Source organism: Parambassis ranga, chromosome 22, assembly GCF_900634625.1.
Source record: "Parambassis ranga chromosome 22, fParRan2.1, whole genome shotgun sequence".
Lineage (NCBI taxonomy): Eukaryota > Metazoa > Chordata > Actinopteri > Ambassidae > Parambassis > Parambassis ranga.
This window is the reverse complement of record NC_041042.1, coordinates 18524636-18665433: the sequence shown is the minus strand read 5'-3', so window position 1 is coordinate 18665433 and position 140798 is coordinate 18524636. Positions and strand designations below refer to the sequence as shown.

At 39.9% G+C, this 140798-nt stretch overlaps 2 protein-coding genes across 8 annotated transcripts; one reads left to right on the top strand and one right to left on the bottom strand.

Annotated features, from left to right (window-relative positions):
* Positions 1-10233: 10233 nt before the first annotated feature.
* Positions 10234-16257, top strand: dio2 (iodothyronine deiodinase 2). The gene is made up of 2 exons (XM_028396162.1): positions 10234-10787; positions 12803-16257. The coding sequence occupies exons 1-2, from the start codon at positions 10563-10565 to the stop codon at positions 13379-13381; spliced, it is 804 nt and encodes a 267-aa protein (XP_028251963.1). The 5' UTR covers positions 10234-10562; the 3' UTR covers positions 13382-16257.
* Positions 16258-22581: 6324 nt separating this feature from the next.
* Positions 22582-138949, bottom strand: nrxn3a (neurexin 3a). Of its 7 annotated transcripts, XM_028394861.1 has the most exons (23): positions 138265-138949; positions 130944-130964; positions 129448-129474; positions 128574-128585; positions 88511-88812; positions 85402-85563; positions 72067-72357; positions 71803-71950; positions 70074-70457; positions 63132-63335; positions 61567-61593; positions 60099-60218; positions 59725-59845; positions 58470-58730; positions 57471-57661; positions 57087-57260; positions 53934-54053; positions 38356-38537; positions 36921-37089; positions 34571-34660; positions 33432-33739; positions 32679-32769; positions 22582-23717 (listed from the first exon to the last, which is right to left on the bottom strand). In XM_028394861.1, the coding sequence occupies exons 1-23, from the start codon at positions 138947-138949 to the stop codon at positions 23413-23415; spliced, it is 4395 nt and encodes a 1464-aa protein (XP_028250662.1). In that variant the 3' UTR covers positions 22582-23412. The 7 variants fall into 7 exon arrangements, with proteins under 7 accessions (XP_028250662.1, XP_028250661.1, XP_028250663.1 ...); XM_028394860.1 differs by lacking the exons at positions 34571-34660; positions 61567-61593; positions 128574-128585; positions 129448-129474; positions 130944-130964 and adding exons at positions 86512-86535; positions 91894-91925 and having other exon boundaries at positions 22582-24323; positions 32688-32769; positions 138249-138949; XM_028394862.1 differs by lacking the exons at positions 61567-61593; positions 128574-128585; positions 129448-129474; positions 130944-130964 and adding an exon at positions 86491-86535.
* Between the last annotated feature and the right edge of the window lie 1849 nt (positions 138950-140798).

The following is a 140798-nucleotide window of genomic DNA, read 5'->3' as shown; positions in this document are numbered from 1 at the left end:
GCATGCCTCCTTCCAGATGCTGGATGTCTAGTAATTCTGTGGAGTAACAGTTTCAGTTTTACATCTACAGTATTGATGTTTTTCTCATTAGAGAAAAGTGTGTGAAGGAACTGTACTAACCCATTCTCATCAATATGTCCTCATGATGCTTGCTATATTGTAGCGGCTCAGGCTGAACCTGTTGTCCAGCTTCCCTCAGGGTCATTCCATGGTTGATCACATGATCCACTATTGTAGCTCCGATGACATCAGTAATTCTATTTCTTCTTACCCTTCCTCCTTCCTCTTCACCTCCTCGTCCTCTTCCTCTTCCTCCTGCTTCCTCATGTCCTCATCCTCCTCTAATTCTCACTCTTCTCAGTCTTCTTCTCCCTCCATTGTTCTCCACGCTGAAGCTTACCTGTGGCTTATTTACAGCTCATGCTGATTGCAAAGTGAACTAATGATGTAAAACTGTTCTCACATGTGACAGTGTAGCCAGACAGTTGGCAAAATAGTGTAAATACCAGCCATAAATGTGTGTAGTTTTACTAGGAGTGTGTTGATCATTTGGAAGTTGTGTGTAAAGCAGTGAGTTGTGTTTACAGTTCAGCAAAAAGAGTGCTGTGAAGTTTATTATATTTATACATTTGCAAATTGTGTGTTACAAAAGTGCAAATTGAGTGTAAAGCAGTTTTTTTGCTTTTAGTTTTGCAAACTCAGTGAGTGATTTTGCTAAAACTATTAATAGTTTTAGAAATTGTGCTATAAGAATCATTGTTAGTGTTTAAGCAATCAGAAAAAACTGTAACTGTGTGGTACAAAAATACCATTTTTACAAAGGTTTGAAGAGTTAAGCAAGATGTATTAGCTTTTGCAAGAGATCTACAATGTTTTGCTGATTTGGTGTAAGGTTTTTTAATTTGTGTGTAGAGTTTTGCACAAATAGCCAATAGTTACAGAAATGTGCTTAAGCAATCAGAAAAAACTGTAAGCACATCACACATCATCACATCTGGCTTTTGCTTTCTCTGTGCACAAGGTCTGTCCATGTGAGGTCAAACTTTTGTCATAAATAGTTCTATAAACACACAGGGATTCAAATTTCAAGTATGAATGTTTATTCACACACATCAAAACAATCACAAGAAAACATACAATTTCACTGAAAGAGTAAAAAAAAAAAAAAACAAAATCAGTCTCGTCGTCTCTCTGGGTCCGGCCACAGAATTTCATCAACATCGCATGCAATGTCTTCTAGTCCAAGGCACCGAGGAAAATATCTCCTGGAGTGCCGTATCCAGGCCTGACATGATGCCTGGTCAATATCATCGCATGCCTCCTCCATTGCCTGTAAAAGAGCCACGCGTTGATGGGGATGACGGTCATAGACCTTCCAGCGCCAGGCAGAGAAGAACTCTTCAATTGGATTCAGGAATGGGGAGTAAGGCGGGAGGTTGAGTACAGTGAAGAGTGGGTGATCTGTAAACCAGTTGCGGACCAAAGCAGCCCTATGAAAACTAACATTGTCCCATATGATGACATACCTGGTCTGCTCTGGTGTCTGAACATTAGTGAGTATATGATGTAGTCTGTCCAAGAATGTAATAATGTGCGCAGTGTTATATGGGCCCAGGGTTGCATGGTGGTGAACAACACCATTTTGACTTATAGCATAACATAGTTATGTTACCACCACATTGTCCTGGGACATTGATTATGGCACGGTGTCCAATAATGTTCCTGCCACGTCTCCTCGTCTTACTGAGGTTAAAACCGGCCTCATCCACAAAAATCAGCTCATGACCCATAGCATCTGCCTCTAGCTCCATCACTCTCTGGAAAAGACAAAACAAATGCAGCACAGCAGGCCCATGCACAGCACTACAGTATACAATTCCAGATTCAATATCAACGATACTATAGCTTACCTGCACAAAATCATATCGCAGTTGTTTTATGCGTTCACTGTTTCTCTCAAAAGGGACTCTGTAAATTTGTTTCATTCTGATTCTGTTGCGTGCCAGTACACGAGATAATACAGAGATGCTCACGTTGTTTATGTCTTGGAAGGTGGTGTCATCCTCTATTATGCGCTGCTGTATTTCTCGTAGCCTAATTGAATTATTTGTGATCACCATATTTACTATATGGGTCTCTTGTTCTTCAGTGAATGTTCTTCCTCTGCCCCCAGATGCTGGATGTCTAGTAATTCTGTGGAGTAACAGTTTCCGTTTTACATGTACAGTATTGTTGTTTTTCTCATTAGAGTATGGTACACCTACAAAACTTAGTGTGAGGGAACTGTACTAACCTATTCTCATTTCGAAATGTCCTTATGATGCTTGCTACGGTGTAGCGGCTCAGGTTAGGGTGAACCCGTTGGCCAGCTTCCCTCAGAGTCATTCCGTGGTTGATCACATGGTCCACTATTGTAGCTCTGATGACATCTGTAATTCTGTTTCTTCTTACCCTTCCTCCTCTTCCTCTAAATTCACCTCCTAGTCTTCGTCCTCCTCCTCTTCCTCCTGCTTCCTCATGTCCTCGTCCTCTTCCTCTTCCTTGTCCTCATCCTCGCCCTCCTCGAATTCTCACTCTTCTCAGTCTTCCTTCTCCCTCCATTGTTCTCCACACTGAAGCTTACCTATGGCTTATTTACAGAGCTCATGCTGATTGCAAAGTGAACTAATGATGTAAAACAGTTCTCACATGTGACAGTGTGGCCAAACAGTTGGCAAAATAGTGTAAATACCAGCCATAAATGTGTGTAGTTTTACTAGGAGTGTGTTGATCATTTGGAAGTTGTGTGTAAAGCAGTGAGTTGTGTTTACAGTTCAGCAAAAAGAGTGCTGTGAAGTGGATTATATTTATACAATTGCAAATTGTGTGTTACAAAAGTGCAAACTGAGTGTAAAGCAGTTTTTTTGCTTTTAGTTTTGCAAACTCAGTGAGTGATTTTGCTATAACTATTAACAGTTTTAGAAATTGTGCTATAAGAATCATTGTTAGTGTTTAAGCAATCAGAAAGAAACTGAATTGGTTCAGGGGGTTGGTAAATGAGTTACATGTTGTGGTCATTGTGCCTCAAGTACCAGAATTTGTGTGTAAACAATTGAGAAAAACTGTAATAGAGCAGAACATGAACAACCCGTGCTTTCTCTTTAACACTGTAGCCAGGCTGACAAAGAGCCACAGCTCTGTTGAGCCTTGTATTCCTGCAGCTCTTCGTAGTGAGGACTTCATGAGCTTCTTCACCAATAAAATCACTAATATTAGAGAACAAACCAACCATGATCTCTCTGTGACCGCCGAAGATACACCACTACTTCTAGAAACAGATCCTGATCTAACTCTGGACTGCTTCGTGCCCATCAGCCTCCCTGAGCTGACCACCGACATCAGTAAATCTAAACCTACTACATGCCTTTTAGATCCGAATACATCTCGGCTACTCAGTAGATGTTAGACTCCATATTAGGACAGGTTGATCTGGCCTAATATCTAGTCTAACATCTACTGAGTTAAATGACCACCTGCATAGAAACCGTCTGTTTAATGTGTTCCAGTCTGGATTCAGAGCCCATCACAGCACAGAAACAGCACTGCTTAAAGTCACTAATCACCTTCTCATGGGATCGGACCGTGGACTCTTCTCTGTACTCGTTCTACTGGATCTCAGTGCTGCCTTTGACAGAGTAGATCACAGCATCTTACTACACAGATTAGAACACGAGATTAGGATTACAGGGACAGCACTAGGCTGGTTTAAATCATATTTATCTGACAAATTCCACTTCGTCCATGTTAATTATATCTCCACAAGGGTTAATCACGGTGATCCACAGGGTTCAGTGTTCGGACCTATCCTGTTCACCCCCTACATGCGCCCTCTAGGGAACATCATTCAGAAGCACAGCATAGTTTCATTGTTATGCTGATGATACCCAGCTGTATTTATCCATGAAGCCTAAAGAAACAGCCATTATTCAGACTACAGGCGTGTCTAAAGGACATGAAGGACTGGATGACCTCCAATTATTTACTGTTAAAATCGGACAAAACCGAGGTCATTGTATTTGGACCCAAACTTCTCAGAACTAGATTATCAGATAACATTTTCTCTCTGGATGGAATTACTTTGGCCTCCAGTACGACTGTGAGGAACCTCGGAGTTATCTTTGATCAAGACACGTTGTTTGTCTCTCATACTAAACTATACTAAACAAGACCGCCTTCTTTCACCTCAGGAGCGTCCTCTCTCAGAGTTATGCTGAAAAACTCGTCCATGCTTTTGTTACTGGACTACTGCAACTCACTATTATCAGGATCAGTGGAGGTTCTACATCAAATTACTCCCCGGGCGAGACCCTAACTTGTTAGCTAACCGACGAGCCAGAGCACTGCATCATGGATGGACGTTATAAAAACACAGCGCACAGCATCAAACTCAGTCCAGCATCAGGCTACAGTCCTCTGTCTCTCTGTCTGCAGCTCTGCTGTCTGTCTGGTTTGTTGTCATGGCCCCAAAACTTCCGTGTTGTTTAACGATCTTAATGGTAAGACCTCTCACTCCTTCGATCATTCACGCTGCTATACACAAACATGCAGTGACGCACACTATCAGGACAGAGTGAGACCTCCCTCCTTCTCTCCCTGTCCGTTCCGTTTGGAGACCCAGAGGGGAGCTGTCCCCCGCGCCCCCTCCCCTCCTCTCACAGCTTTAATGTACAGAACCTTCTCAGCATCAGGGGCACCTGCAGCTGCAGGGGGCGCTAATTTGCCAATTCTCCACATAGTGATCCATAATATAGAAAACTGCCAGCAGATGATTTTTTTCCAACTGCTCGTGCCGCCCCCTGTGTGATGCTGCCCCGGGCGACCGCCCGGTTTGCCCATGCTCACGTTATGTCCACGCTACTCCAAATAACAGCCTGCAGCTGATCCAGATCGCAACAGCTAGAGTTCTGACAGGAATCAGCCAAAGGGATCATATCTCTCCTGTCCTAGCGTCTCTTCACTGGCTCCCAGTGGGCTCAAGAATACACTTCAAATTCCTTCTCCTTACTTACAAGGCTCTTCGTGGACTTGCTCCATTGTATCTGCAGGACCTGATTGTACCATAATAGAACACTCAGATCTCTGAGTGCAGGTTTACTTGTAGTTCCTAGAATTCATAAAAGTAGAATGGGAGGACGAGCCTTTAGCTATCAGGCACGGCTACTATGGAACCAGTTACTAATCTGGGTCCAAGAGGTGGACACCACCTCCACCTTTAAGACCAGACTTAAAACTTTTCTGTTTAGTAAAGTGTAGTGTAGTGTGTAGGGCTGATAGGTATAAATACAGTCACTTGTTGACAGGGCAATCAGCCACAGGTATAACAGGTGTCATAGGGCCAATAATTCTTAACAACTTCTCTGCCTCCAGTCCTGCATGCTGACCTGCAGTCCGGCCCCTGACCATACCAATGCTTATTGCCTGCACCAGTCTCTGCTGTTCTTCCTTGTTTTAATTATTACTATTTATTAACTGCCAATATATCCACTATAGTATAATCACAATTGTGACCCTGCACTGCAGGACAAAGCGGGTTAATAGATGATGGATGGATGAATGGATGGATGGATGTTTCTTCTTGCTTGACAACATCAACAACCTGTCATGTTTGTTCTCTGTAATGTATGATGTTTGCTGCATGTGTGTTCCTCTCTCTCCTTCATCCTCTCTGTCCTGTTTCCCTCTTCTTCTCCTCTCTCTCCTTCATCCTCTCTGTCCTGTCTCCCTCTTCTTCTCCTCTCTCTCCTTCATCCTCTCTGTCCTGTCTCCCTCTTCTTCTCCTCTCTCTCCTTCATCCTCTCTGTCCTGTCTCCCTCTTCTTCTCCTCTCTCTCCTTCATCCTCTCTGTCCTGTCTCCCTCTTCTTCTCCTCCTCTACCTGGCCGACTGTCAGCAGGAAGGTTTTTCCTTATGAGTCGGGTCCTGTTCAAGGTTTCTTCCTGTTAAAAGGAAGCTTTTCCTTGCCACTGTTGCTCTCAAGGGGTTTCAGGCTCTGGGTCTCTGTGGAGCACTTTGAGACAATTCTGATTGTAAATAAAACAGAATTAAATTGAATTGAACTTTTAACTGTAAGAAGAATGCTTACAGGGTCACTGAGTTAAAGCATAGACTACATACAGTAGTAAAGAGGACAGTTCTAATAATATTGACCCTTGTAGTTTTTTTGTGTTAAAACAACACTTGACAGTAAATGACATTTATATGGGGGCTAACAATTTTGTGGTACAGTTGCTTGTTGCTGATGTGGCTAAAAAATGATATAAAATATGTATCTTGTATGACAAACACTGATTTAAGTAAAGGCTTCTATGCAGCTTTGGGTTTTTGCTTTTTGATACTCTTTTTGGTGATAGTGTCTGATACAGCAGCACTCTGTTTTTGGCGTAATACTGGCCTATGATCTGTTTACTGAGTACACATCTGGCTTTTGTATGGAGGCATGTGTGGTGGAATATTCCAGGTTTCTCTGTTCACAGAATAAATGGCATACTGAGAAAAAACAACCATACCAGGAAAAGGAGAAAGCTGGCACAGAAGTTATTTTTAGATTATCCAGCAAGCAGGATTTTATGTCAGTAATCTGGGACTTTCACATGTGAGGGCAGAGGAAACAATGTGCATTAAACACTTCTTATCTGGAATCTGAACTCCCTCGGAAAACTGAGAAAAAAAACATAGAAATAAATAACAAAGTTAAAGTATTTGGACATGGACAAAAGCTGGGTCACCATGAGCTTCCAGCAGAGTGGCAGCTTCTCTGTAATCCTTCTAAAAATCTGGTCCAAAATCTATATCGATCAGCCGATACGTCGCCTAATACTGTCCCTCTTTTGCTGCTGAAAGAGCTGACTTCACTAGGCCTCTGAAGGTGTGCTCTAATATCTGACATTAGCAGAAGATCCTTCAAATCCTCGCCCCACTTAGATCAGTGTAATTTGGAGACCAAGTCAACATCGATTTGTGGCAGGGAGCGTTATCTTGCTGAAAGAGGCCATCAGGGAAAACTGTTTCCATGGAAGGGTGGACCTGTTTTGCAACAATGCCCAAGTAGGTAGGACGCATCCACATGTACGTCATGTGGTTGGCACATTTTTCCTCAGAACATTGCCCAAAACATCACGCTGCTTCTACTGGCTTGTCTTCTTTTTATGGTGCAAGACACACCTGGCCATCCACGTGATGACACATAAATATGTTGTTCACCAAACCAGGCCACCTTCTTCCATTGCTCCATGGTTCAGTTCTGATGTCCACTTTACATTCTTCTATATTCTCTACATTCTGGGTCAGCATGGGTCTCCAGCAACACAGCCCCGTAAACAACATTCAACACAACAACAAACTATGATGCACTGTGCGTGTTCTGACCTTTCTATCAGAACCAGCAGGAACTTTTTGCAGCACCTAAAGCTACCGTAACCCATCTGTTGGATCAACGTGCACGGGTCAGCCTTCACTCCCCCACGTGCATCAATGATCTTTGATCTGGTCCCTGTAAAATCACTCAGATCCTGCTGTCCATTTCCCTGCCTCTAATATCCCACCTTCTTACAGGTGCCATTGTAACCAAATATTCAGTGTTATTCACATCACCTGTGAGTGCTTACAATGTTATTTCAAGGTGAAGGTCAACCAGGTGGTGACTGCTGAGGCTGTACCCTAAGGGTGAGAGGTGTCTTGAATTGTGGCACTAACACTCGGGATGGATTTGAAGTAGAGGGAATAGTGATTTGATTCTATGGCGCACACCACAAAATCCAGTGAGGACTGGCTTAAAAACAAGAAACAGGGGGTCATGGAAAAGCCTGGTCAAAACCTTTGACTGCCTTTGAAGATTCAAAAGAAAACCCTCAAACATCTCACGCTAAGGGAATTTAACAAGAGGGTGTTCCAGGAAAAGTAAGACAATTCTGCTAAAAGGGGCAAGCAGCTTCTGTTTTATTTGAGCCATTGTTTGTTTTCCACGAATAAATGATTAAAAGAACTGTTCAGGTACATAATCTTTTTCCAAGATGGGATTTTAAAAAGCATCTTTGATTAAACCTTTAATTTCTTTGCATTTCAGGCTCTATACACGCAATTGAAATCCGATGTTTTTTTTTTTTATAAAAGTGTCATAAATAATAAAGGAAAAAACAGCAAGTACCCTTTATGAAGTCCACTCAAAGGTCAGTGATACAGAATTTGGACAAAGGACATTAAACTGTCATTTTGGCCTTTTGGTGCAGAATTTAAAGCCAAATTTATTTTTAAGTCCAGGATTCCATAGCTAAAGCTTTATAGCAGATTTACCAGTCGATTACACGATTATGTCAGATCCATCTGTTAAAGGATGGGCTAAAAGACAGAAATAGTAAAAGAGAGAGTAGTAGAAGAGTTAAAACCCACACATCTGCACAGTTGTAGGTATTTTTTTTATTCTAACTCCTTGCGTGTGCTCACACTGTACCGTGCCATCGTAAAAGCATGAGCTGAGCGCTCACACCATATGTGTTTAAATCTTACTCTAGCCCCCCCCCCCCCCCCCCCCCAAACACTCACAACTGTTAATAAGGTTTAGCAGCTTTTGCTAATGCTAACAGAGCAGATGAAGAAAAGCAGCTGTTTCTGCCAATGTGTCTGTCGTTCCCATCAGCAGTGACAGGAAGAGGAGGAAACACCAGAGCAGTGGCAGAACAGGGATGGCCAGAGGGTAGACAAGGTTTTATCAGGAGGTCCACATACTAATTAAATGTCTTGTTTCTCTAACCTGGTACCTAAGAAACGTGCCTTGACAATTGTCATAACCCAGATGCATCTCTCTCTCTCTCAAACACATACTTTTGTGATCATTGTAGTTGTAATATGGTACCTGCTCTTACCACAATATGGCCTCCATATACAGTATGTACCAGAACACTTTTGGACACTCTATAAATGTGGCAAAGGCATAAGAAATGCCAGAGTTTTTGGCATTTTATCTGAGCTGATGAGGGCTGACAAGACTAAGAGTCAGCCCAACTCTAAGCAGCAATGTAGACCCATTTTCACTCACAAACACCAGTTAAATTATAGCAAATCAGGTCCAGACTTTAGTGTCTAGTGTGAGCTCACAGCAGGAACTGCAAGGTTCACTGTGGCTGCTCCAGGTGAGAGGGTACACCTCAGCAGAAGAGCATCAATATCAAAAGTGCATCAATTAAAAAGTAACTAAAATGTTAACAAAATAGTAAAGCGAACAAAAAAAAAAGAACAAAGCAGTAAAGGTGGAACATGAACTCTCAAATCCACTCTGTGGGAAAGGGCTGCACTTCATGAATAGGACATTACCTGAGAGCCAGCAGATTTTACTGTCTTTAGACATTTGAGCTGACACATGCAATGTGGTTACAAAAATTTAATTAAATTTAATTAAAAACTTACTCTTAAAGACAGTATTCACAATTATTATAAGAATACACTCAGGCTGAAATGTTTTATGTTGGAGAGGTGTGGTGGGCCCAGTTGCTAGGTGTCACACATTCATTATCACATAATAAAAAAAACAAATAGTGAAAAATAACTGTATTTTATAATAGTTATTACATTTACTTATAATGTACTTAGCTCTGTCAGTTGTGTCAAACCTGAACCCCCTTTATTACCACCTATGTAATAAAATCTGATGTAACTGATGTAACTCATAGCTTTGCTTTATTGTGTAACAAGTCCTCCTTCTTCCTCGCTCATATCACTTTTCACCTTATAGCACTTGATATGCCTGAGATGCTTTGTGAATTTTACCTTAGGAAGGAGACGCAGCTAACTGTATAAAGAAAACAGCCCCAATCTAAGAATGCTCAATTTGGTCATTAAGGGTAAGAGTGTGGCCCCAGGTGCAGGTTGGCAGAACTGCATGTAGTGCATACAAACATTCAGCAATCTCAAAGAAGTGGTTTTTGTCCAGTTGAATTCACAGCAGCTTCAATTCTCCATTCATATAAACTTTAAAAAAATGGTGAGCTCAGTGACTTAATAGCTGGCAGCAGGCATGGTGCACGCCACTCCCCCCTGCTCTGTTTCACTCATCAAGCAACTTTGTGCAAACTTTTTTATTAGATATAATTTGCCTTGTAACTTTTTTAAAAAATGTTTTATTGTTGTTAGTAAACATAAAAAGGAAGAAAAGGGGGGAGTGAAAAGCGAGTCGATCGGCCGTCAGCTCTCTCACTGCCCAGAGCTGAGGGAGGAGAGGAAAGAGAAAGGAGGAGACAGAGGGCATGCATTACATCTGACGTCAGGATCTTGCTGCAGAGATAAGCCGAGAGGCTTAATATTAACTACAATGTCCATCCTTTTAAAAAGAGTCATATCGCTCGGGGGGATTGCCGTCGGTGCGCACAAGACTCAACTTTCCGCACAAAGTCCGGAGAAGTCCGCGGAGCAGATGAAACAGTATGAGGGCAGCGAACACGACCTGTCACGCAGCGCGTTGTGCGTAATGAAGGGTCTTTAGTTCGCCTGCAGCTGTATTAAAACGCAGGAGGGGAAGAAAAAAAAACACAGAAAATGGGAAGTGCCGGTGAGGATTTGCTCGTCACACTCCAGATACTGCCTGGCTTCTTCTCCAACTGTCTCTTCCTCGCCCTATACGACTCCGTGGTGCTGCTGAAGCGCGGCGTGTCGCTGCTCAGCTGCTCGCGGTCCGCGGGCTGCGGAGAGTGGCGCCGCATGCTGACCTCCGCGGGGCTCCGCTCCATCTGGAACAGCTTCCTGCTGGACGCGTACAAGCAGGTAAAAGTTTCTCCCCGTGCTCCCATCATTTAACCGTGAGGTTTAGGTCACGGCCTGCATGTTTTGCGTATATAGTGACATTATTCAAACTTTAAGAACGTCCCCCGCTTGTTGCGCCCTGCGGGCCACACCTTGGTTAGAATGCGTCATTGTCTTTATACTGTGGATAAAAAACGAGTTTTTCGTGTTTGCGGTTTGTGTGTGTGTGTGTGAGAAAGAGAGAGAGAGAGAGAGAGAGAGAGGGGGGGGGGGGGGGGGCAGTGACGTAGCACAATATTCTGTGCCCAAAATGTGTAGTTCTCCCCAACTCTGCTTTGAAACTTGGAAAACATGTATTACAGTGTATGACATTCAACTGTCAAATTTTAAATTAAATGTATTTAATTTAAAATTAGTATCAACATATTAGCATATCAATCTGTTCAGACTCAGATGCACAGCAGTACTGTAAGATTTTGTCCACATTGGATGGAGTATGTTGTTAGTACTGCCAAAAACACAGTAACTTCCTGTGTAATGGCGAAGGGTCAACTTTGTAACACTTTTGAAAGAGTTTTGGTGTCCTGAGTGGACACAGTGAATTTCAGATCCATTGGATGAAGAAATGTTTTGTAGGAGGCCAAAAATGACCACAACAAATTCAAATTGTGGACTTCCTGTTGGGTTTGGAGAGGGGGTCCAAGAGACGTTTTTGTGCGTCTGGAGGTGATACACATGTGTACCGATTTTCATTCAAAACTGCCAAGAGGGGCAGACAGAAAAAGTTTGTGTAGCCAGTAGGTGGCGCTCTGTCAAAGACTGAATACTGTCTGACACACGCATTAAGGGTGGGGCTCTGATCATACATGTTCATTTTGGGGCAGATCGGACAGTAAACAGAAGTTACAGCAACTTCCTGGTTGGTGTGGAATTGTCACATTTTGAAGCCACGCCCCCTTCAAACTAAATATTAAAAGTCTGTCTGGAGATATCAATTCCCTCATTGATTGTCATTGGATCATTACTGACCTCAAACATAGGCCCATGATAAATAGTCTTTATTTACTTAGCACACTTCTGTCTACTTTAAGCCATGACACACACACTAAACTAAAAGGGATGAAACCTTCAACCACTCTACCAGCTGAGCACCAGCCACCCATAGTACTAGGCTCATTTGTCCTATTAGACCACCTTCTGAAACAGTGTGGCGGGTAGTGTAAAATAATCCACAACACAACACATGCTGACACATGGACATCTTATTTGGTCAATATTCACCTTCCCCAGATTCCCCACAATTTCACTTTTCTCTCTGTCGTTTCCCAGCTCCACCTGAAGGGGGCGCTGGTTGTTACAAAGCCCTGGAAACATTTGTCTTTTAGTGCAGACATCAAATCTTGACTACATTATTCATTATTAATCATTTAGGATCTGTTCCAATGTTAAACACAGCAGAAACAACACAAACAGATGACTCCTTTTTTGATCACTGCACCATTAGCCTGACAATATTTTTGTGTAGCACTTGTTTAGCATGTGGACACACACTTTGGGTTTGTGCCACTTTGTGTATTTACGAATAGTCAAGCCTTCTTGTGCATCGTATTTCTGGACACTGCTAAGCACCTGCTAAGAACACAAAGCCTGTTTCACCTTCAAGCTATATGTTCAGGTCCCATATCTAATATGTGCTTAGATCTGATGTTCTTACACATACATTACGCAGTTTCTACACAATGTAAACGATCCTGGATCAGATTTAGCTACAGGTGTTGTTTACTGCACCTCCCTGAGGACACAACAATGGGGATTAAGTGATTAGGTGAGTTTGATTAGACAACACACACTCTAAGCCGTGGTGAAACTCACACTAGAGTAACAGCAGAGGTGGCCTTAGAAACCATTTTTACTGCTTTAATAAAGCAAAGTTGCTAATAACAAGTGTTTTGAGCTGATTTACTGCTAGTGTCATTAAAGTAAAAATGCAGAAGTGGGTCGACGTGTCCATTGACTTCATATTTTTACCTCCTCAGGTGAAACTCGGCTGCGAGGCGCCCAACTCCAAAGTAGTGAAGGTGCCTGACGAACCTCGGTGGAGCGGCACCCTCAGTAACGTCCCGTGCAGCGCCATGATCCAAAACGGGGAGTGCCGCCTTCTGGATTTTGAGACTTCTGACCGCCCTCTGGTGGTGAACTTTGGTTCGGCCACCTGACCCCCCTTCATCAGCCACCTGCCGGCTTTCCGTCAGCTAGTGGAGGACTTCAGCGACGTGGCTGACTTCCTGTTAGTGTACATTGACGAGGCACACCCGTCCGATGGCTGGGTGGCCCCTCGAATGGGCCCTTGCTCTTTCAGTTTCCGTAAACACCAGAACCTAGAGGAAAGGATGGGTGCAGCGCGTCAACTCATCGAGCACTTTTCCCTGCCGCCGCAGTGCCAGCTGGTGGCAGACTGCATGGACAATAATGCTAACGTGGCCTACGGTGTGGCCAATGAACGGGTGTGTATAGTACAACAAAGAAAGATTGCCTACCTGAGCGGTAAGGGGCCATTTTTTTACAATCTGAAGGATGTGCGGCAGTGGCTGGAACAGAGCTATGGGAGGCGGTAGGAGTGATGACGGATGGAGAAGGGAAGAACGAGGTCTTTAAAAAGGAAACTGCCATATGTAATGATTTCTTCCAGAGCACCTTCTTTTACACTATTTTTGAAAATCAGACCACCTTATATAGAAATGAACAAACAACCTGTAGCGATGGTCAGCATCAACCAGGCAGCATCCTGTTGTCAGTTTGCAGCAGATGAAGTGTTTGTACCTGCTTTGGCTGCTAAAATCATGTTTTTACATGATTTCTAAATCAAATCATTTTTAATATTATATTTTTAATTATTTTATAAAGATTTTAATACCTAAATGTATCACACTGTGGCCATGAGTTTTATGCACTATATCAACATCTTGTGTTTGATGTGATCTACACTCTAAAAACTGCGAAAGATACAAATAACACAATTAGTTGTTTCAACCATCATCCAGGATGTTTATGTTCCAGCTAGCTTCAGCTCACCAGCATGAGTTTTGGTCAGATAAAGCTACCTAAAAAAATCAGCTAATTTAGCAGCAACGGCCATAGCTGGCTAAGCTAAACTTAGCTAGGCTAACTTTCAAATACAGACATCACAACAAAGATCTGTGTCAATTAAGAACATTTACATTTATAGCTATCATGAGCTAGCTCGTTAGCATGCAGCATTGGATGATGCATTCTTGTAGGCCAGTGCTAAAGTTACGTGCTTGTTGTTTACCTAAACAAAATGCCAATAGATTATTCTAGGGTCACATGACTACGACATCACCGCCAAGTTATCTTTTTATTTACAGTACAAATGCCTTGATGACGTTTGTAGTCCCATTTAGCCATCTGTTAGCAACCATATTTTTACAAAACATAAAATTTAAACATCAGTGAGTGCTTGTGTAGTTTGTTGTGGAGAATAAAACATGAACATTTTAACCAAAAAAACCTATTCAGGATGAGGGATCTCAAAGTGCTAAATGCTAATGACTCATTCTTGTTGTGTTCCATACAGGAAGAGTTTAATTTGATATTAATATAACACAGACATCTCTTTGGGATAAATGTTATTTCAAATGGTACATGTAGCTAAATGACCATCATACAGTTTCCACAGTCCTTCCTCATCATTTATGATTATAATATTGAATCAAAGTACATTTAATACAGCTTCATGACACTAAGGGTCACGTCTGCTGTCAGGTTTTTTTCAGAATTAAGCTGTTTTTAGATCTGATCTGAGCAACATGAAGTTTTTTTAATGTATCGTTGCTGTTTATATGCACTGTTGTGGAATGAATGTGGTAGTAGAATCAGGGGCTGTGCAGTTAGCCACTGGATTTAGAGATTGGTGTCACCTAACAGTGTATGAGGAGCCTGCCAAGTCATGTTGTGTGTTAAGCTGATGAAGGACTCCCTCCTGCCAAAACTGGGGGTCTGAATTAAAGTCAGTATGTACTGTTGGCCTGTCAGCTAAATGTCCAACATAAGGAAAAAAAGGGTTGTGAATGTCCAGTATACAATGGCAGTGGTGATAGGGGTTGTCGATGGTGTGTGTCTGAGGGGCTAATGGAAAACTGAGCATGGATGCTAAGGAAGGGCAAGCAGCAGCGTGCTAATCTATTCAAAGGGGAGCTGGATCTGCCTTTGATGTTTTTAATCATAAAAGATAATATGTGGTCATAAATGCATCATGTAGACATGAATTAGAGGAGACACACAAATAATACTTTGACAAAACCAGCATGTAAAAGCCACAATAAAGCTAAAGGACATTTTAAAACACCTCTCAGACAGTGAGGAGTAGCATGCCAGCTTGCCGTTATGCTACATGTAGCGACTGAAATAACACAACCCATGTAGTCTGTGCTCACGTTTGGTTTTCTGCACTATTTTCCGCCATCTTTTCTACAGCCTGTCTGATCGGCCGGCCAATATTGGCCAATCACATATCATTATCAGCACAGGGGTAATCAAGTTATCAAGTAACATTGTTGAATGGTTTACATATAGTGCAACGCTGAGCTTGATGGTTGCTAAACAGTTGCTAACTGACCTTTGACTTGTGTTTAATTTGTTTACTATGTAACAAGCTGTGTGCTATTCTGATATATCAATATTGGAACATTTTACTCCCAACTGAGGTTTGACGGTTGAAAATTTTCTTTTCAATTCTTGACCATGTGTCTCTGACCTTACAAAGTTGCCTAAACAAAAGCATAAACCTGTTGATCTTATTTCATGATGTCATAGTTTAGAACAATGTTATGAAGAACAGTGAAAATGTTGTAAATATACACTCAACACATTCATTCACAGCTTTTTTCTGTTATCCTGTCATTATAACAATAAACAGTAGTTTCAGATTACAGTCATATAAACTTGTGGTCAATGCTAGCTATTAGCCTCACAGCAAGCTACAGGAGGTTTAAATGCTGGGAAGCACTTAGACTGCCTTTGTTTAAAATCTAAGTGCCCTGTGGAATCCTCTTTCAGTCGGTCATACAGCGTGATCATGACTCCTTTGGGATTCAAAGGTTAGGTGAATCTAGTGTAATCTCAGTTTTATAAAGGTGGGTAAGATTGCTGAGGAGGCGAATGACAGATGGTTTGCTCTGGTTACAGCTGACAGAGGTGTGCAAATGAAAACCTTTGATGAAAGAGTCCCTGACTCAGTCTCTGGTTGGATAGTGAACTGCACCTGGTCAGTGTGGCTCAGATCCACAGCATCTGTTTTCATCGTCAATCTGATAGAATGACACAGTAATATAGTCTGCTCTGTTTTTTCTCTTTTTATCTGTTGCACTTTTTTATTATTACTGTTTAGTGTCTACTCTTTAATGTCTATTTTTATATGTCCAAGGAGAGAAATAACATGAGTGGAAAAAATAAAGGTGAATTTGCAGAATTATGCCAGTGTTTAATGTGTTATTTTCATGGCCTTGCCTTGTGTATTAAGGGACATTGCAATCCTATATGAGAAATAATTTCTTAAAATTAGGTCACAAATTACACAGAAATGCAAAACAAATAAATACATTAAAATTGTTTCACCTTTTTTATTCATTAGCTTTCCATCACACTTTATGACATCTTGGTCTTGGTTGACTCTGCTGCCCCCATGAGGTCAAACTATAAATTACAAGTTATTTTTCAGATTCTGATGTCTAAAGTTTGTTGCACAAATCAATCTGGGAAGAAATGATCGTAGAGAGAGAGAGCACACACTATTGCTAAATTACTTGGGAGGATGATGGTGGCATCTATGATGGGCTAATTCCAACCAATCAGATTGCTTCATTCTGATGTCACTGCACATGACTGGTCTGAACCACTGTTCACTAGCACCTAGCATGAAGGCATGATGGAAGATGTATGTGATCCCATGAAGCTTATCAGCTGCTTCAAAATGTGTGAACATGCTAACACACGTTATGTAAAGTAATGTAAAAACGTTGCTATTAGCTATGCTATGTCTGTTTTAGCTCTCTAGCTTTGATTGTTTTTCCTGACCATGAAGGCATCCTGTCAATGTGTTTGCTTAAAACCCACAGAGAGCTCTGATGGAGAGTCCCTTCCCATGACTGCCTGCCTGCCTGCAGCATAAATTGAAGGAGGTAATCCTGTTGAGGTGATGTCATGGCAGCCATGGTTTTTACGCCCACACACGCCAGGAGAACACTGGATTGTCCAACTGTGCAAATGCTTAGCAGACCTCATCCGGTGCTTTAGTGATGAGCGGTCTGATGACCTTCTGGCAAAGGGCTGCATTTCTTTCTACTCCAGTGTGCACCATTCTGCAGACAGCGGACTCAGGAACATGTTCTCCTGCACTGTGGGGACACACTGTTCTTACTGTTCTTTAGAAAATAGGTTCCCACTTGTAGTGGGAACACTACTCCCCTCAGGCATGCCTAATGCCTTAACTCACAAGGGTCCCTGATAACGCTGGTGTGACCGGATCATGTGACATTTTCAATAAAAAACGACACCATCTGGAGTGCTGCTGATCACATTATTGAAACTGCAGATTCGAAACCTTTCCCCAGTAAAAACGCCTGTAAATACACATTTCATGTGGTAAATATTTGTATGTATTTTTTTTACAAAATATCAATTTTACCTTTGATCTTTGTTCATATTTTCTACCTATGTTTACTTTTTAAAGTTCCAAAACAGTTCATTGATCATTTTTGTGATTTTTTTTTATTGTCATAAATAGTATTTTTGTTTGTTTTTGGGCCCAATATGTTAATAGAGTTAACTAGAGTTAAAGTTAAAAAATAATGATCAGACCATATAGGTGAGGTTGTGCTGAAAAAAAGATACTAAACATATGTATAGTAAACATTTACAATGTGGTGTATTAAGACAGAAACGGCCACAATAGGCTGAGTCTCTTAAGGGACAAAAAGGCCCTTTCAGATGTGAGCCGTAAGCAATTAAACCCAATTACAACCTAAAGGCTGGTGCACCAGAGAGTTTCTATTTTTTTGTCCTAAATTGTCAAGAATTGTACCTATGGAGTTACAACAATAATTAACAATTTTCACCATGTTCTTAATGTAAGGGGTTAATAAAACAATATGGTACCAATTTACAGTTTTCCAAATCTAGAAAAATACTTGTCTATAATCACTTTGATTTTACACATCCAGAATGAAAGCAGCAGCAAAGCACAGCAATACATATCTAAGAACTTTAGAAGCCATAGAGGAAGGACTTCCTATCATAATCTGTCATAATCTGAAGCGACCAATCAGCATCCAATCACAGGATAGGAGCTAGAAGGAGTTAATTCAGTTCTGATATATAATCAATGCTGTATTAGTATAATGATTAAACATTGTAAGCTTTTTGTCCAGAAGCAGGTATGGATAATTGTAGCCACTTAGTTTAATTAACTTCTAATAACACAATTAACTATTGAGACTTATGCAGCCTGTTTCAGTTGCTGCGTCCTGTTCTCCTACTTTTTGTTGTTTCTTCTATTTTTTTATATACAGCATACTATCTTCATTTAACAATGAGCAATTTCACCATGGGATTAACCTTTTGTATACACATATGGACATAGATGATTTACAGCGCCCTCTAGGTGAATAACTGACAGCTTTAGGCATAAACAGGAAGTGACTGGTTTCACTGCTATTGCAGGGCCAGCATAGGAGCTGTTTCCACACTGAAGAGGCTGACGATCTCAATGTGACAAGTCTCCCTGGTTGAATTAAAGGCAACTCAAATAAACAAGCTCTGACTTGATATGTCATGAATTGCATGTGCATCCATAATTTCACACTTTTAAAAGATGGGTGCTGACCCTATTCTTCCTGATACTAAAATGGCGACCACAGAGGGTGAGAAGTGTCCCATCATTTTGTACCATTATAACATTCTGCAATCTATTTCATAGAAGTCTGAGGCCTAATTCTTTAAGAAGTTTAAAAACTACATGTTATTTTGTTCATTTTCTTCTGGAGCTGTAAACATATATCTCACCTTACAGATCAAGCTGCACAGGCCTTAGGATTCACGTGACACAGAAGCTTCGGAAATTCTTCTCTGGCTGACCTTCCGTTCCACCGGGCTGCACTTTTGTTCTTTTTGATATACCATTTATGTACCATTCAGTCCAAAGTGAGTGAGAGCATGGCTGAGGGAGGACAAAGACTGGCAACGAATACATTTTTGCACCCCCCCACCTTTTTTGTATTTTTTTGTATTATCTTTACCTGTTGTTTGAAAAAAAAATAAATGAGACGGTGCACTTTCCCTGCAGATCATGGTGGACTGTGAAAAAAGCTTCTTTTTCACAGTCTGGGCAAATCACATGCAGTGTTTACAAAAAAAAGGCTGGTCCCACATACACTTGAAAAGCACGCACAGTCCAGCCAGAACACTTTGTAATGCTGGAAGTGTGACAGGAGACAACACTGGAAAGAAAGAGACAAATTAGCCACACAAGTTCAACCACCAAGGCACCAAAAAAAAGAAAAAAAAAGAAGTGTCAGTGTGAGTCTGTGCATTTTACAAAGAGAATAGGGATATGGAATCATAACAGGAATCCCCTTTTTTAATGTGGCCCAAAGGCATTGCCTAGATGGCAGTGAACGCACAAGGTCTAAAAATGGCTGCCAAAACAGCCACATTAAAAAAGGATATATATATATATATATATATATAAATATATAAATATATATATATATATATATACATATATATATATATATATATGTGTGTGTGTGTGTTTGATTCTCCTATGCATGTTATAGTGTGTTTGTGCAACAGTTCAACCCACACACTTAAAATCTAACAGCAAACAATCAGTGACCAGAGGTGGTGATGACACACACATACACATATAGGTTACTGAAGAAGGATCTATTAGCAAAGGGCTGTTAGTAAGTTCTTTCAACTAGACTGTATGAAGGGAGAATGGGCTGGACTAAGCTACTGAAAGATGCTCACACACTTAACCCTCTGACCCAGTCTGACAGTCATTGTCAGTGTCCAACTACTGCATCGCATCATTGCTCAGCAGCCTGTGAGAAGAGCCAACCAAAGTGAGCAATGAGGAACTACTTTGTACAGCATTTGTTGTCGTTGGCAGCCACTTGATGGTGGAAAGTTGAGAAGGAACTATAAGGACGGAGGCTAAAAGCCCACAGTAAATAATAATCATCATTAATGACATTTTTATGAATAGCTGGCAATCTTAGGTTGTGATTGCTAATGTGGAATATCATATCACATGACCGTAACCTGCACATTCCACCATACATCAGCTTTTGTGGAATTTTAGTGTTTTTGCCAGTAGAGGGAAAGAACAAGTATTTTATATAATATTTTTCCATTTGATGTGGGCATGGCTTAACCGTGCCCAGGGAGACAAGGGAAGAGTAAACTATATTCCAGTGATTAAGAAAGAAATGACAGCAGTTACACTTCTCAGTGCAATGTTGTTTTTTTCTGACAGTGTAATACTCCTGTTGGACTCCTACCTCATACCTCAGGGAAGCCTTATCTTCTTATTTTATTTGAGGAGTATTTTTAACATTGTAAGTCTTCAGTTGACCCCTGCATGTGAACAAAATTAAAATTTCTCACTGTTTTTCAGGCCTTGTTTTGAAGCAGTCTAAAATAAAATCAGCGGTAAAACTGCCAGTCACCACAACAGAAGCAGTACCAAGTTTGAAGGATGAAGGTGTGATAACTCGGCTAATGAGCTGCTTCTTGTTTTTCCCCATATTGCATTATTTCACACCGTGTCAGTGTCTTATTCAGTTACCACAGTAATAATACATAAGATGCAAACGTGTGTATGCTTGTTAGTCTTGCTCTCCGTAAAAGACTAAGAGATGAAATAGCCTGATATAGATGCATGCCCACGATTTAGGGGGTTTGCTTGTAGCTGCTGAACCTGCATCAGTATCAGGGAATTTCCTGATACATATCCATAAAGTATACTTTATTTATATTTTAGTGAACCTAAGTTTAAATTGTAGGTACAGTTGAAAACTGTGGAGCTTTCGTTTTCAGGTGGAAGAAAATGTCATCACAACCAGCCTAATTTTACCAAGCAACCAACCACAGTGGGTAAATTGTGAAGGGTGATATCCCTGCAGTGCCACTTGAGAGTTGAAAGATTTACTATGGTAGCCAAGAAAATGTTGAGAAGCTTGTTGCAGATGGAAGAAGTTCCTCAAATGACCGCTTGAGGGTTGCTGCAAGAGTAAGTCAACCCTCATAGAACTCCATGTTAATATACAAATACAAAGTCTCTACAGAATGTTAATGCTACTAATGACAGCTAACACACTGATTGGTCATTTAAGCAACACATATGCTGCTTAGACGACTGCATGCCAACCCAACACACACACACACATTTGGATTAACCAGGAATTAGGTGGATTCAGAAGCTGCCAAGATAATGATGGCCGGAGCATCCCAACTTAGCTTCAATACCAATTTTCAGAAAATGTATAGGGTGCCAAACTCTTATCTATTGTCAGACCTGATAAGTAGTTTTAATGTGCAAACTACGAGTGAAAGTGAAAATTAACACAGGACAAGACACAAAACACACACACAGAAAAAAGCAAGATCAGCCACAAGACCCAGATTGTTATCATTGTAGGCACATTGATATAATTTACTTTTATGCACTAATCAGAAGTAACCAACATTTGCACCCAATAAATGGCAGGTTTGCATTTTTAAGTGAGTTAAAACTGCATTTTCTGTCTCCACGATGCTGTGCTGTATTTCCCCAATGACTACAGTGTCATATCAGAAAAAAAGAACGTTTTATTCGTTATCAAACGGATGAAAAATGTTATGAAAAGTAACAATTATAACAGAAAAAAATGTGTAATAAAAAAGTCGGCACCTCCACATCATAAATGACAAATGGGAACATAAATGAAGAGTAAAATATCGGCAAAAAACAAGATGTCAACAAAGAGGTGACAAGATAATGATCTGACGCGACCAGTCCCACTTAAAAAAAAACAATTTTAGCTGTTAAAAGTGAGAACCCCCCAACCACTATTAGCTGCTTTGTTACGCTGTCTTGTTGACTTTCGGTTTCCACGTAAAGAAAGAGATAACAACATAACCCAGGAAAAGAAAGCCATGGTACAGAAGGAAAGGGCACCTTGTATTTGTTGGACAACTGCAAGTAGTTAAATATTCATGCAACTTTAGAAACATCTCTGTTTAGATTTCTAGGCTAACAATACATTTTTTATTCTTTATGAATATCAATATGATTCTCCACATTCTGGTTAAAGTCTTTCTCCATGTAAAGTAACAGTTAGATAGATTTTTGTCATGAAATCTGATAAACCATATGTTCAGTCTGTACAATAGAGGTACTAAAAATTACAACTGTCATGGTATATGTACAATTTACTACCTACAAAGTACAACAGATAGCATGTAATAAAATATGTAAACAAATTTCTTATATTTTTTTGACACAGTTGACTGTGACAGCAGATAGAATTCACACTTTCAACATTTGATTTATTTCTGTATACACATTTGTTAACAGTGTTGTAGTACTGCATTTTTGTCTTCTTCCTGACACCTCCATAGAAAAAAGAGAATGATAGGCAATGAACCAACATACAATTTTGCAAAAAGATAAAACCACCACTGGCTGTGCATCGGCAATAGACCTTTTTTTTGTCTTAGAGGGGAAGTCCTGATCTGACAATGATTTTTGCATTATAGAGAACATGGTCCAAGTTGAACACTGTATACTGGACGATTGTTTTTTTCTTTTTTTTTTACTATACTGTACTTTACAGTGGATTTAGGATGGCATGCATTTTACATTCTTCTTACCAAGAGAACCAGCAAACTCTTTCCACAACGCGAGTCACTGTGTCTGTCAGACAATGAGAGTAATTGTGGTGAATCGGATGCCAGAGCAAAACGGACGCTATGAGATCTGCTCTTGGCGATTGGCTCACTTGGTTTCGTTTTATACACAGAAATAAGTTTTTCTTTTCTTGCTGTTCTTTTTGTCTTTTTTTCTTCTTTTGCTCAAAGCAAAAATAAGTAAGACACCACACTTATATTATTTATAAACCATAAAAATTTGTAGTATTCTGATACAAGAGTCCTTTTGACTTTTACAGTGATTTGTGTGCCTGACCCCCTCTTGTTAAGCACTACATGTTGCTTACATGCTGAAAATGTGAAAGATTATGAGCCTTTTGTAGTTAACAATTTCACAAAAATTGTTTGATGCCAAGGATCACATAGCTCTAAAAGTCACTTAGGAGAATGATGCTGTGAAGTATTTCTATACTGATAATGTCTCTGACCAGATAGAAGAGTAAGGTCTCTAAAGTTGCTATTTAACCTTGTTATTAAGCGTGTGCTTAATAGTAAGTGTGCTTTATGTTACAGTACATATCAGTTCAACTACTCAGCACAGTATAGGATTCTTCAAGTTCCATGTTATACCATCATTTGTCATAGCTCCTCACAAGGAAACTGATAAATATTCTCTTTCTTTCTTCACTCTCTCGTGTTCACGAAAGTCTCACAGTCACACGTAATACTCCTTATCCTTGTTTTTCTGTCTCTTGTTGCTGCCTTTCAAGCTTTGTTGTTTGTCCTTCATGACAGCGCCATTGCTCTGCACAGCTGAGTTGGTTATGTAGTTCCTGCTCTCGTCCACCTGGTAGGAGCCTTCATCCCTGTTCCTGTACTTATACATGGCATACAGGAGGATGAGGATGCACAGGGCAGCGGCCGCCACTATTCCGATGACCATCCCGGTGGTGCTGCTAGATTCACGGACCACTTCCGAGGGCCCTGGGACTCGCCTGACGCCTGGCTCTGTGGTGAGTGCTGTGGGTATATTACGGAACATTGGGGAGGTTATTAATGGGCCCCTCAGCTTGGTGCTGTCTACCTCAAAGGATGTGGGCAATGGAAGCAACACTAGGTCGGGCTGGGGTTTTAGCTCGCGGGTATTCATTTTGTCAGCACTGTGGAGGGTTGCGGTGGAGGCAGAGGTGGTGGTGGTGCGGCTCTGGTCGGCGGTTAGCGGTATGGCGGTAGTGGTAGTCCTACTGCGTCCGGAGACGGAAGGTTTGTTAGGTCTAAAAGTCTTTGCTTTGTAGTCACCTTGAAAGCTTGACGTTGACAAGGTCTTATCTGTTACCAAGGAGAAGGTCGAGTAAAAATCTTCATCATCAGTAGGGGGCAGGTTAGACTTGAACGCTTTCCCAGAGCCATACCCCGATATCACCAAGCCATCATCATCACAATCATCGCTGCCTCGGTCCGACAAGCAAGGTACCCCCGCCTCAGTGGCCTTGGACAGGGACTCTTTGGTGGTCTCAATAATGGTGAGGAGTGGGTGGTGGGTTGAGGGAGTGGGAATGAAGGGTGCACGAGGAGCTACAGAGGGGTGCGCTAATGGATCCTCATGTACACTGATGACTAACTCAGCTCCTGGGGTTGACAGACAGATAGGTTGTCTTATTAGAGGGTAAAATAGAGCTTTGAGGAGGAAAGAACAGGCAACAACTGAATCCAAATCAGTGACCAATGACCTAGTATATTTCAAAGAAAACCTAGACATATCTATGTACATTCAGATAAAAAAATCATAAAAAGGTTTAAGATGTTTGGGAGGATGAGCCAGCCAGAATGAGTTTTACTATGCTCAATTGTTTCTCTGCATGTTTAGAAAACCTTTAATGAAACATTTTATGTGCCAAACATGAACCTATGTCTATGAAGTATTTAGCAGAGTAGCTGCAATCAGAATATGTGTAATAACTTGCGTTACTTTTTTCTATTGGAGAGGGTACAACAGACACCTGCGTTAATTCTATTACCCAAACAACCAAGTAATATAAAAAAGGCTGGGAGCAGATTACTTTGTGGCTCTCTCACCATCTTAAACCTGTTGGATGGTTACAGTTCAACAAAGAATTCTCAGATACAGAGCTGAATCATGGAGCTGGTAGGTAAACTACATTTTAATTGAAGGTCAATAGAGTAATTTAGCAACCAAACAATTCTTCATAGATTATAAAGTTAATGCTATGGGTGGCTACACCCATTCACACATTCAGTCTCTCATTAATATTGTATTCAATATACTTGCTGCTTACCTCATCCTGGTATACCAAAATTTGGTTTTGTTGATTTCGGGTTGGCCTAAATGTTTTTATCCAATAAGGGCTTTCAGCTCTGTGACCAAGAAAAGGCTGTTAAACTATAACCTTATTTTTTATTTTTGTACAGTGCCAATGTTAGAAAATAGTCCCCTGAATGCTCACCCGTTGTGAATTACTGGTTGAAAGATGTAATGACTTGTCTGTTAATTTCTTTTTTTTTGTGTGTGAAACTGCAGTTTCATCTCAAGCAGGTACTTCTGGAGTGAACATTCAAAGTTTCATTGACACACTTTAAAGTATCCACTGCCATCAAGCATGTGCATGTGGGAACTTCCATACACATTCCAAAGCAATTACACAAATCATCACCAACACCAACATACACATTGACAATAGGGATGCACAACAACAACTTTATTTTTTACAACTATTTTTTTGTGTCTTCCTGTCACACTTTTCATGTGGCGAAATATTCTTTGATATACAAGATAAGGAATGCCCAGGCAGAGCCATCACAAGTAACTGTCCTACAACTGTCTGACACTTTTAAGTACTCCATATGGCAAATATATATAATGATGTCATTTTTGATGCATCGACTCTTATTGGCTGGTGGTTTTTTAAGGTCAATGCCTGCCATTATTGATTCCTTGCCGATAATATTGTGCATCCCTAATTGACAAGCACACAACTCAAGCTTGACCAAAGGCCTTTTATTATATTAATTATTTAGACTAAAGAGTAATTCATATCACACATTCACACTGATTCAAACATAGATGCAGTTTGTAAGTTTTTCAAACTCTGGTTGCTCATCTTGTTATTGATGTTTTGCATACATGTAGCACTTACCTCTATTTAATTCATGTCAGAATCTTTCTTGGAACTGATCTTATAATTGTACCCTATGATAAATTCATAATGGTGCTTATTTGACTGATTACAAGACCATTGTGATTAATTTTACCCTACTAGCTATGAAAATTTTGTCCATGATTTAACTGGCGTGTGTACCATTTTGCTGATTCTGCTTGTAGGCTTTCTAGTGTGCTTCACACAGGTTTGCACCAGCTTACAGTGGCAATAAAGCATGTATGATTCAATTTTACTAATGAATTAAACAGAGCTTTCCTGGTAGGCAACCTACTGTGCCACTTTTCAAACCCGAAAGCCATGAGTCCTCATTAGAACTGAATTCAGTTCTCGAGGAATGAAAGCCGGCCTTTGTACAGCTTCTCAGGAAGGGGTAAAAATGTTGGGATACTTGTGTAATCGTTGATGACACAGCGAGGTGTTAGCTTAACCTACTTATTTGGTTAACTAGCCACACAAAACACATAAAAGGCTCACCTTGATGCGCTAGCCTGAATTACGCAGCTACAAGTAACTACAACCTGGTAATGACACTGGTAAACTGCAGCTTGCCTTGAAGCAGACACTGACAAACTGTCTGACTACTGACATGTCTCAGCTGGTAGTTACACAGCTCGATCCAGACTGAAACTGAAAATTTAATTTGCCAACAAAATCCTTCATAAAATGCCAAAGCATAAGTAAACAACATTGAGCAAATATGTAAAAAATTAAAATGCTGTCCAAATGTTAATGCTATGGGAATCTTGGTTGACTATTATGCCCCCCTTTGTGCCCGCACCTTGCTCCTGAGGTGGAATAATCCATATTTAAACCCTTAATAAATATTTCTGGCTTGGTTACACAACAGCTAAACATTTTAAGTGTAAATATTTCAAAGATATGAAATTAATAATTAAAAAAGGCTACATGTAACACCAACCCGAGTCATTAACTATGTATAGTATGACCTTTTTACAAACTGCATCTTTCAAAACTAGTTTAAAGAGACATACAAACATACATATTGGAAAATGTCAACTTACATCAACAAATTGCCCGCATGATTTAGGCATGAAGAAAAGAATTTACAAAGGAAAAGTTGTGTAAGAATGTTGGTACCGTTATAGATCATTTTTATCCATTGAAGATTGAGTTCTATCTTAAAACATGACGGTACAGGGAGGCAACAACACATACATCCACACCACATAACATAAAAAATAAACACCATAATTCTGTTTTTTATGTTTTCTTTTTTTTTTCCTGGTAAATAATTTGTCTTTACAAAAAAGAAAAAATGTATCTGCATTTTTTTTCAGTGCCAGAGACTTCGATGGTACCTAAAGTCTATTCATGTTACAGTTTTTGCTTCAGTTGTTCTTTAGTGTAGAATGGATGGATGACTTTATATTTTAAATATCTCTAAAGACAAGGGAGAAGGTGAAGAAGGGGTGGGACCTATGAACATACTACATAGGAAATGAGGATGATGAGGGTGACAGTGTAAGTCAGTTGCCATGTCCATGTAAAGGCAGTACGAAGCGGTCGGGCGGCATTAGAGCTTTTGGCTGTAAGGAAGGGATGGGGATATACAAACAATGAGCAATATACATGCCCATCTACAGAAAAGAACAGAAGAACTCTAACACTGACATGTCTTACAAACCCTAAACTGCAACTTCTTAGCCATGCAATTCATTTGGTGTTTTTCTTACAGTAAAATATTATCCAGCAAAGATTAATTTGTTTTGTCAAAATAGATTTTAAAAAGTCTGAAAAATGGAAGATATGTGGAGGAGGGATGAATCTGGAACTGCTCCAACAACTAATTTGTGGGACTGTTGAAAAAATGTTGGAAAAACATGTAGCTGCTAAGTTAGTTTAAATATTTTTTCGTTAGGTTTCAAGTTCTGTTTGCCAGTAAAGCTTACAAATGACAATAAAAACACACAAGCTAGTCACTGGAGGAGTTCCAAATCCAAAAAAAGTCAAATTATATCAAAAAATATTTCACACTGTGGTTTAGATATTATCTGATTTACAAAAAAAGAAAGAAACATACTTATAATAAGCCAAAAAACATAACCAAAAATGCCAGTGATCAATTGGATAACTACAAAATATGACCAGTTAAAACTATCAAATGAAAAATGTTAAGATGAAAGAACAAAGCCATTTAAAATTTTTGCACACATTACAACCAGATGCACACAATAGAAAACAGACACTGCTGAGAGAGGCACTCGACTAGAAGACGGGCTCCTCTCTCATGTGTTTCTCCATGACAAATCTATCTGTAATGTTAGTCTTTAAACATGAACCGGGCCGTGCAGTCTGGGTGTACATCAGAAAGAGACGGTACTGGCTGAGAATAGGTTATTATTATTATTGTTTGGTTTTGTTTTAGTCGTACTGCAGGATGTAGATGCATGCTTAAAGTAAGTTGCATTTAGGGAAAGTAGAAAAAAAACAACACAGCAAACTGGGCGCAGGTAGGACTGATTGATCGATGTTAGAAAAAACAGGAGACGGACACTGTGTCCCAATCCCATCAACAGACAAATTGTTATATACAACACAGGGTAATACTCATGAGGCAACATGTGAGCAGTGTGACGCACTATCAAAAGTGCAGTTTTGTGGAGCTACAGCCAATTCTCCTATATTTCTCCATTACAACAAGCTGCAATATTGTGTTGCTCGTCCGGTGTTTCATCATTAATACATATTACAGTGAGTAGTAGGAAATTGGGACACAGCTCAAGCTTAACTAATAGTAGAAAATAATGACACAGAACATATGTTTATAATGTATTAAACATGAAATGTAATTTAGTTCGAATTTCAGGTCGGAGTCAAAGACAAGCGTATAGCTGATATCCATTCAGTGGGGCATCGTTTTTGCCTGTGCAGTGGTGGAAAGCTAGCACAGTTATCTCTTATCCTCAGAATATAAAAAAAAGGTTGATGCCTATATAAAATGTCCAACTTTACATGTTTACAGCCTGATGCACAAACTCTATTGATGATTTCCTGTTTAATGACAACTAAACAGGGGTGAATATTTTTACATAGCTCATTTGTTTTAATAAAATCTTCCTTTAATCTTTGACATAAGGCTGTTGTCTCAGATCACAAGCTATCTGCACTACCTCTGCACGTAGACTACCTGAGAGCTGACTTGGGTGATGCCAAGACGGCAAAACCACAACCACCCTCACAGATTCTTCAGAAACCTATGAGCAGCATCCCAGAAAGTTCTAGAATTCAACTGATATACCTGTGTGCTGATGTAATTGGCCAATATTTACCTATTGTGGGTACTGTATATCATGTGCATTATCATGTGCCAGTATTTCTTACTACACCAATCACGATGATACTTATAGGGTATTTAAAGAGAGAAATATTAAGGATACCAGCTTTAAGCCTGTGGTGTCTTTTGACATGTGATTTAATATTTTGTCTACATGTTCTTTTGTTTACCATGTAGGTAAAAATGTAATTAGAAAACAATTTCATAAGATGGCAAACCTACTACTAGTCTATGCTCCATTGAAAATGCTTATGGATATAGAAGGAAAAGTCATTTATGATATAAAGTATGTGACCATATTATGCACTGGTCCAGGTATACAACTGGAATCTTTCATTGTATGACAAAAGGTTTTAGTTTGTGTCTACAAAGCAGCTGCAGCATGTTGGCATCGCCTAAATCTATCGTGCCCTTTGCTTCCCTGTCCTGTCTGTCACTGGCAGACACTGCTGCAGACTCCTCCTCTGGACCTTGTCAGTGGCAGACCCTCATGGCCACTCTACAAAAGTCTTGTAGGCTAACCCAATCAGGCTCTGTGAGTAACTCTGCCACCAGGCGTTGACGGAAGGATTTCACCCTGGATCTTGACCGCAGACCTTCTTACCTGTGGAAATCTGCCAGGAACATTTGGCATAACATCATGACCGTCTGCCACGACAAGGCCCAAATCCCAGTAGAACAAACAGCTCTGCAGTATGGAGAGAGTCTGTCTGTCCAGTCAACATGTACTTTGTGAATGTCAATGTTTTCAGGAGAGTTGCCAGGCCCGCCATGGAGGCTATTAGGTGCCCATACAAAGCAAAATTTGCATGTGTGGTCAGTGGAGTCAAATGTTATATGTTTTTGCAGATATTTATTTTTACACTGAGATATTCATTACTTTACATGAAAAAGGCCAGTTTAGCCTTGGTTTTGAACACCAGTAATACCAGTTCCAAGCGAAACCAGGGGAAGGAGTTTAGGTATCTCCAGGGTCTTTTTCACAGACCACAAAGTTAGAGAAGGTCAAAGATGGACAGAGGCTCTGAGGCTGAACCAGCACTCACTAGAAGGATTATTTTCCTGGGAGCCTGAGGATCCCCAAAAGGGAGATGATGGAGACGATGGGGCTTATGTGCCACTGCTCCTCAACTGTTGCTACCATGACCTTGATGGACTTGTAGAATCACTGAGCAAATTAATATTTGATATATATTTTAAGTAGTGAGGCCACATATGATTGCTGATTCATTATAATTATTTTAATAATTTAGTCTTGGCACTCGCAAAGTGAGCCTTCTTTTGTCTAATGCTCTTATTGGCACTGTATTCATTCATTTGTTAAACTTGGTAATAGTAAGAAGTACATTATAAAATATTAGGATAGATCTAATTATATTAAAATGCTCTAAAATCTATGTAAAAATATCTTCTGAAAGCGTTTTATTTGCCATCTTATGAAATTTGTTAAAAGGAAAGAACCAAAAAAAAAAAACAGAGAACAGAATCACTGATAAATAAGACAGCCACACTGACAAAATAAAGACAGTGTGGAGTAAAGTAGACCACATTCGATGATGCTGTGACCGCAAAAATGGCTTACAACTTAAACACAAATGCAGACATAACAACCAAGGTAGTCTAAATGCGAGTGCATGTTGTCAAAAAGCATGCAAAAACAAATGATCAAAGGTCACCCAGAAGAGAATGACTCAAAGAGTTAACTATGAAACCAATGACTGCTCAAGAGAAAATATAATGAAGATACTACAATTTACGGCAACAAATCTTTTTATGCCATCTAGACTAGAATATGTGTGTATGTTAAAGGGTGGAAGCTAGAAGAAGGGTGGTTGTCAAATACAATTCATGCCATCAGTAACGTATGGAACCTCACTTATGATGGCAAGAAAAGATTTTTTGCCTTCGTTGTTTGCTTTAATGTTTTATTTTAAAAGCTGCAGGGGACAAAGCCACACAGTACCCCAGAAAATATGATGAAATCACCCACTAAAACGTCATGCACCGTATGCACCAAAATACTAGTATGTATTTTTGGACAGTTGGCGAATAGACGGGAATGACATCTTAGTAACAGAAAAAGACAAAACAACAGGAGATAGCATTGACTTCCAAAAAAAAAAAAAAAAGAGCAAAGAAAAGTTCAAAATTAAAGCATGCAGCTGTCAAAGTGATGTTAGGGTTAGAATGGTGTGAATTTCTGTGTAAACACATGATTGGATGACTGGGGCCCTGTCTTTGTCTTTCTTCACAAAACCCCATGGATCTCAGGCTACACAGCACAGTTTGAAACCCATTTACTGTACACAACAATATTGCACATACTTTTTGAAAAAATTTGGGAATGACCTTCAGAAAGGGGCGATCAGCAATAACACTAAATTCCTTAGTCTTAATGTGATTACAGAGTTACATAGAAAATAAAAATTATAATATAATATCTGAAAGCTAAGGACTTCTTTTCTTATAGCACAACTAACTCAGGCTCATCTCATCCAGATTACTAAATGCAGAACAACTACAGACCACTAACACTAATAGCAAATGCAACTCATGATTTCCGTTATATTATATTGGCTGTCAGTGGGATATCAGAACTGATGAGCATTATTTTTAAAGGTTAAGTTTATTTTTCAAAATGAATTTAAGTGATTAAACATTCAGGAAAGTTTACTACTAGTATGACTGTTCCCATGCCTTTCCCCATAACCAATCAATGTTGCTCTAATAAGGAAATTCCCAAATTCTTTCAAACCAATTCTCTGAGGTTATCACAACATTTTAGATTTTGTAATATTTAGATACAAAAAAGACAGAATAACGAGTACACCTAAAAGCAAAAGTATGACCCAAAAAAAGAAAAAACCTGTACACAGAAATTCAATGATATCTGTTCTCTATGACAACGCAAGCTGCTAAATCTGGAAAAACACAAATGGGAACAGAAAGTAAAACACATGAACATAATCTAGACAACACTAAATTTAGCAGAAAAAAAGAAATGGTAAAAAAAACTCTTGAAATGTCAATGAAAACCAGTAGAGCAGTGTATGGCAGGAGCAATGGAGTCAAACAGGATGTGATAACATTGTGCAGCATCAGTGCAGAGAACATGGTTCACCAACATACAAATATAGCACATTTGTGATAAGACATTCTAATCCTTATTGCTCCTCTCTGCAGACAACATTTGTATGTTCACTGGTAACCATGTTGAGCACTTTAGAAGACCCCATGTGCAAGTGTAGCTCATGATATCAATGGCTTCCTACGGTACTGTTATCAACTAGCAGCAATAAACCGTCTCTGTTACTGATGTAGACCAGCCTCAATTTGACTTTAACCAATAAAACAACTCTATTTAATGTGTAGTGTATCTTGTGTCACTCACATTTGTTATGAAGTTACACTTTGTCTAACCATGGGGATGTGATGCTTTAGAGGATACCTCGATCCTCTGGTACAGATGAGTGAAAGCACAGAGAAAGCAAGCAAATGCAAACTAACCTAGCCCACCTGCATGGCTAGTGTCGCACTCCTCCAGGTCTTCATCGTCACTCGAGCACTCCGCAGATGACACTATCTCATCTGCTGTATGCTGTAGGCGGAACAATAGTCATCAGAGGTCACATCCACAGGAGAGATAAACCAAACACCAAAAAGCCAGCAGCAAAGGACACACACAAGGACAAAAGAAAATGCACACATTTAGACTGTGGACATGAATGTTCATTTTTGAGTTTAAAAGCACTAGTTTGACCAGAATCCATACTGTATGAGCAGTCCAGTAACAATAATGTGACAGTGAAAGGAAATCATCAATTAATAATAAACAATAATGATAATCATCACCCTTACACATGTCAGGCCAACAAGGACGACAAAGATCCAGATTTCTTTGCATTCATTTGAAATATGAGAACTGAGGTCACTAAAGCTGAGGACTTACAGCCTCAGATGTGAGATTGATTCTTCTAATAATAATTTATTAATCTGAAGTATTGCAGTCCCAGGCAAACTTGTATACAAAGCGTAATCATACTACGTTAATTGTTGCCTTGTGAGACTATCCAAACCTTTGTACACTACAAGGGTGGTCTGCCTACTCTTCCTTAGAGGGATTGTTTTATTTTGACAGTTTGATAATTGGCATTAATATTGATAAAATTAAGTAGTAGAAGGTAAGTAAGTTAAAAACAAAGTGAATGACAAAATACTTGCAATTTAGAGCATAGGTGTGCACTGGAAGTACATTCATACCTGTACAGTTGAGGAGGATCTGTGTTTCCGTGTGGTGGTGGTGGACATCATGGTGGTAGTCTCAATGAAAGTAGTGGACATCTCTGGAGGCATGGCTGTGGTCCTGGCTGAACCTGCCACACTGGGCACATCACCTACCAACCTCACACTGCCATTAACCTTGATGTTAGGGTTGCCTTCAGCAGCCATGTTCAACACCTTAAGGCCATTGTAATAAAGGCCCGATAGCTGACCCTGAAAGGGTCGGCTACGGTCGCTGCCGCCAATCGAGACTGATGCTTGAGTGTTGAAAATTGTTAGCTGCCGTCCTAGGGAAGACATCCAGAGTGAGAAAATCGCATCAGATTAATGACTGATGACAGCACTGCTGTACATTATTGTGATTGGCTCAGCTGCTTTACACGTACACAAGTTTCTGACATACAGGACACAAAATAGCTGTAAATACATTCTATTATACTATTACCTAATTCATTATTTTGTTATTATACATCAATTTATTTGATGTTTTATTGTTAAATTAATTAACAATAATTTAGTTCAACAGTTCTACATTTAGTCCTGTATTAGGTTGCATGTATACAGGAGAGTTTAAGGTGTAATTTGTAATAAATCTGGTTCAAAAAAACATCATGCTAACCAGCTAGCCAAGGTTTGTGCTCTTATGCAAAACCACTTTGAACTGCAAGGTGATCTAATTACTCAGTGTAGCATCTAGTCTGATCAACAAGAGAGCCGTGCTGTAACGTTTCCGCCATGGAATAAATTGCAATATATTCCATGACTATTTATTTATTGAGTGTATTTATTGAGATGAGACTCAGATTTCTAGATGAAACCATTCAGCTACTATGTGTGTTTAGCACAGAGCCTCACAATGGAAGTGCCCTCAGTATCTCAAAGCTATACCATACTTCACAGAAACAACAGCGACCACATTCAAGGGGAAGGACCGGCAACTTGACTACAAATTACACCTTTAACCCATTTTTAGCTTATAACAAAAATAACAATTGAAAAGAGGTTAGATTGTATTGTCTCTAAAATTACATATAATAAAGACAAATGCATGCGATTCATTCAGGGGTGCAGATGAGTCAACAGTGAGATCACATAAAAACATGGTTATTTGAAATTACCTTTCTCTTGTAGCCACTCTTCTACAGGTCTGGCATATTTGAAAGGAATTTTCTTATTCGCCATTTGATAGCGTTCAATGTCGCTGTTCCCTTTGAAGTTTAAAAACACATTTATAAAGACATTTATAAATCATCTCACCTGAAGGAAGTGACTATCATTTACAAAAGGTTAGAATGATTTTAGCTGAGGATTACAGTTGGGTTACAATATTTTTAGTTGCTGCAGGGCTCATTATCTTTGTTTTTTTAAGATAAACAAAATTCCAGGAACAGTCCTCCTCATTACTGGACTGGCATAAAAACAACGCTGCTGCTGTAAAAGATGGTGCACTATACAGTTCTAGATCTTCAATTTGCCTTTTGGGCTGCTTTAGTCTCAAAATTCTCTTTACTGTCAGCAGCAGCTTGTCCCAAATCTTCCTTAAATATATGATGTTTACACTGAGAGGTGAACAAAGAAGCCTCTCTTCCTTCAATAACTTCTGTGTATTTTATAGCACATGAGCTCAACTTTCTTTATCAGGAATGCACACAGTGTCAGATGTTGTTTTTTCTTTTATTTAGACTTATATAGTGACTCCACTTTGAGTGACATTACATTCACACTCCAAGAAAACCAAAAAGAATGAGCCCGGCGTTAAAACGCATTAGAAATCTCATTTGTGAGTTTCTGTAGTTTGTGCATACTGTTAACTCTGGCCTTTGTTTATTGTAATATGACGTGAGCTGGGAAATGTCACCACATGTTACACACAAATGTGTTCTAGCAGACATTACCTACAGCGCACTGGACAGCATGTGCATCGATGGATAACTGAAGGTCCAACAGAAGAACTTCCAGTTCATTGTAATGAAACTGATAACATGGTCCTTAATAAATGCATTAACATTTAACTGATAATACCTAGGAAAAGTCAATAACTAATCCCAGGCTGCTAAATTAGACGTACAGACTCTTAGGACCACATTATGATGAAATTGTACAAGTGAGAGATTACTAGCCTAGCGTTCATATAAAATGAACAATGCTTTTTGGGTCCAACCCTTGAAGCCACACCTCCTCCAAAGAAAGGACCAAATTTTCAATGAGGCCTCATCTGTTTTCATCCCCAAACTGTGGGAGATATTGGGTGACCTGAAATAAATCAAATCAAAGCTGTGCTAGAATACAACTTTTTTTTAAACCATCTTCATGTTGCCATATTTTTACTTTATACACATGAGACAAGTGTATGTGATTTATAAAAACACTCTGGAAATCTGAATTGAAACAAAAATCACCAGGAAATGACCTGCTGATGACCACCACAAGTTCATGGAGATGTGTCCCTTCCTAAACACTGTCCCAGTCTCTGAGAACCTCCCTGCCCTACTACAGCAACCTGGTGAAAAGAGTCCGGAAGTTTTGCCCTGTCCATCATATCCCTATCTAGGCCAAGCACCTGGAAACACTGCCAAATAGCTGAATACTTGAATGGTCCTCCATTGCAGAGGGCCACACTAAATTGCAGGACACGGCACTGAAAGAGCCAGAACAGCAGAACAATTTGTCCATTACACTTGCCTCTATCACACTGTTACCAAGACTCCAGGGTGCTGATCACCCATGGAAAAGCAGCACACTGATGCCAAGTCCTGAATCGTGTGACGGAGCAGGGTGCTGGGCAAGGGCACGAGTGTGGATTCTGTGAAACTTGAGGGTTTTTGTCTGCAGCAGGCTGCCAGGGAGTCTCCTGCAGGGACTGAATCTGACTGGATGTTTTTAGATAAAAGATGTTTTGTCACTAATTAATAACCATTCTATTCTTCATCTACAAGAATGTACATAATACTTTATTCTTCAGAGAGTAATGGTTATAAAGGAAAGACTAGTCTAATGGTCTGATGGTGTCATTTCCTTCCTTTTTAGTGTAAAAAGTAAAAGTAACAGGTTTGTAGTCCAGACCTTGATATGACTTAGTATGACAAAATTGTAAAGTTTTATAAGTGACTGACTTATTTAGACGACCAATCTAAGCTCTCTCCGAGTACCAAATTCAAATAGATTAACAGCACAGACAGTACATTGTAGTTTCTGCTAGTTACCAACAGAGGGTGACAGAGTTCACAGATTGTGTGATGAGTGGATACACTGTGTTTCTCATCACCAAAACTAAAGCATAAAACTGTAAACAATGGCTGTATAGAGAGACTCTATAGATGTCATAACCACAAGCAAACAAAGCCTTGTGAAGCAGATGCTGCCCAGTGCCTTGTATCATAACATAATCCCATTGCCTTAATACAGCAAAACCTATTAATAACAACTTTTAGCATTCCTGTAATAGTGATTAATACATTGGTGCTGTACCTGTTGGAAAGTGCTCATTGATTGACCAGTTGTCCACCTGCAGTGTAGCGTTGCCACCATTCCTGGTGAAACGGACAACATGATACTTCCCATCATTCACTGGGGTACTTTCCTGCACGCTAATGTCCACTGTGCCGATGTTAAATGTGACTCCAATTTTGCCTTGTTGCTGCAATGAAGAAACACAATCAATAATACACTGTACTAAGTAAACACTGTAAAGTAAAGTAAAGAAAAAATGGGAAGGAGGATTGCTGCGAGAATTTGACAGCACGTTCACTGAGCTACATAGTTGTGTGACAGTGGAGGTGAAACAACACTGTTCTAAAAAAGATCTACAAAGGATGTATCTTGCTGTCATTATATGAATCCTTTGCTTTATGCATTCAGGGACAACCGCATAAAATTCACTTCTATTACCGGTTACAATATTCAAAACATCTCATACATCACTGTTATTAAAGAGACTCATCAATAATGGATACAATCTGGCTTTCCATAAAATGTTATCAGTAGTTGAAGCCGACTTTGTTGCTGAGCCTGCAGCAGTTTCCCTGAGTGTATCACCTGCAGAATCAAATAGCATCAGGATCCACCGGCTCTGTGCAGAGATGGAATACTGTGTGCATTTACATACCAGGTGTAAAAGCAGACAAACAAATTCATTTGACACTTCTGGTGAATAAACAATCCCTGACATTGAGACGGGATAGGAATCTACAGGCAAATATAATTAATTTGTCTACCTTCAGACAGGTGAGCTGTTACACTTAATAGTGACACTTAATATACTGTAGTCTATTTACTACACATAGGCGGAGTAGAAGTCTGTTCTGTTCACACAAAAACTACTTCTGTGATGACTCAATAACAGGTGGCTGCAAGTTTCTCGTTTAATTTCTCGTTTGTCAATCTTCGGAATGTTTCTGCACACTTGAGGAACAGTGTTATCTTCTTTTCTTTGGTAAAGGATGGCCCAGTGTGTCCTATGCTAATCCAGTGTATCCTTAGTAAATAGAGAATTGGAGTGCTTATCATGGCTGCCAATGAGGCACTTCTGGGTCTATTCACTCAGCAACCATAGAATTTATATTCACGAAGTGTCTGTGACTGAAGAGCCATACACACTTCAAATTTCCTGTGGTTGCATTTCTTGATTTTACAGTGCTTTTTACTCTTTAGATGCCTAAGTGATAGCTCAAAGAAAGGAACACCAGGATAAACAACTTTGAGGTTCTCATCAATACAGAAAGTCATCACACATAGAACGCACTACATTATTTTCCCCATTTTAGCTTGCTGTCCTTCACAACAATCCAACCCAGGTGCATGAATGTGCTCAAGAACCAGTCAGAACACACAGGTCATGCAGAACAGTAGACATAAAGCAAAGGAGGAGAGAAACGGCACAAGCTAAATGTGTGTGAGAACTTACTATGTGCAGCATAAGATAATCTCCCAGACCAGGTGCACTGTCAATTCTGACCAGGATGCCATCTTTCAGAGAGGTGCTGAAGCCAACAGTCAGTCTGTCCGTCCTGGTGCTTGGCCTCTCGTTGGTTGGCCAGTTGAATGTAATGAGCCCTCCTCCTTTGCCAAAGATGTATGTCGTCCCAGCTGAACAGAAAAAAGAAGATTTTAATTAATCTCAAAGAACGTATTTTAATGGAGGGTTGTTTAATGAAGCGGTGAGCTAAATCTTTAGTAGTGGTGTGTGGGAAAAATAATAGGCTCAGCTGTTGCCATTGTTCCAAATATTGTGTGCTTGCACTGTCACCATGTTCATATTTAAGGCATTAATGCACATAAAGCCAACAAGCCTCCAGGAAAACCTAGCAAGACGGCCAACATCACAATACCATCGTATACGTAATGAGAAAATGAGAGCTAGTGAGATATTGATACATATGTTTGTGTGCATAGGGGAAGTGACAGAATGCTGTAAGACTGTATGCTAAAACACACATCGGCTGGCTAGTGCTAATAAGCTGCCCAGGTGGAGTCACAATGGTGCATTGTTGCTAGCACTCAAAAAGTTTCTACCCAAGCTGCTTTATCCTATGCAAAGAACTACTTTTATTGAAACACCATGACCTCTTGTGCCTGCTTAAAAACTGCTCATTCACCTCATCATACAATGCAATAGTGTGTGGGTGTACCAATTGTGGCTTCATGCCCGCAAATCACACTTTCCACTATGACTACCTGCAAAAATGAAGGAAAAATGGAAATCAGCTGATGCCTTTGCCCCTTAAAATGACACAGAGACTGATTGCAAAAGTATTGCAATCAGGATCAACAGAAAGATGACATGGTAGACTGTATAGTGTGATATAAAGAAGCACAAACAATGGTAATTGCAGAGAGCGGTGGAGGAAAGCATTATGAAAAATTATTATATGCTTCATAATAATATATAATTATTATGAAGCATCAGTTTTTTGCAGTGGATTCAGTTTAAAAACTATGCTAGAGATTTGAAGGGCTTTACATATATTAGTCACATAGTCCAATTTTAACTGTTTTGGGATTACTTGAGAACATGGTTCCACTGAAACATAAAACACCAAACTACAACAGGACAGGAAACTCCCTAGCAGTAATTGTTGTTTCCATTTACCTACATAATGTTCTTCAGATGTGGGTGGACTGCAGATAATGCACACAGAAGCATGAGGTTAAAATTTTAAAAAAGGAACAAATATATCTTAACAGAGAAGGTGGCCTTCAGCACAACCAATCACTACAGAACCCTCACTAAGGTGCTAACTACCCTACAGGAGGTTAAATGCCTGGAATTGAACCTGAGGGGTCCTTTCAGATAAGAGTTTGAATGTATTCAAGAAACCAAGAAAACCCTTGCATTTCACACGGTATAATATGACCTAGGTACATTTTTACTTCTGTACGTGAGTATTCTTCCAAAAGCCATACTAGCATGGTGAAAGGCAAGCAGCAACATAAAGGGTTGCTGCTTGTGTTAGACAATTGCAGTTCACACCACAGCCTCTAGGTGCATGGTCACGGGGAGCTGGAGCCCATCCCAGCTATCAATAGGTGAGAGGCTGGGTACACCAGTGGAGAGGTCACCAGTCTATCACAGGGAAACATACACATACAAAAAACCATTCACACTCACACCTACAGGCAATTAAGAGTCCCCAATTGACCTAACAAGCACGTCTTTTAGAATGTGGGAGGAAGCCAGAGTACCCTGAGAAAACCCACGCTGGCACAGGGAGAATGTGCAAACTCACACAGAAAGACCCCAGTCATAAGTGAACGGGAAACCTTCTTCCTGTGAGGCGACTAAGGCTGTCAGGTTTTATTCGATATTCGAACATGAGTTCGAACCAGGGGTGAAAAGTTCGTACTCGAACTGTAATTGCCCCTTTGAATGTATGATATTAGCACGTCAGACCATTTGAAGTAGTGTGCATTGTATTCCGGTAGAAGGCACTACTATCGTATTGACATCTCATAGTGGCCCTCGTTACCTGCAGCCTCTCAGCAGTAAAGATCAGCAACATTAAGCCAACTTTTGCTAAATGGATAATAATGAGGAAAGCCACTCTGGGCGGACAATCACAACGTCGACACATGAAAAGTGTGGAGGTATTTTGGTTTCTACACATTGGACGGTAAAGTCACGTGTTCTCGTCGGCAGGCAATATTGTGAACAAAAAAAGTGATTCGGTTAGTAAAAATAACTCGTTTTAATTATATTAAGACCTAAAGTTACGCATATTTATGGGCGTGATTGCTTTGAGTGAGAGACAGGTGCTGTATCACCGTGCAAGCTTTCTGCATGAGTGACTGGCTGCCTGCTTCAGCTTCACTCTCACTTTACATCTTTGACCATATTTGGAGTTTGGGTGGGCTGTGATTACACAATGTGTAACAAACTGTGCAGACTAAAAAGAAGTCTGCTAAAAGAATAGTAACCCTAACACCAACACTCCATTAAGCAGAAGTTAATGATAGAATGGCCCATCATGGTACATGAATGCCGAGCTGGACTTAAAGGACTGAAAGGCCACTTAATCTGATGCGTCTAATGACGTTTGCGGCATCATGTCAAGGGGTGCTTCTAAGCAGCAGGGCAGGTACAGGGATAGTGGTCACAAGAAGGGGGAACTGACATTGGGACACAGTCGAACTATTAACTTGAAGATCCTCAGAATATTTAAGATGATAATATGTCTTCTGGGCAAGTCTTTGATGATCCTTTAGTGACCCAGCAAAATCATAGAACAAGGGGTTTATATTTTACAATAAACTTTAACAGCAGATAGCCATTTGATTATTATGTTAGAACACGATAGCATTATGTACAAAAATTGATGTGTCACCTGCTTGTACTTTTTTATTTGTTAAATTAAAATGTAATTTAAACAAAATGCACAAAATGACAAGTTTTGTCACTCACCATGACCACCCCTCAGTGATGCTGGAGACCTGTATATGGAGACAAGTGGAGAGGAGCGGTGCCTCATCACATGCAGGTGTTGCAGCTCTGGGTAAGCATAAGCAGCCGTTGCCACCCGAGGTCTGGTGGTGCTCACAGAATTCTCCAACCTCCCCGAAATGGATGAGCTCTGCTTTATGGATGCAGCAATACATCCCAGAACCATCCACCCTATCCAGGCACTCTGATAGAGGACAATCAGTCCAGGTGCTTGGCATGCACCCATTTTTATGACACCCCGTAAAAGTAAAGCACCAATGGGGCGCATGGTAAAACAACCCAACAGATCCAAAGCAAAACAGTTCTAAAGAGGAATAGTCTCAGTAAAGATCAGCAACCTGTCTGTCCTTGATATTCCCAGACGTTTAATGCACATTATTCTCACAGAAACACTTAGCTGACCTCAGTTAACCATGGAAAAAGAGACCATTAGAGAAGGATCCTCACACATGACACACACACGCATGGCCTGTGAGAAGTTGATGGACACCTTTTGCTTCCTTCTCTGTACACATCTTGTGGCTTATCTTTTGCAGCCATCTGCCAGCTCACTCAAGTGAATCTTAAAGCCACAAAGAGAACGACACTGCCTGATCTTGTCAAGAAACAGAGTACTGTACATCCACTGGACCACTTACTGTCCACTTCTGCAAGCTCCTCCTGTTTGTCTTCCAGTTTAATTTCCTTTAAGTATCCATTTAAAAAAATCACAAAATGCCAGCAACAAAATACCCTTTCTTTTGTGCACTGTTGTGCATTTCGGTACCGACTGTCCTTTGATGTATGCTCAGTCTCGGAACGCATGCCTTTCAATGAAGACGGCAGAAATGATCTGGATCCCAGAGCAGCCACAGCATGAGAGAGAGGGAAGATGGGGAGGGGCTGAAGGCAGTTGAAAGGGGTGAGGGTGGAGGCGCTGAGAAAGAAAGGAAAGGTAAAAGAAAGGTGAAAGAGTGGTGGTGCAGATGAGGAAATGGGGAGGCAAATGAAAACAGGAATAGCTGTGCGTAAATATTGACAGAAGCAGCAAAATGGAAACAATAATCAAGAGCTAGGGTAATGAAGTCACAACTGTGAAAGGCAGAGTGTGCTGACTGTGAGAATGCAAATGAACACAGACATGTTGACAGATGATCTTGTGCAGTCAGTGACACAATGCCACCTGCGATGCAAAATATGGAATAACACTACAATACCAAAGAAGACTCTGTAACCAGCTTCACTGTTACCATTAAAGCAAATAAAACCACATAAAGACATCCAGCCACTAAAGAAACCCATTAATATGCACTGTTCTTCAAACACAAATACCAGAAGCTCAACAACACACTCTCACACTAATCAGTCATAGCAGGGTTCTAGCAACTCAGTATACTGTCAATGAGCCATATCACTGACAGATAAATTGAGTAACATTGAGCATCAATTAAACAGCAAGACAAGGATTACATTCTTGAAGACTGGCATCACTACCGTTAGCTTAGCTTAGTTTAGCATAGTCAATGAAGTTCAGTCTATCCAACTAGCATGTCATGAGCAACGGAGAGCAAAACACAACATCAGCTGGTGGGAGTGTGCTCACCTGTGTCTGCACATGTGTGTATGCGCATCGCAAATTGTGACGAATTGTGGAGACAGCAAATAAAATAAACAACATTAGGCTATTTAGGTATTTAATGGAAAAAGGCACATTTGCACAGCCTCTTATAAGCAAGAGGTACCACAGGTAGGTTAGAGCAATTTTGACAAGAGACTAACAAGAAAACGTGCTAAAACATATGCTCCTAGACAAAAAGAGAGCAACAGGAAATATAAAAGAAAGCACACCTTTGAATCTGCCTTTTCCATCTCATTATTAAAGTTACCATTTTCCTTTGGACAACAGCACATCTCAAAGCAACTAAAAATAAGAAATTACCAAATCTAAAAAGCTGAAAAGCTGCTTATAATATTTGTGCTTATAAAAGGGCAAAGGAGAAAATTAAATTAATCATTTTTCCTTTCTCTTTTTTTAGACCTGACCTACCATCAGTGAAACAGCAGGGAGCAGCCTGGCCGGGAAGCTTATTTTAGATGAAAGAATCAAGAACACAAAACAGCTTTGGAGATTTCTGGTATTAATTCTGATACTAACAATAAAATATTCTGTTCCACAATGTGGGTAGATACAAAGCAACGGAAAATAGCACATTTAAAAAGGCTTGAAAGCCTATAACTTAATAGGTTGAGTATCATTAGAACAGCAAAGCAGATGGCGTCAGTCATCAAAATGGTGTTCCATTAAATCCAGAATCAGCGGCTTCACTGCACACATAATATTCAGGTATATAAATTATTGTAGTCTTTACACCTTACAAGTTTGTTTGCTCTGGTTCAAATCACGTGATACAGTACAATATATTTTCACTATAGCTGTTGAGCTGAAAAAGAGATCACAGAAGTGGATTTGTGTAAAGCTGCCCTGAGCTACAAAAGACGTTTTCACATATCAACTCTGAGAGCAGGCACACTGTACATGATTTAAATGCTCTTATGCCCATAGCACCTACTTGACCACAGAGTATCCAGTATCTCTCTTCTTCCACACACAGATGCTGTTTAAACTATTCCAGCAAGTTCTCTGCTACCTTCAAGAGATTTGCTCAAAGCTACTTTGTGTCTCTGAGTCAATAAATTAAAGAAATTAAGAAACCTTTATTAGTCCCACAATGGGGAAATTGCTTAAGGCAGCCAAGCAAAGAGCGCCATACACCAGTGAGTACACTGGAGGCTATGCAGGTAAAGTGTCTTGCATTTCCGGTTATTGGACAATCCTGCTATACCAGTGAGCCACTGCTGTGTACATATTTTCACATATAAACATAGTCAACAACTGTAGCAACAATATAGGTTCAACTCATGAAATCAAGAGGTTGCACAACTGAAATTCTTCTAGTAATATAGTAGGAATACAGCAAGCTTTGATGGTGTGCTACTTCTTAATATATCACCTTCTAGTTGTAAATTATTTAATTTGCAGGCTTGTCAAACATTTTGAAATGACCTTCATCTGGAACATGTGATCTCTTCATCCTCTTTGACGTGGCTGCAAATCTTAATCCATTTTGATTCCTGAGGTGATGGGAAATTTGAAATTCAACTTTGCTGGCTGCAGCTAGACATGCCTTTGACTGTTCTTTAGCCTGAGGGGATAGTAGGGAAGCTGAATATCATATTGGCTACATGAAAGAACTGATCATCCTGCTTTCCATTGTAAAGTGGACTGAAACATGATCTTGAACTGTGTTGGTGTAGCATAACAAATAGGAGTGTTTGTTTGTCAGCACTGAGGTGAATTCAAATGTTTAAGACGCATGTAGAAATTGGCAATGTGAGGATGCATGGAATGTGAAAAAGCAGCAAGTTGTTCAACACCATTGCAAGTTGTTGCATCATTTCATTTTGCCTTGGTCAACAGAGTGGTTGAAGTCATTTCACAAAAGCAAGTTTAACATGGCAATACAACTGAGCATTGCTGTGCATATCAATGTGTTTATACACTGCTGCCCAAGTCAAGCTTGATTACTATGAAATGGCTTTTATTTTGATTACTGTTCCCCACTTGTAACCTAAAATAGTGACAAAACAAACTTGGCATAATCTGGCCATGACACTGACCTACATGTGTATAAAGGCTACCCGAAGTGTACAATTACAGGGGTAGATGTCATGCTGGTTACTGGTCAAAAGACTAAATAAATAGCCCCAAAATTGTGTGTTTGTCTTAGTTCTGTTCTGTTTCACTGTTTCATATTTCATATTTGTGACCCCTGGTATTGGCTGTGCTCATTAGCACAGCAGCAGCTCATCTTAAATTAAAACTGCTCTCACTTATCCAGTACTAGAGTCCGAGGAAACCCATTAAAAGAGATTACAGACACTCTAAGCAATTTCCCCCTGGGATTAATAAAGTACTTTGGATTCCGATTCTGAACTGAAACTTAATTGTTTGCCACATAAAAAAATAATTTTTGATTTAAATCATAGCTCTCAAAGTTGGAGGTTTTGTCCTGATCTGCTTGTGATTTTTACCTGTTTATTTAGTTTTATGTTTCACTTCTCCGTCTGTTTGTTAATGCAAAGGGATTTCTTATTATAACATGACTTGTGAAATTAAAACAAATACATCTGTTTTTAAATGACACCATGACACCCACATTTTTGGTGAAGTATGTGTGTCCTTGGTTTGTGAGAAATAATCATCAGAGGACATCCAAGTGAATTCAGGGTGGTTTAAAATCTCTGAGGTGGTTGTTGATACAAACACAACAAGTTCCATTAAAGAAAAATTAAGAGGCACAAAGACAGTGCCTCAGCAGAAATATACAGCACAGCCTGTCACATTAACATAAAGCATGGCCCTCAGAAATTATTAGCCTCCCTAATCTCAGGAACACTAAGACGCAGCATTGCACTGTTCAAATGACCTGTCCAGTGTGATGCATGGCTGTTTTTTCCACCTACTGAAGAACGCCAGCTGCACCTCCCCCTCAACATTTATTTCTTGTTCTCTTTCTTTTTTTCCTCACCTCTTGCACTAGATTTATGCAAGGTGGAACAGTGAGGGGCAAAGATTACACAAACAGCCGAAGCACACCAGCAAGGTGAAGGTCAACAAACACATTATCCTCCACTTATCAACAGTGTATTAACACAGCTCATTCCCTTCGTGCATTACACAGAGACGTACAGGGTCGCATCAGACTCTCCTTCTCCAACCTCACCTATCTGTACCAACCAGGGAGGGAGTAAAAACCTGAGGACAATAAAGTGACATTAAGCTTTTATCTTCTGCTCCTTCTCAAACTACTGCCATTCTGACAACCGAGACCCATCACAAACAGCAGGAGAGCTAGTCCAGGATTAAAGCTTGGTCCACTGTGCAGTTTTATGGCATGTGTTTCGTGCTGATGGTTTGGGTAGGGGTGTTGATGTTGGGGGAGGATCAATGGGAATGATCTAGCACACAGCAGGACAGATATAAAGAGCAGTGAAGGGGAAAATAGACTCTGTCACCCCGCTGAAGGCTCTGATTGCTTGCCATTCTGCTCACTTGTGACCAGCTGGCCCACCCCATCAATGCGCAGCAAATACCTGTAAGACCCCCCTTCTGTCCCACCTGTACAGATATCCCGAGTGGACTTTGACCAGTTATTTCTCTAGTTATAACAAACTTTTGGGCCTATGAGCAGCTGCTTATAAATATTAATTCACTTGATGATAGGAAAATTTAAGGCATTCTACTGTTGTCTGGTTTGTGGGCTAAGCCTTGTCTGTATTCAGCTCCAGATCAGAGGGAAGAACCTCTTTCTTTGAACCTCACTGCCTTTAATCCAACTCTGGCTTGCAGATCAATCATTTCCTTCTGTAGAGATCCAGTGTGAAACTGTCACATTTCTTACATGCATGGATTCAGGAGGTGGAGGTGCTCTCCCACGCTGAAGCCAACATTAATGTCTTTATAGACACATGAAAACAAATTGTTCTCCTTCCCTGAATGTGTTCTTTCAGACACTTGGTGTGTGTAGTATGCTTAGGGGTCATTTATGAACGTGTCTAGTGTTCTCACATTAAATCAAACACTGAAACGTTCTTTGCAGCTTCAAATTAAACTCACCAATATAACACTGTGCATTTTAGAACTGTGATTTTTGGTAGTTCCCTTAACTGTCTTACGTTGCCATGCAATCGGTCATTAGTATTTAGATCAACTTACTTAGATCAGCTCCTCCTCAACTCCTGATCCTTATTTCATCGACATTGCAATAAGAATACCCCAAAGCAGACAGAAGAGACCAACAAACAACAATAAACAGTAACCCCTCTGTCATCTTGTTATACTACCATCAAACATGGTAAATTATCATTTGCTATCTAATGAAGATTGCCTATCCACACCCAACAAGCAAGTTCTACATTTCCATGGTTCCTCTGAACTAGTGCTGAGCGGTATATACCGGTTTGTACCGAAATCTGATATCTGTTATGATATGAATTTTTCATATAGCCTACCACCAACACCGGTTTCACAGGGGACATTTTTCATTGCTGCACCGCTGCACACGCATGGAACAGAGCACAGGTATTAGTGGGGTTGTTGGTAAAAAAAGGACAGGGCAAGTTCTGAACCAGAAATTTGTGTCAAATACTGAAAACCGTTATAATAATATATAAAAATACTGTGATATAGAATTTTGGTCATACTGCTCAGCACTACTCTGAACAAAAACCATGGACAAGAATATTTTGGCTAAAGGCTGTTCCATACTCCACGAGAACAGAGAACAGAGAACTCGCTCCATGGGTGGTAAGAGTAAAAAAAAAAGTTTGTTTCAGCATGGAGGTATCATACTCCGTGAGACGTGTGTGCATACGGCCCTCCTACGCAGCACACGTCACACACAAAAGGTTGACCATGCAGTTGTATGGCAAATTGTGAGCACAGTCGTGGTTACCTGGCCTAACGAGCTGATAATGCTCAGGGAAGAGGGCGTACAGCATGAAAATAGATAGAAGATCAGTGTAGCTGACTGTAGCAGACCTCTGGTCTGTGTGAGTTTAACTCTGTGAACGTGTGGATGACTGTCTGCAATAATACATCCCGTCTCCTGGTGTTTAATGTGCGCGAGCCACTGTAACACCGTGATCAATACTGGGATTAGTTTTTATCGCCACCTTTTGGACAGAGAAAAATGACGTCATTTTGTGGGCGTAACGTCGGCAGGGGGGAGGGAATTCACTGTTCTAGTGGAGTATGGATCCAGCTTAACAGTCTGACAACAACAACAGTAGAGTTGTGAAGAAATAATTGCAATCCAAAAACTACAGGATCAGAGCTCCACAGTGGAATGAGAGAGGACAATCCGTTTGATCAACAGAAGAGTAAAAAAAAGCAAACAATGAAAGAATTTCACTATATTGCCAGGTATGTGTTTGATGCACATCAACACATGGCCCACAGGGATAAAGGTTTATCAAATGACTGTGGCTACAAATACCAAGAATCAAAGCAGAAAGGCTTATGAAAACAGTGTGGGGGATTTATAGTGTGTGAGCAATCAGCCTTCACTTTGAATCAACAGCAAAGGTGTTCGCTAGTCAGCACTGACAATCAACAGAACTAAGCCGAGGTATTACACTGATCTGCAGGGCTAAAATTTATCAAGTTTATTTTTATTTATCATTTTTTGCACATAACTAACTCTCTATCATGGTCCTGAACTGTCGTAGTTCATTGCAATGAGTATATGCGCTGTTTTGATTGGGCTCTGCAGACACACCTCCCTCTCTCTCTCTCTCTCTCTCTCTCTCTCGCTCTGCAGGCAATTGAAGACAGGACCACACAAGCAGGGTAGATTAATACCCCATTCACATGGGGGTAATCAATCCGGATAGAGTGGGATTCGGGCCGTATCTGGATATATCCTAAATGGTTTTTTTTTAAAGTGTGAACACCGCGAATCCAGCTATATCCAGCTTGATTTCAATGTGGCTCAGGTCTGAACACAAATGCAGCTAGCGAATCCGGCTAGCGATGTGATACTTCCGGTTAGCGACGTGATACTTCCGGTTCACAGGGACAGTGTTTGGGTCGTGTACAAAAGCAGTATGTAAACAACCATTGAACTATGATAGCTTTGCTCCGAGTTTGTTTTCCACAGGGCTACAAAGGAATAAACTGCTTTTTAAACCGAAACAAAAACAAAGGAATGAGCGACACGGGACAAAAAACATGCACAGCGCATGCGCACACGCAGCCTGAACGCACTCTGTATATTACGAGGCGCCACCTAGCGGTTTGGAGGGCCGCAAACAAGCCGGATTAGATTGTCCGGCTAGATTGAGTAATCTAGACAGAAATGTAGTCACATATACCAACAACATGGCGTTCAGTTCTCGTCAAACAGCCCAGATTTGAGGCATGAATAATCGAGTTTAGAGATTCAAACTCATGAAACCCATACGCTGAATCCTACCAAATAGATTTTCAGAGCCATATAAACTTAAGTAGGTAATCCCTCTTTTACCCTCTGCATATGCATGATGGATTCCCAACTTTCTTTCAGCTCAGAAAGCCCAACATAAATAATTCCTGTCCCGTGCCACATCATCATATTTCCTGTCATCTATTCATATCCATTTTTCAGCAAACGCAGGTCAATCATAGGATGCTTTTTATTGTCTTAATGTACCACTTCATCTTTTGTCAGTCTCCTCATCATAAGCCCTGCGACAGACTCATGATGAATATGGGCTCCAACCCCAAGAGATATACAGTTCTAATACCCAGCAGTGCACAGCATCAATGCCGTGGATGACAAAGCTTTAAGGTGGGTAAAGACAATTAGTCTGTATTACCATCACAGTCACTCTTTCTGCCAGTTATCGGCTGCAAGCCAAGTTGTGGTGAGTGTGGGTCAGTCTTTGGCATAGTGTTGCCTACTGGCTACATAAAATGTTTTGTTATTATAGGTTTTTCTATTTGCGCCTCTGTCCAGTTTTGTGTAGCATTATGAACATTTTTATTTTTTTTCAGTACCACCCACACATTACATCCAATGTGGACAAAATCTTACAGTACTACTGTGCATCTGAGTCTGAATAGATTCATATGCTAATACAATGATACAGTCGTAACGCTACCTATTGGCAGCAGGAAATGTCTCTTGTATATGAGTTTTTTGCTGTACGTCTCTGGGAGGTGAGCAAAGGAGAGGAGACTGAGGTGGCCCCCGCAGACCACAAGTTGTGTGATGGCCCTGTAACGCTTTAATTGCATCTTCTTCTACTTTCGGCTGTTCTCATCAAAGGTTGCCAAAGCAAATCAATGCAGCTGAGGGCTGCAACCATAGACCACAAGATGTCAACGGGCGCAAGCACAAACTCATACACCACACAAGTGTGCTTACTGTTTGAGTTTGAGTGCTGTGTGCACCATCCCTTCTCTCTATATGCAAATACACAGACACCATGTGGGATGCATACAAACACCCTACTCCACTTAACTAAAATATCTGTGGAATGAACACCTCAACATGGCAGAAGGATATTCTAACTTTACAGCAGCCAAACATTTACTGACAGTAAAATAAATATACTATCGGGCATGAGTTTGGATATTATACTGCATTTGTACTGCTGCATAACATATGATTTAGCTGCTGTCTGTGATTTTCTTATTAACCTAATGATATAATTACTTTAAAAAACACACTTTATGTCCAACAATCATGTCTCCTGCCAGCCTTCTCCTTCACACCAGAGACTCAGCTGCTCCCCCTGTGAATAGGGCATTAGATGGGATATTCAGCTAAATCGGGAATATTGAACAGCCAGCCTTGGAGCCCCTTCAGGCCCCCAAAATGTTTTGAGCCAGTCTGAAAACAATAGTTTTGTTTATTTCTGCTGTAAAGTTGGGCATGTTAACATGGTAGTCTATAAAAATGTACCCACTTTTGGAGCCAGCCTCTAGAGGCTGTGTGGTGAACTGCAGTTGTTAACACTTCTGCATGGACTTCAGGTTTCAGCCCTGGAGGTTGCTGCTTGGTATAATTTTTTATGTTTATGTAAATATATAAAAGCTTTTTTAACACATATCATCTCTGGTAGTTCTATGAATGAATTGCCCCCATGTAGAGAACCATCATACGTTAGATAAATATTGTTTGAAGGTAAGAGAACTTAGAATGCTACATGTTTTGTAAAACTACCACATATGGTACCATTTCTTATTTTGCCAAGTGGCGAGCAGGCGGCTGCCTTCTCCCCAGCCTGTCTACAAATGCTGCATTCATTTGATGTGAGATCATTGGCCAGGCAATGGGCCTGCTAATGAGATATTTATTGGGGTAGTTAATCAAACAACGCTAGATAAACATGTCCATTTACTGCACAGTTAAGGCACATTTCCAGGTGTAACTAAGTTGGTAGAACAGTGACAGAGCATTGCCATGTCTGTAAGGACTGTCACTTTTTTCACAAAGAAAGTATGTATGCAAACCTGAAGCACATTAAAACATAATTTTAAGCCTGTAGTCCTAGACAGAGGACTGCAATGATGCAACACCATGTCAGCAGCGAGACAGCTGCCTATTTCAAAGGAACATCTCAGAGGTCCTGTCTGCATTTATGTTCCAGTGTATGGGCATACAGGACCCCCGACAGGAACAGCGTTTGTGTGTGTCTGTGTCTGTGCTTACAGACCCTTTGAACTCAAGAATGTTTCAGCTTTGCATATGTTTGAGCTGTGAATACTGAAATGTACATTCAAACATTCATTTATTCAAATTATAAAGAAAAAAACAGGTATAAATAGACACTAAAAACAAAAAGCAGAATTGAAACTAAAAGTTTTTGTAGAATTTCACACCATCTACCTTCTGCTCTATGTTTAGGAGATAGAATGATGAAGTTGTGTACAGCCAGAAAAACAGAAGACAACAAAAAAGCAAGGACCTATCCTAAACACATCACAACAACCAAACAGTTCTTTCTATAATGATGTTCATTCTCAAATTCAACCCAAGTATATATAGTGTCCCCTCTCTGAGCATGTTGATAACTGAGAAAATATTATGTTTTCTAAAATACTGTATGTAACATAATTGAACAATCTGGCTATTATCATGTGCAAAGCCAAAGCAACACAACATTAGAGCAGTAACTCATTATCTTCTCCATTGACATGTGCATCTCAAAAGAATAGAATGAAAAAGCAAACATGTTCAATATTTTCTGTCAGTCCTATAAATAAAGGTCTAATTTTGTAGATTATTTATTTAAAAATATTTCAAGGAATCTTCTATGTTCACGGGTGAAAGGCAGGGTACACCACTGAACAAGTCAAAGGGCTGGCCGAGAGCTTAAAACCAGCTTTTTTAGCCTATTATAATATTTCATTTAAATTAAGGTTCAAACTATATAAATTCCATGTACAATTCAGTTAACTAAAATGCATAAAAGCTACGCCACAGAAGGTCACTGCTGAAAAGACTGGCTAATAACAGGGAACTATATCTGAGTGGATTGGTAGAGCCTCGCAAGAAGCAGACTAAGGCTGGTGTCAGCACATCAAGAGCCTGGTGCACAGACGTCTTCAGGAAAGAAGCTACCACGTCACATTCCTTTCAGGAATGTCTAAAGAAGAAAAACCTGGACCTCCTCAGTGACCCAACATCCTTTTACAGATGAAAGTATTTTGCATTTCACTTAAAAATCAAGCTCCAAGAGTCTGGAGGAAAAGTGGAGAGGCACAGAATTCATGTTGTTTGAAGTCCACTGTTAAGTTTCTAAGGTCTATCATGATCTGGACGATCTGTTCCCGTCTTTCGTTCATTTTAAACTTAGCTCAGTGTCTACCAGGAGATTTTAGGACACTTCATGCTACTGACAAGCTGCATGTTGATGCTGGTTTCATTTCTAGCAGGATCTGTCCACAGTGTCAAAATTACTATTATCTACTAAACTATCAAATGCTTTGCTGACATGATATTTATGTGTCTGAATAGCACTGAACAGAACACCACATAGAATTTCTATAGTATTGTAAAGAGAAAAATGAAAAATAGCTAGGAAAAAAAAAAAACACAGACGAGCTAAAAGCTAAAAGATGCTATCAAAGCAACATGGGTTTCACTGACAGCCAAGCATTCATTCCTGGAACCCAAGGAACCCCAACCACGTTTTCATAAACTATGAAGATTTATTCTTCAAATTTTAATCAATTGCAGGATTAACATCACTTTATATCTAATAGATATAGCATGTTAAAGGTGTAATTTCTTAAATAAATGATTAAAATTGTATTTACTTTTCTATTATGTAAATAAAACATATTCTAAGTGTATAACTAACGGTTGTAGTAATAACCACACACATTAAAACATAAATAAATAAAAAATAAAACACACCACACTACCGCTGATAATTAAATATGGCAGTTGTGATTGATGGCAAAGTCTCTCAGTTCAAAGTAGCTAACTAGCCTTTTCGCATCCACTTGGTCGACTTTAACCCGTTTAACATAGTTTAAAGCAACTTTGAGCAATATAAGTAAAAATGAACATGTTCAAACTTCTGCCTAAATATGCAATGCTCACCAAAGGATAATAAATTCACATTTAGCAGGCTAAAAAACAAGAGAGCGGAATTGAGACTCCCTACCTTTACAGTGGTCTTAAAGTCGCATTAATGTCCAGTTATTTATATTCTTTTAGTCCATAAGGGTCCACCGACCAAAAAAAAAAAAATAAAACTTGCAGGTAGGGTGTTCGAAGTTTGTAAAAGTTGTCAGGTGAAGTCCTTCTCGTTTTCTGAACATGCAGCCAGCGTAAAGGTGGTGTCCCCCACCGTTGTAAGAGGCCTGTATTACTGCACACCCGGGCAGCCCTTGTGTTTGAAATTGAAACAAGCACGTGTGTGTGTGCGTGTGTAGGGAATGTATGTAATTTTGCATATTGCATGGATTATTGTTTTTATTCAAATACGACATATTCATATGTACTCACGGTCATTGCACTGTGTGCCGGTGTAGGAGGTCATGGAGCAGTCACAGGTGTAGTTCTCCCACTGCTGGATGCAGATTCCCATGTTGGCACAGGAGTCTTCCTGACATGTGGTGCTGGGACCTGAGGATGTTCAACAAACCCCACAGCCATAACCACACACACACAAATACACACACACACACACATAGACAGACACAAAATTGGGCTTAAAGGGAGACTGCTTCACCTCTTCACTCCTATGAGCTGAAGGCTGTGGGATTAGCAGTGGCTTGCTAAAATATGCTTTTCATCTGCATAGATGAATGAAAAGCTGCAGCTTGTTTGTTCCATCCTCCTTTTTATTGCTGACTGTAATTGTGAACAAATGTATCTTGTACTTTTAGTTTGAAATCCATAGATGACCCTAATGTCTCAATATCATCTATAAGGTTAGTGATGGTAAAATCATAATGTAATCAAATATTTAAAAATATTTCAAGGAATCTTCTATGTTCATAGATGAAAGGCAGGCTACACCATTGAACAAGTCAAAGGGCTGGCCGAGAGCTTAAAACCAGCTTTTTTTACTCTACAATTTCAAAATGCAGATTTTATTATATTATAATATTTCATTTAAATTAAGGTTCAAACTATATAAATTCCATGTACAATTCAGTTAACTAAAATGCATAAAAGCTACACCACAGAAGGTCACTGCTGAAAAGACTGGCTAATAACAGGGAACTATATCTGAGTGGATTGGTAGAGCCTCACAGCAGACTAAGGCTGGTGTCAGCACATCAAGAGCCTGGTGCACAGACGTCTTCAGGAAAGGAGCTACAACGTCATATCATAATGTACATTATTATATATTCAATAACTATTCCAACAGAAAAGTAATACACATTGGACTTACTAATAAAAAATAATATAGGGGCATTTTAAGTTGTTAAACGACAATAAATGCTTAGTCCAGTCCACCATGTTGGCTGGTTATTGTGTTGATCTTTTGGTATATCACAGACTCATTTTCTAGTTTAGCTGTTGGTTTACAGGAAATTAGGTTTTCTTTTAGTCATTTTAAGTAAACATATTGAGACTTACCTGTTGAATCAAGAGTAACAGGAGCTGTTCAGGATGGAGACAGGAGTTGAAAGAGGGGATAAGTTACAAGGACATCCTGCCGCTTCACCTCCATCTATTTCTGCCAATTCATGTTGTCAGCTTGTGTTTGCGGTGCAGTAGCACCACCTAGTGAACCGTAACCTGAACTGCCAGCTTACCAATCATAAATGGGCTTTGAATAAAGGCTGGCTGGCTGGAGAAACACAAATCTGTTTCATGTGATGGAAGCTGGTAATGAAGTACATGGATAAAACAGTTCACGTGACTCATCAGCTGACCATGATGCATTGCAAAAAGAAGGAAAGAAAAAAATCATACAAGCACATATAAAAATGAGACATCATAATGCCATGGACAAGACCAACAAACTGTGATTGATGAGATTTTATTTGGAAAAAAAAATAAATTAATCCACCATTACTTCCCTGTGGTGCATACAGTACAATGAACAGCATCATTATAAAGCCCATTCAAATCATCACAGCAAGGAGCACAGTACAGTACACATTCGGTTTGCAGAAGAATGAAATCGTCGGTCTAACATGGGGCTCTAGAAGTTAAAAAAAAACACACACAGTACACTCAATGTCCAACTGAATGATATGGCAGGCAGAAGAAAAAAAAAACTGCTGTACAGAAAATGGTTTCCATGCAAACAACAACAGGTTGTGGAAGATGGCCCAGAACCTCGAGAGGATGACACAAAAACAAAAAAAAAATACACAACTTGCACAGAGAAGATGAAAACATTTTGTCCACAGTCACATCTGCTTGCTTGTGCAAAATGTTTCAACAGCCCATTTTGATGTAGCTACATAGGGAAATAGGCATGGACACAAACATATTAAAACCTTTGGCAAGTTTGTCTTTGTTAAAACAGACGGATCGGACAGTAGTCCAGATATGGCCTGGTGGAAAACTGCACATATAAATTCAGAGACTCCTGATTGGCCGTTTGCTAAACCCCTGCCCCAAGATTCAGATTGTCTCAAATGCATATTTTACATATTACAGGCGTATGGAATGTGTTTCCATACTTTAACCCTTTATTAAAAGATACAATTTACACCGTTCATCATAGAGAAATTGTTAAAATTGGCAGAATCTTTCGACTTTGAAAGTGAATGTTCAAACCAAATTTTAGCTTAAAGTAATGTTTCATTTCAACTATGTCTTATTGTCATTTTGAAAGGAAACATAAAAAATAAATAAATTCTGCACAACTAAAGCTGGCTCATATATTTATCTGAGGTTTCTAAGTCAAGGGGGGATCTTTCTAGACTGTATTATTATTATTATTAATATTATTATTATTATACTGAGGACCCTTTACTCAGTCAGTAACATTCCCCAAAATCTCCTTGCAAATGGGCAAAGGTGGGTAAATCAACAAAGGAACCAGCTCCTACACACGTAATCAGATCTTACTGATCCTACTGCCACATTATGCCCTCACCTGGAGGAAAGCACTTCTGAGAAACTTGAATTGCTGCTGGAACAAATTAGGATTAGCCAGTTAGCATTATTTCTGAAAATGAGATTTACTCAGCTCAAAGTTAATAGTTAGCTAGTGGAAACTTGTCAAGAATCTATTTGGCCTGTAGTACCTAAGGGGCGGGACTTAGTAAAGGGTCAAATGTGCGTATGAGAAATTTGAATTTCACCTGAACCAGGCTCCCATTGTATCTCTGAAGTATCTGATTACGTTTCAATTGTATTGTTAGAAACATTCACTCTTTTACAAAAGCATAAGAGATAAAAAATGTTGCTGCACTGGCAAAACCTGCTCTGATATAGCTGTGGTGACAGCAGAGTCAGTGGACGACCAATGTGGCCGATAACATGTGGTTGTGTGGCGAAGGAAGTGTTTGTTCTAACAGTGGGTGAGTGAGGCAACGAGTACAGTTAAAAGGATGGAGCGACTTCCGTAGGGGTGCAGGGCTGCTGAGCTACTGTTTGCATTGAGCAGGAAGAAAGGGCTGCTGGAGTTGGAGTTGAAGTTTGTATTGTAGAGGTCTAAATTAGGCTGAGATCTGAGGGACGGTGTACCTTCACATCCACGCTCGATCTGCCCGCTGCGAAACAGGGCGTCGCTCAGGAGGTCCGGCAGCCGACCATTGAGGTCCACTGATGCCAAACAGCCCTGGAAGCCTTCTCTGGAAGCCACTAGTTTGGGCAGGTTGCCAAACATGCCTGGACCCAGGCCTGCAATGAACAGATCGCCTGGAGCACAGAGGAAACAGAGGTAGGCTTATGTTTGTGTACAGGAGATGCTTTGTCGGCTCTCAGCCATGAGTTACCTTGTACATATGACATCACAGAGCTGAGATCATTGATGTTCATGCTTGTTTGCATACATTAAAAAGGTTTGTCCAAGGGAACATTCCCAAATATGGTAGAAGTTATGAGCAAATTAATGCACTATTAGCGTACCTTTCAGGTCCAGGTTCTTGGCCCCATTGATACTCTGACTAGTGGCTGTAGCATCCACTTTCAGTGTGTGGGTGTTGCTGTTGTCTCTGGTGATGGCCACGTTGTGCCACTGGTTATCACTGAGCGCCCTTTCACTTTTCCCCTTGATGAGGTTGGGTCCATTTCCAAGGTCAAAAACATAGTGGATGTACCTGTAAGAGAGACATTGGTGAGACATGTTCATCTCTTATTTATCTTATACAGTAGACAGTATAGAGCGGACTGTTTTAGCTTTGGCTCTCCAAGGATCCTTTTTTTAATTATCTCACTATGATCAATAGACAGCGTAGCCATGGAAACCACCAATAACAATATGTTTGTTCGTTTAAAATGTCAACTTCTCATAAACATGCACATATGTCAGACTGAATCCAACCAAAAGTACACAGAGGACAATGCTGATGAACAACTGAGCTGTTGTTATTATAGGCCATTTTCATTCACGTAACCCCGGTGTTAACTAAAAATAGTGCACAGACAACTTGATGTTACAGGCATACCGGACTTGATGTTTGAACATCCAGTTGCCCCTTGGTCACTGAATGTAACATAACTTACATGACTGTGATTGTTTCTAGACATACTGCAGATGTTAAAATACAAAAAAATGCCTTTTCTTTTTTTAATGTGCTGATTTTTGCATGTGATGCTTGATGCAATTCATAGATGTGTATGTTACCCAAGCCATGCGCACAAATTCTCAGCCTTCATGATTTTTGAGCTATTTGCTGATAAGAAGCTGAATCATCCTTCTCCTCCATGATTTTCATAAAGAATCTCAAAATTGAATTGGTCAGACCACAAGACCATCTACCATTTTCCATCTAATCTCAGTCCATTTTAAGTTAGTGCACTCAGGTCCAGAGCAAAGCACAGTAGAGCACAGAAAATATTTACCATTCTACTGGGCATGGATGAATGTATACTAAAGGTAGAACTACCTTTCAAAATAAAACATACCCTTTGACCAGTTCCACTGCGATAAAATCGTTGCCATCTCCCGAATTGAAGAGAATGAGGCCATCTGGGGAGGTGGTTTTGAACTGAATGAAAAGGTGCATGGATGTGTAGGCCTGCAGGGTGGCCAGGCTCAGATAGCTGCTCTTTGATTTGAAGGTGACGGGGTCAGCGATAATGGAGCGGATCCCAAAGCGGGCGTTAAGCTCACAGAAATCGATGTCTCCATTCTTGCACAGGTCGATGTAGAGCATGCCATTAAATCTGAGGGATGGAGAAGAGAGGGCCGTGAAAAATAAGATCACTCAAAATCACATGTTGGGCAGAGATCAGGTAAATTCAAAATTTCTGTAAAGTTACAGAATTCCAGTGATAATTCAAGGTTAGACCATTTCACATACACATCATGGCCGAGGTCACATATATATGACGCTGATAGGAGAACTTGATCACTGATATTTAATGTAGTCCATTTTTGGTTTAGTCTAATAGACTTCAATAGAAGCCATTAGACCATGACAGCTGTTCCTTTATAAGCAGCGGACCATGTTGTAGATGGGACAGGAACTGTTACAGTGGTAACTAAGACCCAACCATGAGCTTTTTCCAAAACTTAACCAAAGCAGAGAAAAAAACTAAAAATCCTCTGTAGAGTTGGACCACAATAAACAAAGAGAAGAATGTCTGTGATAACCTTAGTATAAAAGGTGTTTTCACAGTCAAACATCATCATTTTTACAGTAAAACATCAATGCCCTAAATGTGCCATCTAAGATAAAAAGGCATTGAGAGGTTTGTTGCCAATAACTGCTGATAAACTGTCAGTATTGCTTTGTCACCTGACGGAAACTGTCTGCTGCAAACAATGATATTACCAGCTGTCCCCACCTGGTACCAGGCAGCTCTGCACTGTTCTCCTTGCCATTAGTTTTGCGATTGTCTGTGCATTAGTGCATGTATCTTGGGTGTAACAGCATCTTACTCTTCTGTGCTGTTGTCTGCTTGTATAAGTAGCCCTGGATATCTGGCACTAAGATTTGTAAGAACTGGAACAGGGTGGATAAAAGTCACTGACAACCAATGCCATCTGATCATGGACTAAAACATTTGAGTTCTAAGTACGGACTGGTGACCTGTCCAGAGTGTACCCCGCCTCTCACCCATAGTTAGCTGGGATAGGCTCCAGCCCCCCATGACCCTGCACTGCAGGACAAAGCGGGTTAATAGATAATGGATGGATGGATGGAGTTCTAAGTACCTCAGGCTCTGCAGATGACCTATGAAGCTGGACGGGATGCTGGATACAAAGCGGCGCTCTGTCATCATGCCCGTTTCGATGTTGTGGAACTCCAGCCGGGTGTGGTCGCCCACCATTTGTCCTGGAGACGGGGAGGGTGGAGGGGATGGGTTGAAAAGAAAGACAAAAAAACCAAAAGAAAAGAGAACACTGTCTGACACTAACACAAAAGGGCTGATTTAAGGAGAAGATTACATTAACAGTATTAGATGAATGCAAATTCTCACTAACACTCACTATGCTTTCTTTTGTAGTACAATTATACACTGCTAGAATGGTGGAACTACACTGACAAAGCAACACTATGAACATTTCCAGTTGATGCAGGTAAGTACCTTCTGCTACATCATCGTCAACCGTTAGCTTGTAGGTTTTTCCCCGTCGCACCACACGCACTGTATGCCATTCATTATCATTGAGCTTTTGCCCGGCATACAGGGTCTCCGGTCCCTTGCCTGAGAACAACGGTCAGTAACAAAGTTAAGGACATCCTGACCACACAACCAAACCTTTGATTTCCCACCTGTCAGCCTGCATTAACTGACAAGCTGCTTACAAAGTGGAATATGGCTTTTAAATTATTTGGGAAACAAAGGTTTGGTTTAGTCAGTAAATCAGACAGTGAACATACACAAAATACTACATTTGGGCTCGTATTATACACTAATCTATTGTGCTGCAGGACATGGCTCACAAATATTTAAAAGAAGAATCATCATCTTGTGTAGTTAAATTGCTTTGACCTATAATAGGCTCATAGGAATCCTTTCATACAGTTACATTTTCTGACCATACACTGCATCTTCGCTAAAAAGCTTAGTCTCTAGACTCTGATATACAGTGTCTTTATAAGTATGTCATGAGAAGAGCAGGTTGTGCTTTTCGACCACATCTGTGTTTTCCATGTGAGGAGAGCTAAGAAGAAATACGTATAAAAGTAGGCTCTGATGCGTACACTGTACATTGCGAATTAAAGGATATCTAACTGAACTAAACTGACAGCCAAATGGAAGACATTCTAAAACACACCTTTCTATAACAGAAAATGACTAAAATGCCTGTTTTGCATCATCCTCATCAAAGACATTATTATTTTATATGACATATTATGACATATTGTTTGTTATTATAAAGGTGTATGTATCTACCTGCACAGACAGAACTGTATGATCTAGCTACATGGGATTAATTTATTCAGCCATTCTCTAAAGCAGTGTTACATTCAGGGTCCTGCTTATTCATGTTTCAGCCATATTGGCATGACTACAAAGCATATAAGACTCATATTTATATTGTATTTTGAGTGTAAGTGTGTTCTAAACAAATACCGATTCATATTTTATACATGCACTCCCCATTATGAAAATGGGTGAAGAGAATTCTGTTGCAGATTTAGGACAGGAAATGGCTGAAGATATTATATTTAATGAGGTTACTGGAGCCTGTGGTGGTCCAAAGATGATACTAAACTCATCCAAGTGCCTTGATTACGGAGACTAGGTTTTATAGATCCACAGGAATATTGTGAATTGTGGATTTTGCGTGGTGTAATAAAATCTAGACAGCAATTTGCTATGACTAAAATCAAACATAAATGGTGATTCCTTACTATAACCTAAAATTTATATAGTCAAGTAAGAGAAGAGGTTTAATTCTGGCAGCACGCTCCATTTGACTGAGTCTAATTCTGATGGAATCAAACTCATCTTCCACATCATACCCTTAGGGATGGGTGTTTTTTTTTAATCAACATCAACATACCATCAACATAGAAAGCAAAATGAAACTTGAGTGTTAACTTACTGGAGTTACAGTTTATCCTGATACAGTCTAGATGGGGAAGAATAAATGACAGATGAAATTGCATCCTTCAAGGTTACTGCTGCAGACATCCAAAAACAAAAAGTCCACCCTTCCGGGGACGTACACATGCAGGAAGGGAGCCATTTTATTGCAGTGGTATTAATACTAATCATAATCATTTTAAGCCAAATAATCCAATTATTGATTGGATGAGTTGTTAAATGAGTTGTTAAAAGACTTAGTGAAACAAGACATGGATTTGTGCTCTCTTACTTAAATTGATCAATTTAATTTCTAGTAAAATGGCCACTTGTAATACCAGCTACATGGGTTTTCCAACCCAACACTGACTATGTGACTTTCAATAATTAAAAAGTCAAAGTCTCTGGCTCCAAAGCTTTATCTATTTTAGATTTTAGAGCCACAAATCTTTGAAAATTTGGCACCAATAAAAGTTTTTTTTTCTTCTTCCCCAAGACAATTATTGTACAAATGAGGCCAGATTAACAACAGTATGCAGCGAGGGTTGGTCACTGTGTGGCTGGTTGTTTCATGTGTCGTCAACCGCAACAGAAAAGTGGGAGCAAACAGCCACGATCCAATCAGCACCAGCACCGTGCAGAGGCACAGGAACCCCAACCTTCAAATCTGGAGGAACTAGACTGCGTATGCGACTCAGCTACACCTACAAATAATTACATTTTAACAAATTACACAGATTATTGTAGGCTGTCATATTTAATAACCTATAATCTAGGTTAAATCTTACAGAAATTACTGTAATCTCTTTAAGATCTAAATGTTTCTTTGTAAAGCAGCTAAGAGGAAGTGCTAGCACTGCCATTATTCTAACATTTTATTTACTAGGCATATATCCAAGCTATAAATTGAGGTTTTTGACATTATGAAATGTTTACGTGTTAAGATCGTATTTGGGGTCGCAGCCAGCTGCAGGTTTTGCTGGGCTCTGTTCTCGGGCTGTTCGCCTGACGGGCCGCAGGCTTAAGGCCTTTGAAGGGGTGAATACCATCTTTTGACAAAGCATGATGGGAAATGGAGTTGACAGATTAACAAAAAAAGAGACTTAAGAAAGCACAGTTCTTTTTTTAAATAGTCAGCAAAGAAAAGGGAAAAAACAGAACAACAGGAAGGCGACAGAAATTACTTGATGTCACAAAAATGAGGTTAGTGAGAAAAGTTTTGTCTGATGTCCTCTTCAGAAATGGACCAGGGTGTAGAATCACATTCTTACTTTAATAATATAGGCTGGTCTAGATCCAGTATACCTGCAGTACAAAGTATATGACTACTACTTCATTTAAAGCATGTTAAACTGTATTTACTGATATGTTCCAGTAATTAGCTGCATTAGCACCCATGCAAAAATTATCATCTATCTACATTCTAGAAACCTCAAGTGATGAGTAACCGATGAAAAGACTGTGCAAGAAAAGATAGAGAGAGTAAGAGGAGATGAGAAGTTACTGCTCGGCAGTAAACACTCTCATAGTGAACGTGGAGGTGTAAAGGTAGATGGGTGGGTGGGTGGATGGGGCATACGATACCTAGGTTGACCGTGAGTTTGACCCGACCCCCATCCAACTCCAGCCGAAGTGTGTCGGCCGAGTCTTTGGAGGTGGTCGCCATGAGGAGGCCATAGGCCCGTTGGGAGCGGAAACGCAGGGAGACGTCCTCCGCTTCGGTGTGCATGATGGTCGGCATCACCACCTTCATGTACATGCTGCCGTCATAGGAGAGGATGGAGGCCTCTGTGTAATAAAAAAAAAATATGGAGAGATGTTAGGCAGGTGTCAGCTGGAACAACCATTAAAGCTGCAAGCAGCATTACAGGGCCCTCGCACAACTTCCGCAGTCTCCTCTCCTATGCTCTCCTCTTCTCTCACTTCCAGAGACGTACACTAAAAACATGTATACAAGAGACATTATCTGCTGCCAAGAGCTGGCGCTATGACCGTATCATCATATTAGCAAATGAATGTTCAGACTCAGATGCACAGCAGTGCTATAATAAACACATTGTATGAAGTATGTGGCTGGTACTGCAAAAAATACAGTAACTTCTTACTACTACTACTAATGGTGAAGGGTTAACTTCCCCAGCCCCAACTGTGCCCCGGCCACACCGTAATACTTTTGGAAAGAGTTTTGAAATGCTTCTATTCCCTATGGTGTCATGAGTGGACACAGTTAATCGGATAAAGTATGACGGACGCGAAAAGTTTTTTAGGAGGGTCTGAAATTGCCAAAAATAACCACAAAATTCAATATGGCGGACTTCCTGTTGGGTTTGGAGGGGGACTTTTTTGTGCGTCTTGGGGTGACACATATGTGAACCAATTTTCATTATGCTGTGTCAAAAAATCCAGAAGAACGTAGATTGATCAATATGTGCATTTTCTTCATATTTTAGTAGAACTGTTTGTGTGGATGTATCCAGGAAAGAACCTGCATGTTCTAGTTGAAAGGATTTAGCCTGTAAATGGATCCCACAGTAAACCATTTCCATGAGCTTCCCTGAAGGGAACAGTACAAATCTTTTTTTTAAATCACCACCTATTGCTATTTCACTTACGGCAGCTGTGCCAGAGACACAAACCAAAATGGCAGCTATGCCCAGAGACCTCACTGCACTTGTTGCACTTGTTAGCTAAAATTATGCTTCACTGCCAACAGACTTAATCACTGCCCAAAGTGTACACCTCATTTATTTTGCTCCAGGAGGGTTAGATTAGACATCCCATGTGTGACTTTACAGTCTATGTCCTCATCTGACTGGAAACTGGATTGGACATGGCTGTGATCAATAAGACCAAACTCCACTTTAGTCTCATCTGTCTGGTTCTTTGTTGTGCTTTTTAGACAGAAGGGTCTTTCTCCTGGTAACCCTTCAAACAAACTGTACTTGTTTAGTCTTCTTCTAATTGTGCTGTCACATTAACACTGAGCATGCTCAGTGAGGCCTGTAGACTCTGACATGTAGTTCTTAGGTTTTTGTGCACGGTCATTGGGGTGAGGTCTGCACACCTGCAGATGATCAATACATCAAGGACTGATGATCAGCAGCACCTGCTGCAGCTTACGCTATTAAATCCTTTGTCTGAGGTGTATTCCTAATACTAAGACCCGCCATCAGGGTGCAGGCTGGTTCAGAGCTCAGTTTAACCTTTCTTTCAGAGATCCTCCCTTAACCACAGGCTCCCATGATGAGATACTCTTACCGCACAGCTGATAGGAGCCATGTCAGTCAGTGCCATGTCTGATGAGCAGATGTGGCTGACTGGACATGATTACCATCTCTACAAGAACAGTCTGGCTTACAGAGGTGTATGACATTTAGTTCACATTCACTGGCTCTGTCAAATCTTAAGACCTGGGCTGATGTCCTACATTGTACAGACCTTGAGGCACATTAAAACTAATCCCATTTCCTATTCTGTTCCTCTCTCAGATGTTCCCTCTGTTCCACTTCATCTAGCATTCATCCACAGCCTGAAAAAACAAACCCAGTTGCCATTTCCTTACATTCTGTTACCATCAATCAGAGGTGATTATTTATCCTGTCACAATAATCTAATATGATAAATGATCTAATAACATGCTGAGGCATTATGTGTCCTCTAACCGTCCTTTGTTCAATTTAGCTGCATGGCAAGGGAACTGTAGTTCTAAGATGTAGCCACAAGGTGGAGGCAGAGTTTGCCGGAGAGAGAGAGAGAGCAGGAAGTGAAGATGAATGACATACGGAATTAAAAACAACATAAATGAGCTAATTGTGGAGTGTGGGAGATGTCTTGCAACAAAGCAGATTAAATCCACAGGTTTATAATGCTGAGCCTCTCAGATAGAAATCTTGTTGATCTCACCTTGTCTGATCAACAGCTTTGCCTGATGCCAGGACCTTTTTAAACACAGCTTAGCATGGTGGCTCTGTAATGATCAGACCAAGCTCTGACAGCATGTGTTTGGATTTGCGCGTGCAGCTTTATGGTAAACGATCTTGGCATGACTCGATGTGCGAATCTGTTGTCCACCATATTTTGTGTTCCTGAGTCTTTGTGGCGAAGAGGCCATGTTTGGTCAAAGGGACGCCTGGCACTGATGTCTAATTGACAAGGTGTCAGATTACAGGCGCGGTGTAATAAACACAATTTAAATTCTCATTACAGCTGAGCCGGGCTGTCAGATTAACTTTGACATGTCATATTTCCTAGATGTCTGCGCGTGCGTAATGACCTGCATGTGAGCGTGCCCAAAGGATTGATACACTCATAACTGACTGACCTTGGCATGTTCGAGCCACACAGAGGAAGACAGATTTTGTTTGATATCAACACACTGCTTCTTTTTTGGCACCACTGAGCAGACCATTAAGAAATCTGTTAAAATGATATTGTTGTAATCATAATACTGTTAAAAATGAGACAGTAGGTTGTTGAAACTATACGCCTATACAATACGCCAACTATTTGCAGCATTCCACAGTACACATTTAGTGACTGGATTAGCCTATATATTGATAGTGACAGGGCAAACAAACAATGACGAGCAACATTAATGCCAAAGCAACTAACAAAACTATAACAGAAAATATAATTTTGGGATCATAAATAATCATCATCTACACTGATGAGCTGTAAAATTGTGAACACTGACAGGCGAAGTGAATCACTCTCATTACCTGGTTACCATGGTCCCTGTCGCGGCGTGAGACCTAATTGTGATGTGTGAGTATTTCCAAAACTAGCTGTAGCTTGTTGGGTGTGTTTTGGTCTGCATGAAGGAAATGCAGCAAGTCTACTGGATGCACGTGAGGAATAAAGGCTGCCCATGTGGTCACATCCAAAAGACTACTATACGTCAAAGTACTGAAAAAGTTAGTGCTGGTTCTGATAGAAAGGAACACACGGTGCATCACAGTTGGTTATGTATGGGGCTGTGCAGCTGCAGAGTAGACAGGATGTCCATGCTGACTCCTGTTCTTCGCTGAAAGCCCCTACAATGAATATCAGATTCGGACCAAAGCACAATTTAGTTAGAGTTTCCAGTTTGACGAAGAGGATGTCTTTCACATCACATGGGTGTGTGTTCAGTCCCTACTGGCCAACATATATCACTAAGATGCACTATGACAAAGCAGTTTGTTGCTTTGGACAATGTTTAGCAGAGTAACCTTGGGTCCTGCCATTCATGTGGATGTTACTTTGACATGCAGTGCTTAGTTGTTGCCTCCAAATTCCCCAAATCTCAGTCTATTGAAACTTATGTGGGATATGCTAGATAAACAAGTATAATACCCAGATGCCCAACCTCACAACTTCCAAGATTTAAAAGTATCCTGTGGTGCAGATACCACAGCACACCTTTGGAGGTCTAGTCCATACCATACCTCGAAGGCTCGGGGCTGTTTTGGGTCCAACATGTACATCAGATATGATAACAGGCAACTGTAGTATCTCTTACCATCTCTTTGAGCCAGAGATGTCTGGTGTGATTATTATACATAGACCCCTTTCTCCTCCATGAATCAGTGGTAATTAGAGCTACAGGAGGCTGTGCTCATATTGAGAGTGAGAGCTGTGATAGATTTCTATGGGCCATAATATATCCTCTACTCCATTACTGAACTAGTTATGTCTCGGTGCTGTCACACTATATTTTGTGCAACAAATTGGTTGAAGGCAGAGCCAAAGACAAACAACACAACGCAGAACAGCAAACATCCACTGAGTAAACACAGCAGTGGAGCCAAACTATAATAGCTACTACAGTATATCACACAAAGAAATGCTGTGCTTCATCAAACCCATGTCCTCTGACTAAAATTTATACACTCATGTATGTATTAACATATTTTCACACTTACGTAATACATATTAAATACCAGTGTGAATGAAAGATATATAATAAAATTCTGCGTATTATCTCCTGGTAATTATATTGGAATATTTCAATACAGTGTCTTCACAAATCTTCTCCAATCCAAGGTGAAACGTACACCCCGTATCAGGTAGACCCGGCAACTTTTCTTTCAAAAAGTAAAAAAAAAAAGAGACTGAATTAAATTATGATCCAGCAAACCACTGCATGAAGGAAAACTACTATAGTCAGAGAGATACCATCAGAAAGCTGTTATTTGATATGCTAAAAGGCGCTACAAGCAATTTGTGGGGGTTAGGGAAGTGGAAATTAGTTTTCAACTCTAATCAGTCTTTATTAAACTGTCTGGACACTATGATGGAAACTGGTCAAAAGGCCAGAGAAATAATGGGTGAGTGACAGACAGTGTATGTGTAAAGATGTGAGGCATGCATCACGCCGTCTGAAATCTATATTCTACAACACTAATAAATTAAATCTGGACACTAATCATGTACTATAAGGATAATTTTTAATTCAAATAGTGTTTGTCCTCCTGATCTCCTGCATCTAGATGATATATCTACATCTTTAGATGAGCTCCAGATGGGAAAGCTCTGTCTATAAACAGGTTTTTTTCTTCTACCGGAGAAGATACATACATATACCACTAGCTCCACCTGTTCAACTGTTGGTTTACACAAAATTTAATCAAGTGAGCATCAGAACACAACCATCTCCACAGTTTACAGTGAATGGTCTGAAAAAAAGAGAAAACATCCAGTCAGCAGCAGTTCTCTGTTGATGTCAGAGGAGAATGGTCAGACTGGTTGGAGCTGTTAGAATGTTAACATATAGTTCCAACAGAGGTCTGCAGAAGAACATCTCTGAATGCACCACAACCTTGAAGCAGCACCAGGTGTCACTCCTGTCAGCAAAATGTTCTGCTGACACATTCAGATGGTTGACTGTGTTGAATTTGGTGTAAACAACATAAGGCATGGATCCATCCTGCTTTGTGTCAGTGGTTCAGACTGCTGCTGCTGTAATGGTGTGGGGGAGATTTTCTTTGGGCTCCATAGTACCAACTGAGCCTGGTTTAAAGACCTCAGCCTACCTGAGTATTGTTGCTGACCATGTCCATCCCTTTATGAGCACAGTGTACCATCTTCTGATGGACACTTCAGCAGGATAACACATCAAGGATCAACATTGTCAAACATGACAATGACCTTAATGCACTCAAATGTCCTCCACAGAGACATGAGCCTACAAATCTGCAGCAACTGTGTGATGCTGTCATGTCAATATGGAGGAAAATCTCTGAGGAATGTTTCACCTTGTTGGATCTATGACACAAATAGTAAGGGCAGTCTGGTGAGTGGAATAAGATAAGATAATCTTTTATCAGCCCCTCACAGGAGAAACTCACAATAATGCCTACAAGGTGTTCTGGTGTGAAAAGGTGTTACAGACATCACTGTTGAATACTAGAAAATTTCACCACTGTTGGTAGCAAAAATATGTTTCAGGTTTCTAAATGGTCAATGTGACTTTAGAATTAGGGTAAAATACCTTTTCAAAAATAACCTACATGAGCTAATATTCATGTTGAGGAGAAGATTAGTTAAAAACAAAAATTATTGCTACTGACTGTGCTCACACGTCACCCAGCCATTCTTCAAAATAAGTGCTGCTAACAGCTGTGCCTGTAATGTGATGACAGATACTGTACTCAGCAGCTCTGCTGAGTGAATGAGTCCACTTCACAGACTCCCTCAGAACCCAAAACTTGCTGACAGGTTTAAAATGGATGGTTTAAAAAAGTCAGCAAGATTATATGGCTTACCATTGAGAAAAACTATGAAAACGGACTGCCGTTGGGCTTCTGATACTTTGGCATGTACTTACCTGTGAACTGTGAGCACAGAAAATATAACTCAATATACTTTATTGTACATACAGCAACTAAATGATGGCAAGATACAGTTAAAAATGATAAAATCAACTAGGAGGCCATGTTTGACAGAATCACATGACAAAAATGTCCTTTTAGATCTAGGTTCTAGACACTGGTCTCTTGTGATTGGTTGAGAAGAAAACAGAAGAGCTGAGTCTGTTCAGCTTCATTGATCCCAAAGGTCACGGCAACAGTTGTTAAGTGGACGGTCTGGCCTGTGAAACTGACTTCCTGTTTATCACGACACTGCTCCCATTGCCTAGCAACCTATAGTTGATATAAAAAAACTACCCTTTGGCTGTTGAGGGTTCATCTTGTGGAATCCACTGTATGCGGAATCTAACCATCAGCAGCGTGTGATAAAGTTTGGGATATGATTGGCTGCAAAGGATCCACATGATCCATCATTTATTACCAGGATGCATTTGAAATGGGACATCATTTACGCGCTACTGTGATGCAATCAGTCTACAAATGAGTCTTGTAAAGGAAGAAGCCCTGAACTAGGACTAAATCTATAGAATCCAGGTGATGTCAGACAGAATATAGATTGAGGTAACAATTCTCTCTGACATCAGGCTATTCAATGATTACAATCAGTCTCTACAAAGCCTGCAATCACAAACCCATGTCAGCACATACTATGAGTAGCACATCCAAAGAGTCTTACCTCTCTCACAGGTGCGTGACCAGTATCCGGTGCCTGTGCAGTCGCAGATGAATCGATTCCAGCCTTCTTTGCACACTCCTCTGTTCTTACATGGGTAGCTCTCACACTGCTTGCCCGGCTGTTTGGTGCAGGACGGTTTGATGCCTGCACCGTTCTGTGCCTCTGCGATTTGACGGATGTCCTTGCTCCTGCCGTCGATGAAGAGGTCACGGATGCAGCCCACGTAGCCGTAGTTGAGCATTGCCGTCCAGAGCTCGGTGGGCAGGATGAGGTTGGTGCGGTCGGTCGGAAGCCCCCCCAGATACATGTCACCCTCCAGGTCCAGGATCTCGCTCTCACCACTGGCTGTGAATGGGGTCCGTCTGCTGTTTACAGAGATGGTGCCTGAAGGGATAGGATTATTATTCTGATCAGAACTATTTGGGTGTACATTTTACATATTTTGGGTAATGTAATTAGTATGTTGTTTAAAGTAATATATAAACCAACAGACACGCTATTTAAAATAAAAAACTAAATATAATATATTTGGAAATGGTTTCTCTTAAGAACAATTCATCCACAATAAAGCATCAGCACCCCCTGGGTAATCTGGATTTAGGTCTGAGCTCTGGGCTGACCCTTTTACACCCTGTTCAAATATCCATCTGTCCATGCTTTTCATGTGCACATTTAATCTTGTGGTTCCTTAATTTATTCAAAATTGTGCAGTTTAATCCCAACTGTCTTTTCTGACTCAGTGGTCTGCTTTGTTCTACGGTCTGTCCTGTTGATAATACATGACAGTGTGACATGTGACTTTGTCTTCATGAGTTCACTCATCTTTGGCATTTTTGCAGTTGCTGTAAACTAACTAGTCTCTAGCTAGTTTATGGTGGATTGGTACATTTATGTAAATTAGCAGATTTGGAAGGTCACCCTGAGGACTGTGACAGGATCGACACTACAAAAACATACTCAGCATATGACTGAACCAACCATCTTTAATCAATCAATGTCTATACTGTAGCAAGATACTGTAACTTCAACCAACCAGACCAACAAATCGCTGAATAGGAAACACAATCCTCTGATGACCTTTGGAAGCTAGCATTAAAAATCATCCTTTTTATAAGAAGCAGTGCCCCAATAGGTTGTTGTTACACCAACAACACATATAGCCTGAAGCCTGGAAGATTTCTGTGAATTTGTGAGAATCTAACAAGGTAAACATCCACCCAGAATGGCCACCTGGACTGTGACAGATGCCTGGAGTCAGAGGTGCCCCTTGTGGTGGCAGCATGTAATTGAATGAATGTTACAGTGGAATCTAGGTGTCCTAAGGGAGCAAGGATGACTTCCAGTAGCTGTAAGCTGGATGGATGCTGGTCTGGCTCGGATGAAGGGTAACAAGGTGTTTTTTGGACATTTTTGCCTAATGGATAGCTGTCAGTGAAAGACAGGAAGCATGAAGGGCAAAGAGAAAGCGTAGCAAAAGGCCACAAGCTAGAATTGAACCTGGGCCGAGGACAAGAGTAGTCACCTAGGTGGGTAAGCTATCTGGAGGCCCCGGGCGAATCAAATGTGAGTGGGTAAAATGTCAAAACTCCAGTTCTCCTTCTATTGTTTTACACTACTTGTCTTTTGGAGTTATTTTAACATTCATATTATTTTATATAAAGTTCTTTTATTGGAGGCTCTCTATAGAAGTATTAAAGTAACAAACAGTTGTTTAACCAGCTTCACTGACCTGAGCGTCCGTCTCTCTGGATGTCCACGTGATACCAGGCCCCATCGTTCACCTTTGTCTGTGTGGCCTTCACCTTGATAGTCCCCGAGCCCATGTCCAACAGCAGGTACAGGCTGCCGTCCAGCAGCTCCACTGCAAAGAAATCCACCTGGAAAAGATACAAGGACACCAATATGACCATCGCACACTTCACACAAAGGTCCTCATACAAAACCACAAAACAGCACATGATGCGTTGTCTTTTGTGAGGGACAGTGCACTGACCTTGGTGTTCTTCTGGCTGCGGGCGTCTTTGCGCTCCTGGGGTTTGCCGTGGGTGAATAGAATGAGACCGTTGGGCTCGGTGGTGCGAAAATCAAAAGAGATGGATCCCATCCGCTTGGTGTTCCACTTGGGGAGGCTTATGTAGGCCTCAGGAGTCTCAAAGGAAATGGGGTCCAGAGTGGCCACGTTCTCACACTTGTAGGACACCTCACCCTGTATTTTCATCTTAGGGTCCACAATTCGAGCCAGGCGGGACAGCTCGAGACGGATGTCGTTATTCTTATACACTACCTGCGACAGAAAAAGGACACATTTTAATAACAATTTATGTCGAAGCATGAGAGACGTCAGTATGAGCAGCTGAACCCTCCATCTATAGCATTATTATAATCCGATGTAATGTCATGTGATAAGACAGAAAAAATAAAGTGAATAGATCATTATAAACACCAAATGTATGCAAATATTTCAGCAGTGGTGGAAATTAACTACAGTATACTCTCATTTTTACTCTGCCACTCAGTCCCAAAATCAGCAACAGCCCCATGCAGCATCATTATCGCGGTACAAGAAGGGGGGGCGTAGGCTCATTTCCATCCTAATTCTAACAGCCAGGAGCTGTTGTGTGCACCAACCAGGCAGGAAGCCACTAATAGGCCTAACTTTGATCAAAATGTATTTACTAACAATAAATATAGTCTTTTCAGTGCTTCTGAAAACTCAGCTGCATTCCTTTATTAACGGGGAGTAGTAAATAAAAAGGTCTGTGATTGGTGGTAGGCAGGGAAACACTGTAAATGAGCAAGTTTGTGTAGATGTTAACATTATGTTAATATGCAAATATAGTACACATAACCTGATTTAACCACTTTGAACCTGTGCATAGAACAACAAGCCACCCAGCTGATTGTCTGTGCATACAACAGATCTTATCAATATAAAATGAATACTTATGCTCTCAAATTTAGTGTATATACAAAATTAATACATTTTCTGCAGCTGTATTTTCTTTAGATTGTGTGTGTGAGCTGATATATGACCAATCAGCATGTGCTTTCTGTACATAGTTTCTTGAGTGATGTGGCTCTACAAGTGTTTTAAGCTTCAGGGAAACTAACACGCATACAACAACGGAAACATGAGTTACTCTATCTATGACAATTCAGAGGTTATGTTAAGCTACTCCGCCACTGGCGTGCATAAATATGAGTCTGGCATTCCTTCTGGACATGCAAAATAAATCCTGATGGAATCGCTGGGCTGCATAAACTTGAAGGTGTTTTTATAAGATATGTACACAAAGAGGGATTGTTGGATAAGCAAAGTTTATTTTACTTCAATTTATTGACATTATCACTGCTTAAAAAATGTTGAGCTTTTTTTTATTCTACTGGTGCATGGATTTTTACTTACTAAACAGCCATGCTGCTGCATAGTCCTTTTATTTTTGGGGTAAAATATTGGTGGTGATTTGTGTTGGAGTTTTTGGAGGTCACGCACAGAAAGAGCTACAGATGACTAGTATTCTTGCATGACCAATCAAACTAAACCTCAAGCGTTTTGAACTTGCCCTGTGTTGAAAACTGTTTATTACGATGATTGACTGATATTGGTCAATCACAGATAATATCAGCATAAATTATAGAAAAAATAGAAAAAAATTGATTCTTTGACAGATCCGAATCATCAAAATCATAATATAACACTACTGTGTAATAATCAGCCTAACTGCATCTTTTTGCTATGTTAGCGAGGTCACTAGCCAGCTATATAAACACATATATTGATACCAGAGTTTCTTTGTAATGCCTAAATTTGACAATTACACCACAAAAATACAATCCTACTCCCTGTAGGAATCCTGATTTACACATTTTTTTTTCAATTTTATGATGTCACCCTGTATAAGCTGTAGAATTTACATTTCACTGCTGGCCTCAGTGAATAGATAGAATTGAACCGACAGAGTGTGTTGACTGTCCTACTACAAACAATGCATGGCTGCGAGTGCAGGATTTGATTTCACACTGCTGGTCTGTGTACACAGATACTTGAGTATTTGTTGTTACTCGCGAGTTAGAAATGGGAGGCTGTAACCAGGGATTCATCACCCAAGCAGTTTCCGACTTTAACACCTCCTCTACTCTCTCTGCAATAAAATTGTTAATTACAGGTTATCAACAAACTGGAGTTGGGCCAAGAGACTCAGCCATCTTGTAACTGATTTGATTATGAAGGACAGTTGAGAATGCTACCCCTCTGTTCCAACAGTTTTTTTTTTTTATCACACACGTGTGATGATGGAATCAGTTGGATGATGGAACAACACTTGGATGTGTCATTTATGCAGTGTTACCTTAAAAGAAGTGTTCTCTAGAAATGAGAAAGTTTATACTTTCTAACACAATAATTGTTTTTCCTATATAAACCAAGCAGAACAATTAAAAGGATAATTTTCTGATTATTATATTGCTGTTTTGTTTTTGTGAACTTTTGCACGTTTGGATCGATAGGTTTAAATTTAATCTAACAAATTGTTTAAATGACATTGCCAGAATTTGAAAAGACTCATTTGTCTTAGGGGAAGCAGTTGGGCACAGACTATCATTTGTTGACTGACAACAGACAACTTTACAACAAATGAATGCATGAGTGCCAGTAGGACGTTTCTCTTTCAACCTTCTGAACTCACATATCACCCATTGATCCTCTCGGCAAACATCTGGACACCTTAGGTTTCAAATTGCAAACATTTTATGTCACATTTCAATCTTAATTCAATCGAACACACTCAATCCAGTACAGCACACTTTTGGAAGATAATAATTATTACTCTTCCAGACAGAGGGGCGGGGTTTGTGACCTATGCAGCAACCAGCCACCAGGTGGCAATCAATGTATTTTGGATATGATGGTAGCAGGCTTAAGGTCCATCTTTAATTATGGGCTATAGTTTGACAAAATTAAAATATTAACCTTGTCAATTACAGTAGGAGTAGGTTTAGTGTCAAATCAAATGGCATAGTATCACTCGTATGTAAACTGACTGCCTGTAAAGACATCAGAAAGGGATCATAATGTGTGTGCTCAGCTGTACATAGTGGAAGTTTGTTTTTAAAAATTTAATTTTTTTTTTGCATTTTTGCAATTATTTGATGATGGCAAATAGAAATAGACAGGAACAAAGTGGAGAGAGAAGGTATGGCACCTAAGAATACAATGACTTTGCTTTCTTCACCTTGCTGCCTTCAAAGTTAGCAGCCTTGTTGAAAATTTTGATCCAATAACTGTCATCCTGCCATTGAGACCTGATGCTCACTGAAACATCATTTCAAATTCCAGATTTGCCAGCATGCGTGTAAACCTGTTCCCTCTCTGCACTATACAAATATTACTAAATTTGCATTATCAGCAGTCAAAATAATGTATGACGTGATATACCAGTAATATACTGTGTGCTGGGTAAACCCCAGAGATCAGTCTGTGCTATGTTCAAAGGCACGTCTGGCAGACAGTTCATACAGATCTCTCCATAAAGCTGGACTGTAACATACAGCTTCTTATGTAACAGAGTATCCTCCCAATGATGGGGTCCAAATGAATGAAAAAAGCACCAATCTTTTATCACAGCAGCCTAAATACTGTCAATAACAATGGGAGGATGGAGTCACAGAAGGGGACGTGTGTGTAAATTGAAATCTGCTCATGTGGAAAATTGAAGGTCTTTTTTTCCCCTCTAATTCTCTGGGCAGAGAAACACCCCCCGTCTGTCTATATTTTGGGCACATACATACACAAAACAAACATACCCTCTCCTCCATTTGGCTCTCTTTATATTAATGTGTCTTCTGTTGGAGAGTACAGCGATGGCTGAGTGGGTAGATTGAGGGGCCTGGCTGAGATTATCGATAATCCACCAGCAGATTTGACAGTAAATCAACTCATCCCTTGAGGTGCTCAGGGAATGGATAGAAAATTGTCTTTTCGTCTTCTCTCCTCTCACTCGCTTTCTTTGTTGTCTTTCCCTCTTTTGCTCCCTCTATCCATTTATCTCATCCCCCGCCCCCCCTACACCTCTCCTGCATCTCTGACTGAGCATAAACACAGCCCCTAGAGCGGCGCCATCACTCTCGCTTCCAAAATAAAAGCCTAGATGAAAATTACAATCCCCTCAGGCAATACGAGGGCACTGAGTAGATGCTGAAGTCCACTTAAAAGTAGACTGCAACATATAATATCAATATTATAAATAATATATAGATAATATTATAGAAAAATAACAATTGTGTTGCTTACTGTCATGGTATTGACCTAAAGAATAACAACCAGGAACTCAGCTACAAATACTGTACTGCATACTATAAACCTGTTTCAGTTTCTCCAGGGCAGGAGCACCCCTCCTACATGGTCAGGGTCTGAGAGCAACACTAATATGATGCAGCATGAAGCATTTTGTCTGATAGAAGTGCCTTTGCAGCGGACACAGACACTATGAGCCTGTGGCAGACACTTATTTTCAGGAAAGGGAATCGTGTTGTAGATAGGGCAGGAGCTGTAACTGCGGCAACCGACAACTAGATAATGATGTTTTTCAGTGAAAACATTTTAAAAAAGGAGCATAAAGTGAAACTAAAGAGTGAGTGAGGTTCAAACACAGGTGACTCTTTACTACAGCCTTTAGTGGTGGATGCTTTGGCCTAATATATGCAGCACTGACCATGCATCCCAGATGTAATAGAATGGGTGTGGGAGTGAGTTGGTTTCTTCCTAGTTCTGCACTGCAGCTGAGAATTTCTATAGATCTGAACTTCCTGTTTCATATTAAAGTGTACTCTATACAGTGCAGAGGGTATGCTGTAGCCCAAAATGTAAAGTTTAAATTATCTTCATGATTTCACCATAAGGGGTCAAAACAATTGATACCTATACCTATGATTATTAACGACATCCTGCACCATGGCCTCTTTAGATATTATATATTAGATATATCTCTGGCTGCCATTAAGGCAGGATCTCCTGTAACAATGAGTCATGATCAATCAGCATCTATCAGCAGAATGCTAGCATTTGACCATTTAGGCTCTGCTACACATAGTAGATAGGATGCAGTCAGAGTCAAAGGCTGGCAGCCCACAACTGCAGTGATAATAAAAACCGACATCTGAAAGTGACAATATTTCTTCAAATGTTTGTTTAGTTCCTCTTGTTGGGTGGACAGAAACATTTAGTGAGAAATAGTGTGGGTAGTGTTGCCCACTAGATGTTTAAATGTCATAACTGTGATTCCGTGCATGAATACTTCCAAGGAAACGTGACTGTGATTTTAGGTAATGGGCTGCACTGTAAAATTGATGTCAGCTGTGTATACCAATTACACAACACCGTCAGGTCAGCACCTCACTAAATCTCTATCAAAACAACACATTGTAAAATCTGTGCTGCTAGTATTCAAAACACACAGGGTTGAAGTACCTTTAACCAATAATAATCCAGAAAAGCAGTGTGACTGCTGTGTTTCGTTCTTTTTTTGACAATGTTTGCAATTTGATTTAAACTATCAAAGGTGTAAACAGAATATTATCATGAAGACATTAACAGGTATAATTTGGGTTCATGAATCTCAATCCTCTTCCTGACTCCTCCAACTAGCATTTTTATATGCAGCGATGCTCACCACATTCTGTTAACACTACATTTTTAGCCATCTTAAAATGTTAATCCTACTTCAACAGGGGCTGGATGTTCTATGCAGTTAGGCAGAAGAGATAAGCGCGTATAGAGATTCAGAGAGTCAAAAATCCAATATTGTGCATCACTAGTAGAAATACTATTAATTAACTATTGTCAAATCAAACTATGATGATCTATTTTATCTCCAGTGGAAACTTTCCCCATCTGAAATTACACTGAGTAGACTGAAAATACAGTTATCTACTGTAAGTGCGTTTGTGGATCTGAGGCAGTAAAAAGATGTTGAAGTGCTACAACTAATATATGTCAGTCCACACTCAGGAGTCATGGGAGACCCAGCAAACATTTTAGCAAGGCAGTTATTCTGTCTATGAACTGCAATAAAAAATGATTTGTTGAATTTATGAAGTTTTTGCAAAACAGATTGTCATTGCACAACAATTGTCATTGTTGTTTACAACCAACAGCAGCCTCTAGGGTTGGAATGGAAGTACCAAAAACTGCAGTTCCTCAAGTGGCCATGTAAGGGTGATTTCAAAAGTCAGTTAATCCCTTTTGACCTCTATGTTAAAATGTCCCACTTTACAGCAGAACTATACATGTTATAGACAGTATATATGATAAATATTCCCAGTCAATACATACACAACACACATTCATAACACCACACACATTTTAAGAGGCAAAACTTTCCTATCTGCAGACTCGCTCACCACCACGGTGATGAGTCCTGCTCCCGGCAACACAGATGATATGCAGGTGGCAATGGTCATTTCCAAGGCCTGGAAATATCACCTTACTGTAATATTTTACCAGGTGATGATGGGCTAAAATGTTTATATTATACTAGAGTTATGTATAATCAGGGGCAAAACTGTAAAACTGCAAGGTACCTGAGTATTCAGCTGGAAGATGGAAATAGCCAATTTGCTTCAAAATTGCTGTGTGATGTCATATGATCTGCTCATCCATTTTTTTTTGTTCTGGTTCTGGTTCCATCTTGTATTGGTGAATCACAACACTGTTGTTTTACTGACTCCCAATCTGTAAGCCTAAAACCTGTCCAAAAGCAGGGATACGACCAGGACAGTATGTTCACACACAAGCAGACAGATGTGTTTACTCTTCATATTTTCTCCTGTTGTATGCCTTCCTCATAAAATCCAACATAAAACATACAAAATGTGGCTTTGGCCTAGAAGAGGAAGATGGAGAGGGGGGTATGGCAGGAAGGTGGATGTGGGGATGGAGGGTGTAGCTGACAATTTGACAAGTCACTTTCAGGTTCCTGCCACCTCTGAACAATAATAGCAAAAAGGCCTTTCAACATGCAAAGGGAGCTTTATCAGCACAGCGCAGATGCCAGCTGCAGGTTAACATGAGAATGAAGCATGAGCACAGACCGATAGCAGACTGAGGAATACCCAAATACACTCTACATCAAAACACAAAGAATAGGTTACATACATACACAGACATACAGAAATATGGGGATATATATGTGTGTGTGTGTGTGTGTGTTTGTAAGCCTCGGCCACAGAAAGTGCCTGAAAATGTGTGACAATGGCCAGATGAAAGAAATCCATCACTGCATTATCTCCTTCACCAGGCTTCCACGACGCACATCATTACACACACACTCGCATGGCCTTATCTGTGTGTGAGAATGAGCAATGTAACACAATATGACTGAGGCTTGAAATTACCTTCTTAGATTGCAAGCCAGTATACTGTAGCTACCAGATTTTTATGCTATCATTCACTCAGAATTCCCACGAGATAGAATCAAACTGATCTAGCACCAAACAATGCTCGAATACTGCACACACGGTAGCATATCAGCATGTTAACACTGCTGCTTCAAAAAGCCAAGTGGTCAAATCATATTTTTTCCTTCAAGTGTCCATGTTGAGTTTGCTTCTAAAATATATTCAGTTGTGGGATTTCCTGCTGACAGACACACCTGCACTGAACATAGCCCTGTACATGATAGTGTTATAGTAACACTGGTCACATGGTCTTGACATAAGACTCTCTCACATGGAGTATTTTTTTTGTAAGATCTGAGATGTTGCAGTGTGTGGTATCATCCACATGGGGGCACAATTTCCCACAACAACATAAGCAGGGATGCTGTTTATAGTGAAATACACAGTCATCTTAGCATGATGGTTATTTATAAACTGCTTTGTTTATTATTATTATTATTACTGCAGGTCATGGGCTTTGATAACTTGGGCACTGTACTCATTGGATTGCACCAAAATCTCTGGAGGAAACAGGAAACTGAACCCCATTTAAACAAATAAAGCACTGTAAGGTGTGCACTAACATCTTCAGTGGTCCAGTTAGGAGGTCTTAGTAAAATAGCCAGGTTGAAGTCCTGGCCAGAATGTTTAATGGTCCGTTGTGATCCCAAAACATCCCCCAGGACTTTCAAGTGAGATCAACACAGGATGCTATTTTAGCACTATTTCTGGATGGTGTTTGTTGACTCCAGCCCAATTTTCAGCCATGTTAAACTTCACCAGACTTGGAGTCCCACAGGGCTGTATCCTCAGCCCACACAAAATCACCTACATCCTCAGCTGAACAGAACATGCGTTTGTAACCTAGCTGTGTCTCCAAGTAAGTGTAACTATTAACTAACTTAATTAAATATGAATTGAAATGAAGCTGGGATGATATAAAAATGGGGCTCCAAAAATGTCTCCTCTGTAGATCTTTCAGCAGAGTTAAAGAAAATAAAGTTGTTTCCTTTGAAGTCCATGAAGGTTTTTTGATGTGTGTATGTGTGTGTGTTTCTGGAAAATATATATATATGTACTTTTTACTACCCTGGTAGGTTTACATGTGATCTTATCTGACTTCGACTTCTGGGAATGGCTCGCCACTGACAGCCAGAGTCAGGTTCAGATGATTTCTCCCTCATCCAAAAAAACAATTGGAGCTATCTTGTGACATGCACAAATTTGTGCAGCTCCACTCTCACACAGCTTTCAAACAGTCTTTGATGCATTTTGGCAATGTCTCCATCAGAAGACTACCTATATGAACAGTGTGACTTAAGTCAAAAGACAATGAGATTTAGCTAATTTTACAAGCTCTTCTAGATTGCCACTGGTTGAAAAAGAACAAAAATCTACCTAGCCACTGAAGTTTCAGCGAGAAGATTCATCGCTCGGCCGACATTGGTAACTGATGAGGTTTACTATAATACAGGTTAATTTATAAATTGTGCCCACTATTCCGTCTTTTTACTCAGCAAAAAAGCTAGGTCTGTCAAACTAGCATTTAGCAGAATCTGTGACTGTTACAATTAATTGGCTTTCGAACAATATTTCATCTACAGTTTTTGTCTTGTTTTTTTCCACATTACATGATCTAATTAAGAAAGATTTGAAAACCGTATTGTAATCTAACAGCTAGAAATTATGTGTAATAACTAAAAAAAATCCCAAAGGATCCTCTTTACTTTTGTCTTTTTATTTAATGAATAAAATATGCACACCACTTTGGGAATCCCTGTTGTGGCCTAATACAAGTGACCACGAGGCAATGAATATTGTTTTTAGAATGATCAGACATCGTACACGTCAAAGTGTTGAAATGTTTTTCCTTTTTGGTAGAAGATGCACTTAACAATCGACCGATATCGACCGATAGCATGTCAACAGTCATCTATTGTCATAACCTTTTTGAGTGAAATTATCAATAAATATCATTAATTCAATAGTTGGTTCAGTTTTTTTGTGTTTCCTGAAAAATGTGAAAAAATGACTTCTATTAAGAGGATGTCGCAGGAATATGTTGAAAATAAGATTGGCTAATCTCTGTTGTAAAGTGCTTTTAACCACCTTTAAATCGATCAGTCACGTTAGACATGATAAAAAATGCTACTAAAATGCTTAAAAGGTCATATGATAAAGATATCAAATACCATTAAATTTAATAAAAATACAAGGTCTTCTCTAACAGTTAAGGTTGCAATGGGTTTTTATTTAATGATCTTTCATATTGGGTATTGTAATACAGGATGAACGGCAGTTAAATCAGTAGAACACCTTGGCAAGAGCGCTATGAAAGGCTACTGGATACTGGAGTGGACTTAATCTGTAAAATGTACTTTTTAAGAAACACTTAAAACGAGCATTTAAAACAAACGCAGTGGAATTAGAAGCATAGTATTTCTCTAAATGCATTTGGTGGAATTCCACCAGTGCCCTACTAGCTACCACAATATGCATGACTTTATCACTATAATATAAACATATCTGAGAAGCAGCAATGAAAAAAAGTGCTATACAAATATTGAGTAACACACATAAAAGAGCGCTGCTACTGTAAGAAAGTGAGAACATCAGCGTTGCTCAAATTCGGCATTCGGTCTGTGAACCCGTCCTTTGTGTATCTGTTGGCTACAGTACACAGGCACAGCCAGAAGCCTCCATGTGAGTGGTTGATGGAGGTGTAATGACAACGACAATTATAGCAATTATGTGTTATTGTAGGCCATTATGTATTTTGTAGGTTTTTAGATGTAGGCTTTCATTGTAATTGCTGGCTTATGAAAGGCATAATAATCATGGGCCAGCCAGTTGCAGGAGCTACCAAGGGCAACCAGTACCTGGTGCCATGGTAACAAAACATTTATCCATAATGCTGCTCTGTGGATGGTGAGGACAAGAGCATTGGCAGCAGGCAAATTAGCCCTAATGGCAGGGAGTGGAGGACGACAAGGTGCTGGACAGCAGACAGACGGAGAGCTGGTGGGTGCTGTAGATATGTGGGTAGGTTGGTGGGTGTGTATGATGACAAGTGGGGCAGAATGTGTGTGACAGTATTAGGGTGTATGTATGAGGACAGTGTGAAGGTGTGCTGGTGACCAGTGGATACCAGTGTATGCTATGGAGAAAGGCAGTCATTGTATCACAGTTAGAGCTGGTAATCAGAACATTAACTTGGCTAACAGTAAACAGTAATCCATTACGTATCTGTCCATCGATGGAAAGACAAAGACAAAAAACCACTGTCACTGTAACCAAGGGGTAACCTCAGAGGTTAAGAAGTGAAGGCAAAGGGGAAGTGCTAAAAACTGCAGTTCTTGAAGTGGCCACTTCAGGAAAGTTACTGTCAAATGTTCCAATCTGCAACAAACCTTTCCCCCATTTTCTTGGCTAACATGTTTAATGAGTTAAGCCCCAAGCATGCAATTACTGACACAGGAGCTTCTACTCCACCTCTTCATGCATATTTGGACTAATCTGCAGTGGTGGTGGAGGGTTAGTTGACTTCAAGCACTGCCAAAATGGCAACAGCTGCAGGACCATATATTTTTAATTAATTTATAATTAAAATAAGCATCTAAAATACAGCTTGTCTAAAAAATAAACTTTGTCAAAAAAAAACCTTTGATGGATTAAAAATTAACATGACAACACAAGACTGAGCTGTCCTCGTGCCTGCCTGTTCATCAGCTTAATATGCTGATGTATTGGCCAATGCTGATTTTCAAAAACTGGCTATAAACTGCTCTGTTATATATTTATACATATATATTTTTGCACACTTTTAAATGTTCTGGTGCTTTTCACAACATTTTACTTAACTTTGGATACAAAGTCTGACCAATATGTTATTGCTCAGTTTATAGGCTCTAACATAAAATGTTAGCACGAGTGGAGCTGAGGCGGGTGGACAATCCTGGAAGTAGGAAGCTTGCTCTGTGATACAGCACCTGTCTGTCACTCAAAGCAATCATACCCATAATTATACGTAATTTTAAGTCATAAAATAATTAAAACAAGTCAGTTAAAAAAAATCACTACCTGTACAGTTGACACTAGACGGGAACTTATTATTTTGAACCCAGAATGTTTTTTTTTGTACCAGGCTGTAAACATGTTTTTATTGCTGTAAAGTTGGCCATTTTATCATGGGACTCTATGGGAATTGACAAACCTTTGGAGCCAGCCCCTAGAGGCTGCAGTGTGAACTGCAACTTTTAACGCATGCACATTGACTTCAGGTCTAAGCCCGGGAGGTTGCTGCTTGGGTGTTACACATACCAGAGAATTCTTACTAAAGTCTAAAAAGTATTATGGTGCAATCTGTTCTACATAGTTTTGTAAATGAGCACTTGTTACTGCCTAATTTGTTTACACACCGACTGTTTACATGCTGACATGTTTACATGCAGTAACAGTAACTGCAATATTGTTTATGTCTTTATGTACCTTAATATCCAATCCAATAACTGCATAAATACAATTGTTTACCTCCTGACAGTTTTTGCACTATGATTCATTCTCTGCTCAATTTGCAACAGCTGATGTAGCACACATGCACATTTATGCACATTTATACGTATTCATTTACTTCCATAGTTTATATTTTGTGTACTTATTTGCATCTTTTTGCTCTTCAAATTGCTCTTTTACAAATTATTCTAGTTTGCCTTTCGTAAACCTTTATGGCATTCAGTGTGAGCAGCAAAGTAAGCATTCCATTGTACAGGGAAACCAGTTTCCTTACTGTGCATATGACAATAAATGCTTTGAATCTTTGAATCTTGAATCTCTAATAAGATTTTTTCTAAAGTCACTCCTGTGTTAGCTACATAATTGGTATGCAATCTTATTATTGATTTAAAAAATGTCTTTGTGATATAGGCTGCGGCATTGTTTTCAATCCGTTTGCAGCTCCTCTGATGTGCATGCACACATATTAATGAACTGTATCTCTGTGTGTTCACCAGCCCAGTAAAGTATGTTTGTATAGCTCATATTTGTCATGTGGCAATGCCTTGTGTACTGTGAAAAAAAAAAACAAATTGCATGTGCACGTTAGGGCATGCATGTTTCTAATTACACGCGGGTGTCCGTGCACATGCTTGTCAGGGGTGGGTGGAATGGGGAATTGCAAACAGGCCCAGCGTGGCACAGAGCAGGAAGTAGGCCAGAGGGGGATTAAATGGCTACTGCGCCACTTCCTCCTTTTTTCCCTGCGGCCAAATGAGGCTGTGTGTGTGTGTGTGACAGAGAAAGCCAAGCCCCTGCTGTCACACTGCACTTGACTGGTTCCTGTTAAGTGCTAAGATATGACATCACCAGCTTGAGGGAACAGTATATTTGTGCGTGGGTCTGCCATGTGTGTGAATGGGTGAACCCAGGGGGCGAGTCTGACATTCTCAAAACTGGTATGAGGAATGCAGTATTGACTAAAACAACAAACTATCTATTCTAGAAATTCTAAGTAATATTTATTTATTATTTATTTATTCATTTTCTGTCTCTTAGTCATGTTTATTGCGATCTTTTTGTATGTGTCAAATGAAAACTTCTAGGGCCCATATTTACATGTTAGATGGACTCAGTGCCAAGATGACAATGTCAAGTGTCCAGACTCTTACCTAAGAAGATAAATCGTATTTGGATGGAGGGTCAAAGGCCAAAAATATCTATCTATCTAAAATGCAAGCAAATGAGCATTCATTTTCATCTGAATTGTCATCTATCTGTGTTTCAGTCTGGGCTATACGACTAAAAAACTTGTGGTGTAAAGCAGTTACACACACTGTGCTTCTTTTAAAACTGGGTGCCAAGTTTCATCCCTACACACCGTAAATAAAGGATGTCACTTTACCTCCTTTAGACAGCCCATAAAGTTGTTGCTGACCGGAGATCCGGGCAAGTCAGCTGTGCTGGGGCTTCCACCCACGTAGAAGAAGTCATCGGAGCCCAGCATGGTGTAGTCCTCCTGGGTGTAACCCGTTGTGGTCAGGATCCCATCAACTGATATTGTCACCTGATAATGAAGAGTGGACAGTGAGGGGAGAACCGAAGAGTTCTTATATCAGGAAAGAATACGCAGTGTAAAGTGTGAATTATACATCTCAGGCCTTGTGTGTGTTATGGCTCAGACAGGACAGATATCTGTCCATAATATGTGTCCACTCATAATTCTTTCTTATTTTTCTGAAATTACTAACAGGTAGGAAGTGTTAAAATGTTAAAATGTCAAAACAGCAATGGGTGAATTTATCTGACACTGACAAACATGCATTAATATTAATGTCTCTCTAGTAATGTACTCTGTGGTGTTAACTGTGTGTGTTCTAAAGGGACAGAGGGATTGAATGAATAAAGTGACATGCACAAAACAAACAAAAAAGGAGTCAGGAGTTAGTGTCACACACACAAAATCAAATACATGACACACAGATGGCTTAGTACAGATCCACACAGCAGGAGATTTAAATTCCTTCCATCTGCAGCCGCAAACTGACCAACAAATCACCCCTCTAAATAAGGAAGTAGACCTGTTCCTGAACTTTATGGACTAATATTTATTCTCCTGTAGTGTGGCTCGTCTCATATTTCACATAGAGTAGCATGAATGAAGATCGCAGTTTGGTGTAAGGAGTCCATGTTAAAACGATATATTCGGTGTACAAGACATAATTGTTCAGTCGACCATCTTTCCTGCACAATGTTACCACCAAAACCCATTCAGCTTTATAATCTGGTGAAGGTTTAAAACCCCAGAGGAGATACAGGTGACTGAAATGAGGAAACAGAAAAGCGGTGCGAGTGGATGAAAAGCAAAGCACACTGGGAAATTGAAAACCCATATCCTTAAATTTGAGGGAGAATGGCATCTTGATGTATAGAAGTCAAAAGAAGAGGAGAAGTACACAGCAAACCAAGAGATGACAATAAGAATGATATCTACCATACAATGGAGTTTGTTTACCATAGCGAGTCCGATGCCTGTTTGCTTTGCAGAAAGGTGGGTAAGTAAAACATTCATATGAGTGAACAGTGGGTTGTTAATAAGCAGAAAACAAATGAAAACATAAAAGATGGAGTGAGGGAAGCAGCATACGTGTTAGTAACAGATGAAGATATTTGACTAAAAAAAATGTAAATAACCTGGAATCTGTATGTACACCAAAAGACCAATATAGACCAACATTGGAAAAAAATATGAGCTCTACATGGCCCACATATAAATATATTTTTTTTTTTATATTTTTTAATCAGCCTTTACTCTGCACGTCAACTGCAGAAAGCAGCAAAACACTTTTTGATACATGATGGGAACAATTTGTTTGTGTAACCCAGCATATTTTGGGCAAATTCTTTAATTGAATCATGTAAAATTTAGCTTTTCAGATCAAATATCACAGTTTATTAGTTTACATATATTTGAAAATGGAACCACATCTCTCACATGATGCCTTCAAGGGCCATTGGAAAGTTCAAAGTGCAAATGTTCTTTCAATGAAGATGTGCAGTTTTGGCAATTAGACTTATTAAACACTCAGATGAGTTTGGACATTATAGGGTTAACTGGCTTTTGCATTGAAAAAGTAAAATTTTATAATAATTATTGTTATTATCATGTTTATCATAATTTAAGCACTTTTACTTTCACTATGCCTGGACATGTTTTGGCTTTTATATTGAGTTGTTACCAAATGACAACGCATTAACATAAACATTAAGATGAGGATTTATTTTTAAAAATACAATGATTAAAAATTCATGAAAGCTTTTTTGATGCTCTTTATTTTTCTGCATTTTTTATTTGACTGGAATTCATTTGCACATTTAAAACCTGTAATCCACAGGCTTTCATTCAAATAAAAGGTTTCTATTTAACATGCAGGTTAGAGAGAAACTGTGCAGCCGAATGAAGATTAACACAGGTCTTGGATGACTAGAGTACCTCTGCCTGATCGCTCCATAAAACGTCTGTCCACTGACAGATAAGGAGGAAGAGAAATGAAATCATGAAAGGTACAGCAATGTCTGCGATTGATGAAGAGGGAGCCCAGATAACAGACAGGACTGTACCCCTCAAGTTAAAAAATATTTCATCAGACTGAGGAAGACAAATTATTTTACTGACTTCTTGCACAAAAAATATATATCTATTATGCTTAATCTGTGGCCTAATGGATTTCACTGGCACCCCTACGTTACCTACAGGTTGTTTTGTAGTGTTTTACATGAGGGGCCAAACATAGCTATGGGGGCTGAGGGAGCTTCAGCTACTATTAGTATGCCATAGCGTCTGGTGACATAAACTTCCAAGACAGTTTTTTTTTCTTGTTTGTGCCAGATAAAAACATATCAGACCAATTGTCATTTATATTGGCAAGCTCGCTCAAAAGGCAAGTTCACCTGCCACATCAAAGGTGTTTGAATAACTACATTCAATGCCAGATTGTGTCAGATGGTAGTAAACAAGTGAGCTAGCTAGTTAACTAGAGAGGCAGTGGCCTTAGCTTTTCATTGTGGCCAAATTGTCCAGTGCTAAATAATATGCTCCCTTCATGACCATAATGTTCCATAAAGGTTTCACAAGCTGCTTTGGGCACTCAGATTGCTTCTCACACCGTACACTGTCAACATTTGAGTGCAACATGCTGTAGCTTTAAGCCTGGAAAGCCGGTGTGTTACAGGATCTTGAGACCGTACAAATGTGAAGAAGCTGCCTCTCAATGAACCAAGACAGACAAATAGTTTTATTCCAAGGTAAAAGTGGGATTATAGGATTATTAGAATTATTAGATTAGAAATACTGGTTTAAACTTTAAGGTTACGGATTGGGTGTGTGTACAGTAATCTGCAAGCATGCAGGTAGTCAACCAGTATCTTAGCAGTTACATGACGTATCAACGCCACTCATTGAGATTAGACCACGTCAACCTTCTCACATGATACACCCAACCTCTTTGCCTTACCTGCCGGAGGTTGCGTGTCACTTTGACGTCGTGCCACGTGTTGTCATTGAACTTTCCATTGACGGGCTCAACGATGGCTTCAAAGGCTCCAGAGCCCAGGTTAATAACAAGGGAGACAGCTCCATCCTTCAGAGCCAGGTTGACATAGTCGGCCGATTTGCCAGTGTGTAGGATAAGGCCATTGCGCTGCCACGTCTTGAAGGAAAGCGTGATCTCGTCGCTACTGCTCTGGATAGGGTTCTGAGAGAGGTCGTAGCAGAAGTACTCTGAGCCTCGGAAGGTGGCCACGTTCTCTTCCCTTGCTGTTGTGAGATAGAGAAAAAGGAGAGAACAGTGAATGAGAAAGCATTTCAATCATCTACTTAAGGTTGCAGGAATAATATTGCAACAGTATCGATGTACTTTTCATAAATATAGAATTTTAGGTTGGTTACATTAACAGCAGTCTTTCAAAGTCATTTTAATCAATAAACACATGAAATAAGTTTAAAATTTTCCAGCCTCCACCCAACACTCCACTTCCTTCTGTTGGTAGAGAATTCATTAAAGATCGATCACTTTATGCCAATTTCTGTGAGGATGTGTGGGCATTTTTATTAGAAATATTACTATATAAAAAGGCTTTTGCTTCTATGTTCAGTCTGCTATTTTGGACAAAAGAGGTTTAAACACAGTGTATTATGTCACAGTGCTACAAATGTTCTTATTCTAACCTTAAAAACTATGGTTAAAAAATGCTCACAATATAGTAATAATAGAAATATTTCAACATGTGACAGAGAGGAATGCAGTCCAGACCACAGAGTGCTATCGTATAAGAACATCAAAGGCCTAATCTTGCCAGTGAAATTGCTATATCCGGTAAAATATACGGCTTGAGACATAGTGGTTATGCTTGTGATCAGACAGTAAGAACCAAAGATGGGAGGGCGGCCATAGAGACTCTGACTGTATATATGACCTTGGTAAAAGGGAAAGAGAAAATACAGCAGGAAAAAAAAGAAAGGAAGAGAGGAAAGGGCACAGCCGAGCAGAGGGATAACAAAGAAAAATGGTCAGTCAGGAGTTGTTATCTGTGACATCATCTTCAATTAACTCACTGTCTCTTAAGCAAAAATACTAGACTCTGGGTCTAGTCAGAATGCGGACCAATTTACCAGACACCGAAGATCGAAGAGGAAGAGTGCAGTTTTTCTAGTGTTTTCGTGAGGATGTGGGAGTGTTGTGTAGAAATAAAATGGCCACTGCTTTCATCTCTTTACAAAGATACCTCAGGCATGTGTTGCCCACAGAAGACTTCATCCCACACTACACTGTCAACCCAACATGTGGACAGTGTATGTTTTTAGTGTGTTGTTCTGTAGCCATTAGAAGATAATAAATAAAATGTGTAAATTAACTAAAAGGACATTACCTAGGTAAAATTGTCTCTGTGTTACTGCGAGCAGTTACTACGAGGTGGGCAAGCAAAGTGGACAAAGAAGCATCTGTGGTTGTCTTCCAAGAGTTAGAGAACCAACACAAAGCCAGATACAACTGAGAGTCCTCACATGTTTTTCAAATGTGGATTTGTCAGGGGTTGAGTCTGGACTGTTCCCACCAGTAGCCTTAGCAGTATGCTTTGAGTACACTTTGTGCACTCAGGTTTTTTAAGTAACTGCCCGCATCTAACCAGAATAGTTCACATCGACAAAAAAGCACATGACTCCTCCACCACCGTGCTTCGTGGTGTCAGTCGGGTAATGTCCAGTGTGTGTGTTCAGCACATATAGCAGAGTTGACAATAAAGCTGACTTGACTTGACTTGACTTGACTTTTTTTTCAAACAGTGGGGAAGATCTCACAATTTAAACTACCATGTGGCAACTCTAGCACAAAGTAAGCCTTGCCGAGATGTTTATCCCTCTGGGATTTCTATGGAACACCATTCTCTGCAAAGGATTTTCAAAGGTCTTTCATGTTGGACTGTTGGATTCGATGGCTACGGCAGCCCATTCTTATAGAAAATTGTGGAGTAGTGAAATGAAACAGTTTTACAATAAAGGTTCAGAAAATGTTAGATACTTTTTTTTCTAAGAATATTGCTCGGTTGTAACCCTAGCAACTTTAAAAATCAAGCTTTCACTGGCTCTAATCTGTCTTTCATGCCCTAGTATTTGTCCTGGCATGAAGTGTGCCATCAGCTCCTTCACTGAATGGGAGAGCTATAGGTTCCTCTACACAGACTGGATATTAAAAATGCAAAATAAAAATGGTGCGAAAAATGCAGGATGGCTACAGACACTCGGAACTGTCAGCCCTGGCCTCTTTGAACCTAATAGTGTATTTGACTGCCTGGAGGTGGAGAGTGAGTGGCCGCTCAGTGTGAAGTGAAAAAGGACAGAGCAGGAGAAGAGAGAATTGAGAGATAATGGTTGTAATACTCATTTGGGCAATGTCAGTCTGGCAGCAGTGAAGCAATAACTACTACAGTTCTGACAATGGGCACAACATATGACAAAAAAAGAAAGAATACATTTAGTATTTATTCTCATGTTTTTTTTTCTTGTTTCCACTCATCTGTTTTTTGAGCTGGAAAAGTCAAACTGTATCTTGTCTCCAACATGGCTTCCCCCCAAGGTGGAAAAGCACCCCTGCCTCCCTTCCTCCTGTGAGGATAAAACTGCTTCATCTGTGTGCAATAAGAACCATGCTAGTTCATCCACGAGGAAGTTTACCTGCTGGGCTAGAATAAGAACAAAACCGTGCTTCACTGAAAAAAAAATACAAAATCAGTGGAAGATTACGGTCACCCAGAAAGGGAGCCATAGCCATTTTTTTTAAATACGGAATGTAATGAATTGAGAATGAATATAACTTCTTTATGACTTAGATGAGGATGAAGTGAGGAGATTGTTATCACCCTATAATGGTTTTAATGGCATCCGTAAGCTGTTCTATTTGGAGCCTTCATTTGATGGATGAGCCTGAATGAGTCCTGCGAGGGGTCATCTATAAAAATGTCAGAAGGAGAGGTGGCAGAAGGGAAAGTTATGGCCACAGTAAATCTCCCTTATATTTGTGGATGCTATAGACACAGGCTGGCAACAACTGGCAAACTGAATTTGTGCCTTGTTTTGTGACTTTTATAAGTTTCAGCAGCATTTGTGATAAAATATATAACAATTGTGAACACTTTAAGTTTTGTAAGTTTTTAAACATTCATGTACTACTTGGTAGGCAAGGTTAACAGCAAAGAAAAATGGTGTGTTTCCACTGCAGGAAGGTGCTCTTTTAGTCGCACAATGGGGAAATTGCTTAAGGCAGCCCAGCAAAGAGCACCATACAGCAGTAAGTACACTGGAAGCTATGCAGGCGAAGTGCCTTGCCCAAGGACACACAACAGTGACTGTTATTGGACAACCCTGCTTTACCACTGAGCCACTGCTGCCCATGTTGCATTGGCCAGGAATCGAACCCACATGGCAGGCAAGAATTCTACCACTGAACCAGTGGTGTAAGTGGTGTTTTGAGGGACTAAAATGTAGGTAGCTTTGTTTTGCAATAAAGACAAAGAGAGAAACACACCTACTACTTTTATCTAACCTAAAAAATGGATCTTGAAGAGAAAGTTCCACCTGATTGTGCAAGCAGCCCTTAAATACCCAAGTAGTTCCTGTTACTGGATCACCAAGTGTGTAATAGTTGTTTTTGGAAACTTTAAGACTGCATAGACATCTGCTATCCCAGCCCAGTGTTGGGTCGGGTCTCTCAGACAGGCACTTCAGACAGAACATTAGTTAATCCCAGTTTGGATCTCAGACTGTGATAACTTTAAGTGACTGTTAAGTGCATGTAGAGAATGATACGTGACTGAAAAGGACTGATTAATAAATCATATGGATTGTTTTGTATGAATATTTAATGTTACGACAGGTCTCAGCAGCACCTGGGTAATGACTGTAGTCTGAATATGAGTGCAATAAATAAGTCATTGGCTCATACATAACTGAGACATTATGATTTATTCCGGGTAAATTTTCTTGCAGATTTTCTGTATGCTATAATAAGCCAGGTGTGAAGCGGACATTTTGTGTCTTACATGCTCAAATGGGGACAATCAGATAAACATCGAGTTGGGAAAGGACAGAGTGTACACAAAATTCTCTCTATAATTTTATCATGTTAACTGTACCATATTTCTGCATGAAAAATACCAGCATAGGCGATCTGTTCAAGCAGCTGATGGCTCTTTTTTCATGGCTATACCTCTTAGTACATCCTTCACTCAACCTCCCACCTCTCATCAGACAGTCTACTTGTCAATCTGCTTGACTACTTAAGACACCACTTCTCCACCCACCAACCTCCCCCATCAAAACGTCAAGACAGAAGCATTAATCCATTGTCATGATTTGGTAAGTAATGCAGTGTAAAAAAAACAACAACATAGGAATGTTAGTTTACTGTAATCAAAAGACAGTCCACAGATGGGGGAAACACTGTCACAACCATTTCATCACATACTGGATGCAGATGTCATCAACACTTGTCACTTGTCACAACACTTGGACCGATCCGCAAGAGGTTGTATAAAGGTCACAACAATGTGTGTCATTGGAGTCACACTCACATCAGGTTTTCATATGATTTTTGCCAGATGATTAATTTTTTTCCCCTTAAGTTCCATTTTTACTCACACCTAAACAATAGCAATCAGATTTACTCTGTTAGGTTTACAAAAAAACCTGTTAGTGTCAGACCCTGACCGTGCCTCGGGAGCCACCCTAATGGAGAAGGGTGGCATTAACTAACAACTGCAGTTCTTCAAATGGCCACCCAAGGCTGGCTCCAAAAATAAGTCAGTGTTTTTTTTTCCACCTGCAACCAAGCAACAACTGGGACTGAGAAATGGCAAGTGTTAAAAGCTGCAGTTCCCCTTGTGGCCACTTGGATCTGTCTTCTTTGCCTGCATTTGGACTAAATATGTTTAGGGGGACGAGTCTAGGCGACAGTCATAGCCTCAGAAACCTATGCGCTGGTTGGAAAAACCACATTTTAAAAGTCTGTCTATAACAAGCTTTCTTGGCTTCCAGGGTAACAAATCTTGCTCCATCCAAGTATTTAATAAAATGACCACATGAGGGCGCTAACTATTTAAACAAAAGCTTCAATTGCTTTAAACACCGCATGATGTTGACATTTTTATACATGTTAAAAAACACACACAAAGACACAAATAGACGCACGCATGCTCAAACACATGCAGTCTGATGGAAGCGTGATCTGGCATCAGCTCAGGTGAGGGCATTTAGAAACTCCCGGGTGGACCATCTGGTGTCCTTATTCAATAGAGATAGCGAGGGAGTAATCTTATTCACATTCATTGGAACCACCCAATACACACACACACACACATACCTGACTATAGTGCTATATATACAGTAGGAGAGGTTAGTTTGCAGAGGAGAAAGTGCTCATCCACCGGGCTGCATTGCTAATAAAAAGATTGAGAGACTGCAGCAGTCATGCTGGTGGAGGAGAAAAGGAGCAGCAGAGTGAGCGAAGCATTATCATGCTGAATATGAATGTGATTGCTGAATTCTTCCTTTCTCTGAGGGTAGGGAGAGTAAATTAGAACCGAGTGAGACATGGGGAATGGGGGGGGGGGTGGTGTAAAGGGGGAGGCGGAGGGGGTAGCATGCACGCCTTCAAGTGCACACCACCAGCGTATCGAATAGAGCTCTTCGCCCACACCATCAAAGAAAGGGGGCTCAAGCAAAGCCAGAATATAGAAAGTGGACATACTAGAAAGGCACAAAATGGCTGCCTTATTCCTCCTTTTGTGAGCTTGCTAGATTACAGCTTTGCTTGTAAGGAGTGTTATTTATTACGTTGATCAACCAAACCAACACGTGATTTTGAGACAAATTATACAATGATCAATTTTGGTAGCTGTATCATAATTACAGCACTTTACAGACAATGAAAAGTGTTGTTGTAGTTGCATTAAACCCTGTGTGGCTCTGAAGGACTGAATTAAGCATAAAAACAACTAAATATCAGTTTAACGGTTTATATTCATTTGTAACAATGCAGTGTGTTTGGACAAGTAAGAATATCTATGCCCATATCGGATGTTTTTTGCTAGTCATCAGTCAATTGTATCTTATATCTACAAAGAAAATTGCCAACATTTTCCCATTTATATCAATAGATTTTAAATGCAGAAAGTATCATCAAACTTTTAACTGTCTGACAGTCATTGAATGCATCCTATGTGACATGTGGTTGGGTCATAAATAGATTTTATCTACCCTACTTGATATTATGTCTCAAAATACAATAACTAAATTTTGTGACCAGCAGTAATGTGACAAAAAGAGTGTCTATTTTTTGTCTATTTTTCAGGCTTTCTATAGTTAACATGGAGAGTAGCAAAGCATTGTTTATGCTGATTCCAAGTTATTTATTTCACTTTTTGTTTTATTCTTTTTTATGATTGCTGTCTTTCTAACTTTGTTGTACACAAAGTACAAAGTACACAAAATTCAAATTCCCTCTTTCTTGTCGCCATGATTGTGCATGACTTTGCACTGCAGTACAACAGAAAGGGCACATACTGCACATCCCTACATTATGCAGTTGTATAATTTTGTGTACAGCGTGAGACTCATTATTCTTAAGTTTGAAAGATAGTCTACAAATACGTTAAAAAAGTAATTACAGTTTCACTGGCACATAATGAGAGTCTGAAAGGCTGAATAGCTCAGCATTAACAGAACATAATGTGATTGTTTTCTACCATTTCTATAGTGTTGCATAGCATTCTTATTATAGACAGATGATTGTGTGTGTGTGTATGTGTGGGAGTGGCAGGAGCAGATTTGAGTGAACAGGTGTACACTTGCAATAAAAATGTCACGTCATGCATGATGCTCCGCTCTCATCCTTCACTGCTGCTGCTGTCATATAATTAGGTGATACTACACATTGAGGGCTGTTTTATGTATTTGTGGTTCCTTAGTTCACTCTCAAGCTTTGCATTTATGTGCATTCAGTGGTTGTTATTGGAGTGGTTTTTGACAGCTGTTATGTAGCAGCCAGTGTGTGATTTATAGCTGATAGAACGGAGGAGAGGCCTTGGATTGGCTGGTTCAAGACTGCAATTACTATACATTCAAGGTGGAGATGATTGTTTATCGTTATAGGGGTCTTGTAGAAGTCATTTTATGTTGGTGAGGTACAGTAAAGCCTTTTAGAGGGGTCATCTAAATGTATATGTTTTTCATCACAAAAACTATGAGCCTGTGCCATGATGACACACTGTGTATAGTATATTGCATGTTGGTGAAAAAATAGAAGCCACTAGGTGTGAAATGGGAGTCATGTCACTTTATTAGTTTCACTTGTTCAGATTAACACATTAACACAAAGTCTAATCAGCCAATCAGGTGGCAGCAACTCAGCAAGTGTATTTCGCACAGCCTGCCTAACTTCAAATTAAGTATCAGAATGTGGAAAAAAGGTAAAATGGTGATTTTAGTGACATTCCCGAATTTCCCTGAGGGACCTTCCCAAAGGGATTAATAAAGTATATTCTATTCTATTCTATTCTATTCTACATTCACACCTGCCAACCTTGAAGAACGCACCATGCACATGTACCTGACAGCCCACAACCAATATCTGCTCCTACTTAACACCATAGTACATGATATATACATAATATACTTTTACCAATCAACATTTACTGTAAAATTAATCAAAACGTAAATCAAAAACATATGATTTGGATTTTACTTGCATTCTGACAATTGGTAACGTTTTAGGGAGTTTCCTTCAGAGGTCTGTTTATATGTGTTGGACTGCAATGTTTTCCCTACCACTATATTGGGGCAGACGGCCACTCCAAAAAGGTCAAGTCAATTTTATTTCCATAACAGAAGTCATTGAACGTTATCTTCCCTATGTTATTTATCTTATTTGCATGGTGGCATGCCATTTCTCTCTCTTCGTGGTCTCGCTTTTACAATTCACAGCTGATGGGCACAGGATGAAACACACAGACGTGCAGGTGTGTGTGTTTGTGTGTGCACGTGTCTGCACATAGGTGAACACACTCCCACCAGTGGATAGAGAGCTCCTGTTGTCACTGTCGCTCATGACATGCTAGTAAGATAGGCTGAACTCCATTGACTATGCTAAGCTACGCTAACGGTAGCACCAGCACCACCAGCACCACACACAACATAGATGATTTTTAAAAATCTTTTTAATGCTGTTTGCTTTGGTGAGAATCACTGACCTAGAATGGTGAGAAACAGGGATGCAGGCAAATGATGACAGCATTTGCTGAAGAGGGATCTTGCTTGAGGCAGAGGCACTGAATTGAACTACGCGAAGCATTTGTCTAGTAAGGGGCAGGTGGTCGAGTGGGTTCAAATGCAGTGCTCTTATTGGCCGGAGGCTTTTCACTCCACTTGGCACAGCGGCAGAATCAACTTCATAGAATGTATAGAAACTGAAACCTGAATCGTACAAGTGTGAAAATGCGCGCTGAGTACGAGAAATGCGTACATGTTGGCCAGTCTGGACTTTGAATGCAGCATGGTGACGGTTAGTGTGAGTGTTTTATTCTCACACTGCTGCCTTGTGTTCACAAAGAATGGTCTGAAAAAGAGCAACTATTCAGTGAGCAGCGGCTCTCGGATGTCAGAGGTCAGAGAAGAATGGACAGACTGGTTGGAGCTGATAGAAAGAAAACAGGAGCTTAAATAAGCACTGGTTACAACAGAGGTCTGCAGAAGAACATCTCTGAATGCACAACAACCTTGACGCAGATGGACTACAGCAGCAGGAATGCACTCAGGGTGTCACTGCTGTCTGCTAAGAACAGCAAACTGAGGGTACAAATCACACAGACTCACCAACATTAGACAGTAGAAGTTTTAAAAAAATGCTGCCTGTTCTGATGAGTCTCCATTTCTGCTGACACATTCAGATGGTCGGCTCAGACATGAAAGACATCATAGAGGCCCAGCCAACAAATCTGCAACAGCTGTGTAATACTATCATGTCAGTATTGAACTAAATGTTCAATTCTAGCACGTTGTTGGATCTATGACACCCAGAATTAAGGCGGTTCTGAAGGCAGAAGGGGTCCATTATGGTAGTGGATGAGCAGGCTCCTCATAAACTGATACTCCTCAGTGCACCACAGGTTACAATGCAGCTTTTTTGCTGCATGTCTTTCCATCTTTCTCTCTTCATCATACATCCCTGTTTCTTACCACTAGCCACTATCCAATAAAGGCAAAAGGTCACAAAAATTAGCTCCTAACCTTTAGCATGCAGTTAAATGACACATAAAAAACTTAAATTGCACAGACATGACATCTAAAGGGTATTCAAAGTGGTGCGCATCTATTCACATGTTAAGATGGGTAATCTGAAACTGGACCTTCAAATGTTACAGCAGTTTGTGTTAGACTTGACTAACTCGTGAAGGCCTATAGAGACAATACAGTCTTATAGTGTGTGCTAAACATTCTGTGAACTTGGGGGGTTAAATATAAAAGTGTATAGTAAAAATACTGGGAGCTGGTTTGTGCAGGACTGCAGAAGACGGCAGAAAAGGGACTGAAGGGGAGCGAGGGAAGACGGTGGTGGAGGCAGCGGGGGGAAGGGATGTAGATAACCATCAGTAATTTCAGCGTGCTCGTGGATTTCCATTTGTTCGGCGGCTTGACCAATGGTGCGTTGGGATGTCTGCACCAAACAGAGGTGTGGAGGAGGGGGATGAAACCACTGAGGCATTAACTCCCAAAAAGAAAAGGATGAGGTGCTGCCATTTTGATGGCGTTCAGACAGTGGGGGCTTAGCCAGTTGGACAATGGCATCCTTACACACATACACAACTAAAAACTGTCATTTCTGAGATATTAGTCAGATATCATAAGTTGGTGAATAAATTTACTTTTATTACTAGTTAACGCCCTAAAACCAAAACTGGCCAGCAACAATGTGCGTTCATAAAAAAGAACTGATGTTAAACTTTCTGATTGTCCTGAATGCATCACGTTAAAATCATATTTCAACAAAACCACTATATATTACATCTTAATTCACATTTTACAACACAAGATGATTTGAAAAAAATGTAAAATAAATAAATAAATAAATATCTGCACTCCTAGGAAACCATTACTGAATCAATCATGTCCAGCCGTCACATGGCAAAAATTCAGCAGGTTTTTGCCTGATCTGATGGCTTTCTGCAGCTGTATAGTTACAATAGTTACATTTCTTTAACCCATGAAGCTCCTAAGAACACTTGGGAACAAAAATATTTTACGTAGCAGTTTATTTACTTTTTTGTAAAATCAATAAAGAAATTCATCTAGCTTTTTAATTTGTTTGGACACAAAATACATACTGTAAACACACCTTCAGGTAAAGTTACAGAAATGGAAGTGAAAGGCACCATCATGCATTGTATACAACAACTGACATGATTGACTCATCCATACAATAATGTGCAAGAAATCTAAGCCGGCAGCTGCCTGACAAAAATAAAGCACTAAATCCTGCACGTCTGCCTCCATCAGGGCGAACAATAACTGCATTATACCACAACACGGGTACTGAGACTGCTGGCACTGGTTCTTAAGTACTGCTGTTCTATGGATGCATAATTGCCATCACAGCCATTAGCACATGTACAGTGTAAAGAGGTGAGGAATTGTCATGTAATGCACTTTATATGTATTAGAACTGTCCTCACACATGAAGTCATATCTATGTTTTTATTCCTGGCCACTTTCTGAAATGTTTTTCTAGCTTCTGTTTTTATTTTGAGTATTTTGTCAATGTGTTTGAGACATGTGTGCACATGAGGCATCCATGCGTAAAACGTATATACACTCACATGTGCATATCTTCCCACATGTGCACAAATGAAGGATGATTCAGTCTTACAGACATGACCACACAATTACACACACACAGAGCCATCAGTCTCTGAAGCATGACAGCAAGGTTGGCTTCGTCCCTGCAGGCTTTTCATTTACTGCCCAACATAATCCCCAACACATCCCCAAAGCTCTCCCCTCCACCCCATAATAAACACACACACACACACACACGCACACACACCCCTCCTTATTGGCTATTATCTGGGCTGTCGGAGCCTGTGTTGATACCTAATGAAGGGCCACGCTTGCCATTTCTCAGCTGACGGTCACCATGGTTACAGAGAAAAGGGGTGGAGGTGGGTGGTGGACAATGTTGGAGGGGCTGTATTAGACAGAATAAAAGAATCGAGATGAGAGGTGATGGGATGCCAAAATCAGATTTGATGAATTTATTTTTACTTCTTGTTTGAGAGAGGTTTAATATTTAATATTTGTTATGTGAAGATGAAGAAGAATCTGTGTGAAATAAATCAAGCTGTAAATTATACTTTGGCCCTTAAAAGTTTGAGCACTTGTTACTTTTATTCTCTCTCTTTTTGACTGTTGCTCCTTTGTTTGCTTCTCATGTAAAGCATAAATACATTTCTATATGACCCCCCCCCCAGCTCTTCTCCCACTGCCAGTCACCATTTTTTTCTGATTTGCAATCATGCTCACCTGATGGACATTTTGTCCTTTAACTCAAAGACATAATTGGGTTTTGAGAGGGACAGATGACACGAGGGCCAGATTAATCACAACACTAAACTCATTTCTGAAGGACAGTTGTAAGGTGGTGATTCCACACACTGTCTCCGAGCAGAAGTGTACATCTGCAACAATGAGATGTGGCAGGGCTAATACTGCATGCACACTGTGGCCTAATGAGAAGACACTCCAGTCAGGAATGATGAGCCGCCTGTCAGCCGTCTCTGCAGAGACACCGCAGCCTCCTCTGGACAGCAACAGGCTCTCTGTGTGTGTGTGTGTGTGTGAGAAAGAGTTTTTTACAAATGAATCAGGCTATTTAAATAGCACTTTGCAATTTGCTATGTATTATTATGACATGATTCAGAAACGACTGATGATTACATCAGAGAAGGCACATCATCCACACCAACACTGCTGTTTCTGGCGTGTATGCTCAGTACCATGGATCAGAAACAGATTTATCAGCTTATTTTTGAAATTACGTCGATCTTTTTGGCGAGAAAAATAAAATAATATAAATTAAATAAAATAAATTATATCACATTTTGAAAAATTAGTTGCAGATGCAGTGATGCAGGTGCAGGGGGAAAAAAATGTAATATGAAATCCTAGATCCCTAATTCAGATTGTATTTTGTATCTGCAGTGTTAATTTCCCCTCCAATAACATAACGTTTATAATACTGAAGCTATATATACAGTTATGTATGAAGACTCGTTTAAAGGGACCTGACTCACCAGCGAATTTGTCTTTCTAATCTTTACATTAAATATCATGAACTTTTTTACTTTAGTTTCCACTGAATGTTGAATACACTCTGTGTGAACACAGTTTGGGGCTTGTCACCTTTAGCTGTTGATGTATGGGAGCTGATATGCATCCGTCTTGACAGCTAATAAGGAAGCTCTTGTAATGTACATGTACTGTCAAAACACCAACCACCTTGCTTAAGATTGTCTGGAGATGCATGTCCCATCTGTGCTAAATATCCTCTGAATGCAGCAATAGACAAAACAAAACATTATAAATATATAAAAGTACATAAATAGATTTATATCATATATTTAGGAGACGTCAGATGTCAGACCTCAGAGTTACTAAGGCAGTGTACATTCAGCCTTCTTGTCATTTCCATTTAATGATTCTATTTTGTAGATGGTGTGAAAGGTCTGAGTTATTTATTTGAAGGAAATTTGTGCAAATTTAGTCACAAATATAAAAGGTGAGAATGAACTGCCAGCCATAATACAAACTGCACTCCACAAAAATGTTTAATGTAAACATACATGCAGGCCTTTGTGTCAGCGTGAAGCTGACAGGAGCGCGGCAGGGGGTGTGATGGGTTGAAAAAAGAAACAGTAAGTGATTTGGATCATGCCAGGGAAGCACATCATTTACACACATCTGCGAGCCACACACACACACTCACACACACACACACACACTCACACACACACGTAATGGGCCTCGGCAGGCCTTCCTGAGGCTAAGTGGCGTTAACCTCTTTCTCTCATGGGGCCCAGACAAAAGCCCCCAAGGAGTGCTAATAATCACAGCGCTATCCAGCCCCCCCCCTCCCCCCTCCGCTACAGCACACCAGCCCCGGCACATCACGTCTGGTCTCTGCAGCCCGACATCATACAGAGAAATATCAAAAAAATCTGATCTAAAGCCTTCTATGCAAAAATTAAATAATCAAATAATGAATAACATGCTGATATAAATTATGTTTTTCTACAATAAATTGAAGGACTTCATCTAAAATGTCGTATGTGTGAAATGTAACTATATGGTAGGTTACTTTTTATTAATTTATGTATTTAAATTTGTTAATAAAAACTACATGAATGACAATCATTCAGTAAATAAAAGAAAACATCTTCAAATTTGACCCTCGAGTCCTTAAAAAGCAGGTTAGTGGCAACAACTCTGTCCTAAACTAAACTAAACTAAAACCATCTGCAGGCCTTTTTTTGTTTCTTGGATCCCTGTCACTCGATAGATCGACAGATATCTGATATTAGATTGGTCTATATTTCTGTACCTGCACGCCTACCTCCATGGGGCGGGGGTGTTACTGTCATTGCTGTCAGAAGCTGCTTCTGTATACATATTACACAGAGCTTTACCATGGCCTACAACATCATGAACATTTGTGCTCACAGTTGGGTTGTACTCTTCATTGTCTGGTTTCTTCTTTGATTACACACCCGAAAACAAACTCTTGTAAGCTGGGCAGTTTCTGATTCGGCTATTCACTGCATTGGCTGCGATGGGACTATGGCTTATACAGTAGTATGCACACATGAACGCACCTAAGATGGAAGGATGCCATTACAAATCTATTGGTTAGTTTAACACTGTTTTGAAAGGAGGTGGAGGAGGGAGTTATTAAGGATTAGTCTGTATGACACAGTACGTGGATGCATGTTTAAACTTTTAAAAGCACAGTGCATGAAGGTGCACATGCAAATTTGTGGTTGACCACAGCATGCATGCTCCTCCAAAACTACTTAAAGGTTAAAGAAATCCAGCATTAAAAAAAAAAAAAACTCAGCAAGAATTGTCAATTTAAGCTCAAATTTTTGTCACCTGCATGTGTGTGAGTGCGTAGGTGAGATTCATACTACAAAAGTGCTGGTATGAGGGGGAAAAAAGGAATGATGTGTGAAGCGTGTTGTGCCTATAGTCTGTGTGTGTGTAGCAGTGAACAGCTGGGGGTGGGACAGTATTGAAGTGGAGAGTCACTGGTGTGTAACGGCACACATGCCATGCCTCGATTGGCTCTTTTTTCACCCACCAGCATATTTTTTTTGTTTCCCCACCCCCAGAGACAATGCATTTATTTCACTCTGCTGTGTTTGGCCTTTTTTTTTTCGTCCATGACTGAAGGAAAAAGGAGAGGATGAACGAATGAACGCGGATGGAACAAGAAAACAAACTGTAACGACCCTACGACAGTTTACAGCACAGATTCAGTGGTGTGAGACTGAGGAGGTAAAATTTGCCTTGTGAAGACAATCATTAAAAGCATCAGGCAGCTGTGTCAGATCACAAACACACAAATTCATCTTGCCAGGCTTCAAGCAAAGCGCTTGCAGCCAAAGCACAGGTGGTGTGCACCAATCAGCGGCCTGTGAGCAAGTACTGCCGATTATGGGCGTTTTAATAACGGGCACAAACGATGATTCAAATGCATATTTTCCTCTTAAAGGCCTGATCTGATTGGTAGACGAAGTAGACAGATGGTTCATCCTTTGCTTCTCAGGTAGATCTGCATAACAAACCAGGTCACACGTTTCAAGAGGAGCCTGCAGGCCACCTTGTGATCTCATAGCAAATTTAGGCAAACATGGGTCCGGCTTGCATTCAACCTGCTAACCCATCCTGTCTGATCCAGATCCTGAGGTGACTAGACACAACGTTGGTTTGAATAAAGCTTTAAAAAATAGAGAAACAATGCAGAACAAAGACATCAGAAGAGCACATAGACTAAGTACACAAGGTGGGTTAACGAGACACATAAGAAAACAATGAGGGTGGGGCAGCCAATCAAAGACAAGGATAAACACAAGAACAGGAAGTAAGACAAACCACCAGCACAGCTGATTTTAGATTAGCCTAATTGCTTGTAGTTCACCTAAAGGATGCTCTGTGAATAGAAGGAGATTAGAAAGAATATTGTTCCCTGTTTGTGAAGGTGACAATTCCTGTCGGGATGGCAGCTGCAGCCCTCATGCTATATATTTCCATTGAGGCTCTGCTCGTACTCATTGGATGTGTTTAAACAAGATGGCGGCTTCCAAAGAAGTGGCTTGTTATGCAATACTTATATCAGATACATGATACAAATTTTCATTGTTCTAGCCCTGTGAACTACACGTCATTCATTCATGTCTAGAACTATAGACAGTAAATTCAGACAGTGGGACTTCTCTGCGATGACACACAAAGAAAGAACTGCCAAAAAGAAAAGGAAGCAATACTGTAAGTAAACCAGGCATCAGGACAGAGCCAACCAGCTCACGTTTCTCTGGATATCCTTCAGCCGACTACTTCTTAGCCAGCCTCTCGGACTATGTGAGTCAGTCTTCTTTTTGTCTAGTGGCACAATTTAGGAAACCCCCACCAGAAGGAAGGGTGTTGCTTGATAATACTGTGCCTCTTTGGAGCCAGCATCATGGAGGGGGTGCTGTCCAAGCTAATGCCCTGCCTGTCTGAGGCTGTAGTTGCTCTCTGGTTTTGTTTGCTGATCTACCTGCTAATCTGGAATCCTGCCTGCAGAAGCGTCTGTTCTGCAGCCTTTCCCAACTGGTTCATCTTCCCTGATTTCTTTTTGACACCCCGTTGTCACAAAGTGTATAAATCTGCACAATAATATTATAAGTATCTACATATTAATTAAATAAACTGACTGATAGTAAAGCAATTCTCATTAATGAAGATGAGAATGAAACAAAAAGCAGGAGGATATAATGTGAAAGGAGGGGGAGGGGTGAGGGAGGTGACAGTGCAGGATCTGGAGGGAAAGAGATAACGGCTCTCTCTTTCCGACTTGTCATGTGAGTGGCGTGTCACAGTGAGCATCTGGCCGATAAAGATAGCAGGGCACACAACAGTAATCTGTTCCACACACACACACGCACATACGGTCCAAGCAATGAAAACACACCTTATCGCTGATCAAATTTAGTCAGGTGAGGTGTTCATCGGAAACTGTCCACTCAGTGAATCTCCACTGTTCATCCAACAAAGCACCGTTTGAGAAAATCAGCTTTGTACTTGCATGTGCGTTTGGATGGAAACATGAGAGGTTGGCGATTTTTCTAGTTACCCGTATTAAAGTGACCGACGCTCTCTGTGATCCCATGTTTGTGCTGTTACTATAACTGTGATGATGATGTGTGTGGCTCTACCCCCAATAAAGTGAGTAATCAAGCATACACAGTCTATTACACTGATTATTGCAGCAGGGTCATGCCTGTAGATTGAGACTGTTGCATCAAGTTCCAGTGCTAGATTTTCTATTACTGCTTCTCTCTGTCGTGCGTCACATAGTTATATGTTAGCGAGGCACCGCATTGGCAGGCCAGCATTATCAGATTTGAAGAATAAATATGGGCCAAAAATGAACACTGACAGCAGATAAGTTGACGCTGACTAATACTTGCTTGCTGTATCAATGATGGTGGTAAGTGTACAGTAAAAGAAGGACACATAGTGTAGGTATGGATGTCTGAAACTGATAACAAAGCAGGAAGGAGGTGCCAAAAAAATTGTTGTCTGGAGGAAGACACAGGCTGCATTCCAATGTCCATTCTCCTACTTTTTACTTTAAGTGTTACTACAGCTGGGTATGCATGCAGAGTGCAAGCCCTAATATACAAAGAGGCTTAAGAATAGGTAGGTGTTATATTTCTTTTATCTTAGATAAACAGCTAATAAGCTCAAGTTTCAAAATCAAATCAAGCTAATCAGATAAAACTACTGGGATCACCCTATATGGTGTCAACATATTGACAAAACAAAATAGCAAAAAAAGCATAGCTGTTGCCAGAAAATGTCTTTTTTTGTATCTGGTAGAGTAATAAATGGTAGAGGTGCAAATAATATCTGATAAAAGTCACCTATAATTTAATTAGAAAATTAGTTACTTCCTCAAACCACAATAAACATTTCAAACTGACAACAGTAAATCAACACAATCACATCCAAAATCATCTGTAGCCTGCCTGAACATTTCATGTTAATGCTCATTAATCAAAGTCAACAATGTGGAGTCATACTTTTTTTGGGGCTGCAGTGGTGCAGTGGTATAGCAGGGTTGTCTAATAAACGGAAGGTTGGTGGTTCAATCCCAACTCCTGCAAGACACCTTATCCACACTGCTTCCAGTGTACTCACTGGTGTAGTGTACCTTGCTGGTCGTTGTATGACACTGCTTGGCAGCAGCCTTAAACAACTTCCCTCTGGGATTATTAAAGTATCTAAAATTAAATTAAAAAAAAATACTTGTCTTGCCACTTTGCATTTGTAAAGCTGAGTTTTAAATTGTAGATACTTGTCCTTGGTTTACTTACTTTACTCCTTGGTTTTTTTTGCTTTTGGATCAATAACAGTTCAATGCAGCAGGCTGGGTTGAACAAAGACAGTACAGATAGTTGCAGCCCTGATAGAAAATGTTTATTCATAAGACTTGTCACACTTTGTGTACTGTTCTGTCTTATAGTTTTCCACCAAATAAAAAATCTTCAATTAGTCCAAAACAAAGCCGAGGCAGGTTTACATTTTCCCTATTACACTATTGTTGTTAGGAACAGCTGCCTATCTGCTGCCATTAAATACATCCATTCATTCTACCATTGTAACTTCAAAATAGTTGACCTTGCATATGCAGTGTAACCATATCTGGAATGCTACATATGACATATAAAAATAGTACACTGATGAACTAAAGCAGGAAATAACATACACCAGTCTGGACTACAGACAAGATTAGATCTAAATAGAGTGTGGTGGCTCCTAGTAAGGAGAGGTGACGGTAATGAAATCCGACTGGAATCAATGGACTTCTTTAAAATTCACATTGCCACTGCCCTACATATAGGATCAACCCCCCAATCACACATACACACTCACAGAGCGTCATGGGCACTGATTACAGATTGTCCTCTGCAATCGGGCTAATTTACCTCCTTGGTCTGCGTGCTTCAATCAACCTTAGCCACAGACGCTACCCCATAACAAACACATCCACTGCCAAGCCCCCATTTGTGTACACAAGCACTCATTGGAACCACAACCTCGACAGAGACGGCAGATGACCTCCTTTTACCACACACAGACACAGAGAGTCAGCCCTGTAGCATCATGACATGAAGATAATGTCTGGAGTGTGTCGGCCCCTGTCGCTGCTCCCTGACTGCAGGCTTTGACTCTAGATGAAGCCACCGATACACTCCACAAAGGTCAGAATAATGAGAGGACAATGAAGTGGGACTGTGTTGTGATGACAATGGCTGTCATGTAAAAATTGGGGGTGAAAAAAACAGTACTCCAGGACAAACAGAGATGGGTTCAGCAAGGGTTTTAAATTTGAGTTCAAACTAAAAATACAAAATACTTCAATGAACATACAGTGGGTACGGAAAGTATTCAGACCCCCATAAATTTTTCACTCTTTGTTATATTGCAGTTTTTCATTTTTTAATAAATCTGCAAAAATGTCAACAGTTCTGTGTTTTTCTGTCAACATGGGTGCTGTGTGTACATTAATGAGGAAACAATGGACTTAAATGATTTTAGCAAATGGCTGCAATATAACAAAGAGTGAAACATTAAAGGGGGTCTGAATACTTCCTGTACCCACTCTGAGTACAACAGAATATAATTAAAGTTAAAAAAGAAAAAGGAAAACAAAGAGAACAAAGCAGACAATGACGCAGCTTTTATGAAACACAACCTAAAACTGACTAAATGTTTAACATCTGTTTTACTAATCGCAATACAGACAAACCAGTCATTTGTGCATTAGAGACGGGTTACACTCTATGCTACAATTATGCTTTAGAATGAAAACCAGGTCATTATAAAGGTGGGAAAGATGTCGCATTGTTTAAAAACAGGGACAATAGAGCACATTTTCAAGACAGTGCTGCATTCAACTGTACTTATGAAGAGTAGGTAAGAAATGAACAAAAAGACAGAGCGCTAGACAGACATTTAAGCCCTACATAGTTTCTGTGGGAGTAATGCCAAAACGAACTAAAGTCAACCTAGTATATCAGTGGTGGGAAAGAATTGTCTGATTGGCAGGGATGTTTACCCATTTAGCACAATGGGGACATAGAATGAAATAATACAACATGAAATGATAGTCAGCTGGACAACATGGACAAAATAAACTAGTCTAGTACCAGAATACCCAGCATTAAGTAAATAACATTGATGGCCTTGTTACGATAGCATCTGTCATGGTTTAGTGCTGGATAATTGATGCTTTAGAAGCAGATAACATTGCAAGCATGTGAGTGACTTTAACAAAAGTAATCATATGGCTGACCCTGGGTCCATAAGTCGCTAAAGGATTTATCCTAGTTCACAGTAATTACACTAAAATTTGTCCAAGGAAGGACAGCTTTCAAAAAAACAGCAGAAGTAAACATGTTTACAGGGCGTAATGAAGAGTGAGAGCACTGAGAGTGACAGATGTTTACATGCATATGATATTTCAAATAATATTCATATTAGTTAAACCAATACTCAGGATAAGGTGCACAGCAGCTACAGGAATATTTCTGGCAATATTACATGTTAACCAGCATAATCTGAATACACTAGTGACATATACTAGTAGAGGTAATAGATGTCATGTTTTCTGGAAACAGGCTAAGGTTTGTGTTTTTCCATTTAAACTAATGCTGGTTTGTAAACCACAATGTGCGACAGCTTATCAGATACACAATGCTTTTCTTGTTTGTTTATTTTTTAACTGCAATCAAAGAATCAGTGCAGTGTCAGTGCAGAAGGCTGCAGTGACACATCCAGCCTGAGGGCCTGTTGTCTGCATACACAATATGACATGTGTCAGAGCAAACACACATACATGCACTTTGAAGTACAGTGCACTCAGTAACACAGTGACAGTGGCTAGAGATGCAGATAGTGACTGACTGAGACAGTGTAGTGACCCATAGCAATAAAGCTGGTTTACCTGTACATTGTCGCAATGTACAGAGCACAACTGTTCAGTGTACAGTGTGATAACCGCCTCACACAAAAGCTATTCCGGAAGGGCTCAGGGACATCATCAGCAAAATATGGCCCTTTTGTTTTCCTAAAATAACAGGTCATAATAATGATGAATTAAAAAGGTTGCTATTGTTTCTGAGGCTGCTGTCTTCATGATATGCCCACAAGCTGTTAATGTGACATAACAAATCTTTATCGCGACCTGATGAGGAGACTTACAACATAAATCATAATATCATAGAAAACAGCCCAATCCAAGCTTAAAATTCTTTTTTCAACAGAATGAGGACACTTACAAGCAACATTTTGTAAACAAAGAAAAATAAAATAATTATTATTAAGGGGACTACAATGTAGATTCAGTTCCCAACAGGTGAAAATGTATAATAATCTCATGCCCTGTTTACACCTGAATTTAATTTTAGCTTTTACTGCTATCCATTCCCAAAAGGGTCAAGGGACATATATGATATATTGCATTTTGGGGAAATATAAGAATTTGATATATACTAATACACTTGTGATTATTATTACACTTATACTAAATTATTCGGTGGCTAGTAATATTTGTGTTAATGGAAGTTACTCTTGTGAGCCAATTATAACACATAAGAAAAACACACAGCCTCACCACAAGCAGCATCAAAGTATCAAGCAGAGGTCTGCCTTATTTATTTGCAATGAATACTGCAGATATGAGTCAGGAAAGGACCGCCTTCTGCTTGGTACATTTCCAAGAAGGACACAGTGACTGTGCCTTTATATGTGTGTGTGCGTGCGTGCAGCTTTGGAAAAGGTCCCAGGCTTGGCTAGTTCCAGTTCCCATGTTCACGCCGTATTACCTCACCAACCGTGACACACACCCACAGCAGAGCAACACCAGAGAAGCTGAGGCCAAAACAGCACAGCTTTGTACCATCTACACACACCGAACAGAGCTCTGTAACCTCAAGTAAGCAGGACACCGTGGGCCAACACACGGTCTACTAACCTGACACAGCATGGTGTGTGTGCGTCTATATAAAACCTTGGCTCTTACCTTTATTTTACCCTTATTTGTATGGCTGTGCTGTACTTTTAATGTGTCTTTGATGTTATCTGAGCAGCCCACTGTGTCCCTGGGACAGTGTAGACAGCAATGGGTCTCATCAGGATGGTGTGGGACTCAGCATTAAAAGTTCTGCATAAGTTCCTGTGTGGACAACAACATTTGCACCTTTACAGCACAAAACTGTAAAGTGCTATAAATGCATTTGTTCATTTGAAAAATAATTAAAGATTAAAATCACAGCACGTTCCCCTGCTGCTATACATTACGTATGTTATTACGAGAGTTGTTTCTTCATCCCCCAATCACTACAGGTACTTTACTTTCATTTCATTTGCAGTCACAACCCATTCACTAACAAACATAAAAGTAACACTGCTGCTATTATTGAACTATTCTGTAACAAACATATGGCCATGTCCCTGATTGCACTGTGTCCTGAAAAAGTGTGACTGTAAATGTCATGGTAATGCATACGCAGTATTTACAGTAACAATATACTGGGCTAAAATAAATTTGTTCATTCAGTCAGTCATTTTAATCATAATGGTTTCATTCAATGTGGAAGAACATTCATGTCTTGTGTATAAAAGCTGCTATTGTGCTGTGATGTTATTAAAGCTGCTTGTATTGTGATTGAGTATTCAGATTGTTTTTTTTTTTGTTGCAACTAATAATGTAACATGTTATTTTGTGAGGCAGGTGATCTGTTATTTATTTACTTTTTCAACACAGTGATCTGTTAATCATAAGAAATTTCCCATGGCATCTGCAGCATTTCTGTTGTCCTGGACTATAAAAGTAACACAGCATTTTACTATGCTGAATGTTCTTGAACCTATTCAATAGGGTTTTTATTCAGTAGTCACACAAATGACACACAAATGAATAAAGCGCTGTAAAGGAAATATTGTTGTTCCTGTTATTAGGCTACAGAGGTAAGGAAGATGTGTTACAGAATGATGTCATTCAGTGATTGGAGTCAATACATTTAAAGAATGATGTGAAACCTATGGACTGAATAAGCAGCACCCACAAGGAATCACAAAGGGGTTTTCATTTTCTGTAATGCAAAAGTACTTCAATGAATTACTTTTTATTAGTATGTAATGTTTTAGTGAAACTAATTTTAATGGAAATTAACAACGACATAATGACGGACCACCTTCCACATGAGCATTTTAGTGGGGACAGCCAGCACCTCAGCTACAATCAGCAGACAAAGCAAACAAGTATACTAAGTGACTCATTAACAATAATACTTCAAATTAATACTATGCACCTCCTGAATGTTGTGTTTACTTGTCAGTAAAATGGTCATTTCAAATTGTTTGAAGAAAAGAGAGATACAGAAACTTCTCATTACTTTACAAAATGTGTTCTAAATCCTCCAAGACAGAGCACGCAGACACACACTCTGATTCTACAATGACCTCTGGAAGAATAAGCTTCACAGCTTTTGGGGCATCAAAGCCAGCTGCTGACTGTAATAAGCATGAGACATAATGGACTTCTCTTATCTGAGCATACAGTATAAATGTTAAAAAGCTTAGCGGGCCCAGTGCAGCGCCCTGAGGTATGTCAGAAAAAAAAGTAATCTCATTTCCTATTACAGTACACAGCACAAATGTTTTCCACTCATCTTTCTCTTGGGGAATTTGCATTCATTTTAAAGACAAAAGGGAATATTTAGTTGCTGACGGGGAATTACCGGCTCAAGGAAATTATATGAGATGGCAAGATCAATCAGTGATAAGCACTCACGTCTTACGTATGTTCAGCCAGCCTGATGCGGTGTGTATATCCGCTTAGCCTTCCTCCTGATATCTGATAGCACCAACACTTTAATTTGCTGAGCCACAATGGTGAAAGAGCAGAGGTCACCTTCAGCACAGAAACACTGCTTCTCTAGATTTTTTCTCCATTTCACATTTTATAAAGTGCTAATTCCTCTTTGGGGTCAAATGCTTTTTGATAGCAGCCAGTCCAACTCTGAGAATATCACAGAGTATGGCAACAGCCAAAGCATTTCTCTCTTCGGAAAGTCTGTCATAACTCTATGATTGCTGTGGTTATGGTTGAGTAAAAGCAATCGGATGATCATTGGAGCTCAGTCATGCGGAACAATGCAAAAGCTGAAAAATATAGTGAAGGCAGACTCCCACTGTCAAGGATTGAGCAAAGAAGAAAATGTATGCAAACCTTATGTTGGCAACGACTTTCTCTTCTGCTCAGAACTCTTTCTATAGCCCGAACGCCATCAGTATGCTTTCACTATGAATAACTCATCCTTCATGTCTTCACTAACACAATTTGTGTGATACTGACATGAGAGGACATATCCAGAGATCTATTAAGGCATCTACAGCAACCATGTCAAAAAAAAAAAAACATCTGCTATGAACTGGTGAATGCATTGGCCAGAATGCTGCAGTCCAATACAGAACTCATCAAACTGAGTGTTACATAATTCCACACTGTTTATCCAAGGAGCCTCCCGGCAGATACAAAATATATGCAGAGCAAATATGTGCATCAACTATGGAACGATAATGAATCCATTTCTTGGAGCACATCAAAGCCTTTCCAAGTGGAGCCGTTACAGACAGCAAATGAAACGATCCAAGACACAAATGTGCATACATGCTGGGGGGGTTGGTGAGTGTGTGGACACACTAGAGGGGTGGCCAGCATGGACATGCAAAGTTCAAGAAAACAGGGGTCGACATAGGCCAACTCATCGACTGATGTTAACTGCCTTAACATCAGTCTGACGCCCGAGGCATCATGAGCCAGTATCATGTGTTGTGATAGTCACAGCATGCACTGCATTCTGGAAGTGCTCAAGAAAAAGGGCATCAAGCCAAGATTAACTCTCTACCAACCAGCAAAAAAATGACCCACTAATGGCTGATCATAAATCGTCACCATCTTGTGGCAAACTCAAAGTTGCAATGTACAGAAATAGTCAAAAATGCCCCAAAATGCGGATGAAGTCATACCTACAGTGGGCTCTGCCTTTCTTGTTGCTGCTCCCTAAAGCCTCATTTCCTTCAAATGTGTATCTTTTCCAGGATTTTGTGCTGTGTAGTCCTCACTGACTGAAGGCCATTAAAAGCCCATTAAAACATCATTACACGCTGATACAGCTATGCATAGACATGGTTAAACAAATGTGGCTGTCGACACAAACAAATATCATGACTTCTAAAATGTCCATACAACATAGTTATCTCAGCTAAATCCCATTTTTCCTCAAATGTTCCCTATACATGTTTTCTCTCTGCCTGATGGAGCACCACCTTCGTGCTTATCAGTACATCGTCTTCTCATTCAAAAATAACTAAAACCTACACTTCAGTGTTTTAATGCAGAAACCTTAAGACATCTGTTTAGGTTAAAATTTCTGGCTGTAAATTAAAACATTTGTGTAATACCAATTCATACCACTAGATGGCTAATTAGTCAAGAGCTGTGCCCTAACCAATTATGGTCTATAGAGGTTTATCCCAGAAGGCCACAACAACAATGGTTAAATGCACTAATCTCTAAAAATACTTCCTGTTTCCCATGATGCACTCCTCCTGTCGCAGTGTTTCTGAAATAAGGGCAAGGATTGCAGTTGATTGCAGCAGAAGACTGTGATTGAGTTCTGCAGATACAAGAATACCAGAGGGCCAAAGTATTAGTAAGGTAGCCCATTAGGGAGAGCTGCAGCTCTGTGGATGATATCTTGCACTGTTGTGGTTTTAAAGAATCCGGTAGACTAATGAATATTGGCATTGCTGTCACATAAATTTGAAATTGAAGCAGATTGTCTACAACAGCAGAGAGCACACAGGGTGCCACTGCTGTCTGCTAAGTACAGCAAACTGGCTACAAATCATGCAGACTCACCAACATTGGACAATAGAAGTTTGAAAAAACTGCTGCCAGGCCTGATGAGTTAAAGTGAGTTGTAAAGAGTATTGTTGAAGATCATGTACACCTCTTTATAGGCACAGTGTACTTCCAGCAAGATAACACATCATGTCATAAACCTCAGATGTCCTCCACGGACAGAAGACCTCAGTAGAGATAGAGCAGAACCCTTTGGATCATTTGGAATGTGGTGGAACAGGAGATTTACACCATGGTGTGACACAAAAGGCAAAAGGGGTCCAACCTAGTATAAGCAAGGTGGACATGTTGAAGGCGAGTGTAAATCATAAAATACCCTGTAACAACACAGATATAACTTCACAGGACCCATATGGACCTTTAGGTTCAAACAGAAGCTGCTATATATTTAATAGTGTTATACTAAAAAAACTACACCAAGAAGGCATTAGAAATTAACTTGGTATAGAGGTAGATGAAGAATGAGATATTGAAAGTTAAGGAGAAAAATAGAGGGAGAACGGGAGTGTTGGGGGAGGTGGAGAGTATGTAGGAAAGATGAATGATGTCGTCTAAATGAAATGTCATTCCCAGTAATGGGAAAACGCCCATGCCAGAAAGCAGGTCAGTTATATTGCAAAAGATGTACTTAAGCACTGTAGCCTGGAGCACAGTGCACTTGACAAAAGCGTTAATGTTAACTTTCCAAAATCAAAATAAACTGAGGGAGGACAGAAGTGGAGGATGAGAAAAATGTGTTGGGTTTTTTTTTTTTTTTTGTCGGGCTGCAGGCATTGGGATGGTACTGTATCTGCAATAGAAAACAGACTGGGTGAGGTAGAGACACACACATACACATAGACACACAAAAAAGGATTCATGCAAACTGACACCTTTGCAAATATGCACTCCTGTCTTTCTCTTTCATGCATATCACGTGTCATCTATTTGTAGCTCTGTAGCTTTAAAAGCATGAGTCAAATTGAGTCCGGCAGCTGTACATTGTTTCTTAGGGCTCAGCTTTGTTCCTCTTTTTAACAAGTGTCTCAGTAGTTTGTTGAGTGGAACAGTCACGTCAGCCATGAGTAAAAAAAAAAAAAATACAGCCTCCGTACCAGCATTGCAGAGCAGACTCTCCCTTTGAAATACACACACTGCCCCTGGCAGAAATCAATAGGAGGAGGATAAAATGCACTTCCATTTAATTAAGATAACCACCACATTCTCGCTCATAATCTCTCCCTTTCCTTCTCCATCTCTCTCTCCCTCCATCTTTCCTCCTGTGCTGCTACCCGTGTCAATCCCCTCTGGGGGGTGAGAAATGTTGTCGGTAGGAATCTGGATTTAATCGTTTCCCAGATCGACGCCATGTTTTTCTTCCCCTGAAGCGTGTTCTCACTCCCCCACCCCCACAACCTCCTCTTTGAAATGTCGTCTAGGGAGTGTTCTGCAGCTGAAATGTGTTCGCTCCGGGGCAATTGGACTATTGGGGCTGACATCTTCAGCTGAACGGGTTACAATCCATTGTGTGGGGTCTGTGCCAAAATGCAGTGCTGCTCTGATTAACTGCCACATACACTGCTGACCAAAGACAAAAGACAAAGATACAATATGAAATGTTATTATGAAAAAAATGTTGATGAGGTATATAGTTAATTGTATTTTTGTTGATATGCTTCTGGCTGCTAGAGTATTTGTTAAAACAGTTTATTTGTGTTTAACCCTTTGAAACACAGGCCATTTTTGGACATTTTTCACTCATTTTCAGTCACTGTGCTAAATTACAGCTGTATTGCAAAGTTCAGGACCTCTACAGAAACAACAAAATTATGACTACAAGCATGGTGAACACAAACTAGTCAGCAGGATAATTCCCATTGGAGGTTTCTACAAACCAAAGACACATAGTGTCAAAGTTTGATCTTAAATCACGAATCACATCAACATTTCTACAACCATGTGCAGACACATTAATGTTGCCACTCTTGGGGGAACTTGCAATACAATAAAAGAAGGCTGTAATAACCATTTACCCACAGATTAATAACAAATTAAAATAACATGCAAAATAACATCACACAGGCTAGCAGCAGTTTTGCCTTGTTTTCAGATATGGAAAACAAATATACAGTTGGGAAAAAATCCAGAAAAACTGCATTTCAAAAAGGTTATAAATAAATGAATTCATAAATGAAATAAGTATTCTGTCTCCCAGGTGTATTTTATACAGGTAAAGAGCTGACACTGGGAGCCCTCTTAGCTCGTTACCTGTATACAAGATACCTGTCCACAGAAGCAATCAATCCAGATTACAAACTCTTCACCATGACCAAGACCAAAGAGCTTTCCAAGGATGTCAGAGACAAGACTGGAGCTACACAAGGCTGGAATGGACTATGAGACCATCACCAAGCAGCTGGCTGAGAAGGTGACAACAGCTGGTGCCATTATTCACAAATGGAAGAAACAGAAAATAACTGCTGATCTCCCTCGGTCTGGAGCTCCATGCAAAGTCTCACCTGGTGGAGTTTCAATGCCAATAAAAAAAAGTGAAGAATCAGCCAAGAACTACTCTGGAGGAACTTGTCAATGGTCTCAAGGCAGCTGGGACCACAGTCACCAAGAAAACAGGACTGAAGTCCTGCAGTGCCTTCAAGGTCCCCCTGCTTGAGAAAGCATATGTACAGGCCTGTTTGAAGTTTGCCACTGAACATCTGAATGATTCAGAGGAGGACTGGCTGAAAGTGTGGTGGTCAGATGAGATCAAACTTAGGGATGTCCCGATCAGGTTTTTTTGCCCTCGAGTCCAAGTCCGAGTCATTTGATTTTGAGTATCTGCCGATACCAAGTCCCGACCCGATCCGATCCTAGCAAAACGTGTGTGTGTGTCTGTGTCCAGAGCACCACGCTAGGAGATTTCACACACGCAGCACCTCATCGAGGTCTCAAACCAGGACCTGTCGCGCCAAAAGCGACTGTCATACCCTTGCACTACAGAACACAGAGCCACCCTGCACAGAAGGTGTTAACTTTGAGAGTCCTAATAAATATATTCGAGTCCTGATCGGGAGGTAATGTCCAATTCCGATCGAGTCTGAAATCACGTAATCGGGCCCGATTTCCGATCACGTGATCGGATCGGGACATCCCTAATCAAAATCCACCTCTTTGGCATCAACACAACTAGCTGTTTGTGGACCATCAAACATGCAGGTGGAAACATGTTTTGGTGGTGTTTTTCTGCCAAGGGGACAGGACAACTACAGCTTGGTTAAGAACCAAGGTTGTGGGTGGGTATTCCAGCATAGCAATGATCCAAAACACACAAAATTAGCAGGGGTTCAAATATTTTTTTTCCTGAACTGTAGGCCTATGTGTTTTACAAATGGAATAAACATTTTCTAGATATTTGCCCACCTCATTTTTGCCCTCCAATGGACTGAATGGTGAGATAATTCATGACAAAGACAGATTTAGCTGTGGGAACACCATGACTGTGTCGATTCATTGCAGCAAAATTCTAAGCAGCTTGACAAGGCTATTTTAAAACATAATAATAAATGTTATTTATTTATAAAAAAATGTTTTATAATATGAATGTTATTCATATGTTGATAGTGCAAACTATTTTGAGAATTTTGTAAACTGAATGTGTTTGATGAAATTGTTTCAGATGCTGAAATTGTGTTTAAAATTATGAATAATTATTTTATTTAAACATTTTTACCTACACAGGACATATTTTTACATCTATAAGACTAACAATTATAATGCTACACTTATTTTCACATTTTTTTTTAAATTTTAAAATATACACATGTAATATTATCACTTTGAATTTTGTCAGTGATAAATAATTCATGTCAGTATTTTGAGAAAAAAAAAATCACATTTTTACTATTAAAACTGTATACTTAAAATAAGAACATTATGTCACGCATTCACACAGTGATGCTGGTATGTTGTAATTCCAGCACTTACATGAGAATCGTTATAAAAAAAACAGAGATATAGACGGTCTCTGTTCCAGCAGAGCAGCTTTCCCTTTCTCAGCAGAATCAGCCCTGTCTAATTTCACAAACAAGGTTTTACATCCAGAATGACAAGCATCCTCCCAGATACACTATATAAAACTCTGTCCCACTGCCCTGCTTCCTTCAAGACAGATAAGGATGCCAGCGTTCCTCCTGTCTAGACATGAGGAGTAAGCTGAGGAGTTTTAGACTCAGAAAGTGACATGCTAAGTGTTCAAGCCTGTCAAGATATTGATGGCTAGAAAGCTGCTCCCTAGAAAGGCAGGTTTAATACAACAATTTTAAGCAAATACATTTTCTATTCACATATTTTTTTAGCTGTTTATAAATGTATAATTTATCAAGTTGCAAATATAGATTATAAGTAATTTGGTGTATATCACTCAAATTTAAGAATTACTAATTTAGGTGTTAAGTGGAATTCTTTTCTTTTTTCGTGAATTGTAAATAACTATATATCACCTTCTCTATCTTTCTCCCAGGCAAAAACAGCGTGTGGACTTATCTATATTAACACACACAGCTGGGCAGTAATATGGATGATTCTTCTGTGACACCAACCCAGGTTTCTTTAAAAGACTTTTCTGTCTGTACAAGGCTCCAGCTCCAGCGTCTTGGAAGTCTATTCAACTAAAATTAATTTCATAAAACCTTTATTACTTTTATGTTTTAACATCGAAGTGTATGGGGACTGACTTACTTTTGGAGCCAGTCTGATGTGCCCATTGAGGAAGCACTTTGACACTCTGTACTAGCTTCCCTGCTCAGCTTCGGAAGTTTGTTCAAATAAAGCTGATGAGAATTTCATTCATTCTATAGTATTCATATTCATAGTTTCATGAGTCTTGACTGCATAAAATCATCTAATTCACCAAACACTTTGTTTGATCTGCTGATTTATATATACACTGCTCAAAAAAATAAAGGGAACACCTAAACAACACAATGTGACTCCAAGTCAGTCACACTTCTGTGAAATCAGTCTGTCCAGTTAGGATCAACACTGATTGTGAATCAGCTTCAGCTGCTGTTGTGCAAATGGGCAGACAACAGGTGGAAATGAGAGGCAGTTATCAAGACAGCCCTATAAAGGAGAGGTTCTGCAGTGCCACATTGCACCACAGACTGTCCAGGAGTTGACTGATGCTTTAATCCAGAGGAGATTCCTCAGGACAACATCCACCGCCTCATCAGGAGCATGCCCAGGTGTTGTAGGGAGGTCATACAGGCACGTGGAGGCCACACACACTACTGAGCCTCATTCTGACTTGTCTTGAGGAACTTCCACTAAAGCTGGATCTGCCTGTGATGTGATTTTCCACTTTTATTTTGAGTATGGTTCCAAATCCAGACCTCCATGGGTTAATAATTTTGATTTACATTGATCATTTTTATGATATTTTGTTCTCAACGTATTTCACTATGTGATGAATGAAGATTTTTAACTGGATTATTTCATTCATTGAGATCTAGGAGGTGTTATTTTAGTGTTCCCTTTATTTTTTTGAGCATTGTATATATATAGGGCCGACACCAATGTGCTTTAAATGAGGGGTGTTGAACAAAAATACCAACACAAGCGTAAAGCGTGAAACCAAGATGGCTGTGTTATAATTTAGCATTTGCTGACTGCAAATAATATAGCAGTATATTGACTGTTAATGTGTTTCATGTCATTTCTGGTGGTGGGAGCCAATTACAGAAGCACTTGAGACCCACAGGGTAACATACAATACATGGAGAGCCAAGTAGTGTACACACCCACAGAAGCACATTCTTGAGTAAAGTGTATACAGAGGGTTTTTAAAATTAGATGCCTGCAGGATACATATATACGCTACGGCTGATAAATGATGTCATTCTGCATCCTTTTGAAAAGGTCGTTGCTGTGATTGTGGCCTGGCAGCCACACTGATGCAGGCGCACACATTTCATCATATATTTGCAGACAATGCACCTATTGTGAGAATTAAAAGAATGTGGTTGAAGGAAGAGAACCGTAGGTTTGGTAGGGACAATACCAATCCCAATCACTGTACTGGATTTCTGATTTTATTAATAAAAATGATTCATAAACCTATTTTTTTAGTAAGGATATACCTTGTATCATGCAAATGTTTTTGGCCTAGGCTACTTACAAAACAACAGAAATTATGGCATGATTTAGTTAATACTGGTTCCAAATAAGTTATGAATTTAACATATTATTCATTAACCTGGCTTGCATCTGCCTTATGCTGTCTGTCCGGATTGATTTCCCCAATATGAACGGGGTCTAATTAGATTTAAGAATCAGATTAGATTTTAGTAACAGGCCACACTAACACTAATTAGCCTACCAGTTTCTATAGTAAACCGGAAGGTGGTTAACATTTTTGCTTGATTTGCATGAAATGATTGCTAAGATCTACCAGGGTTGGTTTAACCTGCAGGCTATATTAACACCACATCAACACATTTCTACAGTAGAAAGACTGGTGGTATAATGCAATGACAGGTTGTTGCATGGTATAGCTAAATGTCAACTCCTGGGCACTTCTTACACTCTGTGTGTTAAAACTCCATAAATCTTTTTTCTTTTCATTCTTTTGATGGCATTGTCTAGGCAAAGCAGAAAATCAAGCAAAATGAGTTAATGTAAGGTAATGTTAAGTTTTACCCTTTTCTGAGGACATACAGTTGCAGGCCACCACAGACCACTTACATTGTCAGCGCAACACAAAGGTCTGTGATTGATTCGCTGGTCCATGTGTGGAGAATGTGAGCCTGCAGACCCTCTGTTTCAGCCAATGAAATTGCAGCATGGATAACCCTGAAAACAGTGACGTGACGACTTATATTATACTATTGAGTTTGCCAAAAAATATGTGAATACATTCATATTTTTAAAATAAATGCTGAATATTGATAAGGACTATTTTGTTTTCCAGAAATACTGGTTGTGACATGTCCCTATTGTCCATATGCAAACCTGCACCCTTGATATTGCATGCACAAGAGGAAAATGGATGCAGTGTTTGTTTTAATAAACACATATTGACCAAGTCATTGTTATCAAATGCTTGTTAACTCTTAAATGTCAATAATAGGCCTAAAAAAAAAAAAAACATCCATCATCGGGCTGAACAATAAAAATCACAAACATGCTTGACCTGGTTGTCTGATTGGAGTCCATGCATCTAAATTTTCAGTGTAAGACAACAAGATGAATGACAAAGACAATCAGGGGTGAAATCTGTATCAAATGAAGTCCTCTCTGTGAACCAAAGTATTAAATTACACACACACCTGCACTGTCAGTCCCACCCTGCTGACTTTATATTGTGAGTGTGTGTGAAAGAGAGAGAGAGAGAGAGAGAGAGAGAGAATAAAAACAGAGTTGTTCATGGTTAGAAGCAAAGAATTCCCAGTGCTCATCATCTCCTGATTATCTGTCTCCTCAAGGTTAGCGAGAGTACACACCTCTATAGTGCAATCAAACGTGATTAGCTGATTAGCATACTACTTGCATAATGTCGCTACAATTCATTGCCCATTGAGTGAGTTCATCGCCGCTCCCTAGGAAACATTGATCTTCGGCTGCACTCACACACACGCAGATACAGAGCTACACACACGCAGATACAGAGCTACACACACACACACACACACACGCTGGCATAAATGGTCAAACTACAAGTGTAAGTTCGATTCAATCTGGTCACCACCCTGCCTATGTCACATGCTTTCTTTTTCTGAATAGTTGTACGTTTATCCAAATGTGTTTAGAGCCAGTTTACTCTGCATGTGTTGGTACTGCCCCCTGAGTATCCATCTCAAACCCACAGAGAAAGACTTATTCTTTGTATTGAATAGAAGAAGAATTAGAATGGTTGGCCAAGCTAGCACTTTTAATTGAGGGCAACACTCTGTCCAGATTGAACACAACGTGGTAAATGAGGCTAGCTTCAAGTGCATGGAAACACTGCAGTTTTAATGAAGATATCTCCAGTCAAACAGAGGAAGAAATCTAAGTGTCTCACCTGACATGCTAACATGACTGCAAAACAGCTGCTGAGTAATACTTTAATATAAGCTGTTTGTGCTTGGAGATTAAAACATCCTTGTTAGGGCAGTAGTGAAGCTGTCAATCCCTATGAATCATCTCCAGTCAAAAGGCCCAGGTTAAAAAAAATAAGTCAATTAATCTAACTACAAATCATTACAAAATAAACTTATTCGCCACTTGACCCAAAATTAAACTGAGACTTGATCATCACACCAAAATCTGATCAATAATTAATTGCTGCCCATTTAAAACATCTCAAGCCACACTTTGCTCAGCACATATCCAACCAACAAAGGGGCTTAGGCCAAAGTCTACTAATCCTTTTTTGGATTTGGATACATGGACACCTAATGGGCAATGTATTACTTACACCTGATTATTCCAGTCCAGTTGAGAACATCAAATTAAAATGAAGGATAGCAATAATCATTTCAATGGTTCTTGAGTGTACAGCCATCCTCAAGGTTCACTTGATGGGCTGTAAATACAGCAAAATAAACAAAATGCACATGTGTACTATAATGCATGACTGCACACTATTCTGAGCTGCAAAATTGTAATTAAGCATCTTTATATTTGAGTTGAGAATGAATGCTTTAACACAATTTCTCTCTTTCATTTGCCCAGAATCATGTTTAGAGGTAAACTTATATTTTTATGACTGCCCCACATGGACTTCAATTCGTTCATAGTTAACAGTATTTACATAAAATGGGAAAGACGTTGTCTGTGTGATCTCTGTTTTGTCTGGATCTGTTGTTTTCCGTGCCACTGCTGTTCGTTGGCATATGATCTCTGCCAGAAAGGTACATGACTCAGTATGGCACAGCATGAACAGCTCGGGTGTGAGTAGCAAGCCAAGAATGGCTTTGGTCTGAATTACATGACAAGGGGTTAAGTGTGTTGTACTCAGAATGCACATGGATACTGTAAACAGAACCACAGACAGTATACACATGTATGGCTGAACATAATGAATTGAATTAAAACACTCATCTTTGACTGTGAGCAATAACGAAAATAGATTTAGTCAGACAGCCTGTATACTGTGAAGTTTTACAATGATGTATCAATTAAATCTGAATTAAATTGAACGCATGCATGGTTAGGTTTGGGAACAGCAATGGCTCAAGCTACGCTTGCTTTTTGTCCTTTAGGAGATTAAAAAGTGTTTTCAGTTAAAGACAGATGTCTGCAATTTATCATGAGCACAGAGGAGGTCTGGTTGACTTGGAACCATTAACATAAAATTGGACAGAAAGTATTAAAGCATATACAGTTTCCTGGAATGACAATATGATATTTAAAAAGGAAATATTGATCCTGTTAGTGCTACAAACATGGTTTCTGAATTCCCAATTGGTCTGAATAGGTGATGGTACAGCATCGTAATTCTCATCGCTAACTTACCATAAACTGGCATTTCAAATTGCATTCTGCCATACTTAAATCTGCAGTTCTACATCCCACTACCTATTAGTCTCAAATGTACGTATGAAACAATGAACACAATGGTCACTATCTTGGCTAATTAAGCAGTCTATTATGATTCAATGCACTAGCACATGAAATTGAACTGACTTATTTCTAGATACTGCTTTAGCATAAGCAACAACAATCATGTATTAAAAACCAAACCATTGCAATAAAGACTCCAGGGTTACCCAGCATTTTACCCTACTTCTCACAGATAACCTGCCTCCAACTGTCATTGATGTTGGGCTATCCCCATCCTTTAGGTCTGGCTCACCCACCAGCACTCAGCCAAGCGCAGAAAACCCAACTGTCGAAACACCCCCTCCCCATCCTTCCATGTACATGACTTGGTCTGGCCATAAACAGGTTCATTGGGTTTTCTGCTTTACTTTATAGCCTAGATTAGATGAACCTCTTGTATCTGCGCAAACACACCGGTGTAATAATAGGATAAGAATTGTAGTGATTTACAGGTACTCATAATTTATAAGGAAAATATGTCCTTGAAGGTCAAATACCAGAAGACCACAAGTCTTAGACATGTCTCTAAATATGAGCCCTCACTCTCTACTGCCATGTACATGGCATCTGCTAGCTCAAGGGTTCAGCTCTGTTTGTCCACAAAACAAATGAACCCCTTGCAGGTTCATGTAATATGTAATGTAGAATTAATCACAGATGTTTGTAAATAAAATTAAGAAATAAAATGAATGTAGTGGTGTCCACATTTCTACAATGCACCGCAGTGTGGACAATTCTACGCTGATGCTGTGACTTTTCAGTGTACTAGCACTGATTGATGTTTTACTAGCATAAATGTTCCATGCAGTTGTGTAGGGGCACTTTTGCAGGATCCACAAGATTAACTCAGGGATGCTGGAGCAAGTAAGTAAATAATATAGTACTATGCCATGCAAGAGAGCCAAGGAGAATAATAATAATTTATGATCATAGATGGTACATCCATATTTAGGGTGGGCTGAACATTCACAACTCGTACAATCAGCAACATGTAAGAAAATGTTCCAACTCTTCTCCAACTGCTGATTACAGTTGGCTGTTTGTACCTGGCTAAGTCATCACCTGAGGACACACAGATAAGGCTAACAAAGACAAATCAAGTAACTCTTCACTATGAGTGTGAGATTCCAAACTGCTCTATGGAAACCCTGGTTGTCATGAAAGGTTACAGCCAATGGTCCAGCCAGGCCAACATGTGGGGAGAAGCTGTTACCTTTGACTTGCATATCTAGGAACCAACCAATCAGATGCAGCTTTTACAGCTAAGGATAAAGAAGAGAAGGATTTTGCTCCTGGTAATCAACAGAAACATGCTGCTTACATGACAAATGTCTACCAGGATTGTGCAGTTGTATAGATTTGGCTGACCAGTGCAGTGTGTTCTATAAGGGGAGAAGATTGTGACTGAAGTTGCTAAATTCAATAACGGTCTTTTTTTGCCTGCACCCCCTGTGTTGGCTTTACCACTGCATCAATCCTGCGCATATTTAACCGATAGTAGGTGGACAAAATTGCATTAAGACGGCGAGAGTGAACAGACAAAGAAGCTAATAAAAATGGACAAGATTGGAAACTGGTGGTGATTCAGAAAGGGGGGCAGGAGGTGAAGCAAAGGCGAAAAAAGGAAAGGAGTAATTAAGGAGTGAATGAAGAGTGAAAATTAAGAAGACAACAGAGATAGAAGGGGAGGGAAAGCACAGGCAGAGATAAGGGAAGAAGAGGGAGAGAATATTAAAATGACAAACAAAAAGATATCTTCAAAAGGGAGCACAGAAACAGTTGGTTTCAGTCTATGACAGTAAAATATGACTCCCCAACGGCAGACACACAGTTTCTTATTATCCCCTTTCTCTCTCTATCTGCCTCCTGCCACCAGTGTGCCGCCATGCAAATAGAGCCGGAATGGAGCCTCTTGTCTGACTAACAGGAGGCAACAGGGAGCCTGTGTGTGTGAGTCTGTGTATGTGTGTGTCGCCTAATAATGTCTAACCTCTCGCTCTGGGATTAGACATAGCAACAAGGAAGAAAGACAGGTGGTGAGGAAAGAGGAATCTCCAGGAGCTTGCACAGGCTTGTGCTGTGAATGGGGGAAGACATTACAGGTGTACGCAGCAGGTAGCGACCAATCACGGCTTCTCAAAGCAAACACACAGAGACATGTCTTCGCTAAAGCTGCTGAGACTTTGTAATACCAGGACCCTTACACTTCAAATAATATTTAATGTTAAACACAGTATGCTTGGCTAAGGCTTTACCAGGTACTTTCTTAATAAAAGTAAGTAATCCAAAACTATGCGACTATGTAAGGACAGAACACAGAGTACAGAGAGAATCAATTAGGAGGATTAATGATACATAGAAAGATAACCATTATCTAAAAGTTACATACTAATGCTGCAATTGTGGAAAAAAGTGTTCTTCTGGTACCAGTACATTTAGTGCATGGTGGAGGTTTTCAACTCCGTTACTACCTACAACCTAGTTTCATTACAGTCATTAGACGAATTTAACAAATGATAACACTTAACAATAGAACATTATTCTCTGCATTTTCTCAGGAATTAAGACAAATCATATAAATAATTACTGTTGTACCATAGTGATAAATTACAAAGCAGGAATTAAATCACGTATATGACAAAGGTCACTGATGCCGTTACTATGAGTCATGTCATAGGAAGGCTGGTAAAACACCAGCGCACATGCAGATTGTTCTGCATCAGTTCTGTGTTAGTGGAAATGCTACCTGACAAATCACAAACAGCAAAAGATTTCATAGAACTGCCCTATAGATATTGCTCTTGGGTTGTCTTTTTAACTTTTTCTGTTATTTTTCTTTGTAATAAAGTTTCCTAATGGCTGCTGGTTATGTGTAATTGTTTCCAGGTGAGTCATCACAGTCCTGTGAAGTACATCAGGACAAACAAGGCTTTCATTTTATATGAATATAAAGCCTGAAACTATTAACCGTCTTCTTTGCATGCAATTATTTTTTTACAGTTAAAGGCTAATTTCCCCTCAGTTAAATACCTTGAACCCTGGCGCCTGCAGCTTTACCTGGAAGTTACCAGAAAAGTCTATTCATTGCAGTGCTGACATGTGCGTCCTTATTAACAAGTATTCAGCGTCTGCCATCATTTAAAGCGATACCACTAAGAGCACTGGCTGTTTCCATATAGTCATGGGTCCTAATAGTCTAAAATCAGGCAGGATGTCTTTCCCTTTTACTCAGTCTAACATTGTTTCCACTTGATTTATTTTTGAATCTAGCATCATAATAATCCAGAGAGGGGGTTTGTTATGCCAATGTACCAGTTATCCATGGTCTTCAGAGAGTGGGACAAGCAAACTACAACCAAACAAGAATGTCATGTGATACTGAGTGTACATCATTCATGATGCCGTGCCATTCATTATCTGTCTTGGTTACTCTTGTTGTTGGTAGTGCTGTTGTCATTACTTCCATCCCAGAAAGTGCGTGCCAGTACGTTTGCCATTAAGAAAAGTAGTTCTGTAGTATTACAAACGTAACGTAAACGTAACGTAGAATACGTTAGACTTAACCCTCTTAGTGAGTTGGAAATGTATGATTTTTGTTTATTTAAATATAGCATGCATCACAGTCCGAAAAAAACCAACAACCCAAAACATGAAGGATGATTTTTTTGGTAGTCCCTGAATGCATTGTGTGACAGACTATCTAACTTTTCACCTACAAAATTACGATATGTAAAACACAAAAAAATCTGCACTCTTTGCGACAATGAAGAAGCTATGAGTGACTCACTTGTGACCAACCATTACAAGACAAAATTTCAATAGTTAAAAAAAAGGTTTGTCGAGGCTGTAAAATTATAAACACTTTTTGACTGACAAACCCTGTGGACACTTTTACTATTGTATTTTAATTTTCATAAGCAATATTTATGCACTATATATTACACAAAAGCTACGTTTGAGTTCTAGCCATAATTGTGCTCTTTCAATTGAAATACACAGCATATATGGATCTAGAGCCATCTATGTACATTTTACACTAACACCAAAACATGCAGATCCACCTTATATTTACACCAAAAACAACAACATAGACATCAGTCGCACTTATTGATCACAGAGTTCTCTGCTCATTTCCTTTTTAGCTTGTTGCTACTATAAACAGCCACTTAAAGTGAAAATGCTTGTGCTACTTCATTAAAAAAGAAATTGGCTGCTAAAGGCAGCGATTCCAACAGTTGTCCCTGCCTGGTACTAGGTGGCTCTGCACCACTCTCCTCGCCCCTGGCAATGCATGACTCTTGTTTGCTCTTGTTTACCTACAGAAGGCCAATATTAAGCAACAAAGTCCACCATAAGCAAACAAAAAATGTTCAGCATATCTACAGCAAGCTGCACTGCACTGTTCTTTTACACATTCTACCCACATGTTAATGCTCCAAAGCTGCTTCAAAGTAGTCACAAATATGCTTTAAGCCTTACTTACGCCTTAGTCTTTAGTCAGACACATTACAAAACAGATCTGCTTTTTAGTAGTCCTATAACACAAGTCTCACTTTATGTTCCATTACAGAACAAGCTACCGTCAGACACCTAGTTCTGGTTTCCCTCTGTGCTAAAACAGCCAATCACATTAGCTGGCACCAATGTAGCACTTATTATGATTGATCCATACAATTCCCATCAACATACTGGACATACCATCATGTAACAAAGCGTTCACTTTGGGTGATTGGCTACAGAGTCTCATTGTCAGTTGTTTTGCTAAAGGAAGCCCTGTCCTGTCAGTACAAAGTCTGATGAGCTGAGTAAGACTCCTTGCTTGGGTGGGTGGAGAGGCTTGTTCTGAAAACTGATCCACAGCGATGCCTGTTCATTTCGCATCATACATCTGTCTCATAACATTCCAGGTCTTCTAACAAATCTCTCTCTCACACACACACACAGTCAGAAAACGATGCTTTCTTCTTCTTCCTTCAATTAAGGTTGGCTTAATTACTCGCTTAATCCCAGCACCCTCAGTGAGAAACCATTACAGAAGAGACACTGAACACACACAAGTAAACACATTAAAACACATTACACTGCACTGCTCTCAAACACTCACAGAGCAGGCGTCGCTTTTCATAGAGGCGGAAAAGGAAAGATTTCGAAAAAGCTGTACCTTTGCTTTTAGCTAGAAGAGCAGGAGGGGGAGGCAGCAGAGACAATCCATGAGGACCAGGAGGAAGAGGAAAAAGAGAATGAGTGAGTTTAAATTCAAGGAGACACAAAAGGTATCATGTCATGAGGGTTAATTCATGTACAGTAGCAAGTATGTTGCACACAGCAAACATGCAAGCACAGCAAAACTATACTGAACAGTAATTACAGAAATGGTGGAGTTCAAACTGACCAACAGCCAGCCATAGTTTTTTCACTGTTTCACTACAAGTTACACATTTTATGTCTTAACCCTCTGAACCCCGGCAGGTTATAAAATATAATAATAAAAATGGTTGCATCCACTAAAATTAAACTTTGGCAATCTGCCAGAAAACTCTCAGAATCTCCTGACTCTTATATGGTCTTTGAATGCATCATATGTGTTGTGTTGTTCAGTACATTTAACCATTACAACTGTGGCCAGCAGTAATGGGACATAAAATTTAGTTTATGTGCAATAGAGTGGTTTATAGAAGCTGCAACATTGGATACAACGTTGCATACATTCAAATGTATGTACCTGTGTTATACTACACAAAGACATGTTTAATTTTAAGCCATGATTTTACTGGTTCCATTAGATGTGCAAGACTTCATACTGCCACCCAAACAATAACTGCACAAGGTTCAAAACACAGGGATTAAACACAGTTTTAACCAAATATGTAATCACTGTCTTTTTTAGGAAAGTAAATAAATAATAACATCACACTATCACAATGTGTATAGAACTGTGATCATCTACATACATTCCACACCAACACCAAAGAATGCAGCTCCACACTACAATCACATTAAGACAGTAGAAACTAGGTGAAGAGAGAGAGGCATACCTTGTTCTGCCATCATGTGTGCAAAGCCTTGAGAAGGTAAGACAGAGATAAAAGAGAAGGAAAGGAAAGAGTTGAACACTTAGCAAACTGAACACTTAGTTTCAATACACTTTGGTATTGTGATGGCACATGCTGTTTCCCCAAAGAGGAAAGCATGACATCTGAACACAAAGAGTAACACAAAGCTTCCTGTGTCTGAGCAGGAGGCTTCCTTGTAAGAAATAGCACACGTGTCGTCTTCTCTAGAGCGCATTCACTAACACTGACCTGCTTGTATGGACTAATACCTGTGATAGTAATTTGGGAATTTGGCAGCAAAAACAAATTGTGAATACGTCTTTTTTTATCAAACAGCTATTTCATTAGTATATACTGTAGTTGGACAATTATATATTCAGCTAAACAGTGATCCATTTTTAGTTCTGTTTCTGTTCTGATGAATGTTTTTAGCCCTCTACCAATTTTACAGACAAACATTTTTGCAGTAGGTATTGTACAGTAAATAGTGTCATGGTCATGGCACTGGTTAAAGTCTGTTGTAGCTCAGACTGTGTTCAAAAGTCTGAACAGGGGAGCCACTTCGCAGAAAGTTTTTGTACTGATAACTTTTTTTGTCTGAAAACTTTTTAGGTTACTGTCCTGCGTTTAATGACCTGACCTCACCCAGATGGTCGTCAGGAGCGGAGAACATAAAAAGAGGTCATTGTTTGCAAGCCAACAAAATGACCCCTGTGCACATATATGGCATGCACTTGCTGTATTTATTTAGTGTATTGTTCAGGGCAAGACCCATCACCATGGTAGCCAATAGTGGCAGACAGACAGAAAAGATTGTTTAGTCTTGTGAGGGTGAAAATCAAGCAAATGTGCTGATGATTTGTGAAAAATGTGTTGGGATCACCACACAACTAGCTGCTATAAATGTGACATGCTATTGTTACGTCCACTGGGGTGTCCGTTGAGTTGAGCGTCTGCAACTTGGCAGTGGAGTTCTGTGGCTTTATTGTAGTGCTTTAGTTTTGTTTGGCTTTTACCAATGCCATTGGAATTTGTGTAGCTGGGTTTTCCATTTGTGCGTATCTTCAGATGATTCGTAGGGAGTTACACCATTTGTTTCTGAAAACCCATTTGTGTAGCTTATTTAGTGTTAAATGTTCTCCTTTGTTAGCATCTTATCGACGGACATGGCGTATTACCATGCACAACTGTCATGGCGGCAGCTTATTGCACATGCATAGAGAGCTTGCAGACAAGCACTGTCCTAATTGTGGGGGTAACCATGACACTAGTAAAATCATTAAACTAATCCTGCAGAGGTTATGCTCATTTTGTTGGATCGTAATGTAGAAATGAATTTCCAACCTGGAAAAGTTCACCAAGGGCCCCATGTAGCTCATACTATAATATACAGTATGTTTGTATGGCAGCTGTACAGATAATAATCTACAGCTTATAGAACATGAATTAAATATTATTTGCAGTTTTCAGAAACTCACCTGGCATTTTGTTCTTGATCTCTGGAATAGGAGACAGAGAAAAGAAGCAAAAAAAAGCCAGCATTAGAAACACACTTATTGCTTGCATGTTGACTGTCATGCAAATGACAAAACACTTCATAGTCCATACAGAGGGCTGGCAGCTTGCACAGCTATTTGTATGTCATTTCCAAAAGCAGAAGTTTTTAGCAATTAAGAGTTTAAGAGAACATTTGGTTTGAAAGCAACATTAATTCCCATTACATTAAACACATGAGAAATCATGATTCAGCACACATTGTTAAAAGCTACATTATAAGTCAACTTGTTGGATAAAATGGGATTTTTGAGGTCACCGTTGAATATGCACACCAAAAAATATGTCTTGTTGGTTTTCTTGTGTTGTTGATCATGGTGGAAGTTAGAATTTTTCAGCTGAGGGTGGCACTTGATACAGGACGTGATATGAACAACAAACTCCCAGTATTTAAAATTAAATGGCTGTACAACATGCAGAAGAATGTGGGGCCTTGTTCGGTGAGGGCACTCAGAGAAATTAAGTAGCAGGCAAACGAAGTAATTGACTTGAGATGCATTAAATGTTCTTAGCGTGCACTAATTGGGCATGTTAGGGTGTTAATGTGAATGCAAGCAGATGGAAGTCGATCTGATATGCAATGGATATTAATTCAGTTTGAACTGAGCACCGTCAGCTGGGCCACAATGTGGACCAAACTGAGCCAGTGGTCATCTGGGAGTGAAAGTGTGTGTGTGTGTGTGTGTGTGTGTGCATGGGTTTGGATAATCTTGCTAAAGCTTCAATTCCTTTGTGTCTGTTATGAAGCAGTTGATTTGTTTGAGATTTCCATGGCATTGAACTAGTCACTCAAATACCAACAGAAGAGGAACACTCTTGACAGAAAGAGATTAGAGCAGATTAAGTGTGTGCACGCACACACACACACACACACACAGACAGCAATGAGAGATAAAGAGAGTGACAATAAAAGAATGTGTGTAGTTTTTTTCACACTGACAGTTTTTGTACAACTGAGAACTGTCCTCCTGTAATACCGTTACATCACCGAGACAGATATGCACTTGCTTTATAACACAACTGGCTGTGTCATGAATGTCATCTATGCACATGCTCCTAAACTTGAAGTCCTTGGGTATTAGATAGCATAGTAGTACAATAATGATAACACCACTTTGCTTTTTCTGATACCACTTCAAATATGTAATCAATAATGTTATACTATACATGTTTACTGTGCTTCCCTCTTTAACAAACGCCTGAATGTATATATGTATTTATTATATTATTAAATTAAATCACTTTTTTGAGTGGTGATAGGGTATCAAATCAGATTACATCTCTTTCGACCCACCTCCGCTCCACTTGATCTCTACCTCTTAGCCTGTAGTTGGATTAACCAGGATGACTGATACATTGTCAAGAGCACAACAGCTGAAGCCTCCACCCTTCATACACCGAAGGGTGTGGCGCCCAGACTTGTTATTGAAGTTTGGTTTTTTTTATTTTATTTTTTTTTTTCATACTGTTTACTAGGAACATACAGTCAAGGTCAGGAACAGAGGGTTGTATAAACAAGGAGAGAAACAAAGGGAAACCGCTTTTGAGAGATGTTTATGGGACGAGACAAGTACCAAAGTCAGACATAACGATGTGTTACAATGAAGGACGCAGTATATTGTCCACTGACCCTATTGGGAATGAGGTGTAAATGTTGAGGTGCAGAATGGTCTAATAGCACCTTTATGGTCAAGTTGATTTAGGCTGATAAAATGACTTTATCAGCACTTCTCTGTTCTGTAACACGTGTAATTGTCAGGAACAAGGGTTGATGAGGCGGTAATGAGTACGTACATTGTAAAAGAGGGACAGAGTAGTTAGAAAAGGGAGAGAACAGGATTAATCTTTCAGTTTTTATTCTCACTCTAGTTTGACTTTCAGATAATCTATCCTCCTAAACTCAGTTCTTTGCTCTCTGATGATCAACAGTATTCACTCGCCCTCCCTGCTGCTCTATCATTTTGTTCTCTATCGTGACCTACTTAATTTGACAATTCCCTTCTCCCTGTGTTGCTCCTGTTTCTATTGTTGGGCTTTGGTTTGTGTGTGTAGAGACAAATCAAATAAATATTTAATAAGGGTCCCGATCAATAAAACAATCAAGCATTTATAATACAGGTACAATTCCCAGTGGGAGGCTTGCTAACATTTAACTCAAAACAATTACAGTAACTGGGACCTTATAAGTATCCCCAGCCCTTTGAGACAGATCCACAGTCTTTAAGGTGACTCACAAGCTCTTCGACAAACTTATGTATTCGTTGGTGGACACACAATTTAAGAGTTAGAATATGACTCTCTCTTTTAATTCAATACCCGGTGAGGCTAGGATAGCAGGGGATTAGAGCCGAAAGTGGATTACTTAAAGGGATGATTCATGATGTGCTGGATAAAGTGGGAGAGCACAGTGATTAATGAGGTATTTCAAAATCTGCTTCTGCTTCTTTCACTACTGTTGGACTAACTGATTGTTTTTTGGATGCTATAAACATGGAAGGTAAAGCAGTGAAAGGTATGTGCACACCTACACAGTCCATGGGATAAAGGATTAAGCACTGAAGGCATGATTGTGATTGGTTTTTGTCCTCATCATTGTAACAGCTTTTAAATCTCTTTGCTGACTGAATCCACCCACAGCAAGGTTAGGTGTTGATCTTAACATACGGGCAGCTGGAGGAACAGGGAGGGTTGCTGAGGCCATCTGCTCATAGTGGACTGTCGGCAGCACTGTGCTGAGAGAGTGACCCGCAGGGCAAAAGGCTTTTCTCTTTTCTGCACAACAGACAGAGGTGCTGAGAAATAATGAATTACAAGTGTGTGTATCACTTCATAACTGGGGCTGGAACTGTTTGTATCATTTTAATTGTAGTAATAATAATAATAAATAGTTTTAACCCAAAAACGCAGGTTTCTAGTGGTAGTCAAGCTTATCTTGACAGCTCTATGGCTTTATCAATTCTAAGCTGAGCAGAAGGTACTGAGTCAGCCAATGACTTATAAATGTTATACAAAAATGATATTATCAGTCATCAGCCATGAGAGGACAGAGTCAGCAGTCATCAGCAAAAAATAATTATTGGGCTTCCCTGCTTTTTCATAGCTATAAAACCAAACCTTTCCCAAGCCTTTGTTAGATTTTACATCTAATAAAAGTGGCAGTTGGAAGGCAGATTTAAATTTAAAGACTATTGATGCATGATGCACATCCTTCCTTTTGATCTGATATCACAGCTACTATGTTAATACTACTGTAAATAAATGGTTAGAACTAACAAGGTTATGTATTTAGGTATACCTTTTAGTGTGCAGAGCAGTCTGACAGACTTCAATAGTAGTAACAGAAAGCCAAAGTCTTAATGGTGGTCATCCGAATACCAGTCTGGTGATGAACTTCCAGTAAGGCAGGGGACCATTGAAATGGGCATCAGCAAATACATTCAGCTCAATGTACGGTAATTGGCTTCTGATATAAAAAAAATGCAAGGTAGTTGATGTTCTCCCTTTCTGAGTAATTTTCTATACATCATACTGTACATTCCCGGTCACTAAAAACTGAAAAGTCAAGGTCTATGTTTTGTGTTTCTTTCCTGCACAAACATCAGATTTCCCTGCAACAGTGCTGGATGGTTGTTGTCTTGTTAGTGACAAAATCGTCAAGTTGAACTTGTGGTTGGAGAGGTTGTGGTGTCTATCAATCAGGATTTGAGTTTGCACATGACTACTGCAGATTTATGAGCATGTTCAATCCAAACAGGTATGAGTCAAAGCATAGGTCAATAAGCTGCTCTCTGATGCTAAGTACTGTACATCACACATTTAAGTAGGTGGATGTCAGTAACCTGACCGGTCAAAAGGAGGGGTCTGCAAAATACTGACATCTAAATCCACAGGAGGCTGCGGAGTTGCATTCTGGCCATGAAATGGCTATTGTTTCATCTGTTGTACAGCTTCACAAAACACTGAGGGCATATAAGAAGCAAACATATTGTTTCCTCAATGTTGCTTTTTTAATATTTTCAAGTGTCTTTTATTAGCAGGAGGAGAACACAATTTTCAAACTAAGGTCTGCAGGGGTTTAAGAACTTAATCGGATGCTACATAGTTACTGTCAACAAATCAATTATTTTAATTGATGGCTGACACCAAATTTCAGAAAATGCTGTACTGACTCCGGACCCGGTTATCAAGTAACCATAGTTACCTGTGAAACACAAGTAAAGGTGCATGAAGCAGTTGTGCTTCTAAAAAAAAACAGAGATTTTCTTTTCAGATTTGGGCAGGCACTTATTCAGTGGCTCTTTTCTGGGAACCCAGCAATATTAGTGGCTGTGTCGTCATTAGTGGTGGGCTGTGAATCATGTCTCTGCTGTGAGCGTGACTCATTGCACGAACAACAAGGTTGCTGCCCATCACGATTGTTCTTTGTTAAATAATGCTTCTGGAATAGGACTTCCACTGCTTTTGTTAAAAAGGCATACTGCTGTGGCATTTGCATTCCTGGCATGTAATGACTCAAACTATCTTTTCAGTTTCTTTCTAAAAAGGCACGAATTCTAAATTGTCTTTTCTTTGTGATATGTAACTTTAAGCAGCCTCGGCTTTCCCCTGTAAGTTGAAGAGAAGTTCCTTCTGCTTTTAGTGTGCCCCTCTGCTCATGTTTTAGGTACCACACTGTCCCTAGTTGAGGCTAAAAGGCTAAATCTACACTTATTTAATACTGGAATGCTAAACTTCAGGATCAGTCCAGCAGTCCTTGTACTAATACTAGTTTGTTCCATATATTTGATTGGCCATCATGGCTTTAGTTTGACTGCCTATTGTTTGTATATTTTCATGTGCCCCTAAGTTGAAAGAAGAGCTTGTGGCTGCCATTTTGACTTGATCTCATCCCAGTGGTGTCTTGCTGACTTTGAGTCAGCCATATTCTCTCTCTGATGTATTCAAAAAGCAGGCATTGCACCAATTCCCCCCTCAGCCAGGCTCATTAAGCATGTTATTTATCCCTCAACAATCACCAATCTAAATTCTTTCAGGGCTGCTTGAGTTTCCTGCCTTCCCTTACCTATCACTGCCTCGCAGGAGGCAGCCAGGCAGATAGGCCAGAGGGTAGGAGCCAGACATAAATCAACGATGGGAACGGGTCCTAACGTGGAGGCTGTAAATCAAGGTCGGGAAAAGCAGCCCGTTAACCTACAAGGGTCACTAGCGCCCTCACATCAATGTCTCACTGAGTCATGCATCACAGTGCTGAGGTGGTGTTTGGAAGAGAAGAGTCAGAAGTAGGAGGATAATGTAACAAAAACTACAGTATAGAAGAGTTGGCTATTATTATTCCAGCTCTCGTAATGGTGTTGTTCTGCTGGCATCAGCCAGGTTCTGGGAGGATTATTTTGGTCATGTATAAACATGTATGCTTTTTAGAGTTTTTACTGCAGTTAGACACATAATCCCCACCTGGTATCTGTGCTATATGGCCCTCAAACATTATGGAACACTTAGATATCAAAATGTTATAGAATATGCACATCACAAGCATCACAGGTTTAAGTATATGCAACTCCATGTCAATCGGGCTATCAGTGCAGTTTCTCTTATTTATTTTTAGCCATAGACATTAGTCTGAATAATTTGTGCATTTTGTGTTACGGCCTCTTTAAGTGCCACCCTCAGGATACATTTCACATTTTTTTTGCCTCAATAAAAGTATGAACAAGCAAACCAAAATCACCAGTGTGTTGGTCCAAGTGGACTGCACTGAACACTATGCTTCTAATTAGGCTCAGTGTGTGCAAAGCCGGTGGCATCAGGACTGAAAGAATTGTAAAGGCACAAATGCTTCATACTACATATAGCACAAACAGAATTGTTGCATGTATTTGACTGGAACTAGGGCAGAGATGTCAGTGGAGAAGTGCAGCGTCCTCTCTCAGTGCTAGTCAGCACCTGCTGCAGCTATAGTCCCTTACTTGCCTGATGTCATGACAAAGCACTGACAGAGCTTGCAGATTTTCCTTTAATACTTCACACACCGGTTAGCCTTCTTCTTTTCTCTTGTGTATGCACTGAGACAACTCAGGGACGCCACACAAACATTTCTACCCTCAGAGCACACCGTGTCAGTTAAATGCCGCACATTCAATCAGCTGAGCAAAAGCAAAGCCGTTGAGCCGCCACCAAGACACTGAGAAAAGGAAAAGCCCTGACACCTCCCCCCACCCTGCAGAGAGATGACAAAAAAAGAAAAAACTAATCTTTAAATTCCAGATTCCCTGGCCCTTTGTCTGTATGCTAAGGATTTGGCATCAGCCCAAATGGGATGTAAATTCCATATTTGTGTAGTAGTTAAGAGAAGATGGAAGAAAACATAGTAGAACCAACATATTCGAACAAATTACCTCTGATCTGAATTAATTAAACAGAAAAACGGGTTCAGTGACTTTCTCATCTAAGTGGTATCGATTATCTTATAAGGAGTCAGATTATTGTGTCTCCTCAGCTGCTGGTTTGGAAAGCCTGAAGAATGTGCATTGATTGTGAATAATTAAGTACATGGAAAGAGTTTTTTTTTCAGCACACGTTCTAAAGCAGAGGTGCCTGGATCCATTTCTGCATGTTCACCATTACCACAACAAAACGGCCATTATCACAGAATGTTCTGAGCTCGGGATTTATCAAATGACAGAAAATCCAAGTTCAAGTTTTCTGCATAAAGCAAATGAAAGTGCCTTTTATTTGGCCTGCAGGGAGGAAATACATGTGGGGAAATGAGTAAAGGGCTTTCTTTTAATAGAAATCAATTTTAGTCTGGGCACAGCCAGCTGTAGAGCAATTGAAACACAGTGCTGGAAAAATTCTCCGCACAAAGGGATGTGATATAAAACACCTGCCATCTTGTGATTGGCTGAAGAAAAGGGGGCTCAGGAGGCCCCATTCTCTCTAAAGGCGTTCTTATCACTGCCTGCAGAACCGATGCCATTAACCTGTGCTTTGCTGGCTAACTGTGCTTAGATTAGCTTTCTGATTTTATAGCTCAGACACTATGAGACCTAGTGTAATAGCAAAAGCAATGCTTAGCCTAGACAGATAAAGAGCCAAGTTATGTGAAAAACATTGACTTTGCAATATTTCTGTAACATGAAAAATTAAACAAGCCTGTATGACACAGCAGATTCCATTAGATGCCAACTCTTATTCTAACAAGCAAAAAAAAAAGCCATAAGATGACTGACAGCAATGTGCTCTTACCTTCATTGCAGAAGCGGCCCTTGTACTCCGTTTTGGAGCAGTCACAGACAGGCTCACCATCCACCACCATGCATGTGCCACCGTTCTCGCATGGGTTGACAGTGCACCACCCCTCTGACTCCAGGGGCACCTTAAGGCTTCCCAGGAACAGGGGCTGTGAGACGCCATATTTGAGGTCTGTTATTGTGCCCCTTAAGGGCTGCATGTTTCGCACTGTGGGCAGTGTAAGTGCACCGCTGCGGATATCCTGAGGCACACCACCCAGGAACAGGTCGCTGACTATTTTCATGAACTGACGTTGCGGCTGTACTTCGTCCGCTTTGGCCTGACCGTCCAGTACCAGCACTGTGCGCAGGTTATACCTGCTCAGAGTGGCAAAGTGCCAGCTGCCATCGTCCACCCTTCTGTCAGACACAACAGTGGTTTCAGCGCAGTCGATGCTGAAGCGCAGCTGGAGTCGGCCCTCCACCACCGCCAGCTGCAGAAAGTCACAGTAACCTCCATCGTCAAAGTACAGCAGCAGAGCCTCTGAGGCCTCTGTCTTGAACTGGAAGCTGAGGTCACCGCGGGTGCTGGCGTCCCAGCGGAGGTAGCGTGCCCACTGGCCTGGTGTACCTAAAAATTCTAATCCCAGACATGTGCTGAGAAACATCTGCAGCCTGATAGAAAAACCTACAAGATCCATAGCTGTGAATAATTTGTTAATCCAACAAAGCGTCTGAGGGGAATCCAGTCAGATTAAAATATTAGGATGCTTAGAATTTCAGATATCCACAGTTTTATCCACAATGTGGGTAGAGATATGTTCAGATATATATTTCTTATAAAAATAGGAATTTAAAGGGAAAAGGGCTATAGTGGGAGAACAGTCGTGGTTGTGGTTAACAGTCTTAAGTCACAATAAATTGTCTGGTAGCTGCAGGGCAGTGATGGTGTGGAGGAACTGTTGCTTTTCCTCAAAAAGATAATGATTGAATCTGTTTTCTGTTACTTTTCAGAACAGTAGAAATCCAGGCCTTTGATGCAAGGTCTGATTGAATGGACTTCTCTGGCCATGAGGACGAGCAGAATTTCCTTCTTCATTTTGTCCGCTGGGAAATTGTGCTGACAGGGAATCCAGCAGCCTCTTTCAGTCTCATCACTGTCAGAAAAAGAGAGGCAGAGGGTCACAGCTGGGCCTTCAGCATTGATTTTACTACTCCTTATACTACATCACAAAACCCGGTGCAACATCAGAATAGCTTCACAGGATACCTGAGTGAACTAAAATGAGAAGTTAAAAAAATAAAGAAACAACATCAGTGGTTACAAACATGATTAAAATTAAACAAGTACATATTGTTCAAAACTTGACCACATACATATTATGTCACTATTCTCTCTCAGTATAGGGACATAACTGCCATAACATTTCAACAAATATAATAAAATGAAATAGACAAAACTCAGCTTTAGAGTAGAACCCCAGATTTTTAGGGCCCCAGCACTGAGTGGTGCAAAGGCCCCATTGTAATTGTAGTGTTTATTATTATGTTGTATATGTCTTTTGATAAAATTCAGTTTCAAATAAATGACTGATCATGGAGTGGCTTCTTCCCACGCACTACACCTCCACTCTAGCACCAGCTTTTTGCCTTTACTTTGATTAACTGGGCGTTCCAAGATGGGCATGGCACTGTGCTTCAAAACTGCTCCCACCATTATGTATAGTGAATTTTCTCCCATCTGAAGCAAGCTTCTGCACCATTTTCTTGGCTGACATGGTGACAAGTACTACACTGACTGAATCACTAAATCTATTCTTTCAACCAAACTACTAAGTGGTACAAAAAGCCAGTTTCTCCTAACTAGCCATATCAGTGTTTTGAGGAACTGTCCCACCTTTGTATCGTCACGTTTCCTCCCGCCCAATATAGAAATTCTAAGTGGCTCAACGGTGAGACCCAACATTGTACCTTCTAGTTAAGAAAGTTGACCAATTAGTATTAGTACTATATAGTATAGTATTAAAAAAGAAAGAAAAAAAGACAAGAAAAAAAACAATCCCAGATTAAGCATAGGTAATAAAACCCTCATGTCTAGCACATTGTATTTTAGAAGGTTGACCTTATTGCAATAGACAGCTCACAGCTACCATGTACAGTGCTGTGGCAGTCATCCATCCTGAATAAAAGTGCCTGTGAAATTGCTGCATTTTTCCCTCCTCCACAAAGGTTGTTTGGAGTTATCGGTCATCTGCTGGGTAAATTAGTCTCATTATTCTCATGGCAGTGCATGACTATCAGTCTGCCAGGCAGACTGCCTTTATCTGATGACCAGCCTGGAGAGACAGGTTTCTGCTGAATCTTGTTGAATAATAAGAGGCTCAGAAAAACACACAGGTACTGATGGAATATCCAGTGGAAATGTCTGTTTTATTTATAAAGGAAAACCCAGTCTTGAGAATATACATTTCAGTTATAAATAAAATGTACATTATGGACTATTGCACTTGTTCAGTAATAAGTAAAACATTATCTGTTGATATGTTTTGT

Excerpts from the sequence above, each read along its gene's own strand:
- nrxn3a (XM_028394860.1), bottom strand. The coding sequence starts at position 138,949 with ATGGATCTTGTAGGTTTTTCTATCAGGCTGCAGATGTTTCTCAGCACA. Across the intron at positions 91,926-138,248 it reads GAAGGTAAGAGCACATTGCT|TGGTAAAGCAGGGTTGTCCA; the intron begins GTCAGTCATCTT and ends GCAGTGGCTCAG. Across the intron at positions 72,358-85,401 it reads TTATGGGCTGTCTAAAGGAG|GTAGTGTATAAGAATAACGA; the intron begins GTAAAGTGACAT and ends TTTCTGTCGCAG.